At 44.4% G+C, this 134,448-nt stretch overlaps 2 protein-coding genes across 5 annotated transcripts; both read left to right on the top strand.

Annotated features, from left to right (window-relative positions):
- The first annotated feature begins 38,399 nt into the window (after positions 1 to 38,399).
- Positions 38,400 to 76,932, top strand: CSNK2A2 (casein kinase 2 alpha 2). Of its 3 annotated transcripts, XM_022555832.3 has the most exons (12): positions 38,400 to 38,520; positions 39,344 to 39,455; positions 48,041 to 48,142; positions 50,528 to 50,578; positions 60,358 to 60,417; positions 65,404 to 65,487; positions 66,299 to 66,409; positions 67,242 to 67,343; positions 68,219 to 68,319; positions 69,149 to 69,297; positions 70,734 to 70,827; positions 76,489 to 76,932. In XM_022555832.3, exons 1-11 carry the CDS (start codon positions 38,417 to 38,419, stop codon positions 70,808 to 70,810), a joined length of 1,053 nt encoding a protein of 350 aa, XP_022411540.1. In that variant the 5' UTR covers positions 38,400 to 38,416; the 3' UTR covers positions 70,811 to 70,827; positions 76,489 to 76,932. The 3 variants fall into 3 exon arrangements, with proteins under 3 accessions (XP_022411540.1, XP_089759284.1, XP_089759285.1); XM_089903158.1 differs by lacking the exon at positions 76,489 to 76,932 and having other exon boundaries at positions 70,734 to 74,991; XM_089903159.1 differs by lacking the exons at positions 65,404 to 65,487; positions 76,489 to 76,932 and having other exon boundaries at positions 70,734 to 74,991.
- Positions 76,933 to 85,807: 8,875 nt separating this feature from the next.
- On the top strand, positions 85,808 to 125,246 carry CFAP20 (cilia and flagella associated protein 20). 2 transcript variants are annotated; one of them, XR_002642319.3, is made up of 9 exons: positions 85,808 to 86,118; positions 94,703 to 94,782; positions 95,497 to 95,608; positions 96,455 to 96,643; positions 96,999 to 97,109; positions 97,620 to 97,795; positions 98,911 to 99,063; positions 99,177 to 99,330; positions 124,432 to 125,246. XR_002642319.3 is itself a non-coding variant. In XM_022555937.2 (6 exons), the coding sequence occupies exons 1-6, from the start codon at positions 86,035 to 86,037 to the stop codon at positions 97,623 to 97,625; spliced, it is 582 nt and encodes a 193-aa protein (XP_022411645.1). In that variant the 5' UTR covers positions 85,808 to 86,034; the 3' UTR covers positions 97,626 to 98,047. The 2 variants fall into 2 exon arrangements, 1 of the variants encoding a protein (XP_022411645.1); XM_022555937.2 differs by lacking the exons at positions 98,911 to 99,063; positions 99,177 to 99,330; positions 124,432 to 125,246 and having other exon boundaries at positions 97,620 to 98,047.
- Positions 125,247 to 134,448: the final 9,202 nt, after the last annotated feature.

The raw sequence follows: 134,448 nt of genomic DNA, 5'->3' as shown, positions 1-134,448 counted from the left end.
CCTCTACTCTGTTCGCCACCTGGCACTTCATACATATTCACTGTAGTTTCTCTCGGATACTAATAACCTGCATTCCTGGAAGGAAAAAACTTGGCTGATTATTAAATGGGTATAAATTCAAGAGACATTTCTAAGTAGTGATAATGTATTATGTCCTGAGTATCCTGGGGTAGTGTATGGAGCAGACCATTCTGACCCTCAAGGGGCTTCTAGTTAAATGAGGAGATAGCCCCTGAACCAGCTGTTGCAACCTGGAGTAATGATGGTGGCAAGCGTTGTGCCTCACACCGTTTTATAGTCATTAACTGATTTAATTCTCAAAACAGTCTTATGAAATTGGTACCATTGTCTTCGTCTTACAGATCAGGAAACTGAGGTTTCCTGATGAGTGGCCACCCAGGAATGGAGTCACTCTCCAGCTAAACTCAAGTCCATGCTGTTGACTCCTACACCCATGTGCCTCCAGACAAGGATCTGCCAGGCAGCAGGGTTGCAGTCTAACTGCTCCCAACAGGATGGAAGAGGACAGAGGGCAGGATGGGCAGACTTCTTTGAGGGAGGGTGGGCCTGGATGTGATTAGAAAGCAAGCTGTGATAAAATGCTTAGAATGAGGGTCAGCCACTCCCTGACCCCCACCACCCCACAAGAGATATGTGTTAGCATCAACACATAGTCACTGAAGTCCAAAGAAGGACTTTCATTTTGCTGCTTAGGATGCACAATTTTAGGGCCAGAGTGGACTTACTAGGGAGGATAGCAGAGAGACTGAGCCCTGCCACCACCCTCTCTCTGCTGGTAGGCCTCTTGGGATGGGCTTAGGGAGCAATGCTTAATATGCTCATATACCACGTGGTACAAATGGGTGCCAGCCCCAAGAGGGCTCAAAGCAAGAAAGGGCTCTGCAGCAGGTCTGGCTATGGTGCCAACAGCCCTGTCAGTTGGGCTATGTGATACAGCAGGCCTTACGGTGTTGGAGGTATTAGTGGTGGGAAAAGCGTGAAGCTTAAAGCAAGATCCAGTGGGAGAATAACTGTGCAGGACCTGAGATTTTGGAACAAGACCGACCATGCAATCCACGGCAGGAATTTTCACACCTTCTAAGAAACAGCTTCTGGCCTGTTACTATACCCTGGTAGAGACAGAATACTTGACTATGTATCCAGTCCTGCCCACCATGAGCTGGGTTCTGTTGGAACTACCAAGTCATAAAGTTGGATAGGCCCAGGGAGGTAGTGCCAGGTATCTAAAAGAAGTGGGGGAAAGGGTGCCTTAGAGGTGGGAGAGCAAGGAGCAGAGTGTTTTAGTGGCCCAGAGTTCCAGCCCTGACTTGGCTACTGGCCTCTTGACTTGGATAAGTCACTCAATGCTTTTGCCCCCCAATTTCTACCTCTGTGAAATGAGGATGACACATTTTAAGTGACTGCCCCGTGCATCTTGCAAGCTTCGTCTCGGGCTCAAGTGAGGTGGAGTAAGAGAAAGAAGGAGTTTGGAAACTAGGATGCCAAGTTGGGAAACCCAGCACCTCCTCCATCTTTAAGAGCCACTGCCTGGGTTTCTCATCAGTCCATAGTAGATTTTGATGAGAAAAACTGACTCAGCTTGCAAATGGTAAATAATAATGATAATGATCATTGCCATTGTTATTTCTTAATATATTTATTACCCATTAGGTAATATTAGTATTGCTTAATAAAAACACAACAATTACTCTTTCAGTCACTGTTTATTGAGCGTCCGCTAAGAGCTGGACGCTGTGCTAAGCACATTCGACATATTCCCTCATTGCCTCAGCGTGACCCCGTGCCCCCTGCAGTGGAAGCGAGGAGCCCTAAACACTGGACCACCAGGGAATTCCCGAGAGAAGGGAAATTAAATAAAGCAGCTATCACGATTATAAAGCAACAAGAGAATGCTTTAAAAAATGAAAAAAATGAAAACTAGCCACTGGACCGCCAAGGAAGTCCCCCAAGTACCTTTTTAACTCCCATTTTACTCATGCGGAGACTGAGGTTCAGACATGTTTAGCAACTTTCCCAAGGTCACATAGCTCTTCTGGGTGGGGCTGAAATTTAAACCCAGGCTCATCCCACTTTGCTCAGTCCTCTCATCATTTTTGCCCCATTAGAACAGTGGTTCTCAACAAGGGGTAGAGAGGGGACTATTTTGTTCCCTCAACCAGGCGACACTCTGCAATGTCTGGAGACATTTTTGTTTGTTATAACTGAGCAGGGTACTCTTGACTTCTAGAGGATAGAAGCCAGAGACAGTGCTTGTATGCAATATTAGTTTCCCAAGGCTGCCATAACAAAACACCACAAACAAATGGCTTAAGACAACAGAAATTTGTTGTCTCACAATTTTGGAAGCTAGAAGTCAAAAATCAAGGTGTTGGCAAGGGTACACTCCCTCCAAAGGCTCTAGGGAAGAACCCTTCCTAGCTTCTGATGGCTCCCAGCAATCCTTGGCATTCCTTGCCATGTAGCTCTATCACGCCAGTCTCCTTCTCCGTCTTCACATGGCCTTCTTCCCTGGGTCTTGTGTGACCTCTCCTCTTTCTATAAGGACACTAGTCATTAGATTCAGGGTCAACCCTAAATCGAAGATGATTTCATCTCAAGATCCTTAACTATTTACATCTACAAAGATCCTTATTTCAAACAAGGTCACATTCTGAGGTTCCAGATGGACCTGAATTTTCAGGGATGCTTTTCAACCCACTACACTGTTAAACACCCTTCAAGGCACAGGACAATTTCCCACAACAAATATTTATATCAAAATATCAATAGTGGTGAGGTTGGGAAACCCTGCTTCAGAGGGAGGCATTTCTTCTCTGGGAAGCAAGGAGAATGTGTCTCTGCTAATCCAGACAGCTACAAACAAAAAGGGTCTCAGAGCAGCTTAAAGTCCAGAGGCCACCCTCACCCTCCATTTTTCTGGGACCACTTCTTCTGACAGCCTCCAGTATCTCCATGTGGATGCTGCCCCCTGCCTGGCATTTTTGCAGCACTCTGCATTTTGACTTAAGAATCACATGATCAGATCCACCCAAAGTATAAGCTTCAACCATAAATGAAAAGCATCTGGCCTCTTCTTCCCCAAAAAGAAAGCTGCTCAAAAAGCAAACAAAGGAACTCGGGCTCACAGGCAAGTGATATTTGCACGTTATGGGAAAGGGACCAGCCCTTCAAGGTGGACCATCATCCGATGACTGCCAGAGCACTTTCCTCCATTCTTTCAACAAATATTTGTCAAGCGCCCACTGTGAGCTTGGCCCTGGGGATGCAGCAGCAAGCAGCAAGGCTGGTGTGTCTGATCATGTGGAGCTGCCAGTCTGATGTAAACAATTACAGTCCAGTGGGGGAGTGCTATAACAGGGAAGTACAAGGTGCCCAGGTTGCAAGGGGTCATGGAAGGCTTCCTGGAACAAGGGAGGCCTAATCTGAGATCTGAAGACTGAGTAGGATTCATATCCAGGTGAGTCAGACTCATAAGTCCGAACTCAAGCATAACTTCAGCCCCTAAGTGAAGACCAAAAGAAGAGTAGTTTTGGGAGAATCGAAAGCTTGTGCAAAGGCCCAAAGAGGAGAGCGAGCACATTTGGGGAACTGAAAGATGGTCATCTATGCTTCACCCCTTTAGAAGAAAGCAGGGAAGATTATTACTAACATCCATCTTCTGGTTTTCCTCCAGAAAATCAGAATCAGAGGTGTGCAGTTAAGAGCTAGGAGCCATAGTCAACATCACTTGTGTCTCCTGCTTCCTCTGGATCATAGAGGAGCAAAGGGGTTAAGATCCTGGGCTCTGGGGCCAACACAACCTGAGTTCCAATCTTGCCCCAACCAGTTACTAGTTGTGTGGCTTGGAGCCAGTCAGCTCACTGAGCCTTGTTCCTCATAACCATAGTGCTACCCGCTAGAGGTGTGTGTGTGTGCGCGCACGCACGCAACTGAGGGGGCCGTGAGACCACTCCTGTAAGAGCTTAGCACATGGCTTGGCACCCAAAAAGACCCCAGGCCTTGGGGCTTATTTCTTTCTCATCTTTGGCTGTGAACCCAGGCCCAGCATCCTCCTGTATCCAGTTGCCAGGGAAGCTCTCTGGACTGAGATGAGGGATGCAGGAAGTGGGATAAGTAAACAGGCCCTCTCTTAGGGTATTCTTTTTTTTTAAGGTAAACATAATTAAAGAATAACATAGAAAAATGTGTACAAATCATAAATGTATAGCTTAACAAAATTTCAAAGACTGAGCACACTCATGTAACCAGCACGTGGCTGAAGAAACAGAACATTACCCAGAAGCCCCCTCCCAAATACTCCTTTACTGTCACCATCACCACCAAGGGCGACCACGACTCTGACTTCTGAAGCAGACATTAGTATTGCTTGTTCTTCTATTTATACAAATGGAATCATGCAGCACATACTCCTTTGTGTCTGGCTTCCTTCCCTTGCCATCCTGTTGACAAGAGTCATCCACGTTGATGTGGGTAGTTATAGATCACTCATTACTGTGGCTGTACAGTATTCCATTGTGTTTATCCATTTCACTGTTGATGAGCTTTTGGGGAGTTTCCAGTCTGAGGCTATTGTAATAAGCACCACTACAAACATTCTAGTAAATGTCTTCTGGTGAACATATGTACATCTTTATGTTAGGTACACGTTTAGGAGTGCAATTGCTAGGTCATAGTGTGTTCAACATTAGTGAATATTACCAGTTTTCCAGAGTGATTATACCAGGTGTTCACTTTTTAAAACAATCAGTGACATAGGGCCCTGTGCCTCCCTGCCCCAGCGGTCAGTCATTTGTTCACACATGTTTATGAAGCCTGGGTCTGTACCAGCCTCAAATGCCAAGGTGGAAAGGCCACGGGCTACTCTTAGCCCCTGTGCCCTGAGATCTATTCCTTCCCCTTCTTCATCCGTGTGTGGGGGGGGGGCGGGGGGGGTAGGGCGGTGGCAATGAGCCTTTCAGGCTGCACCCCCCAGGCTCCTGGGTCAGCTGGAGGGCACTGGCTGGAGCCCAGGGGGCAGATGAAAGGAAGAAGCTTGTGGCATCGGAGGAGGGCGTGGGGGTGGGAGGATGGGGTTCTCCTCTCTCTCTGCCTTGGGCAACACCTCTGGTTGTGGCCGCATCTTTCCCACGTCTCCCAGAGGACAGGCCAGTCATGGTTACAGCTTCTGCAGGTGACCCTGGCCCCGGGCTCCAGTGACATCATCTGCCCCCTTGCCCCCCGGCTGAGGGGTGGCAGTAACTTTCTCAGTGGCTCTTTGGCTTCCCCGCTCTTCTACCACATGTGTGTCTAATTCTCTGCAGTCAGGCCCTCTTCAGATGCTTGGAGTGGTTTCTCTTTTTCTGATTGGATCCTGACTGATCCTGACAGGGACCTCCAGGGCCAGTGGGGAGATCTCCAGGCAAAAGGACAAGTCTCATTCACCCAGACCTTGTACTGATGGTGACAGATGAGACCTCTTGTGGGTTGAGGGGTTCTGTTAGACATATGCTAACTTGCCTGGGGAGTCACCACGAGGACTACTGCCAAATAAAGGCAGTTGCTTTTCCCAGACCAAGTAGCAATGTTGGGAGGCCTATCTCAGTGTCCTGCTGGCCGAGCTTGCTCCCTCCAAGGCATCCGTCTGTCTGGTTCTCTGGACCAGAGATCCACAGGTTGGTCCTCAACGTGAGTTGCCTGCAGTGGCTGTTTATCTTTGTGGAGAGTAGCCTGGAGTGGAGAATAGCATCTTAGATCTCATGGTGATCTCTGTGCCTTAATGCACGGTAGGTAATAATAACAATTCACACATGAGCATTTAACGTGTGTAGGAATTGTTCTGAGCACTTGACGTGTCTTAACTCGATAAACATGTCACTATGATCCCATTTTACAGATGAGAAAACTGAGGCGTGGGGAGCTAAAGTAGCTGGTACTCAATTGATGTTGATGACAATAGCATCAATAATTTCTGTATCAGAGTGCTTAAAAACACTGGCTTTGGAATTCAAAAGACAGTGCTTTGAATCTGGATCCTACCCCTTGCTAGTGTGTGACCTTCCTCAGTTTCCTTCTCTGTAAACTGAAGGTAATGATGCCCACCTGGCCAGGGTCCTGAGAGGATTAAATAATGGGTGAGCATCAGTGGTAGTAGAACGTGCAAAATTTACATGTATATATAAAATGTAAAATTGTACTTAACTGCATGTGTACTACATCTCAATTTTTTTTGATCATGTACTTCTTTATTTATGATTATTAATGGCCTGAAAATAAATTATAACCTTCAGATTTAACAAACCAACAATTATTTTATTTAATAAAATAATATTTTTGATGAATTTGCCTATGTTATCCCAGACATTAGCCTCAAATCATGTTACCCATTTGGGGATCACATTAAGAATCCCACTCTATGGGGTATATTTTTAACACTGCACTACTTTTAATTTTTAATTTTGAAATAATTTCAGTTGCAATATATAATAAAAAATTGTCATACAACTTTTACCCAGAGTTTCCACATTACCCAAATATTAACTTTTTACTACATTTTCTTTACCGTTCTCCCTCTCTCTCCATATATATATATATATGACAAAGTAGATGTTCATCTGTATTTTCCTTACCCAAACGTTTCTTTTCCTTGAAACATTTGAGAGTGGTTGCAGACCTGATGTGCCCCTTCATCCCTAAATATTTCAGTGTGTGTTTCCTAAAAGCAAGGACATTATCTTATAAGATAATGTTAACCAAGACATTAACATTGATTTCATATTGTTATCTAATATATAGATCTTATTTAAATCTTGTCAATTTTCTCACTAATGTTTTATTTATTTTTGGCTGCGTTGCTGTGTGTGGGCTTTCATTGCTGTGCGTGGGCTTTCATTGCTGTGCGTGGGCTTTCTCTAGTTGCAGCGAGCGGGGGCTACTCTTTGATGCAGTGCGAGGGCTTCTCATTGCAGTGGCTTCTCTTGTTGCAGAGCACGGGCTCTACGTTGCACGGGCTTCAGTAGTTGTAGCACTCAGGCTCAGTAATTGTGGCTCATGGGCCCTAGAGCGCAGCCTCAGTAGTTGTGGCACACGGGCTTAGTTGCTCTGCGGCATGTGGGATCTTCCCGGACCAGGGCTGGAACCCGTGTCCCCTGCATTGGCAGGCAGATTCTTAACCACTGCGCCACCAGGGAAGCCCCACTAATGTCTTTTTTAGTAAAATAAATACATGAATTCTTCTGGTCCAGCACTGCATTTAGTGGTCATGTGCCTTCAGTTTCCTTTGATCTGAAACAGTTCCTTAGTGTTTGTGTTTGGGACCTTGACATTTGTAAAGAGTCAAGGCCAGTTGTTTTGAACTGTGCTCCTCAATTTGGGCTTGTCTGCTGTTTCCCCATGATTAGATTCAGGTTCTATATCTTGGGCAGGAAAACCACAGAAATGATATGTCATTCTCAGTGCAACGTGTCCGGAGGCATTTGATATCATGTGATTTTAACTTTGATCACTTGGTTTAAGGTGGTGCCTGCCAGGTTTCTCTGCTGTAAGGTTACTGGTTTTCTCTTTGCCCTTTATAAGTATCTTGTGGAGAGATACTTTAAGTCTGTAAATATTCTGTTTCTCATCATACTCTTACCCACCATCACTGGTGATTCTTGCTTGAATAAATTATTATGGTGACAGCTGCCAAATGGTGATTTTTCTAATTTCAGGATTCCTTTTACATTTATTAGTCGAGATTCTACTTTGTTTATATCTGTATGGACTCATGAATTCTTAGTTTATTCTATGATTTGTCATCCCTATCTTTTTTTTTTTTTTTTTGCAGTCCGCGGGCCTCTCGCTGTTGTGGCCTCACCCGTTGCGGAGCACAGGCTCCGGACGCGCAGGCCCAGTGGCCATGGCTCACGGGCCCAGCCGCTCCGCAGCATGTGGGATCTTCCCGGACCGGGGCACGAACCCGTGTCAGCTGCATCGGCAGGCGGACTCCCAACCACTGCGCCACCAGGGAAGCCCCTAACTATCATTATTTAATTTAATGCTCAAATTATCCCAAATTTGGCCAGTGGGAGCCCCTTCAACTGGTTCCTTCACCCTTTTGACGTGTCCCCGCCATTTTCTGTGTGTGCTTGCTTAGTTTCTGGCAAACTAGATGTTCATCTACATTTCCCTTACCCACATCTAGAATTAGCCATTTCTCCAGACAGCCCTAGTTTCCTTTAGAAGAGAATTTATCCTTCAGTTTTTAAAAGGAGGAAGGAGAAGAACAAGGAAAAGGAGGAGGAGGGGAAATGCCCAAGAAGTGGGGGATAGGGGCTTGCACATATTGTAGTATGTGTTTGTTTACATTTAACAAATCAATAGTTTTTCAAAAAAAGATATGATACAAATATAATTGTACTCCACATAAGACGGTTACACCAAAAGTCTACATTTGAGGTCCTTCCTGAATATGGGTCCAAATCTGCTCCCCAGCGCACTCCCTCATAGCCCTCTACTGTGGTGCTCAAATGAGAAGGAAAAGGGAATTCCACAGTGCGATGATGAATCTCAGAGAGCTCAGCTCTGGCTTCTCTGAACCCTGACCTTGACCCCCACCCTCAGAGCAGCTCTGCTAATATCTATTTATATCTTGATTTTACTCAGTTTTATTTGAGGAACTTTTAGGAAAGTGGAGGGGGGAAGGTGGTTAAGAAGAGCCAGACTGGACCAGTGGTTAGGACTCTGTGCTCCCAATGCAGGGGGCATGGGTTCGAGATCTGATCAGGGAACTAAGATCCCAGATGCCGCACCAGCACAGCCAAAGAAAAAAGAAAAAAGAGCCAGACTACCTGATTTCAAATCCTGGCTCTGCAAGTGACTTGATAGCTCTATGCCTCAGTTTCCTCATCTGTAAAATGGGCATGTACCACCCCCAGAAGATTTTGGAGAGGCTTGCACCATTTGATGTATGTCAAGCACAGGGAGATGCAGCTGGCAGATGAGAGTATTATTACACATGATGTTGGTGGTTGTCATGACCTCACACAGAGGCTTCTGCCTTTAGAGACACCTTCCCATTTTTATACTCCCTGCCCTCAAGGATTGGTGCTCACAAACTATCCCTCATGGCCCAGGACTGGAAGATCTCCACTCTGACCTGTCTTCATCCCTGGACACCTGCAGGCAGCTGTGCATCAGCCTGGACCCTTTCCGGTGCAAGTGACAGAATCCCAGCTCCTACCAGGTTACACTAAACAAAATCCATTGGCTCTGACGGTGTTTCCTCAACCTTCAGGCATGGCTGGATCCAGGGACACAATTATGCCATCAGGATACCAACCCCCTCCATCTCTTCTGGCCTCACTTTTTCTCTATGTTGGCTTTACTCTGAAGCTCCACTCTTCTTATGTGCAGCAAGATGATCAGTGGCATCAGGTTCACATCCTACCAGCAGAGCCATCCCAGCAGAGAGAGAGAGAGCCTTTACCCAGTAGCTCCATCTAAGGTAGTCAGGCTAATGGCTATTGATCTGTTTGCATCACATGCTGTGCTAGATCTTTTCTATTTGCCCCTCCATAGCTACTCCCCACCCTTTCCATCCCGCTCTGTGCCTCGGGGGGCTGACCCATGTAGCCTGTAGAATCAGGCTCCCCTGCCTTCTGGGTTTGGGTTGGGCTCAGCAAATCGAAAGCACAGGCAGGAGACTGGAGGGCATGGAGAGGGTACAGTCAGGATGTGTATTTTCCAGCTCCTTCCCTTCCAGATCAGCATGGGCTGTCTGTGTGTCTCCACTGAAGGTCCCAGCTCCTGCCGGGGTGCCTTCTTCATAGGACCACCAGGAGCACCATTCCTCCTGGGTCCAGTAATCACTCCCTCTCCTTGCCCCTCAAGCTAGGGGAGATGATGGCTCCCTGCCGATGCAGGTCCGGCACTAGGTCTTGTTGGTTTCCTTACATCCTGACTTCACCTTTATAAAGAACTTTGATTACACTCTCCTCAGTGACCCAGTTGAAAGTGTCACCTGTGTTCTGCTGATGCACACGTGAAGTCTGTCCTAATCAACCATAAAAGAAGGGACAGACAGTGTAACAAAGATGTGAGTGTCATAATGCTTTGTAAACCTCACAGCCTCAGGCCACGTTGGGGGTGTCAATCTGTAAGTGAGGACCCTCTTAGTCTTGGTTTCACCCTCCATCTTCTGAGTTCCACTGAGCAATGGGATGAGGAGGGGAACTGAATTTGGAGTCCAAAGCCAACCACCCCCCTCCCTCTTATATCTCCCACTAGCTGTGTGACCTGAACCATTTACTCAGTTTCTCTGAGCCTCACTTGCAGTGAAGAGACATTGCCTGCCTCCCCCAAGCATTGCTAGTAGAACTGTTGGCTGTGGGAAGGGATGGCTGATGTCTGGAATTCTCCACTCTGTGTGTTGTGACACCTCAGGACTTCTGGGGTACCCACAGCTGCCTCCTTCCTTCTCGCTTGTGGTTCTATTTGTTTCCATTTTGGCCACAGAGGATCTCAGTCCTCTGCCAGCTACTCTCTGCATGACCTCAGAGGCAACCTCCTGTACCATTCGTCCCCTCCCCTACCCTGTGGCCAGGATGCTATGAGGATCAAAGTGATAACATCCTTTTATGGTCTCTCTGTGCCACTCCCACCACAGGAGACCATAAGCTTCTTGAGGGCAGGGATACCATCTTTTCTGTCCACTGTTGTATGCTCGTGTCTATGAGAGACCAGCACAGACCAAGTGCTCAACAAACATGCGTTCCATGAACAGAGGCAAACAGGAATGGAGGATGTGTTAAAAACAAAATGAAGAATTGTAACACAACGTTACCCAAATTGCCCACATGGCCAGCCTGGTGATAATAATGTCTCCTACATTATAGGCTTGTTGTGAGACTGACATGAGATCATATATGTGAAGCACTCAGCACAGTGCCCGGCCAGGAGCAAGTACCCCGTCAACATTGGGTGGATTCATGCGCAACAACCTGCTCAGAGACCAGCATTGTCTGATGGTCCCTCTGCTCCTGCCAGCTTGGCATCATTGGATTCCAAGGAGGTGGACCATTGTCTTGGGGACAGAGATGTCTTTCTGTTTCCTTCTCAAGGAGGAACACAGTGGCAGATAAAAAGGCAAAGAGAAGCTATGGGCCAGGCTGAGAGGACACTGCACTCAGCTATTAACCTGCCCCTCAGATAAGTGGTCTAATCTCTCCAGGCCTCAGTCTCCTCATCTGGAAAATGGGCATATTTCCACCAGTTCCTTCTACCTCACAGGTGGTCCTGAAGGCCAAATAAGAAAATGACCGTACTTAAAAGCTCTTTTAAATTAAAAGTCACTAATGAAGCTCAATGGATGACAAAAACCTTTCACTATCCCAAACTCACCTCTCACAGCCCCAAGGTGTCCCCAGATCCCCATTCTAAGGCTCTTTCCCAGCTCCCCCCCATTCTTTGCTCTAATCAATGAACCTTGGACTCTTCATCCTTTGCTCTAATCAATGAACCTTGGACAACCCCTACCCGCCCTCCCCAGGCTGGCTCCAAAAGAGCTTTGTGCAAAGGCCCAGATTGAAATGGTCCCTTGTTTCTATTGATTTGGAAAGGACTCCTCCTTTAGGATGGCTGAAACAGGGAGCTCTGTAGGCTCTAGCCCCCAGGGGAAGCTCACAGGGAAGGAGAGGAGGGAGTCATCTCTACCCCTCCTGAAAAGTGAGTCACTCTGTCAACATCCCCGTCTGATGTCACAGCTGGTTCTACCAGACACCCCAGGAGCTGGGCCCTGCCCTTGCCAAGCCAAACCCTTACCCTCTTCCTGGGTCCAAAGCCAGAGACACACGCCAGCCAGAACTACCAGGACTCCAGAACCCCGTTCTACTCAAAAGCCTTTCAGACTATCACAGTCAACCTATTAATGCTGAATAACATGGAGGAAAAGGAGAAAGTTTTCTCTCCCTCCCTGCCCTCCACCTTCATCCACGCCCCAAAGGAAACCACTATTAATAGCTTGGTATAGAACATTCAAGATGCTATATAAGGCATATTCAATTTTATTCATTAGGATTTTTAAAAAATTTTACAATGCTGTGTTAGTTGCTGATGTAGAGCAAAGTGATTCAGTTATACATATATATTCTTTTTCATATTCTTTTCCATTATAGTTTATCACAAGATATTGAATATAGTTCCATGTGCTATATAGTAGGACCTTATTGTTTATCTATTTTATATCATTAGGACTTTATTTTTTGGAGCAGTTTTAGGTTCACAGCAAAATTGAGGGGAAGGTATAGAGATTTCCCACACGCCCCCGGCCCTTACATGTGCATATCCTCACCCCCTACCAACATCCCCTACCTGATGGTACATTTGTTACAATGGACGAACCTACACTGACACATCATAATCACTCAAAGTCTGTAGTTTACGTTATGGTTTACTTTTGGTGTTGTACGTTCTATGAGTTTGGACAAAATGTACAATGACATGTACCCATCATGATAGTATCATACAGAGTATTTTCACAGCCCTAAAAGTCCTCTGTGCTCTGCTTACTCACCCATCTCTCCACCTCCAACCCCTGGCAACCACTCCTTTTACTGTCTCCATAGTTTTGCCTCTTCCAGAACGTCTTATAGGTGGAATCCTATCGTATGCAGCCTTTTCAGATTGGTTTCTTTCACTTAGTAACCTACATTTATAGTTCCTACATATATTTCATGGCTTGATCGCTCACTTCTTTTTAACACTGAATAATATTCCATTGTCTAGATGTACCACAGTTTATTTCTCCATTCACCCACTGAAGGACATCTTGGTTGCTTCCAAGTTTTGTTAATTATGGATAAAGCTGCTAGAAACATCTGTGTGCGGGTTTTGGTGTGTGATTGCTGGATCATACAGTAAGAGTATGTTCAGTTTTGTAAGAAACCACCAAACTGTATTCCAAAGTGGCTGGACCAGTTTGCAATCCCATCAGCAATGAATGAGAGTTTCCTATTGCCCCACATTTTCTCCAGCATTTGGTGTTGTCAGTGTTCCCGATTTGGGCCATTCCAATAGGTGTGTAATGGTATCTAAGTGTTGTTTTAATTTGCATTTCCCTGATGACATATGATGTGGAGCATCTTTTCATATGTTTGCTTGTCATCTGTATGTCTCCTTTGGTGAGATGCCTGTTAAGGTCTTTGGCCCATTTTTCAATTGCATTGTTTGTTTTCTTATTGTTGAGTTTTAAGAGTTCTTTGCAGATTTTGGATAACAGTGCTTTATCAGATGTGTCGTTTGTAAATATTTTCTCCCAATCTGTGGCTTGTCTTCTCAGTCTCTCGGTGTATATTCAACTTTTAAGATTTAATTTAATTTTAAAGGTAATACAAAATCTTACCTTCTTTGGGGGAAAAAAAAAGACACAGAACAAAATCTGCCTTGACTTTTACCCCCCATCTGAGTCCACTCTCGCCATGACCCATGTTTTATGCCTGTTACCTCTCCCAAGTGTATTCTTCCCCACTTTTCTCTTTGTGCTTTTATTTGTACATATCTCTATTCCTATGGGAAATATATAGCTCTATTTTGTGTGCATGTGGTTTACATAAGTGCTGGCATATCATACTTATTCTTTGCCCGTCACAGCCATGCTGTGTCTTGAAGATCCAGCCGTGTCAGGACCTACACAGCTATCTTGTTCTAAGCATAGCATTGTACTCCGTTAAATGGCATATCACAATTCATTTAGCCTTTTCTTGTTGATGGATACTTGGGTTGCTCCCAATTTTTTCTTTCGTCCCTTTATAAAAATTATTTTTAAAAATTTTGATCAAATTCATGTACATTCATGATATTAAAAATTAAATAATATTATGATGTTTATAGCAAAAGTCAGTGATGCATTCCCCCACCCCACTCCCTCACATGCATATATACACACACCCATCCCTCCGGAGTCCTGCTCCTTCAAGAAAATGACTTACTACTCTTTCAGCTGTTTCTTCTGATATTTACCTCCATATTTCTGAATAAGATGCTTATGTGCTATTTCTTGATTTATCAACCTGAGGCATGATCTGCTGCCTTCCTCTTGTAGTAGATGCAAATTTCTTGCCACCCACTTACTTGCCTCCTCTCTTTTTTCCTTCTTATATAGTTACATGACAAGTTTCTGGTTAAATCGTATTCTCTGTTTACATTATTGTGACTGTGGAAGTATTTTTTTCCTGCTGAGCTGTGGTTCTCAATGCTAACTGTACTCAGGGAGCTTTAAAATCACCCAGGGAGATTTAAAAAATCCTGAAGCCCAACCTGCACCCCAGATCGATTAAGTCAGGCTACCTTCAGCTTTTTCCTTCTCAACCTTCCATCAAATGTTTTATTTCTGCTCTTATGTTTTCGTTTTTAAAATTTATTTATGGCTGCATTGTGTCTTTGTTGCTGCATGTGGGCTTTCTCTAGTTGCAGCGAGCGGGGGCTACTCGGGGGCTACTCTTCGTTGTGGTGCGTGGGGTTTCTCATTGAGCCTGGAGCACAGGCTCTAGGTACACAGGCTTCAGTAGTTGTGTCACACGGGCTCAGTAGTTGTGGCTCACGGGCTGTAGAGTGCAGGCTCAGTAGTTGTGGTGCATTGGGCTTAGTTGCTCCCCGGCATGTGGGATCCTCCCGGACCAGGGCTCGAACCCCTGTCCCCTGCACTGGCAGGAGGATTCTTAACCACTGCGCCACCAGGGAAGTCCTGCTCTCATGCTTTTAATTTTCAAGAACTCTTTCTTGTTTTCTGATTGCTTCTTGTAGCAGACACTGCTGCCATAAGCCCTTGGCATTCAACCCTATGTGCTGCCCAAAGCTGTTTGCTGCAAATATCTATGATGCCTGCCCAAGGGCTGTTTTCTTCCAAGTAACATCCTCAGCCTGAGTGCAGGACAAGTTAGAAGTAATGAAGGTCACTTCCCTCGGAAGCAGTGTGTTCTTATGCACTTGTTGGGTTATTTCTGAGGGATGTTCTACACCATCTCCAATAGGTCCCCAGCAAGATAGATGCCCACAGTAGTAACTGGCTGGAATAACACACCTTTTATTGTCTTCCTTTCTCCTCCTGTCTCACTTCCCAACTCCTCAACCAGTTTTTCTGGGATTACCTGCCCAAAATCACTTGCATTGGAATCATTGTCTCAGATTCTGCTTCTAGGGAAATCCAACCAAGACACTCCTTCTTCTCAATTTAATAGAATCTTATTCATGTTTCATGGATGCAATACCTTATTGTCTCTCTGAGGATATTAATTATAAGTGAGATATAACATTTGTTTAAAAAATTTCACTCTTGCTGCTACATAGAGACTTAGCTTGGCCCATAATATCTGCAGGTTGATTTTCTTGGGTTTCTCCAGAGATAACACTCCAGTTTCCCACTGTGATGAGGATATGTGCCCTGCTAGCAGCATCATTAGAGCCAAGTGGCAGGAGGGACCAGGGTTCTTCCTAGTCAGCATCTGGACTTTCCTATTACATTCCTGTTTGTAGTATAGTGATTCTGCCTACCTTCCGCTGTGTCTGGTGTCCTTAGGTCCGGAGCCTCCCTGGTTCTATTTTTCTGTAGAACGAACTTCTGTCGAGGATGGGAAGGGGTAGTTGCCTGGCTGTATCAGATCTGAAAGGGGCCCTAGGTGGTTATTATTCCAGTTACAATTGCTAAGTAAAAAGTCACCCAAAACTAATCAAAACAATAGGTATTTTAACCTCTGTCATAGTTTCTGTGACTAAAGAATTTGGGAAAGGCCTTCTGGCTTGAGATCTCTCACGAGGTTACAACCAGAAGGTGATTGAGGCTGGAATAGCAGGGGGCCAGGCATATCTCTCTCTCTGTCTCTCTCTGTCTCTGTCTCTGTCTGTTTTTCCTTCTCTCTCTCCTTAGTCTCAGGTCCACTCCATGGGGTTTGGAGGCTACTTTGAGCTTCCTCACAGCATGGTGGTCTCAGGACAGGCACAGTGCTTACATGGGGGCTTAGGATTCCAGCACCAGAGTTCCAGCTTCGGAAATTACACAGCATCACTTCCACTGCATTCTGCTGTTACAAGCCTGTCCCAATTCAAGGCGAGGGGACAGACCTTGGTCACATTGCGGAATCCATGTGGAATGAGAGATACCGCTGTGACCATCTTTGGAAAATACAATGTGCCACCGTGGTCCCACTGCTTCTCATACACGGTTCCGAGCCATGCTTCTGTTGGTAATCCCTCTCCACCTCTGACACATCGTTCTGACTCAATTCCTGGCATTTTTGGATTTAGTCCATAAATCTTCCTGCTTCTCATGGGGGGGCCCCACGTACAGATCTGCAAGCTGGGCAGCACACAGTGGAACCACACCTTAGGGGTGCCATTCACCTTGTAAACATTGCCACTTTGTCTATTAAGATCATTTTCCAGCAGATGGCAGTAAAGGGGGGTGGGGGTGGGAAAGAGCATATTCTGTTAATTTCCCACCAGATGGAAGTCAAGTATCTAGCGCTACTTCCTCTTCATACAAAGAGGCTGTAAGGCTAGCTAGCAGGTAGCCTGGCTGCTTGTTGGCACCCCCTTCTGCAGGTACTTTCCGCTTTAACTCACCTGCTCCCCACCTCCTCAAAATGTAGCCCCTTTCATCTGCTACTGTCCTCTCACCTGTTCTTTTTTGGGTTGATATCTTTCGGTTAGATACTCTGATTTTGGTAGGGCTTTGGGAGTGGGCAAATACATGTCCTCAATCTATTATTTTAACTGAAATGTTTCCAACTTTTCCCTAATATAAATTGCTGCAATAACACCTCATTGTGCACATAGCAAATGTTAATATCTCCTTGTATAGTTTACTTTTACAAAAATGGATCATGCTATACACATTGCTGGGCAATTTGCTGTTTTCACTTAATATATTCTGGGCATCTTTCAAGGTCAGTTTATGTAGTTCAACATTTTTCATTATGTTAGCCATGTAATGTTCCATGGTAGGGACAGGAACTTTATTTCAGAGGAGAGCAAAGGAAGGAAAAACACCTTTTCATCACTCCTTATCCCCCAGGTGGAGGGACGAGTCCCCAGAGGAGTGCCCCCAGGTCAGGCAGAGGGTCTGGTCGGTGGGGATGGGGTGTACATAGTTTTAACTATATCCTTGACTCTATGTACGTAATCATAACCATAGTGTGTACACTTGAGATCCTGTTTTTTCCTCTCCTGGCTTTTTGTTAAAAACCAGGATTTCTCAACTTTGGCACAATTCACATTGTGACCAGAGAATTATTTGCTGTGGGCTGGTCTGTGCATTGGAGGATGTGTCACAGCATCCTTGTCCTCCACCCACTAGATGCCAGTAGCATTTCTCCACCCACCCCCCACCCAGTTGTGACAAATAAAAATGTCTCCAGGCTTTGCCTAATGTTCTCTGTGGCAAAATCACCCTCAGTTGAAAACTGATCTGAAGTTCTGTTAGCAACAAGTGACCCAGGTAGCTGTTTTTGCTTCCTTTGTTTCTGGTAAAACTAGGTATTTATGATTTTCTAGGAGAGGACGTACATTCCCACCATGCCATTCCCCTGTGTGCCAAATAGGGGGTGAATTTCTCTTAATTTACTCTCAGATTTTTTATCAAGTTCATCTGCTGGTTTTCTTTTAAATAACTTTGAGGAACTTTCAAATGTAATGCATATTTCTGGTTAAAAATTGAAAAATACAAAAAGGCACAGGAAAGAACATTTAAATTTTCCCTTTAGGCTCCCTCCAGATAATCACTGATAATATAATTTTGGTGATTACTCTTATAGCCTTCCAGTCTTTTTTCTCTCTCTACCTCTGTGTAGAATGTGTGTATGTATATACACACATACATGTATATATACATGTATGTATAACATTTTGGGCAAACTCCTCTTTTTCATATAACATTGTAATATCTCTTCTTGCTTTAAGCCCCAGAGTCCTTTGCAATCACTCTCTTGCATCTGGAGAGCTACTCCTTACTATTCAAGTTCTGATTGTTTATACTGATTAAGGTGATCACTTGTCCATACCATTTTTGAAATACAGCAAATGACCTCTGCTCCCTGTTAAAGTACAACTTTAAGAACATTAAAAACATGACTGGGTCGGGAACCAAGATGGCAGAGTAGAAGGACGTGCTCTCACTCCCTCTTGCGAGAACACCAGAATCTCAACTAGCTGCTGGACAATCATCGACAGGAAGACACTGGAACTCACCAAAAAAGATACCCCACATCCAAAGACAAAGGAGAAGCCACAATGAGATGGTAGGAGGGGCACAATCACAGTAAAATCAAATCCCATAACTGCTGGATGGGTGACTCACAGACTGGAGAACACTTATACCACAGAAGTCCACCCACTGGAGTGAAGGTTCTGAGCCCCACGTCAGGCTTCCCAACCTGGGGGTCTGGCAACGGGAGGAGGAATTCCTAGACAATTAGACTTTGAAGCCTAGTGGGATTTGATTACAGGACTTTGACAGGACTGGGGGAAACAGAGACTCCACTCTTGGAGGGCACACGCAAAGTAGTGTGCGTATAAGAACCCAGGGGAAGGAGCAGTGACCCCATGGGAGACTGAACCAGACCTACCTGCTAGTGTTGGAGGGTCTCCTGCAGAGACGGGGGGTGGCTGTGGCTCACCGTGGGGACAAGAACACTGGCAGCAGAAGTTCTGGGAAGTACTCCTTGGTGTGAGCCCTCCCAGAGTCTGCCATTAGCCCTACCAAAGAGCCCAGGTAGGCTCCAGTGTTGGGTTGCCTCAGGCCAAACAACCAACAAGGAGGGAACCCAGCCCCACCCATCAGCAGTCAAGCAGATTAAAGTTTTACTGAGCTCTGCCCACCAGAGCAACAGTCAGCTCTACCCACCACCAGTCCCTCCCATCAGGAAACTTACACAAGCCTCTGAGGTAGCCTCATCCACCAGAGGGCAGACAGCAGAAGCAAGAAGAACTACAATCCTGCAGCCTGTGGAACAAAAACCACATTCACAGAAAGATAGACAAGACGAAAAGGCAGACGGCTATGTACCAGATGAAGGAACAAGATAAAACTCCATAAAAACAACTAAATGAAGTGGAGATAGATAGGCAACCTTCCAGAAAAAGAATTCAGAATATTGATAGAGAAGATGAGCCAGGACCTCGGAAAAACAATGGAGGCAAAGATCGAGAAGTTGCAAGAAATGTTTAACAAAGACTTGGAAGAATTAAAGAACAGACAAACAGAGATGAGTAATACAATAACTGAAATGAAAACTACACTAGAAGGAATAAATAGCAGAATAACTGAGGCAGAAGAATAGATAAATGACCTGGAAGACAGACGGGTGGAATTCACTGCTGCAGAACAGAATAAAGAAAAAAGAATGAAAAGAAATGAAGACAGCCTAAGGTCCCAGAAGGAGAAGAGAGAGAGAAAGGACCCTAGAAAATATTTGAAGAGATTATCATCGAAAACTTCCCTAGCTTGGGAAAGGAAATAGCCACCCAAGGCCAGGAAGCACATAGGGCTTCCCTGGTAGCGCAGTGGTTGAGAGTCTGCCTGCCGATGCAGGGGACACGGGTTCGTGCCCCGGTCCGGGAGGATCCCACATGCCGCGGAGCAGCTAGGCCCGTGAGCCATGGCCATGGAGCCTGCACGTCCAGAGCCTGTGCTCTGCAACGGGAGAGGCCACAGCAGTGAGAGGCCCGCATACCGCAAAAAAAAAAACAACAAAAAAACGAAAGCTGGAGTAGCAATACTCATATCAGATAAAATGGACTGTAAAATAAAGAATGTTACAAGAGACAAGGAAGGACACTACATAATGATCAAGGGATCAATCCAAGAAGAAGATATAACAATTATAAATATATATGAACGCAACATAGGAGAACCTCAATACATAAGGCAACTGCTAACAGCTCTAAAAGGGAAATCGACAGTAACACAATAATAGTGGGGGACTTTAACACCTCACTTACACCAATGGACAGATCACCCAAAATGAAAATAAATAAGGAAACAGAAGCTTTAAATGACACTAGACCAGATAGATTTAATTGATATTTATAGGACATTCCATCTAAAACCAGCAGATTACACTTTCTTCTCAAGTGCGCACAGAACATTCTCCAGAATAGATCACATCTTGGGTCACAAACCAAGCCTCAGTAAATTTAAGAAAATTGAAATCATATCAAGCATCTTTTCTGACCACAATGCTATGAGATTAGAAATCAATTACAGGAGGAAAAAACTTAAAAAACACAAACACATGGAGGCTAAACAATACATTACTAAATAACCAAGATATCACTGAAGAAATCAAAGAGGAAATCAAAAAATACCTAGACACAAATGACAATGAAAACACGACGATCCAAAACCTATGGGATGCAGCAAAAGCAGTTCTAAGAGGGAAGTTTATAGCTATACGAGCCTACCTCAAGAAACAAGAAAAATCTCAAATAAACAATCTAACCTAATCTACACCTAAAGGAACTAGAGAAAGAAGAACAAACAAAACCCAGTTAGCAGAAGGAAAGAAATCATAAAGATCAGGTCAGAAATAAATGAAAAAGGAATGAAGGAAATGATAGCAAAGATCAATAAAACTAAAAGCTGGTTCTTTGAGACGATAAACAAAATTGATAAACCATTAGCCACACTCATCAACAAAAAAAGGGAGAAGACTCAAATCAATAGAATTAGAATTGAAAAAGGAGAAGTAACAACTGACACTGCAGAAATACAAAGGATCATTAGAGATTGGCAAATCTATGCCAATAAAATGGACAACCTGGAAGAAATGGACAAATTCTTAGAAATGCACAACCTGCTGAGACTGAACCAGGAAGAAATAGAAAATATGAACAGACCAATCACAAGCACTGAAATTGAAACGGTGATTAAAAATCTTCCAACAAACAGAAGCCCAGGACCAGATGGCTTCACAGGCGAATTCTATCAAACATTTAGAGAAGAGCTAACACCTATCCTTCTCAAACTCCTCCAAAATATAGCAGAGGGAGGAACACTCCCAAACTCATTCTATGACGCCACCATCACCATGATACCAAAACCAGACAAAGATGTCACAAAGAAAGAAAACTACAGGCCAATATCACTGATGAACATAGATGCAAAAATCCTCAACAAAATACCAGCAAACAGGATCCAACAGCACATTAAAAGGATCATACACCATGATCAAGTGGGGTTTATTCCAGGAATGCAAGGATTCTTCAATATACACAAATCAATCAATGTGATACACCATATTAAAAAATTGAAGGAGAAAAACCATATGATCATCTCAATAGATGAAGAGAAAGCTTTCGACAAAATTCAACACCCATTTATGATAAAAACTCTGCAGAAAGTAGGCATAGAGGGAACTTTCCTCAACATAATAAAGGCCATATATGACAAACTGACAGCCAACATCGTCCTCAATGGTGAAAAACTGAAACCATTCCCACTAAGATCAGGAACAAGACAAGGTTGCCCACTCTCACCACTCTTATTCAACATAGTTTTGGAAGTTTTAGCCACAGCAATCAGAGAAGAAAAAGAAATAAAAGGAATCCAAATCGGAAAAGAAGAAGTAAAGCTGTCACTGTTTGCAGATGACATGATACTATACATAGAGAATCCTAAAGATGCTACCAGAAAACTACTAGAGCTAATCAATGAATTTAATAAAGTAGCAGGATACAAAATTAATGCACTGAAATCTCTGGCATTCTTATACACTAGTGATGAAAAATCTGAAAGTGAAATTAAGAAAACACTCCCATTTACCATTGCAACAAAAAGCATAAAATATCTAGGAATAAACCTACCTAAGGAGACAAAAGACCTGTATGCAGAAAATTATAAGACACTGATGAAATAAATTAAAGATGATACAAATAGATGGAGACATATACCATGTTCTAGGATTGGAAGAATCAACATTGTGAAAATGACTCTACTACCCAAAGCAATCTACAGATTCAATGCAATCCCTATCAAACTACCACTGGCATTTTTCACAGAACTAAAACACAAAATTTCACAATTTGTATGGAAACACAAAAGACCCCAAATACCAAAGGCATCTTGAGAACAAAAAATGGAGCTGGAGGAATCAGGCTCCCTGACTTCAGACTATACTACAAAGCTACAGTAATCAAGACAGTATGGTACTGACACAAAAACAGAAATATAGATCAATGGAACAGGATAGAAAGCCCAGAGATAACCCCACGTACATATGGTCACCTTATCTTTGATAAAGGAGGCAAGACTGTACAGGGGAGAAAAGACAGCCTCTTCAATAAGTGGTGCTGGGAAAACTGGACAGCTACATGTAAAAGTATGAAATTAGAACACTCCCTAACACCATACACAAAAATAAACTCAAAATGGATTAAAGACCTAAATGTAAGGCCACACACTATCAAATTCTTAGACATAGGCAGAACACTCTATGACATAAATCACAGCAAGATCCTTTTTGACCCACCTCATAGAGAAATGGAATTAAAAGCGTAAATAAACAAATGGGACCTAATGAGACTTAAAAGCTTTTGCACAGCAAAGGAAACCATAAACAAGACGAAAAGACAGCCCTCAGAATGGGAGAAAATATTTGCAAATGAAGCAACTGACAAAGGATTAATCTCCAAAATTTACAAGCAGCTCATGCAGCTCAATAACAAAAAAACAAACAACTCAATCCAAAAATGGGCAGAAGACCTAAATAGACATTTCTCCAAAGAAGATATACAGACTGCCGACAAACACATGAAAGAATGCTCAACGTCATTAATCATTAGAGAAATGCAAATCAAAACTACAATGAGATATCATCTCACACTGGTCAGAATGTCCATCATCAAAAAATCTAGAAACAATAAATGCTGGAGAGGGTGTGGAGTGTTGTGCACTGTTGGTGGGAATGTAAATTGATACATCCACTATGGAGAATAGTATGGAGGTTCCTTACAAACTACAAATAGAACTACCATACGACCCAGCAATCCCACTACTGGACATATACCCTGAGAAAACCATAATTCAAAAAGAGTCATGTACCACAATGTTTATTGCAGCACTATTTACAATAGCCAGGATGTGGAAGTAACCTGTGTCCATCAACAGATGAATGGATAAAGAAGATGTGGCACATATATACAATGGAATATTACTCAGACATTAAAAGAAATGAAATTGAGTTATTTGTAGTGAGGTGGATGGACCTAGAGTCTATCATACAGAGTGAAGTAAGTGAAAAAAAAACACACAAATACCGTATGCTAACACATATATATGGAATCTAGGAAAAAAAAAGTCATGAAGAACCTAGGTGTACGATGAGAATAAAGACAGAGACCTAGTAGAGCATGGACTTGAGGATATGGGGAGGGGGAAGAGTAAGCTGGGACAAAGTGAGAGAGTGGCATGGACATATATACACTACCAAACGTAAAACAGATAGCTAGTGGGAAGCAGCCGCATAGCACAGGGAGATCAGCTCGGTGCGTTGTGACCACCTAGAGGGGTGGGATAGGGAGGGTGTGAGGGAGGGAAACGCAAGAGGGAAGAGATTTGGGAACATATGTATATGTATAACTGATTCACTTTGTTATAAAGCAGAAACTAACACACCATTTTAAAGCAATTATACTCCAATAAGGATGTTAAAAAAAAAAAGTCACATGCACCCCAATGTTCATTGCAGCACTATTTACAATAGCCAGGTCATGGAAGCATCCTAAATGCCCATCTACAGACGAATGGATAAAGAAGATGTGGTACATATATACAATGGAATATTACTCAGCCATAAAAAGGTACGAAATTGGGTCATTTGTTGAGACGTGGATGGATCTAGAGACTGTCATACAGAGTGAAGTAAGTCAGAAAGAGAAAAACAAATATCATATATTAACACATGTACGTGGAACCTAGAAAAATGGTACAGATGAACCAGTATGTAGGGCAGAAGTTGAGACACAGATGTAGAGAACAAACGTATGGACACCAAAGGGGGAAAGCCACGGGGTGGTGGGGATGGTGGTGTGATGAATTGGGCGATTGGGACTGACATGTATACACTGATGTGTATAAAATTGATGACTAATAAGAACCTGCTGTATAAAAAAAATAAATTAAAATTAAAAAAAAACATGACTCTCATACAAATGAGAATGCACCCAAGATATATTTATGAGGGAACCAGCAGGACAGTGAAAGATGGTGCAAAGCAGAATTAGAGGAAAAGGGATTTTATAGTCCATCAGAAAAGACATGCTTAAATCAGTTTGCTTCTTTAGAGACAACACTAATTACTATTCTGCAGGGCAATAAAACTGTAATCTTTGGGGTTATCTTTTCTACCAGACAAAAATCATTTGCATCTATACCGAGCAAAGTTCTACAAGCTAACACACAACTTTACAGAATCTGGGACCCAAGCAATAGGAAAGTTTAAGTCGAACTTTAAAGTTTAAGTACATCCCCCAGATAATGAAATAATAATTCAGAGGTGGTCTGTTAGACAATGCTCCAGCATAAGCTGAAAGGAGATGCATTCCTCCTTTTGCTTTATTTCCAAGTTTGGGATAATTTTTCTTAATATCCCTATTCTTTACTCTGGTTCCCCAAGAAAATTCTGCACAGTATTTCCTTAAGGGAAAGTGACCATGGTTTCTGTGGTCCCCTTGGAATCTCTCATCTTCTCATCTTCCTTCCCTCTACCCACATTCTAGGAAGGTGAGATCAGTCCCCAGGGACCTGGGTATTTCCAATGAGCTGTTATACCTGGCAAGGTCTCTTATTCAATATGGCCCTGCTCCTTCCTTTCTTTCTCTCTCTCTCCCCTTCCTCTCTTTTTTTTAAACGTATCATCCTATACTTTGATTTAATATGCTGCTTTTATTTTTTTTGGGCTGCGCTGCATGGCATGTGGGATCTTAGTTCCCCAAACAGGGATCGAACCCAGGCTCCAGCAGTGAAAGCGCGGAGTCCTAACCACTGGTCCACCAAGGAATTCCCTCTTCTTCCTTCCTTACTTACTTTCATTTTAAGAAATATATAACTGCTTTACTGAGATCTAACTCACTTACCATACACTCATTTAAAGTGTACAATTCCATGTTTTTTGGTTTGTTCACAGAGTTGTGAACTAAGTTTTAAAACATTTTCATCACCCCAAAAAGAAACCCTATTCCCATTAGCAGTCACTCTCTATTACCTCCCAGCTCCTGGCAAACAGTAACTTACATTCTATCTCTAGGTATTTGCCTGTCTGGACATTTTCTATAAATGGAATCATACAACATGTGAATCTTTTGTGTCTGGTTTCTTCCATTTAGCATAATATTTTCAAGGTCCATCCATGTTGTACCATGTATCAGAACTTCATTCCTTTTTATTGCCAAATTGCATTTCCTTGGGTAGACATATCACATTTTAACCAGTTGATGAACATATGAGTTGTTTCCACTTTTTGGATCCTATGAAAAATGCTGCTATAAACATTAGTTACAAGTTTTGTGTGGACATATGTTTCAGTTTCTCTTGGGTATATGCCTGGAAGTGGAAATTCTGCAGCATATGGTAACTTTATATCTGACTTTTTAGGAGCTGCCAAGCTGTTTTCTAAAGTGGCTGCACCATTTTACATTCCCATCAGCAGGGTAGGAGGGTTCTGATTTCTCCACATCCTTGTCAACACTTGTTATTATCCATCTTTTTGATTAAAGCCATCCTAGTATTACCTAACCAAGTTCATTTAAAGCCATCCTGATATTACCTAACCAAGTTCATTTGCCCGACGTGCAAAACACTGAGACGCCAAGTTTTGCAGCAAAGAAAGGGTTTATTTAAGAGGCAGCCAAGTGAGGAGATGGGAGAACAAGTCTCAAATCTGCGTCCTCGAAGGCGAGGGGCTTGGGATATTTATAGGATAAGGAAGTAGGTTGGTCTTAGGAATGGGGAAAGGAGGTAGGGAAAAGGTGAGGTAATCGGTATGCTGCTCAGGCATATCTGAGTTACATGCCTCTTCACGGGATGCATGTTCAAAAATGGAGGTGCTTAGAGGGGATGGAAGAGGATTGGATCTGGAGTTTGGGCTTAGCAGATGCAAGCTATTATATATAGGATGGATAAACAACAAGATCCTATTGTATAGCACAGGGAACTATATTCGATATCCTGTAATAAACCATAATGGAAAAGAAAAAAATAAAAGAAAAAGAAAAAATGGAGGCATTTAACGTGACCTGAGGGTGGAGTTTTCAGCCCTCTCATATCAAAAGGTCACCAAGCAGACACTCGCGCATGCCCAGTTGGAGGGTCAGTGGTCCTATCCAGTCTTAACCTGCTCAGCTCTAATTAGACATAGCTGACTCCGAGTTCCTGGGAAACAAGCTCTGGCAAGCTTCCTATTGTTTAGGCTATGTGCAACTTGAAGGACATGCAAGGTATTTTGTAGCAACAGTTAAAACTACCTTGATTAGTGAAGGCAGGTTACAGGTGTAATGGATTTAACTCCTGATTACCCACAGTTTCACCAGTGGGTGTGAAACGGTATCTCATTGTATTTTTGTGGCTTTGCTTCTTAAACCAGTCTTGCACAGAAATGAATTTTGCACACAGTCAAGGTCCTCAGTCCAGTGGCCTCAAGGTTTAAGTCTCTCTTGGTGAGTTAAGCCTGATGGATGAGTGAAGACTGCCCTGCTGAGCCATCCCACAGTTGGGGGCCCCCAGAGGGGCAGGGCAGCTAAACCAAGCCCTGCCCATCTTGGGGAAAGCATCTAGAATGCATGCTCTTCTGGCCAAGTGTGGATCATGTAAATACCCAGGTTGTGTGAGGCAAGGGAGGGGAGGAATGCAGCCTGGCCCTGGGCTGGACCGCTTCTAGGAGGTCCCAGACTTCTGTAAGCTGTCTTTTGACTACTGGCCAGAACAAAATGACCTCCTTCAACACCCTGCCACACCATCAGAGATTCCACCACTTTCCCAGAGCTAAGTAAATAAGTTGCTGCCTTTTCAAAAATGTGAATGCTTCTGGGACGAGCAGGCATCTTGCAAGAAGTCAATACCTTATTGTGAATTAGCTTATCAGATGGTCACCCACATCCTGCAGAGACAGGGCAGAGACAGAGGAAGTGGGAGTTTTGACTCACTGGGAAGGATGGGGGAGGGATGGATTGAAAAGGAGTAGCTCTGCTCAAGGGGTAACATTGCAGGAGGCTAGGACAGGGCCAGAGTTGGGACAAGGAGCCTGCTGGGAAAGGTTTCACCTCCATTCATCAACTGATAAACAGTGATCATTATTAGTGTATTATATGCCCCATGTCGTGCACTACATAAGTATTCTTTTTTATTTATTTATTTTTATTTTTCTATAAGTATTTTATTTTATTTATTTATTCATTTATTAACAAACACTTATGTAGCACTGTGTGCCACCACGGATCTCTCACACTCCACCCGCTACATCTAATTTATTACAGATTCCATTGGCTCTCCCTGAAAAATGATTTTGGAATCTGACCCTTTCTCACCACCTTCCTAGCCGGGGTGCTCACCCACTGGTTTACTGTAGGTCTCTCCCTCTGGTCTCCCGGCTTCCATACTTGCAGTCAGAGCAACCCTTTTAAAACGATGTCTCTCCTGTATTCGAAATGCTCCAGTGGCTTCCTATCTCGATCACTATAAAAACCGAAGTCTTTACAATGCAAGGCGCTACCTGAACTAGCCCCTCTTACCTGGCTGACGCCATCTGCCTACTGGCTCAGCCACAGAACTCCTGCTGTTCCTCAGACACACCTGCATGCCTCTGCTGGGGCCACTTCAAGGACTGCAGCGTTCTGCCTAGAACACTCTTCTCCCAGAATCTGCCTGGCTTATGCCCTCACTTGCTTCAAGTCTCAGCTTAAAAGGTCACCTCCTCAGAGAGGCCTTTCTGACCACTCCCTCCACCACCTAAAAGAGCCTGCGTATGCCGGATTTCCCACTGTCAGAAACGAGGGTTACAAATATAGAGAGGGAGAAAACTAGAATGAATTCTATGGTGTTAGATTGGAATTGGAGATATGCAGTGAGCTCACGGTTTCCAATAAACACAGATAGAGAAATAAATATAGAAGGAAAATAAAGTGTGTGTGTGTGTGTCTGTACGTACATATATACATATTCTCTAGCTCAGTCGACTGGAGAAGGCTTGGGAACAGCAATAAGAAATAAGAAAGAGTGAGCATATCTTGTGTTCAGATCTTGGTTTCTAAATACTCTTCTCCACTAAAAGGAATCAGGACACTTTGGAGAAATGGTTGATTCCAGGACTGGGGAAGCGAAAGTACAAGACGAACTAGGAACATTTTTTTTGTGCCAAAAAATAAGAAAGTGCTCGAAGGATGATGGAACATTGAGAGGATACAGGAGCCAGCTTGAAGGAGTTCCCACTAGCCACATAAGGGACAGTTTGAACATCAAAATAACTAATGACAAGAATTGATTGTAACTCATTGAATAAAATAGTAATCTATGAGTTCATACCAGCATAAAGAAATAAATAGAGAATTTGATGAAGACCGGGATAAGTACACAGTTTTCAGAACACTTCTCCATAAAAGATATATTCCTTAAAAAGGTAAAAAGAGTGACTTTACAGTGGAGAAATCTGGCAGACACTACCTTGATAATCAAGTGATTGAAGTTAATATCAAAACTTTGGGTAACAGGATGATAGAAATTGTATGTCACCTGACAGGACGCTATGAGAACATGGAATTATTTCTGTAATATTTCTGCCAAGGATACATAATCTGAATCAAATCATGAAGAGATATGAGATAACCTCAAACTGAGGATCAGGCTACAAAAGTACTGGCCTATAATTTTCTAAAATAAACTGAGGAACTGTTCTAAACAGAGAGTAAAGAGCCACAACTAACACTGTGTGGCGATGGATGTTACCACGACTCAGTGTGGTGATCACTTCACAACATATACATGTACGGAATCATTATGTTGTACACCTGAAACTAATATATGTCAATCATATCTCAATTTTAAAAAATGAGGGCTTCCCTGGTGGCGCAGTGGTTGAGAATCTGCCTGCCAATGCAGGGGACACGGGTTCGAGCCCTGGTCTGGAAAGATCCCACATGCCGCGGAGCAACTAAGCCCATGCGCCACAGCTACTGAGCCTGCGCGTCTGGAGCCTGTGCTCCGCAACGAGAGGCCGCGACAGTGAGAGGCCTGCGCACCGCGATGAAGAGTGGCCCCCGCTCGCCGCAACTAGAGAAAGCCCTCGCACAGAAAAGAAGACCCAACACAGCCCTAAATAAATAAATTTATTTAAAAAAAAATGAAACATGACAACTAAATGCCACTTGTGGTTCTGGAAGGAATCCTTTTGCTCTAAAGGACATTACTGGGCAAATGGCAAAATTAGAACAGGGTCTAAGGATTATGGGGTCAGCAGAATGACATGATTCTTGCACTAATTAGGGTGAGTCCAGCAATGCCACCGGTGTCTACTGTGCTTGCCACCAGGGCTATCTTCTCCCAACCATCTCTCTCACTGTGGTCTATGTCTCCTCCATTTTCGCAGTGAAGGGATTGGTCCCCACTTAGGGTTGTGGAGTTTTCATTTTCTTCTTGGGCTTAGATTGTGCTTTCTGGGGCTGGCAGATCATCCACAGGAAATTCTGTTGTACTTTGTGCTCTTGTGAGCAGCGGAGCTGGCAGGCCCCTGCAGTCATAGGGCCGGCCCATCGCTGGCACTTGGGCTTTCCATGTCATCTTCCAGTCAAACAGGAAGTCTTCTGCAAGCATCCAGAAATGATGCACTTCCTAAAACAAAAAGAGCTTGCAAGTGCAACATCTTTTAGTTTAGCTGGTTCTTTGTTGTTATTTTGTATGTTTTTTTTGTTATTCCTCAAGGTATATCCCCTAGTATCTGTTGGGGGAAATAAAAAGTATCAAATGACAGCCTCACAGCCTTCTAAACAGATGCCTTAGGGTCCGGAGAAGGGACAGTCCCACTGTATCCTCCGGAGGAGGGACAGTCCCACTGTTTCGTTTTGCCTCCGGCAATCAGAGCAGCTGGTCCTTCCGGACAGCAATGGCTTTTAGTATAGTATGGAACATTTTTCCTTTTGTGCATTGGCATCCTTCGGATGTATTGAGATGATCTCCAAAGTTCTGACGAAAACTGAGACCTCCAGGAAAATCTACAGACAAGGTTTGGAACTATCTTATGAATCAGTTGGATCTTTGCTGGTCAACCATCATCTATCATGAGCCTAACTAACTAGAAAGCTCATCAGAAGTGACCCAAAGAAGCAGATCTAAAACAACATCTCTTTTTTTTTTTTTTTTTTTGCGGTACGCGGGCGTCTCACTGTTGTGGCCTCTCCCGTTGCGGAGCACAGGCTTCGGACGCGCAGGCTCAGCGGCCATGGCTCACGGGCCCAGTCGCTCCGCGGCACGTGGGATCCTCCCGGACCGGGACACGAACCCGCGTCCCCTGGATCGGCAGGCGGACTCCCAACCACTGCGCCACCGGGGAAGCCCTAAAACAACATCTTAATATTTGGGTTTGTGCTGAAATTCTTCTGGATCACTAACAGTAAGAACTAACATTAATTGAATATTTATCATGTGCCCGGAATATATTGAGGTAAAGTGAGATTAAGCAATTTATAATCAGAAACACAGCTAGTAAGTTTGAACAAGGGTTTAACCTGGCTGGGAAATGGACCAAGCAGAAAGATCCAGCTGCCAAGCTTTCACACTTGACCACATGCTCCAGTCTACAGCCTCATGAACTGAATGACCAGCACCAAATGCCACCATGCTTCTATCAACCATTTTCTTCAATTCTGAGAGGATCCATTACAATCTAGTTAAGGATTAAATCTTACTTGTCAAGACTGCAGTGATGATATTTTTCCCTTTTAAATGTTTATGAAGATATGGCAATAAAACATGAGAATCTGAAAACAAAACAAAACAAAACACCAGGGACTTCCCTGGCGGTCCAGTGGTTAAGACTTCACCTGCCAATGCAGGGGGTGCAGGTTCGATCCCTGGTCAGGGAGCTAAGATCCCATATGCCTCGGGGCCATAAAACCAAAACATAAAACAGAAGCACTATTGTAACAAATTCAGTAAAGACTTTTAAAAAAATGGTCTATATCAAAAAAACAAAAACATCTTTAAAAAATAAATAATAACACCAACTGTAAAGTGACAAGCAAATATCTGGGATTTCTACTAGTGACATACTCGCAGGGGCCACTAATACTACTGGGTTTTGTTTGTTTTCATTTTTATTTATTTATTTATTTACTACATCCATAATGGAAGGAAATGCTCAATTTTATTTAGAGGTTAGTGAATAAAGATGTAATTTTTTTTCACCCAAGGTTATGAACCCAATGAGTTCTAGCCACTGACCCAGCCAGGTTAAGGACCCCTGGGTTAGTACGTGGTGAGTCTGACAGCCCAGAAATGGCTGCAGAAAAGGACCTGCAGAAAAGCCAAGGAGGAAATGATTCAGGCTTAAGTCAGGGCCAACTCTGTAGGCATCAAGACAGGAGGGTGGAAGTGAGCTGCCAGCTGGACAGAAAACCAGCTGGACTTGGTGATGGATGGAAGGTGGGAGTTGATGGTGATTGTGGACAATTTGGAAGAGCAATTGGTCTGCCCGGAAGAGGATAAATGTTTGCGAAGTACAGTGGCCTTGCCAGGGGCTGTGGTGCCTGTTACTGTAGAGTTCAGCCCACGCCCCTCCAAATGCCCACCTCAGTCTCTCGTGGGTGCAGCTCTCAGGGAGGTACTGCCTGCCCTTCAAAATAACCCCTCCACCTACCACTCACAACTGCGTGATGAAGGATCCATTCTTTAGGACTTCTGAGTCCAGACCCTCCTTCAAATGCAAATCCCCTTTAGAGAGATGTTATTGACATTTTAGTCTGAATGAGTTTATCTCTTTCCCTGTGAATAATAGGAGAGTTTGAGTTCACTAAGCTTCTCAGAAAAGATGGGTGATGGGGGACAGGGGTGAAAAGTGTGCCCCCTTTTGCAGTCAAACAAGGCTGAACAGGGCTTCCCCGGTGGTGCAGTGGTTAAGAGTCCACCTGCCAAGGCAGGGGACACAGGTTCGAGCCTTGGTCCAGGAAGATCCCACATGCCGCGGAGCAACTAAGCCTGTGCGCCACAACTACTGAGCCTGCGCTCTAGAGCCCACAAGCCACAACTACTGAGTCCGTGTGCCACAACTACTGAGGCCCATGTGCCTAGAGCCCGTGCTCCGCAACAAGAGAAGCCACCGCAGTGAGAGGCCTATGCACTGCAACGAAGAGTAGCCCCCGCTCGCCGCAACTAGAGAAAGCCTGCATGCAGCAACGAAGACCGAACGCAGCCAAAAATAAAAAATAAATAAAATAAAATTAATTAATTTAAAAAAAAAAAGGCTGAATAAAGAAGGACCCCACTGGAGCACCAGCAGAAAATTTCTGTTTCTAGTCTGGGCAGGCTGTGCCACATCTGCTCCTGCCCCTCTGTGGGGACACCTGCTGGGTGGAGGGTGGAGTGGGTCACACTTTAAGGATGATTAAGAAAAAAAGAATCAAAGTGTGTTATCCCTAAGCAAGTTGTGGGAATGGACCTAGGTGGAGTGCCGCCAGTGCGGCCCTAATGAACACACTTTATTCACCTGTCTGGAGCCTCAAAGACACACAGAAATGAGAGTCCAGCATTCCCTGTGGATTCCTCTGATTACAGAGAGGATTTAAGACCTTACTCCCCAACCCGCTACAACCTCCCAACTGGTGAAAAGCCCCCACTAACTCATAGGTTGTTGGGAGAAGGGCCAAGATAGTAAACAGCATGTAAACATTGGTTATTTTTTCTGACTACAAAAGAAAAATCAAGTGATTCCCAGACTCAAAGGCACTTGTATCTCCTTGCAGTTCTTTTTCTATACATTGGTTACAAGCCTGAGAACTTATCTACTAAGTATGTATATACACTTTGGTACAAAGCAAAGCAAAGCAAAAGAACATACATTGTATTGTATGTTATTGTATTATATGTTCTTATTGCAGAGGAAAAGGCCTGGAAGGATACACACCAAACTGTGGGAATGTCGAAGGAAAAGAAGAACACTCTTCACTTTTAACCTCACTGACTGAGTTTCTTGAAGAATGTTTAGTAACTATATTCTACTGTATGAGTGTCTTGTTGCTGTTATAACAAATTACCACAAACTTGGTGGCTTAAAACAACACAGGTTTATTATCTTATAGTTCAAGAGGTCAGAAGTTCGAAATGGGTATCATTGGACTAAAATCAAGGTGTGGGCAGGGCTGCATTCCTTCTGGAGTTGCTAGGTGAGAATGTGTCCTTGCCTTTTCCAGTTTCTGGAGGCTGACTACAATTCTTGGCTCACGGCCCCCTTCCACCTGTAGAGCCAGCAATTGCATCACGCTGACCTCTGCTTCCGTCTTCACCTCTACTTCATTGGCTCTCCTGCCTCTCTTTCCTTTATCAGGACCCTTGTGATTACACTAAGCCCACTTGGCTAATCCTGGATAATCTCCCCAACGCAAAATCCTTAACTTAATTGCATCTGCAAAGCCTCTTTTTCCATGTAAAGTAATATATTCACAGGTCACAGAGATTAGAAAGTAGAGATCTCTGGGGAACAAGGTGGAGACTGTGGCATTATTCTGCTTACCACAATTACTTGTGTAGTTTTTTAAAAACCTATTAAGAAACCTCATATAATAAAATTTTTCTCATCACTAAAAGTTCCTGATAATCATAATTTCTAATGATACCTAATATTTCACTGTAGGGATACACGATTTATTTAACTGGTCCCCCAATTGGGGATAGTTAGGTTGTTTTACATTTTCATGATTTTAAAGATGATGATTTTCATGATGAACATCTTTAGGTCTTTGGGGGGATATACTGAATCAGAAACGGACTTGGTGGTCAGAAAGACCAGAGTTCAAATCCAGGCTCTGCTTCAGTTATCCATGTCATTGGAGTCTTGGTTTCCACAACTGCAAAAAGGAGATCCTTACAATAGCTCCAACCTCACTGGAGTTTTCAACAGCTTTCTTGAGATATAATTCACATACTATACAATCCACCCAGTTAAGGGGTAAATTCAATGGTTTTTAGCCTCAGGGTTTTTGCAGGATTCAATGATATTGAACACACAAATTGTCACTACCATTAATAATTCTTTGATCATAATTGTCATCATTTTCTTGGGCCAGGTTCTAAGAATCAGCAATATAGCATAAAAGCCTGTAAACCTCTCAAATGTTTTGGAAATAGGGCTTGGAAAGATAGAAGGTGTTCTTGTGAAGGTTTTTTAATTTCAGAGGGGGGTTGGGGGTTATTTTTTAGTATTTGGATAGAATTTGGGGGCATAGGAGGAGCTGGTATTAAATTCTTGAGCCAGTTGACTCAAGATGCCCTTTTTCATTCTCCCTTGTGTAACCCTGAATTATGCTCATCCTCAAACCCACCCACACAGAGTAATTAGAGGAGGTTGATTCTGGTTCACTGAATGTCCCTACCCTGTCTGCCATCCCTGCCAAGCCACTGGCCTGTCCTTCTCCATATCCAAGTGAATCTTACTCCTTCAGTGAAAGCTGCATTGGTACCATCTCCAATCGCCCATCTTAATTCACACCAAGCACACTGCATGGCAAACTGGCAGGAAGGAGAGGAGGTGGGTCTCTACCAAGTCCATGGAGTGCCTAACCTACCTACCAAGAAACCACAAAAGCATACTCCATTTGGCCGTGGGAGGACTGACTGCAGGTTTCAGGGCTGAGTTAGCCAAGTGTCAGCCAAATCCAACGGCATTTTTCACCAGAGTGTGTGGGCAAATCCTCAGGCATCCCGGCAGGTGTGGGAGCAGGTTACGTGAGATGGGTGTGGGTTAGGTGGTGAGGGATGAGAGAAAGGTGCAGGGAGGGTAGGTGGGGTCAGAGGTGGGTGAGGGTGGAGGTAAGGAATGGAACCCCAGCTGGGACTGGACCTAGTAGTTAGACCAGTAGTTTGGAACGCTTTTTGGGCCATGGGCTCCTTTGAGAATCTGATGGATGCTAAGGACAGAATGCACACACACCCATATGCATAAACACACACACACACACACACACACACACACACACTGACCCACAAATTTGCACAGTGTCAAGGTTTCCTTGAACCTAGGAAGCTCATCCAGGGCTCAGAATTGAAAACCTCCGGTCTAGACTAGTTCACAGGCACTTGTCAGAAAGAAATCCTAAGGCTGCATTAAGAATTTGAGAACGTTTGTATCTTCTCATGCAACAGAGATTTAGGGAGGTTTGCAGGTTTGGGAATTAAATTCCAAAGCCCACTTATTCCATAAATGCTTTATTTATTTTTTTCCAGTTTTTATTTTGAAAATTTTCAAAGTACCAAAAAATTGCGAGCTTGTGTAGTCCAATCACATCCTCCAAATGTCAACATTTCTCTCTAATCTCTCCCCTCTTCCTTGCATGCTTGTGCTTTCAGGAACCCATGTTTTTCTGGGGAACCATTTGAGAGTAAGTTGCAGATATTATGATACTTCATCCCTAAACACTTGGCATATAACTCCTAAGATCAAGAGAGTCTCCTGCCTAACCACAACGTAATCCTCACACTCATAAAATTTGACATTGATACAATACTTTTATGTAATATACATCCTATATTCAAATTTCCTCAGTAGTCCCAATACGTAGGGTCCTTTTAGCTGTATTCTTTCTCCTTCCCTTCCTCCCTCCATCTCTCTTTCCTTTCCTTCCTACCTTTTTCATTCAGGATCGAATCCAGAATGATACACTTCATTTAGTTATATCTCTCAGGCTCTTTAATCAAGAGCACTACTCCAGAGTTTTGGTTTTTTGTTTTGTTTTCTCTTGTGACACATCTTTTTGAAGAGTCCAGGCTAGTTGTTTTGCAGAATGCTCCCCAGTTTGGATTTGTCTGGTTAAAGTTAAAATCTGGGGGCAAATGTTGTGTCCCTTCTTGATGCATCACATCAGAGGGTCAGTTAGTTCCTTACTGATGATGTTAAGTTTGATTCATGATTAGCGTGATGACCTCCAGGTTGCCCTTTGTAATTAATACATGCTCTGTAGGGTAACACTGTATTCATTGAAAGCCTTGAGCTGTGGCAGGTGCTGGATGAGACAGTGGTGAGCAACCAGACTCAGTTTTTGTTCTCATGCTGTTTCTACAGTGGAGGAAACAGACAAAAACCTAGGAAACAAATAATTAGAAAATATGCAGTTTTCTGAAGAATATGGATGCGTGCTGGGATACAGCAGTATCAACTCTAACATTTAAAGTGAACTTAAAGGTGAGACTTGAAGAGGAAAAAGGAGTCAGGCATAGGAAGATGGGAGTGGAGGGGGTGGAGGTGGCCCTGGCCAAGCTTGGAGGGTAGAGAAGAACTGAAAGATGGGCATGTGGTGATCTCAAGGACAGAAAAGTGATAGGAGGAAGGCCCTGGTCTGATAATAATAATATTGAGCATGTAGTATCTGCTAGACACTGTTCTAAGTGTATTACATGGCTTACCTTGTCTAATTTTCCCCATAGCCCTGTGAAGTAGGTGCCACTACTATTTTTATCCTGTAAAATCTACAACACAGAGAGATTAAGTTATTGACCCAAGGTCACACAGCTTGTAAGTAGCAGGGCTGGGATTCAGACCTGGGATGGATCTGACTCCACAGTCTGTGCCCTTAACTATATCAAAAAGGAGGAAACAGGGTCTCACCTGGAAAACAGAATATGAAAAAGGATTGGAGTCAGAGCAACCTGGGCTGAGTGAGGAAGTTCTGTTGACAAAAAAAAAAAAAAAAAAATGTGGGATGGGAAAGCAAGAGAAAAGAAAGGCCCAGAAGATCAAAGAGAGAAGAGTGGGGCTTCCCTGGTGATGCAGTGGTTGAGAGGCTGCCTGCCGATGCAGGGGATACGGGTTCGTGCCCCAGTCCGGGAAGATCCCACATGCCGCAGAGCGGCTGGGCCCGCGAGCCATGGCTGCTGAGCCTGCGCGTCCGGAGCCTGTTCTCCGCAACGGGAGAGGCCACAACGGTGAGAGGCCCGCGTACTGAAAAAAAAAAAAAGTGTTCAGGGCTAGAAAACAACACAGTAAAATAGGCCAAAGTTTGGTTGGCTACCCCACCCTCAGTCCATGCCCCTAGCCTGTCCCTGCCGGCAGGACTCTCACAATTCTTCTCCTGCTCTCTGTGGTCCCAAACAAAACCAGGGTACTTACATGGTCCTAAAGTATCTCCCCACAAATTGCTTATTAATTACAAAGGGAAAAATAGGAACTTTACAGTGAGAAACCCGGCTGACTCCAACTTAACCAAGTGACAGAAGTGAACATACAGAGGGTTCTTAGGGAAGGTTCTGGAAGGAAATTTGGGGGAAAGCGTAAAAGAAGGGTTTCGTGAGGAAGGCTCTGGATGAGTAGAGAAGGGGAAGTCTTGAGGTTCAAGAGTCTCTAGGTGACACGGCAGGGTCCATTGGGGGAAGATGGGGTGTCTCTGGGAGGGATGGGGAACTCCCTTGAGTTGGAGAGGTTCTGAGAGATAAGATCAAGTCATTAGGGAAGGACTTGATGGGAACTTTGTGTGACAAAAAGGTCACAACAGGGTCCGTTTGGGAGGTTGCGATGGGTAAACTCTGGATGACGAGAGAGTAGAGAGCTTTGGGTAGGGGTCTCTAGGAGAGTCCTAAAAGGGTATACGAGGGGTAAGCCTCTAGGGCAGTAACCTGTGGGTGGACGAGACTCCGTGATGAGGGCGTTAGGCCAGACCGAGGATGGGGAGACTTGGAAGGTAGCCTTGAAGGGCGGGGCCGGGGGTGGGGCCGGGCCGCCGGGCGGGTCCCCCCGCGCAGCAGGGGGCGCTGTGAGCTCGGGAGGCCCCGGGCCGGGCGGCGGCCGCTCCTAGTGAGCGCGGCCCCTTTTCCGGGTGTCCTCCTCCTCCTCCTCCTTCTTCGCCACCGCCGCCGCCGCTATCCTTTCCCCGGCCGGCGGCTGCCGCTGCTGGTGCAGCCATCGCCGCCGCCGCCGCCGCCGCCGCCGCCGCGGGGCTGCGAGCCAAGCGGAGGCCACCGCGGAGCGCGAGAGCCTCCCGCCCCGCCGCCCCGCCGGTCGCTCCAGGGCCGGGCCGGCTCGGCCGGCGCCCCCCGCGCCCCCAGCCCGCCCGCCCCCGCGGGCCCGGCCTGGCGCGGCCGCCCGCAGCCGCGCTCCTCCTCCTCCTCCGTCGGTCCGCGGCCCGCCGCCTCCTCCGCCCGCCACCCCGCGACCCCCGCCGCGCCGCCGCCGCCTTCGGCGCCCCGCGGCGCCCCCCGGTCCCGCCCGCCATGCCCGGCCCGGCCGCGGGCAGCAGGGCCCGGGTCTACGCCGAGGTGAACAGCCTGAGAAGCCGCGAGTACTGGGACTATGAGGCTCACGTCCCGAGCTGGGGGTAAAGCCGCCGCCGTCCCCCGCCGGGCCCTCTCACCCCCACCCCCGCCCGGCCGCCCCCCGACGCAGACCGCACTCGCTCCCCGCGATCTGTCCCCCAGCGATCTGTCTCCCCGCTGGGCCCGTGCTTCCTCGGGTCTGGGGTGGGCGGCAGATCCCCCCCCCACACACACACATACACTATGTTCTCGTCTCCCTCTCCCCCCTTCTCGTTCCTTCCTCTCCGCCGTGCGCACCCCTCTCTCCCGCTCACCCCAGGGAATGCTTTCTTACTGACAAGTGTAGGGGTCCAGGGACCAGAGCCTGGTGGAAGTGAGGGAGCGGCCCTTCTCACGCTTTGGGGTTTCTATTGGGGTGGGAAGTCAGCAGCTGTAGTCTTGAGCTATTAAAATTCTCTGCCTTTTTAGTTTTTTGAAATGAGGCTGGGTGGGAGGAAATTTTTTAAAGACGTCCAGACTCTCAAAGGAGGGGCTGTCTACCTTCGGCATGTGAAGTATAAGGCAGGTGCTGTGGGCAGAGGGGCACTTCTGAGCCTCCAGGATGGTGATGCTTTGCTCACCTCTCTAGATTGGCTCAGACCCTTGCCTTCCTACCTCATCTCCCCCAAGTTAATGAGGGACCAGTTAGGTTAGGAGCTGCGTCCAGTGAAGGGAGCCAAGTTTATGTTGTGGTTTTCATTTAGGTAATGAGTCGTGGCATGATGTATATAGACAGTTCCAAGTGCTTGATTAATGGAAGTGGCTGGATGGGGGTGTGTAGTGGGCATAGGCTCAGTTAATCCCAAGTCCTGGCATTTATGTGTCGCTCTTTCTTGCCTTTCACAGTAATCAAGACGATTACCAGCTGGTTCGAAAACTTGGTCGGGGAAAGTATAGTGAAGTATTTGAGGCCATTAACATCACCAACAATGAGAGAGTGGTTGTCAAAATTCTCAAGGTGAGTGTCTTATGAGTGGCGTTAAAATTTCTTTTTCACAGGTCAGGAGGATATAAACTACTCCAGCCACATATTAGAATGAGTAGCACAAGCTCTCATTTTACATATCTTCTGCCTGATGTCTCTCTGTTACTCCTCCCACCCCGTTTTCCTGTGAACTTTCAAGAAAATACACAGACCTGTTTCAAATCATGATAGTTCAGGAACGTTCTTGTTCTGAAATGTAATTATAGGGTCCCAAAGTGAAAATTCCAAAGGGGCTCCATTTGTTACAAAATAAATAGGTATTCGGGAGCAAGAAGAGCCTTTTCGTGAAGATCTTGTCACTCCAGGAGCTCCCTGAGTACTGAGCTTCTTATTCCAGAGAGGAAGTTGGAAACAATTAAAGTAGCTTCTTCGAAGATGAGCTTGAAGCCTGAGTGGAGGGAAACACCTCAGTGGATAATCATTGTTTTTTCTCCTTTGGTGATAAAAGTTTCAGGTGGGGTGGATATAGTGAGCCAATAGTGTCAGGAAGCTTCATTGTTGCTTATCAGCTAGTAAAAGTGAAGTTGGGAGCAGTGGGGGATACACTTGTAATCACAAATAATAATGGGAACAAGACAGCCTGAATCTGGTTTAGCAGCCTAAGTTTGTTAAACATACACCTTTGTCATCTCTTGAATGAAGGCATGATCTTAATGAGCATGAAGATTGGCTAAATTATCTTCCAGGTGAGTGATTGTGTAGCTTTGATAATGTTTTATAGGGTATACTAAAAAGTAATTCTTAGAATCTGTGAAGGGTATTCATATCATTGCTAGATTATTTAATATGTGTGCATGTCATTTAGTGAAATCTTGAGATGACCAGAGTTAGTTAATATAAACACTTTTACATATACAAGAGTTACATTGTGGCCATTTTGAAGAGGCTTTGTGAATAAGAATGTGGGATTGAAAAGCTGTTTTTGTATCTTAAGTAGAGTTAGGGCAGCTGTGTCCCTATTTAGAAAGAGGGGTCAGGCTTAGACTGTCTGAAAATCACCTTTCCGAAAAGTGATCATCTCTATTACGCAGTACCATCCTGGCCTAGTGATGAAGAGGCAGGATTGCAGTTGAGAGAAATAGGCAAATTATTTGTGCTGTCAGGAACACTGGGGTAAGAAGTGAGGAACTGATACTGAAGACGTGGAGTTTTTAACTCTCCTCTTCCCTAAATATGAATTGTACCTACAGAGTCATGTGATCTTTTTTGTTTGCTTTTCTTCACAAGCATAAATATTGAAAGAAATGTTCTCTTCAGAGAAATCACCTGGCAAAGGCATACAATTTTTTTCTTTATACATTAGCATAAATATTTTTAATATAAGCTGCTTAAAATCTCTTTAGGAAATTTTAAGCAAGGCATAAGTTGAAATTAGGAATGTCCACATTCCATTGCTGTACATTCAGAAGCATGAACTGCTGACTCTAAAGCAATTCCAGAAAAATGTCTAAACATTTGTGCGATGGTAGCATTTTTAGAGTAAGTGTGCAACTTCCTGTAGTGTCTTTTTTGAGAAGGAACAGCATTCAGGTGTACATGTAAATAACAGTACGTTCATTTAGGGAAGCATCACGTTGCCCTTTAGTCATCCTTGTAGAGAGCTTCATAGCCTCAGTTGCTGGATAGCTTTTCCCCTGCTCTAAAGATTCGGAGGATATGTTTAGGGAACCCAATATGGAAGCTGAAGGTTATTTTTAACCGACAAGAAATGTAGGCACAAAGAAACATATCTAACATCACTATGTTGAAATAACCCTTAGCCAGGACTCCTGTTTCCCATTCTTCCTGTCTCTTACTGCTCATTTTAGCACTGGACTATAAGATCTTAACGTTGAGCACAGAGTAAGTTCCAGTGTTCTCGAATAAGACTTGGGAGGCCCCCTTGATGCTCTGGCTAATGAAGTGTTGTTTCTTGTATCTTTTCCACACAAGTTCTTCTCAGAGTGCAGCCTGAACCACCTTGTTTCCACTGGTGAAAACTACACTCACTTTCTGTTTTTCAAAGCCCTGTGACATTTCTCTCCAGATTTTGTTCTGTCTGAAGGATGGGGTAAGATACTACTAATGGTATTGTCAGGTTTTCTTGTTCTGACAGGCTGAATTAAAGTAGATTAAAAGTATTGTTTTTTAAAAAGAATAGGGTCTTTACTCAGTAAAGTACCCCTATTCAGATAAGTCAAAGTTATGACTAATACCTACTGTTGTGGTGCTTGGCCACAGGAAATTAGTTCCTTAACAGAGTGCCAGTTGCTCATAATTTGAAGGAATCCAGAAAAAGCTTCCTTTTCATCTAGGCGTACTGTATTTCAACTTCAGGAAGGAATTATATATTGATGTGCACATTGTGACTGAGACAGAGGGTACATTCCTTGAGGACAGGGGCTGCCTGCTTTTTTGGCGAACATTCCATCCAGTCCTTTTCAATATATGACAATGGTTGGATGATGAATGACCACAGAGGGATTTTATATCATTTAATTTACATCAGTAGATTTCTCAATATTTTTGTGATCAAAAGATATTGGGGCTATTAAGAGGTTTTAGGAATTTAGAAATTGGTGAGCAAAATGTTTCTGTCTATGCTGAAGTGAGATCCTGAGTTGGAAATCTTCAAAGAAAACTTTCCAATCAGTAGGGAGGTTATATCTTTTTTTGACAGAAATTGTTTTGAGGAGAAAAGGCCGAGGTGGGGAGGGGGTGGATGGTAAGGGTTAATATAGCAGGGCAGAAAACCACTTTTGTGCCTGAGGTTTCATCTTGATTTTGAAAAGTCAACTTTTCAGTTCCTTTTTAGTACCTCTTAGGAAGGTATAGACAAAAACATTTGGCCATTTTGGACAACTTTTAGCACTTTGTGAGTATCACCTATGTATGGATTTCATCTCTTCTTAGAGTCCTTGGGATCCTTCGAATTCAACTGCTATTTTCTAAGTAGAAGTTAAGAGCAATACCAGTTTTTAAAAAACAAATGTGCAGGCTTTTGGACCCATGCTGCAAGGACTGGAAATCCTCATATTAGGTTTCCTGTTGGTAGTCTTATTTTATACAGAGCTTGGCTGTCCATTTTTTCCCCCCAGAAATTAATTATCAAGCTTCAGACAAAGAATGATGGCAATACAAGTCTATTTTTTCAGCATGTTTAGCTTACTTGTTTGTAGGTATATTTAAATTTTTGTACTTGCAGGAGGTAGTGTTAAAAGAAGGATGAGATGACTGTTGATTACAGATTTTTTTAGTTACTTCATAGTGGGCTGGTGGCTGTTTAGGTTATATCAAAATGATGTTTGCTCTGTGCTTTCTCATTTATTTCTACTTCATCAGCTGCTGGGTTTTTTACCCTCCATTTACTTTATTAGGCAAGTGTGCCAAGACATTGTTCTGAAACAAGACATTGATACTAATTTATCTAAATATTTTGGTGATTTCTAGTTTCTACACGTCTCATGGTATAAAAAGTGTTAAAAAGAGTATTATTAAAGTATTAAAAATAAAAATTGGGGGACTTCCCTGGTGGTCCAGTGGCTAAGACTCTGCGATCCCAATGCAGGGGGCCTGGGTTCGATCCCTGGTCAGGGAGCTAGATCCTGCATACAGCAACAGAGATCCTGCGTGCTGCAACTAAGACCCGGCACAGCCAAATAAATAAATGAAAAAATATTTAAAAAAAAAAATTAAAAATTGTGAACTAGTCAGTGCTGTTTCTAATATTGTGGTTGTGGGGTCAGACATTGAGAGTGTGGTTAACCTGTGAAACAGAGTCACAGGATAGGGGAGCATGGATATTACTAGAACCCAGCCTCTTTTTTACGGACCCAGGGGAACCTGCAGTTTGCTCGGGGTCCCATGGCTGGTGGGGGCAGAAGCACTAGGTTCACGACCTTTGGTCCCCCCCATGGAGTCTTGGTAGATGTGAGGGAAACAAGTAGGACATTTGCTGGATGTTCTGAACTGTACTGGAAAGATGGCCAAACACTCACTGGAAGTCAAATGGAATTAATTTGTTTCCAATGATTTTGGGAGTTATTCTTCTGAAGGGAAATATTTGACATCAGAGGGTTACTGGTTGAAGTGTGGGATAGGTTAAAGCCCAGAGAGCTATAGGGACCCAAACTTGGGTTCTCTGGTGTATATCCACAGCAGCCTGTTTAATGTGTAAGTGAAATGTTACTTTCTTTTCTTGTTTGATACCACAAGAACCAGTGTTTTTATACTTTTTTAACCCATACAGTTCTTCCAAGTCTCATCCTGATCGCTTGCTCAGAGAGCAGAACCAGTAGTAGAAAGGACTGTACCATCCTCTCCATGAGATTCAAAAGTCCTGCTATGTGCCTCACATTTTTACATAAAAAAAATTTTTTTAATCTAGAATAAACAGTTCAAGACGTTGATAATGTAATTGAGAAGATGAGAGTTGAAAGATTAGGGGCAAATTTGCTGTGAAGAAATAAACACTGCTCAGATAATGTTTATATTTAGGTCAGTCATGATGGATTTTAGAGATGCTACCAGGGTAATAAAATAAAAGCCATCATCCAGACTGAGCTTTCTTTCTCCTCTATCCTACATTCCTGACAACCATTGTTCATTGTAATTGTTTATTGCAGGTGATGAAATTAATCTTAGTGGGGCAGTTGTTGCTTTGCTAGTGGAATAAAAGTAATCCCAGATTTGAAAGTTCTGAGCTATATTCCTGCCTTCCTTGAATCTATTAGTTCAGTTATGCTTGGAAAGAAATTAAAACGGGACTTTGCCTATTAACATTTGCTGGCATTTATTGAGGTCATAATTCTTATGCCTTTGGTAGACATTACTTTGCAAATTCAGTCACAATTAAATGCTAGTAATTGAAATCATTCTCAGATCTGGCTTCTTAAGAATCTGCTGTAAGTAAATAGGACAGATTACTGGCCTTATCAACATTTGTCTTTCTAAGCAGCCAGTACTAAATTGGTCTTTTGTTTTAAAATGTTTAATGTTGGTGAATAGGGAAAGAGAAAAAGGACCTTACTCTTGGATTACATTGAACAAGGTTCTCCTGAATAGCTGGGAGTCTTAGCCTGTGAGCAGAAACCTTCTGAAAAAAATCTGTTTTTCTTTGTTTTCAGAGCTCGTGCACAGAACACTTTTTTTTTTTTTTTTTTTTGCGGTACGCGGGCCTCTCACTGTTGTGGCCTCTCCCGTTGCGGAGAACAGGATCCGGACGCGCAGGCTCAGTGGCCATGGCCCACGTGCCCAGCCGCTCCGCGGCATGTGGGATCTTCCCGGACTGGGGCACAAACCCGTGTTCCCTGCATCGGCAGGCGGACTCTCAACCACTGCACCACCAGGGAAGCCCCACAGAACATTTTAAATGAGTTTTTTCCCTTTAAATATTCTCTCTAGGTGTGTGCCAAAATTAATTTATTATTGAAACTTGATTTAATACTTTAATTTCTTTTTTGCCATTTTATCTACTAGACTTTGAGTTTAAAATTTTTGTTTTGTTAAACAGCTAAACTGATTCAGTTAGAACCAGATATTCTCTGAATTGGAATAAATGAACCTTAGGTGAGACAGAGGCTTTTTCTAGCATGCAGGATGAAATGTGAAATGATGAGATTGTGATGGAAATGTATTCTCCACTTTAGTGATGGTGAATGAATGCAGACAGTGGGCTAGAGGGTCAGAGCATCCTTATTTCTATAAAAATTCATGGTTTATTTTCCTTCGGATGCAATGATCCTCCCTTATAAATCCTAACTTTTTCTCTTCAATTCTTTTTATAGAATTTAAATCTTTGCTTTCACTCCCTAGGAGCTCATTGGTTTTTCAGCTTCTGGAGCATCTCTTAGGTTCAGAGGAGTGAGCTTGAGGGTAAAGGGAGTTACCCGTAGCCTGGGTCCTGTAGAGACCTGGTGCCCCTGCTTTGGAGGGGAGTGTCCTGAGCTGCACATCACTCTCCTTTTTCTTACAGTCTCTTGGTCTTTTGTCAGTATGTGAGAACTCCAGCTGCAGTGTGACTCCATTGTGCCACTTCAGAATTGTCCTGCTGTCCCCAGTCTCTAGTTTGGGAAGTTATTGGACAGGTGTCAATTGGGTAACAAAATATGCTTCACATGCTCTATAGGTTACCTTTAGACATAATGAAAAATACGTTCATCTTAACTGGGTTGTCTAGGAACTGGGTGCCTGCCTGATCTGTTGCTGAATAACGGGAGAACAAAGCAAGGCTTTATATGGGGCATTGTCATAGGAGCAACTTATTTAATGGGTTACCCCTGTACTAATTCCCTGTTAGAGGGAAAAGAGGGATTTTGGTGAACACAGGTTTCTTCTGGCCGTTGTGTTTTTCTCCCTCTGTTGCCACTCCCACAGATGTGTAACTGCTTTCCAATAGTGACTCTAGAATTCTACACTATTGACTCTAGAATTTTCTTACATTGAATATACTGGTATCAGCTAAATTTTTAGATATGATAGCCAGCTTTTATTTTTCTTTTAACTTACTAACAAAATTTCAGACTTACAGAAAAATTGCAAAAATTGCCGTATCTCTCACCCAGATTTCTCAAATACTGACATTTGTTTTATCCTTCTCTCTCACTCTTTCATATATATATACACACGTGTATATATATATACACACACACATAGATGTGTATGTGTGTGCATATAAATAATTATACTTCTTTTACATGTCTTAAGTGCCTGAGAGGAAATTGCAGTCATCCCTAATTTCCTCTATTTCCTAAAAACAAGAACAATTGCTTACATAACCCACAATGCCATGATCAAAAATCAGAAATTAACATTGATGCAGTGCTGTTAATCTACAGCTCTCATTCTCATTTGCCAGTTGTCCTTACAATGTTCTTTATAGCAAAGGAAAATCCCAGACCATGTGTTATATTCAGTTGTCATATCTTTTTAAACTGGAATAGTTGTTCGGTCTGTGTGTTTCATGACATTGACATTTCTGAAGCTTATAGGCTACTTATTTCATAGTATATCCTTCTCTGGCTGTTTTCTGACCAAGTTGTACTTCATATTCAAGTGCTTCATTTTCCCAAAGTATTGAGCTCTGTAATTATGAAAAAGGGAAGTAAGGAGTAAAATTCCTAAGTGGACGTGGGGAAGAATCACAGTAGCCAGATCCATTCTACTGAAAATCCTGACAAAGTGGAGTGGACATGATTGTGGCGGCTGGCTTGGAAGGTTGCAGCCAGATTCCAGTCTCTCAATTGAGCACCCTCTTACAGGTGATACAGGTGTTCTGTATTTCATAATCCCTCTGTTTTGTTGTGTGTTCAAGCTGTAGCTTGGTGACCAACAAGAGGTTTCTCTGGCATGTGTGTATATTACATCTCCCCCCATCCCACCAGCACCACATACACACAGGCTTTTTCAGTCTTGTTTCATAGCTAATCCATTGGACTCTCTTTGCCTGTGCTTTTATAACAGTGTCTCAGTGGTGGAATACTCCTTTTCCTCAGTTATGTTTCTTCCATAGCCACACTTGGGAAATGAAAGCGCAGTGGCTAAGAGTGAGGCCTACAGTCAGATTGTCTAGATTAGAATCCTGCTCCCACTTTTTAGAATTAGCTGTGCGACCTTGGGCAAATAGCTCAACTTGCCTGAGTCTACTGCATAGGAATTTTGTGAGGATGAAATATGATTTATTACTAACTAAAATTTTGAAAATAATAAAGCTAACATTTATTGACTGCTTCCTATATGCCAGTCACTGTTTAAGTACTTTATAAGTACTTTATAAAGCATGATTGATTATGATAATGCTTATTTTTCCATAACTACTTTTATTCTTCTTCAAACTCTTTAGCCCATTTAAGACAAGAAATAACATACATGATGCTAGTATTTCTGATTACGGTTTTTGATTTTTCTATCCAGCAGATTGAAAGGTTTGTAGGTAGTGGGAGTTTTCAGTCTCTGCTGTGTCAGAGGTCAGTTTTCTCCTTTGCTGACCCATCATCTCTTTCTTTAGGAATGGGATCTCTTGGGAAGTTTTACTAGCTCTGAACTGATTTCAGATTCTAGATATTAAGGAAATGGGAGTGGAGACAGGACATGGGAGGCAGCAGCTGGGAAACAAGTTTGTAACTTGATGTCAGTGAACTGGTCTTCGCTCCTAGAAGACAAAATTACATGCAACCCGTTGGAAGAGCAGGTGTCTCACCGTTTTGTTTCAGTTTTTCCATTTGTGAGTGCATGATAGACAGCTGTTCAGAGCTATAACAGTTTCCATTTGGCAGTTAGTTATCTAGTAAGCATTTTATTTTTAAAGTATGACATGGGTATTCAAAATTTTATGTGCCCCAAATGTAACTACTTAAAGATTTGACACATAAGCTATATAAGTCCATGAATTATTTGATTCTTATGAGAAGGCCCATTTTATCTCTTTCTTTCTTTTCTTTTTTCTTCTAATTTAGATATGCCCTTTAGCATAACACAGTGTGCAAGATAGTACAATATCCATTTGATATAAACATTGTTTTAAAGTTTTATTTATTAACTTCAAAAGGAGTCTTACTTCTGATTACTCTTGTGTATTTAAGCCAGTGAAGAAAAAGAAGATAAAACGAGAGGTTAAGATTCTGGAGAACCTTCGTGGTGGAACAAATATCATTAAGCTGATTGACACCGTGAAGGACCCTGTGGTAGGTGCCTGGTGGTTGCGGGAGAGAGTGTGTGTGTGTTTGTGTGTTTGTGTATGTCAAGTCACAAAACCTGAAAATACTGGGAAACATCATTATAATATAGTGGGAATGATTGTCTTTGTCTTTACTACTAACTGATTTTGAAAACCAGAAAAAGTCATGGTGGCCCAATGATAAAATAGCCACCACCACTTTTATGGAACCTAAAAGTTTATGTAGAAAAAAATCCCTGTCCCAGGTTTATTACCTCATTATTTTGATTTGGCCCACAAACGTTTGCTGAATATTTCCTTATGGCCCTGCTTTTCTCCCAACTTTGAAAGCTTGTTACTGCCAATTAACATTATTTTACCTCACTTAAGTAAGCCTGACATTTGAAAATCTGGGTTTATAGAAGGAAATAAGAAGTGTCTCCATGTGGACACTAGCCATAGAGAGCTGAACAGCCCCACAAACCCCTTGAGGTCACTATCTTGCTGTTTCTCATACTGGTCTTTAATTCTGCATCCACCATCGGGGCTCACATTGTATATGCAGATGCAATTTAAATATTTTTGTTAAAATGCTTAATTTTTAGCCATTTTAGATGTGCTGTTTAATTTTGTTTTCTCTCTCCCTCGGGAGTAACGTAACCTTAAGTGTTTATGATTAGCCAAGCTTCCCATTCAATTTCTGTTCTTTACGTGTTCTACCTCGAATATTTCCCTGTTCTCCCATGATAGCTTTTTAAGAAGTAGGTCTTTGCTTCTATCTGCTAAAGACATCCACATAAAAATGTAGCTAACATGCATTGAATGCTTACTGTGTGCCAGGCACTGTTCTGAGTGTTTAATGGTATCATGTCTTTTAATCCCCACAACAGTTCAGTGGGGTGGGTAACATTATTGTCCACATTGTCACATTGTATAGATAAGAAAACTGAAGTCTGCAGAGGTTAAGTAATTTGCCAAGATTACACAGTATCATTGAATTGAAAAAAAGAAAAGTTTTTCCTTTTGGACCCTGAAAAGATTGAGAAGGATGGTTGTATGCTGGATTCTATCTGAGGCATTAAAAATGTATCCCAACCTTATCAGCTCAGATTGATTTTACATTGACTAACTCTGGACTACATAATCCTTGAAAATGGCCTGCAGTGTGGGCCAGTATGTAGTTTTATACTTAGAGCATCTTCATTTTGCTTTTTTTTTTTTTAAGTTAACAGAACTTAATGATTCCTGTCTTACTATTTTTGTAATTTGTTACTCAAAGCATGTATGTGTTTTACATGATATGTAACGCAAGTAAATCAAGGTGAATGAAAACCAATAGGGAACCCTCATCCCCTAACTTGTAGGGGGACAGGCTTGCTCCCAGCCTATAGAGAGATCTGGTGGTCTTGTTTCAACTTGAAAGTTGAAACTTTCAACGTTGGGCCAGTGAAAAATCCTTGCACCAGGTCTGCTGCTTGCTCAAAGACTTGCATGCATGCACTGTGGCCTATTTCCTAGGTAACTTTTACTTGCTTCCTTGAGCAAAACTTCACAGCTGTAAAGATTTCCAAGATGATTTTATTTCTTCCTATAACCCTCTAAGCCCCTGCTTTTCTCTCAATTTTGAAAGCTTGTTACTGCCAGTTAGCATTATTTTACCTTACTTAGGTAGATGTGACTTTTGAACATCTGTATTTACACAAGAAAATATTGAACATTTTGTACTCATTGCATTAAAGATTATAGTACTCAAAAATACTTGATTTTATATGATTTGTGGGGGAAACACATCTTTGTAAAGTGAGACATTCTCTAATTGTCCCTAGCCAAGGCAATAATTTCACATTCTACCTTACTGATAATTATAGACTTTTCTGGATCCTAAAAAGACCAGTAATAAATTCCCAAGACCTATGATAATTCTGTAAAATGCATCTGGCTCATTAACCCAAGATGAAAACGTAACACTCCTTTTGTAGTTGGCAACCTGGAACACTGCAGAGTATAAATCTTCACATAATGTGCCAGGCCCACTGACAGGTTGGTCAGAGAATACAACTCTTCTTAAAAAACAAAAACAAAACCTTTATTATGAACTTTTGCAACCATTTACAAAATAAAATGAATAGTATAATGAACCTCCCTGCACACATCACCCAGCTTCAGCTCACATTAAGCAGCTTGTGGCCAACTTTGTTCCATCTATACTCCACCCACTTCCCAACAACCACCATCCCCAGTTGTTTTGAAGCAAATTCCAAACTTAAAATTTCAAGAGGATTCTTTCTTAATAGGCTCTCCCTGATGAGTGAATCTCTTTCATCTAAGTGGGATTTGGGGGTGGGCCAGTACAACAGAAGCAAATTACATTTATTGTTTGAAACTTACAAAGGATTAATATTCTGTCTTGCAGTCAAAGACACCAGCTTTGGTATTTGAATATATCAATAATACAGATTTTAAGGTGCGTATATACTTTTTCTTTCTGACATGGGGTTAATGGGGAGTGGGGAGGTGGTGATAAGCACTCTTGATACTCTAGAACACAAGGGGGCCAGGAAAGGTCATTGGTGAGAGCGGGAAATAACATTGGATTCCTTAAAGCATTACTACAGAATGCAGAAAGTGGTTAGGTTCTTGCACAGGTGGAATTACTCATCACTCTTTGCCTTGCGTACTCTGGGGAGAGCTGCTGGGCTGGGTCTAAGTTAATGCCTCATTTATAACGCTCCTGTTGTAGACAACATAGTTTTAGGTAGCTGTTAACTTTAATTTTCATACAAATCTTATATTACTGATAGGAAGTGATAAATGGATACGGGACTTGTATGGAAAACAAGTCAGTATAGTACCTTGGATTCAAGCTGTCAGATGGCATGTATATTTATTCACACTGTACAAAGCAGATGACAGAGTCACGGCGCTTTAGAAAAGCCCTATTTTGGGCTATTTACATTTCTTATGTTTATAAGGCGTGTTAATTTAGACTTTAAAGTGTTCCAAAAGTGTGGTTTTAAGCTGTTTTTTTGTGAATTTGTTTTTATTTTTGTTCAAACACTGCAACCTTCTGATAAGGAGCCAGGCATACTGGACATGGTAGAGCATAATATGAAAACCAATATAAAAACAAATAGTGGTGTTGATTTTTAGGGGCATTTAGAGAACTTTTAGGTGAATAATTCTCTGTCAGTGTTTGAAAGGCTTGTGGTTTTGTTTTTTTTGTTTTTTTTTTTGTTTTTTGTTTTTTGTGGTTTTGTTTTGATGGAAGTTAGGACAAAACCAAATCAGCAGTTGAAAGTTGATGCTATGGGGAGTGATGCTTTGGGGTGAAAATAAAAGAATCTTATCCTCACATTTATTTTTTCTTTGGTAATCACTCTAAAATAATTAGTAAAAATAAGCAAAAGTGGATATTATGACTTATAAAACAATAAGCAAGTTTTATATTCAGTGCAGTCATCCCTTGGTATCCATAGGGGATTGGTGATTGGTTCTAGGAGCCCCAGGAATACCAAAACCCGAGGATGCTCAAGTCCCTTATATATTAATAAAAATGGCATAGTATTTGCATGTAACGTATGCATATCATCCTGTATACTTTAAATCATCTCTAGATTACTTGTAATACCTAATATGTAAGTGGTATGTAAATAGTTGGTGGAGCACAGCAAATTCAACTTTCTGGAATTTTTTTTTTTTTCAATCCGCAGTTTGTTGAATCCTCAAATATGGAGGGACAATTGGATGGCTTTTCCCACTTGTAACAAGTTTCCTTGTTGATGTGACTCCTTAAAGGTGAACTTTAAAAAGTGGGATGTAAATTTTTTCATTAACTAGCAGAGCAGTGCTTAGCTGGTAGAGTACTGTGCTGATGCACGTAACTGATCACACTTTTGCTATGAACAACTGAGGTTTATCAAGATGTACATGATTGCGAATGTGTTTCTTAAGAAATAGGCTTTAATGAAACCAAACATTTTCCTAATGCAAAAGTTTAAAAGCTGGTCTCAATGGAACTTCATAGTGAAATCCCTCAGGTTTCAGTGCTTCTGCTTCCTTAATGAATTTTTACCAGTTATCTAGCCACAGATGTAAAAATTTCACTTCAGTATTTTTTTTTTAATTTTTATTTATTTATTTATTTTTGGCTGCATTTGGTCTTCGTTGCTGTGCACGGGCTTTTCTCTCCAGTTATGGCAAGCGGGGGCTACTCTTCATTGCGGCGCACGGGCTTCTCATTGCAGTGGCTTCTCTTGTTGCGGAGCACGGGCTCTAGGTGCACAGGCTTCAGTAGTTGTGGCACGTGGGCTCAGTATTTGTGGCTCGCAGGCTCTAGAGTGCAGGCTCAGTAGTTGTGGCGCATGGGCTTAGTTGCTTCGCAGCATGTGAGATCTTCCTGGACCAGGGCTGGAACCCGTGTCCCCTGTATTAGCAGGCGGATTCTTAACCACTGCGCCACCAGGGAAGTCCCTCACTTCAGTATTTTTGTGTTTTTTAAATTGACAGCTGTTCTGTTGATTTAATAACATACAGAGGATCAGTTTTTAATTCCTAGAGAAATCTTACTTCTTACAAAGAGGATGTTTTGGTGGCATATATTCTCTAGGAGCTTCCTTTAAAAGGGTCATGGGAAATTGATGTTTTTTGAGGCTTGCATATCTGAAAACATCTTTATTTTATCCTCCCAATTAATACATTTGCCGTGATATAGAATTCTAGATTGTAGTTAATAATTTCCTCAGAATTTTGAAGAGATTGTTACCACTATTACCACTGAAGCCATTCTGGTTTCATCTTATATGTAATCTGGGTTTTTTGTTTTCTTTCTTCTGAAAGCTTTTAGTATTTTCTCTTTATTCTCAGTCTCTGAAATTTCACAGTGATGTGCTTTCATACAGGTTGCTTTCATCCTTTGTTCTGGGGACTTACTGGGCTTTTTCAGTATAGAAACCCATGTCCTTCCATTTTGAAAAAATATTTTTAATGTTCTTTTATTTTTTTCCCTTTCTTGTTCTCACTTTCTAGAACTCATTCGAATGTTAGACTTCATATATTGGCGTTCTATTTTCTTCTCTGAATTTTAAAAATAGTATCCTGTTCTTTTATGTTTTATGTAATATCTTCTATGTTCTCACTGAGAATATGTGGGGTTTTTTTCCCATTATGTTTTCTTCTTCATGTCTTTTTCTGTTTTCCTTCCAAATTCCTTTTTGGGGGGTGTTTTTGGGTTTTGTCTCTGTTACAGTTGTCTGAAATGTCACAGTTTTTGAATGTCTGCTCCCTCTGTAGAGTAATGAAATTACTGATTACTGATTGTCAGCTCCTGTCTCAAGAGTGCAAGCCTGGCTGCCGGCATCCCTTGTAGCCTCAAGTTGAGGAGAGCTGTAGGGAGTGCCATGTAGACTTTCACTTAATTCCCCCTTTTCAGTGTCGTGTTTTTAAACTCATTTTCCTGTCTTCAGCTCAATCTCTTTGCCCTTTTTCAGTGATACCTGGGGTCACCAATTCCTGAGCCTTTCTGTAGTTTTTCATTGTGAAGTGTTTGCTACTGGGCCCCCTCCGCTGGCAGAATGTTGGGAGAATTCTCAGCTTTTTTGGTCTGCTAAGTCAACTGGACATCTGTTTTATAGCTTCAAAGTTTGTTGTCTCTTCCATTCTCTTAGCATTTTGAGTAAATCCCCCCGTTCCTCTTACGGTTTTTGTTTTTGTTTTTTTAATATTTATTTATTTGGCTGCGTCGGGTCTTAGTTGTGGCGTGCGGGATCTTTCGTTGCAGCGCCTGGGCTTCTCTCTAGTTGTGGCTCACGGGCTCAGTAGTTGCGGCACGTGGGCTTAGTTGCCCTTGGCATGTGGGATCTTAGTTCCCCAACCAGAGATCAAACCTGCCTCCCCTGCATTGGAAGGCAGATTCTTAACCACTGGACCAACAGGGAAGTCCATCTTACAGTTATTTTAGAGGAGCTTTGGGAAGAAACAGGTAGGATGGGTTGGTTCTGCCATGTTATTAAACTGTAGGTCCCCTTTGAATGTTCAAACGATGCCATTTTAGTTAACTTAAAATATCTTAAATATCAGGTAGTAGATGTGTGTTTTGGAAGAGCAAATCATAACAGGAAAATTACTATTTTTTCCAGATAGTATGACAGGCCATAAGTGGGGAAATCAGTTGATTTAGTGTCCAGTGTCCTTCAGGCTATTTTGTCCTGTGTCCATCTTACTAGGAAAAGATGTTTTTATGTATTTTTTAAATTTTACTGTTAAGTGTATTAATAACTGGTTTTAAGGTATCATCCAGAGAAGGTTTGTCCTTGGTTTAAATATCAGGGGTGAATCAACAGTGACACAGCCTGTTCTTTTCAGTATTTTTTATTGATACAATTGATAATAAATTTTGATCTATAATTTCTTTTTATTGTAGAGTCTTTCTGATTTTGGTATCAAGGTTATACTAACTTCATAACATAAGTTAGATAGCTTTTCCTTTCTATTCTCTGAAAGTTTATATAAAATAGGGATGACCTAGGTAGTAGGTATCTTCTGAGGTGGGGAAGGGAGACTTTGAACTACACTTTCCTTTTTAAAACATACTGTTGGTTAAAGTTTTATCCTGGTTTTCTATCTCTTCCTGAGTCTATTTGGATAATTATTTCTAAAGTTGTCTACTTTAAATTATATTCACATAAAGCTGTTAATAGAATTCTCTTAGGACTTAAAAACTTAATATGTCTGTAATTATGCTTTCCTTTACATTTGTAATATTATTTGTACGTTTACTCTCTTTTCTCTCTTTTTTTTTTCTTAAATCAGTGTTGCTAGAGATCTCTTAATTAATGCTTTCAAAGAATTGCCTTTTGGTTTTGTGCTCAGAGAGTTTATGTTAGGTTTTCTATTTCATTCTGTTTCTGCTCCTGTCTTAATTATTTTGTTCCAACTTTTTTTCTTTATTCCTTAATTATTTTCTTTCTTGGGTTTTCACTGTTTTTTCCTGTTAACTTCTTGAGTTGAAGCCAGCTCATTTGATTTGTTTCTGTCTTTCTTAATTGGTAGTAAGTGTGCTTTAAGTCTGTACAACCCCAAGCACCATTGTAGCCACATTCCATGGTTATGTAACTCACTTCTGTATAGTTTTCAAATTACAAGTACAGATTCCAAACTTGTGGATTTGGGTTTTTCTCCCCAAATCTTTTACTTTGAAAAATTTTAAATCTACTGAAAATTGGAAAGAGTAGCACAGTTAATACCCTTACATTACCTAGATTTACTAGCTGTTATTATTTTGCCACATTTGTAGTTATTTCTCACCTCTTCCTCACCCTCCCCTCTTTGTCTTTCTTTTTGTTGAAGTCATCTTAAAGTAAGTTGTAGTCATCATGATACTTCACTTTTAAATATGCCATCACTGGAACTAGGTGACATTTTCCTGTATAACCACAATACTGTTAGTACACTTAAGAAATTTAATATTTATATTATGATGCCATCTAATATATAGTATAGAGTTTATATTCAAAAGTTTCCCAGTAATTATTGTCCTGGGAATGTCCATTCAGGATCCACTTGGTATTTTTTTGTTTATTTTTTTTTAATGATTCTTTTAGTTGGTTCCTAATTTGATTGCACTGTGTCCAGAAAACATGATCTGTATAATGTTGATTATTTGGAATTTGTTGATGGTTGCTTTGTGGCTTTGGTACACAGTCATTTTTTTATATCAAGCTTGTTAATTTAAATCTTGTTCAGATCTTCTGTGGCCTTGATAATTTTTTCCCTTGATATTTTATTTTGTGGTAGTGGTACTGGTTTGGTCAGTTTCTCCTTAAAATCATCAGTTATGCTTCATATATGTCAAAGTGATAATAAAAGATACATGGTGATACTTAGAACAAAAGACAAAATTTGAAAGCAAATGAATAGGAAAAGCCAGTTTCTAAAAGTTGGAATGAATAGTTACAGAAAACTCCCAAACTCAGAATTGTCTCAAGGAAGCTAAGGTACTGTTTTAAGGTAGAAAGAGTTTTTGTTGAGACATGCTTCTCAGTTTTCTATGCCTTTGGAAAAGTATCAATAAAAATAAGTATATATTTTAAGTAAAATGTATATAATTTGGGCATTTAAAAAATGTTTAAGACATCCCAAATGGGCTCCATCTTGAGAAGATGGTAGACCCATATTATTCTGTAGAAAATTTTATATCTTTCACATAGAATTAGGCCTTGACTACCTGATTATCTTGAGGCCTTGTTAATGCTGTTAGGGTCTGATGTGGAGATGGTGCATTCACAGACTAAATAAAGTTTCCTTAATTGGGGGAACAAAATTTACTTTTATTATAGATCACTGACATTATTTTGTCATTTCTTTGTAAGACATTTTCGGGTGATTTGTAGTAACTTTGATGTTCTTGATTAATGATTTTTTCTGCTTCCATAAGTTTCTAAAAATGTTGCCCTTTGTTTCATTCTGGATCTTGGGGTTATGTGTGAACAGTGCTAAAATGGGTGCCTCCTGCATTCAGCACCTTTCACTTTTACTTTATTTTGCACTCCCCCCACTTTTTCTTCTCCTTTTACGTGGGGACCACTGGTTTCTGGACGTAGACCGAGCTGTGTATGGCAGGGAATATGCAAGCTGTGTGTGCAGCGTGAGAGTTTGCTGTACTGGTGATTCCCACATCTGGCTGAGAACCTTCTTGAAGTGAGAAGTCCTCCTGAATGACAGTCGTTAGGGATGGGGCCTTGGAATCTAGCTGCACCACGACTGGAGCCTGAAGAACTGTGTGTAGATAGCGTGAGTGAGGCCCACTTGTGGCCATTCCTTTCTGGATGTTGATTTTAGACCAAGAAGGCACTGATTCTCTTGGTCAAATTGCATTTTTCCCATTCTTCTTCTCAGACCTTCTGAGGTTAATTAAAAGTCCCAGGAGATTTCTACCTTGGGCCCTTGGAATAGTCCTGGAGTATAACTGATTTCTAGGGAAATGCCAGTGTGTTTGAGGCTTTGGAACCAAACTAGGATTGGTGAATAGTTTCTTTCTCAGCACCTTTGTGATCTTCCGGGAAGTATAGGCTTGTTTTGTTTTTGGTAAGTCAATTACTTTATGAAAATGTAAATAAAACTAACTTCCTGACAACATTTTGCAGTTGGTTGGTTAAGGATGTTCTCCACGTAGCTAAGAAAAATGGAGGAGAAGTGTGCTTCTTGTGAAATTTCCCTTCCTAATTTGTCATGGAATCTTAGTACTTCTGTTTCTTGAAGACAGTTTTAATTTTGTCCCATTGACTAGTGAGCACCGTCAAAGACATTTATTGACTGCCTTCTGTGTACAAGCACAGAATTGTCACACGTGGTGTGGGCTATATAAAACATGTTATTCTGCTGTGCAAGGACAGAGTTGCTGTCCACAGACAGAGTTGTACGGTGGACCCTTGACATGCCTGAGGGAGGGAAAGTTCAGAGATCTTTAATCACCAAATGAGTGACTGCCAGCAGCTGTGGCATCCGTTCCTCCCCAGCATGCATATGCCTCGATACGCAGGGGCGGTGGCGTGGGGCTCTTGGCGTGTGGGCAAGGTGAAGAAGCCTCTTGTTGTTCACAGCAGAGTGAGAAAGTATCCTGAGAACTTCGGGTCGCCGCCAGTACCCGAGTGCAGAACATTAACTCTAGGCACGCTGCTACTGTAGGTGTCCTGTGAGCGCCCCAGAGAACAGTGAATAGCCTGGGGGTTCGGAGAAGGAAGAGACCACTGTGGGCTCTGTGGCACCCGGATGGGATGGTTATGACTTTACCAGCTTAAGGGGGAGGGGCAGGCATTCTAGATATGGGGGAGGGAAGAACAGAGGTGGCAAAGACAGGTTTCTTTGGTCAGAGTGGGGAACTCCTGGGGGCTGCAGTGGAGAAACAGATACAAAAGTTGGAGGAGGGTACTCCCTGGACTCTGGTGAGTCCTAAATTTCAGGCCCGGGTGGTAAAATGTTACAGGTGTAGTTTGGTCTCCTCCTTCCCAGAGCTCCTGAAAACCGAAAGTGAATATCAGCCTGTCACTCAAGACTTTGTAATGTATTAGGCCTAAACCCTATAGTCAGCTAGTGTTTTTTGTGTTACATAAAATTGATATTGGTTAGAGTAGCTAGAAATACTGTGTTGGCAGCCCAAGGACATTTGTTTTTATCCCTTAATAGTCGCATGGATGCTTGGGATAGATACCGCATGGTATGAGAGGAAAGCCTTCCATGGATAAAGGTCCAAATAATAAAATAGCCCATGTTTGTTTTCTGGAAATAGAATATTCTAGCCCTCTGAGGGTTATTAGAAAATGCCCTTTTCACTTTCATTGTCTGTTTATTGACTTGAGGTTCAACTTGGCACAGTCTCTGGGAGTGATCTCCTTAACTCTCAGAGGAAGAGCTGATTTGGCACCCGAAGAGATGTTATCTTCGGCCTGTGTCTGTACATACAGACTGTCAGTGTGCTGCTGAGAAGCCTTTCTTGCTATGCAGAGCTGGGGGAGAACAAAACACTTCGGTGTTTAGCTGTTATGCAGTTGAGTCTCTCGGGAGCAGAAGTGGTGACACGTTCATGCCATTGGGTCTAAATGCAATTCAGTCCCAAGCAGGGTCAGCCTTCAGTAGTGGAGCAGCTCCAAGCCACCACCAGCATACTGGAAAGTATGTGTTCATTTTCTACAGTGCCATGAGTGAAATCAGACACTCCTACTAAGCTGGAGGGAGAATTACTCTTACTTAAAAGGGGAAATTTGAGAAAGAGGCTAAGTCCTGGTGTTCGAAAATGTTGGATTCGATTCTTGGTAAATCTGTTGTTTTTCATAAAAAAATTTTTTTGAACAGGTAGTATGTTTACATGGATCTAAAATATAAAGTGGTACACAGTGAAAAGTCGTTCTTGCAGATACAAATATGCATGTGTAGTGTTAGTTTCCCCTCCTTTTTTACACAAACGCATTGTATACGCTGCTCTGTGCTCCTTGGAGAGATTCCCTACATGGCTTGAGTCTTCCAGTAAAGAGAGAAGCAAAATAGGTTTAATAAAGGTGTACTGATTAATTTTACGGAAGGTGCTGCTTGGACTGATGGGGAAAGAGATTTACTTGGAATTGATTGTCTAAAATAATAATATAGTTTCTGATGGGGGTTTGTGATGATTTGAATGAACCTGGATGCGTAAATTCTACTCCGTCTCTTAGAAATTGAAATTAAACAAACAGACAAAACTCCCAGTGAGTGGGTCTTTGGATTACCAATTACGAAAACTTACACTGGTATGTCATTTAGGCCTGGAATCATTTTCAGAACTGGTATCCATCCATCCATCCCTCCCTCCCTTTTTCCTTCCTTCCTTCCTTTTTTTTAAACATCTCACTCCACCACTCCTTTTTTTCCCCCCTAAACATTTTACGTCTTTAGCTCCCATCAGTTTTTGCCTATGAAGTGTTCTTTTTTCCAGCCTGGAAGTGGTTTTGAGGGAGTGGAGGTTATAGATTTTTTTTTTAAGTCTCTTGCCATCTCCAAATGCTATAGCAGTTCGTTTTCCTTGCGTTTCATGAACAGACTATCTTGCCGTCATTTTACCATGTGGGCTGATGAAGTTTTTCAGATTCTGCTATCTGCTCGGAACTTGGTTCTCTAAAGTAAACGGTGGTGCTGCAGTGGGGACAGTTTGTTTGAAGTTCAGTAAGAATATGAGGACAATTGGACAACTTGGACTTCATAATAATGTAATTGTGGGTGTTGATATCATGGAGCATTACACAGGTTTTTTTTTTTTTTTTTGCGGTACGCGGGCCTCTCACTGTTGTGGCCTCTCCCGTTGCGGAGCAAAGGCTCCGGACGCGCAGGCTCAGCGGCCATGGCTCACGGGCCCAGCCGCTCCGCGGCATGTGGGATCTTCCCGGACCGGGGCACGAACCCGTGTCCCCTGCATCGGCAGGCGGACTCTCAACCACTGCGCCACCAGGGAAGCCCACACAGGTTTTTTAAAGATCCAAGTTGGTGTAAATGGTTTTTTTTTCTTCTCCCCTTGGAATTCCTTTCGTTTTTTCTTCTGAAAACCAAAGTGCTAGACCCTTGTCTTTAGTCTTTGTCCTCATTTGTTCCAGATCAGGTAGTAAAAAGTGGTGGGATTCTTCAGTGACTTAAGCACTAAGTTTACAGAGAATAATGACCAACTTTGGATAACAAGATGCAATAAGACTAAATTAACTTAATGTTTTCTGAAATCTGTTTCAGCAACTCTACCAGATCCTGACAGACTTTGATATCCGGTTTTATATGTATGAACTACTTAAAGTAAGTGACATAAACTGTGAAATTTTTCAGGATTATTCATTAAAGAAGTTTTCAAGAGGACACAGAGACCTCAAGAATATTTCTTGATACCCAGAGAATTTAGTGGTGTTTTTTGGTTTGGGATGGGGGGTTAACTTACAATGAGGCTTCCATTGTGGACTCTTTACATAGAAACCTCAGTGGAACTGAGAAAAATGATTAAGTTAGTGGTACTGGGGACATTATACCAGAGGTTAGAACATAACTCTTGTTGGTCCTTGGTTTTTTGTTTACTCTTTTCCATTTTGTTTTGTTTTTGCTGCTTAATTAATACTTACTACTAGTTTTCATTACATAACAAATTACCCCAAACTTAGTGACTTTTTAAAAATGATTTATTATTTCCCATAATTCAGTGAGTTGGCTGAGTGAGTCTTTTGGTCTGGGTCAACTTGACTAGGGCAAGATGGTCCAGGATGGCCTCATTCACGTATCTGGGATGGCAGCTGGAATAGCTGAGGTCTCATTCTCCAGAAGCATGGTCTGGGCTGCTTCCCATGGTGGTCTCATCAGGTCCTAAGAGCAAGAGAGGGCAAACCGCGATATATGTAAGCACTTTTCAAGCCTCTGCTTCTGTCACGTTTGCTAATGCCCTGTTGGCCAAAGCAAGTCATGTGGCCAAACCTAAAATCAAAGGGTGGAGAAGTAAACTCCACTTTTCATGGGCAGAGCATTGAAGTCACATCGTGGAAGGACATGCATACAGGGATGGTGGGCATTTTACGGCATTTTACATCCTTTTCTTGCCATTTCTCATAGTCCCCTTCTTGTATGAGATAACCCACCCGTTTAGCCCCGGCTTGTTAACCTTAACATGCAAGAAGAGGTGATGGGTGGACCTTCTAGGAGACTGAAATTTTCAAGTGTTATTGATTGACAGAGGAATGATCTTTTTTAATTCGGTTAGGTAAACGCTTAAGTAAAGAATTCTAAAAAGGTTTGTAAAATGGAATACAGTGTTTTTTTAGGGTCATGGATCACTAAGAATCTAATGAAAGCTATGAAGCCCACCCCGCCCCCCGCGCCACCAATGCATGTAAAAATATACATCATTACATAAAGTTATAGGGTGGAATGGATGGGTCTCAATTTAAGAACCTCTAAAAGAATATAGAGGTGTCTAAGGTATTGGTATTATTGAAGAAAATTGTCAAGATGGAGTTTTGATGGGATTATGAACAGCTGCTCGAAGAAAATACAAGTTAAATCAAGGCTTAGGCTTTAAGGAATGGGAATTTGAAGGACTAGCTTTATGTGAAGTGAATGTGTTTTCTTACAAGCACTTACACAACCTAATCATTCGAGCCAAGGTGGTGGATTCACTCCTATGGCGAATGAGTCTTTGTCATTAAGATCAGAAAGATGAAGAAAGTTGAGCTTGGTTTATCACACCTTTCTACCTTTCTTCATATCCCCTCCGGGCTAGAATGGAAGGCCTTGGTGGGCAGAGGTTTGCAGTGCTGTGAACTGTCAGGCTAGTCTGTTTCCTAGGGCTTCTCAGAAAATCCCAGGCATTCACTCCGTGAGAGCAGCAATCCAAATCTCACAGTTGGTTATTTTTTTTAAGTAAGGTATTAAGATTTTGTGGTTAACTAGCACACCAAAGGTAAGATATATAACCTAGTGCAGTTGTCCTTAGATCAGGTAACAGCATAGCAGTGATACAGGCTGGTCGTTCCGATGGCAGTGTCTGATGTCCTCTCTGCCTTCTGGGGGTAGCAGCTATGCGGTGGGTCATACTTTGTGCTAATGAGGCAGAGCCCCAGATGAAACTTGAAAAACCTCTTTCATGCTTAATGGTCAGAAACGATCAGATTTTTAAATTGAAATAATTCCCCCAAGGAATTTAAAAGCAGTTAATAACTCCACAGGGAATCTGACTAGTGGCAAAAGAATTTATTCCCTTACTGTATTTGTTCAGCCTCTGCTTTCATCAGGTATTTTTCACACCTCAGGTACTGTGGTCCTAATTAGTTTATTCCTTTGGACAAAGACCAGGCAAAATAACAGAATCAACACTTGCTAAATTTTCTCATAGAAAAGAAAAGAAAAAAAAAAACGGGGATGGGAGAGAGGAAATGTAGGTGAAATGTAGAAAATGCAGAAGGAACTAGGCTGAGGGCTGCAGAGTGATTGCTCAGTGACTCGCTGAGGCTTCCCACCAGGTCTGAGCTCCTGATTCAGATTTAGGGAGGTGTGTCCTCAGGAGCCGTGGTTCTCTACAGCACTGCCACAGAGCCACTGGAATCTTGTTACAACTGTTGGTATAAAATAAGACAAAGAGAAAAATTAAATTGAAGTAGAACCTACATAGATGAAATGAATAAATCCTAAGGGTATAGTTTTTTGATTTTACTTAAGTGTGAAACCTTCACCCACATTGACACAGAACTATGCTATCCAGTACAGTAGCTACTGCCCGGAGGTAGCTATTTAAATTAAGTAAAATAAAAAAATTCAGTTCCTTAGTCACACTAGTCACATTTCAAGCATTCAATGGCCTCATGTGGCTGGTGGCTACCATATAGTGCAAAAATAGACTGTTTCTCTCCTTGCATAGATTATATTCTCACCTCTACCACCATAGTTTAGTTTTCCCTCCTTTTTTTTTTTTTTTAACATCTTTATTGGGGTATAATTGCTTTACAATGGTGTGTTAGTTTCTGCTTTATAACAAAGTGAATCAGTTATACATATACATATGTTCCCATATCTCTTAGTTTTCCCTGTTCTTGACCTTCATATGAAAAGCATTGTACACTGTATACTCTTTTGTGTCTGGGGAAAGCAAAATTTGCTTATTCTTGGATTGTTGGTTCTATGGATCATTCTCTGGATTATATATTCCCTCCCACTTAAAGATGCCTGGTACAGTGCCCTTGCTAGTCTAGTCCAGTGATTTTCCACCAGGTTAACTTTGTCCCTCAGGGGACATTTGGCAATGTCTGGAACCATTTTTGGTTGTCACAGTTGGAGGGACACTACTGGCATCTCATGGGTGGAGGCTGGGGATTCTGCTAAACATCCTACAATACACAGAACCGCTCCCCACAACAAAGAATTATCTGGTCCCAGATGTCAACAGTGCTGACGTCGAGAAACCCTAATCTTGTCCCATGGAAAACTCCACCTTGCAAGAGCTCTCAGTGTCAAGCACATAGTAGGTACCATATGATTATGGGTTGCTATCATTATTCAAAGAGTATATTATGGGCCTCATGTAGGCTTCAAGTGCTTTTTAAGACAAGCCAAAGGGCCCAACATTGAAATTTATGAAAATAGTTACTGTGTTAGAAAAGGGAGATTTAGGAGCAAAGTTTTATATTGTTTAAAACAAAAAACAAACTTAACCCAAATAAGAAATGGGTGAAAGATCTGAATCAACATTTGTCCAAAGAAGATATGAGATAGCCCAAAAGTATATGAAGAGATATGCAACTTGATCACTCATTAGGGAAATACAAATCAAAACCACAATGATATTCCTCATCACACCCACTAGAACAGCTGTAATCAGAAAGATAATAACAAGTGTTAGCAAGAATGTAGAGAAACTGGAACCCTCTCATATGGTGCTGATGGGAATGTAAAATGGTGCAGCCACTTTGGAAAACAATTAGGCAGATTCTTTAAAAGTTTAATGTAAACGTACATACAACCTAGCACTTCACCCATAGGAATCTACCCAAGAGAAATGAAAATGTGTGTCCTCTTAAAGACTTGTACATGAATGTTAATAAGTAGCATTAGTCACAATAGCCAAAAAGTTAAAACAAACCAAATGTCTATCAACTAGTATACTTATACAATGGAATACTACTCAGCAATGAAAAAAAGCAACATGGATGAATCTTAGAAACAGTATGCTGCGCAAAAGAAGATAAAGTACTGTGTATTGTATTATTTGATGACTGTCCAGAAGAGGCAAATCTGTAGCAACAGGTGGTAGTAGAGCAGTGGTTGGGAGGAGAGGGGAAGGAAGGAAGGAGGTAGGAGGTAGATGGGATTGGGGGTTGACTGCAGACAGGCTTAAGGGAAATTCTTGGGATGATGAAAAACTTCTAAAAATGAATTGTGGTAATGGTGGCACAGCTTGAGGAATTTACTAAAAAATCATTGACTTGTAGGGTCATAACATAATTCTTAAAGACCAACTGGCTCAGGGATTATTTTTAAGGAAAATACTAATATTAGAATATATGTTAATCTAGAAAACCCACATGGGACACTTATCTAAAAGACAAGTCATATTGCAGATATATTTGGATGTCATTCTTCATGTCCACATGTACTGTTTTCATGTCGTTGAACTCAGAAGTGACTCCAGTGTGGTTCCTAGATCTGGTTTTAAACTCATCAAATTAGACCAACAGATTAATGTATGATTTCTAAATCGAGGTGGCTGATTTATTGCTACCAGCTACAAGTAGGAGAGGAGCACCTAAAGAAGTATATCATTTCCCCTTTTTAAGAAACCCTCATCATAGCCCTTGGTGTCCTCTCCACAGCCCCCTTTCTACCAGCTGCCAGCATAGTGTGCTCAGAGAGCAAGGGGTGCCTTCTGAAGCATGTTTTTTCTCTTTTGTTACAGACAGTAAGGCTGCCCCTTGAGAGGCTGTATTCAGATCAGGCTGTCACAAACAAATAAGAATATGCTTGCAGATGCAGAAAATCAGATCTCTTGCAGTAATACAATATGCCAGTTCTTAAAATGTTAACAATTCTCAATTTAACATTTTCAAAGATGATATTAAAGGCAAGAATTTCACATCTATGGTAGCACTTACAGAAGGGCATTTATAAATATGATGTCCATACCTATGAAGCTTACAAATTTGACAATGCTCAATAAAAGCTTTCAGAATCAAAGAAAATAAAAAGAATATGCTTGCATTGGGGGGTGGTAGAGGGTTTGCTTACTTTTCTCTGTGCTTTCTTATCTAATAGGCTCTGGATTACTGCCACAGCAAGGGAATCATGCACAGGGATGTGAAACCTCACAATGTCATGATAGATCACCAACAGAAAAAGGTACCATTACAGCCAGGCAGTGAAAAGCCTTTCATTGGAAGGCTTAGAGCCAATCAAAACTCTGGCCAGTACCTAGGTAGTTTCTGAAGACCCATGCTGTTTTCTTTGGCAGACTTGTGATATTGTTATTTCTCTAGCCTCCAGTGTTGGTTTCTACTTCACATAAGCATAGTACACAAGAAGAGTAGACAGCTGACCCTGACTGTAGTCACTTGTTTACTTTGGTCATGATTTTCTGGAGGGCCTCAAGACAGAGACTACAGCTGGTGATTTTTACTTCCTTTCTTAATGACCCTCAGACCAACCTGCCTGGCCTTAAAAAGTATACTTGGGTCCCTCCTATTTTCTATTCTCAGTTCTGATTGTCCCTGACTGGTGAGTAAATGAATCAGCTAGTGTTAGATTAATGAAAAGCTAGAGCAATACTTCAATCCTGGAGTGGGGCACATGTCCCCAACCTTTTCTGTTAATGACTAGAGCTTATAATGAAAGCTATCAGTAATGAGGGGGTATGTTAACACATGCAGCTGGTATGGAGGCAGAAGACAAGCTTAAGCTTTATTGATCTAGAGAGAATGATAAGCCAGGATAATTTAAATTTTAAAAAAGAAAAAGCAAATAAGATTCCAAGTGCTCTGCTCTAGAAATGATCTCTTAGCAGTTGCTGAAAAGTGTATCTTTTTAGCCAGTGCACTTGCTAACATTTTTTATGTGGCCAAATAATTGTTATCTAATTAGATGTGGCCTTGTTGTAAGACACAGGCATCTGGAGACACTCCTTTCACATGTTTTATTTCTGTCGTATTTATAGCTGCGACTGATAGACTGGGGTCTGGCGGAATTTTATCATCCCGCCCAGGAGTACAATGTCCGCGTAGCCTCCAGGTACTTCAAGGGACCAGAGCTCCTTGTGGACTATCAGGTAAAATGTTAGTGAAGCACCTCTGGGTTCTTTTTACCTTTGCTAGGGCTTTTCTTGGCTTTTTCTTTTTCCTAGTTTTTATTTAGTCAATTTGGATACATCTAAAAGCCAGTCTTGGATACAAAAGGTATGTATCCAGGATCATTGTAGATGATCTTGGTTCCCGGGGAGACAATTTAGGAAAAAACAGCTACAGAACTGGGCCTACATTCCATCCACGACCTCACTACTTTTGGGGAAAAGGTTTGCCACCTTTTGGGTACCATTCCCAGGAATCTGTCACCTGGCTCAAGAAGTTAGACTTGGGACTTCCCTGGTGGCACAGTGGTTAAGAATTCCCCTACCAATGCAGGAGACAAGGGTTCCATCCCTGGTCCACGAAGATCCCACATGCCGCGAAGCAACTAAGCCCGTGTGCCACAACCACTGAGCCTGCGCTCTAGAGCTCATGAGCCACAACTACTGAGCCCACGTGCCACAACTACTGAAGCCCGCGCACCTAGAGCCTATGCTCCGCAACAAGAGAAGCCACCACAGTGAGAGGCCCACGTATGAAAACGAAGAGTAGCCCCCACTCGCTGCAGCTAGAGAAAGTCCGCACACAGCAACAAAGACCCAATGCAGCCAATAAATAAAATAAAATAAAATAAAATCCAGTCTTTATTCTACCCCAAAATGATAATTATGGACTTCTCTCAGCTCCTTTTTTTTTTTTGGCTTTGAATTTTAAAATATCTGCAGAGGTCAACTGAAGACTAGAAACCTAGAAACTCAGGTCAGAAAAATGACATTTGTAACACCCTTGACTGACTGGTTGTCTTTATTTCCTCAGATGTATGATTATAGCCTGGATATGTGGAGTTTGGGCTGTATGTTAGCGAGCATGATCTTTCGAAAGGAGCCCTTCTTTCATGGACAGGATAACTATGACCAGGTAAGCAAACATCATCTGGCTCCTATCCATTTGGGGGCAGATGCCAAGAAAATAGCATCTCGATAGGGATGCTGTTGTTGAGCCACTAAATATCATCCAGTATCTGCATGTAAGCTTTTCTTCAGGGTAGAGAGTTTCACAAAATCTTGTCTGTGGTCCCCAAAGATAGAGACAGGTAGTGTGCTGTGTTCTGCCCAACTTCCAAATTGTGTCTATGAGGAAGTCAGGTACCTCCTTGTCTAATAAAACAAGATTCTAGTCATTAGGGACTTCACTGGTGGTGCAGTGGTTAAGAATTCGCCTGCCAATACAGGGGACACGGGTTTTAGCCCTGGTCCGGGAAGATCCCACATGCTGTGGAGCAACTAAGCCCATGCGCCACAACTACTGAGCCTGTGCTCTAGAGCCCGAGAGCCACAACTACTGAAGCCCACGTGCCTAGAGCCCGTGCTCCGCAACAAGAGAAGCCACCACAATGAGAAGCTCACGCACTGCAATGAAGAGTAGCCCCCGCTCGCCGCAACTAGAGAAAGCCCGAGCACAGCGACAAAGACCCAACGCAGCCAAAAATAAATAATAAATAAATAAATAAATAAATTTTTTTAAAAAGAAAGATTCTAATCATTAGGTTTTATGTTCCCATAATCATTAGCCTCTAGAATATTATTGTCATAAGTTGTGTTATCATTTTAAAGGCATTTTGGAAATTTGCATTCATGTGAACTTCATATCTGTGAGTCTGCTGCCTGTCCGCCCCGGGCTCAGATCTGTATCTGTTCCCTGGAAATTTAGTGATGTGGAAGTCTCCTAATTCTTTGGTCCAGCATCCCCGCGGGCTGTGCTCAGTAATTTGGTCAGTTTGTTTTGTGTTTCAGCTTGTTCGCATTGCCAAGGTTCTGGGTACAGATGAGCTGTATGGGTATCTGAAGAAGTATCACATAGACCTAGATCCACACTTCAACGATATCCTGGGACAGTAAGTAAGAGAGAGAAAGAAAGAGGGTCTTAATTTACCCAATTCAGAAGTGAAAAGGTTAGCTGAAATCACTTTCTAAAGCTCTTTCTCCTTTCTAATTATATCAAAATTGAAATATTCTTTTTTTTCCCCATATATATTTTTTAACTTGAGAAATTTGGGCATTGTTTACATGTGTCTTCTAATCATTTTACTTCTCTAAGAGATAGCCTGTTTATCAATAGAAAATGGAAGACAAAATCATGCTACAGAAAACGTTCTGGAATAGCATATGGCTTATTTTAATGGAAAATCTTAGAAAGCTGTGATTCTCCTTTCAATAAGAGATTTGTAGTTTCTTCTTGTTCTGTGTAATGGATTTTCTGTAAGGGAGCAAATTTTAAAGCATATTTTCAGATGCAGTACAATAGTGTTGAAACGTAGATGTTGTGTTGACAATTTTCAGACAGTAATTTTATGGAACCTCTGTTTCTGAAGCTAGCTCTTTAAATATATCTGCTGAACAATAAAGATTACTCAGCTACCTCCGTGCCTCACCCAGAATTGACTAAAAGTCTGGGGCGTAAAAAACTATCTAGAAAGGTTCTACAAAGTTTAAATCAGATGCAGACATTATAATTAATTCTATGTATCAGTCACAGAGCACTGTTTTGTTTGAGGATGCTGTGATCATAACTATGGGGGGGGTGGGACAGGTAACATTAAGAATGAGATTTAATGAGCTTGTAATCAACACAGTGTTCTAAGACTTTGTTGGCTTTAACCCTAATATGTAAGAATTCTTGTTGAATTTAATCTCAGAATACCAATGCTTTCCTTTTCTTCTCAGACATTCACGGAAACGCTGGGAGAATTTTATCCATAGTGAGAACAGACACCTCGTCAGCCCTGAGGCGCTAGATCTTCTGGACAAACTTCTGCGATATGACCATCAACAGAGACTGACTGCCAAAGAGGCCATGGAGCACCCATACTTCTGTGAGTTTCCAGGGACCTGATCTGTCAAAGGAAAATTCTTCTACTCTTTATCTTTGAGGCCAGACAAGAGAATTCTGGGTATTTGGATGAATCATGCTTGGGATTTGGCCTCATTAGTTCGACTCTTGAAACAGCTCTGCAGATCTGTTTCTAGTTGCCCAAAGGTGTTTGCTTGTTTGCTGTAGTTCCCTTGAATCTGATCTGTATGACCATTGCCCATGACCCTGAGTTGATAGATGACAAGTATCTAAAGTTTTGTTTTCAAATATGTACATTTGTGTGGAAACCTAATCAAAGATTTTTTTTCCCCCTCAAAAAAAAAGTGATTTGTTGAAAGTAGGAAGGTGACCATAGCATATTTTTAAAGAAGGAAATAAGATAAATAAATACAAGGAATTTGAGGAAAGGAAAGCAGGTATGGCAGGACCTCGCTAAAATCCTGTCTGAATTACAGACTTCCTAGGTCTCACTTTAAAGTATGTGTGTATATTCAGTTTATGCGCTTGCTTATCGGTCTGCATGTGTATGGTTCTCCCCACTGATAAAGTATGTCCCAGACTTTCCTCTCATTAAAGGCAGTGTGATGTCATTTAGTGCAGCCACAGAGGAGACTGAGAGTGAGGGAGGTTAAGTGATCTGTCTCAATTTTCTGTCTGAAGTGAGATGAGAACTTTCAGCCTATCTCTTGTTTGACCAATATGCTCTTTCCTTCTCCTTTTTTTCCTCTCTGGAGGTTAACTAAATCTTGCCTGAAGAATACATTGCTCTGTGGTCTTGAGCCTGGTAACCCATAAGCATTAGTAGACAGCAGATTTAGAAGGTGTTACCCTTCATTCTTCCAGACCTCAGACAAGTGTAAATGGTTGTCTTTCTGTCACAGAAAGCTATTTTTACACTCTGAGTTTGACTGAATTAAGAACACTGATGTTTATATTATTATATTTTGCAAATCATGATCTGTCTACTTTTCTGAATACATATTATACTTCTATAAAAAAATTTTTACACTGTTGCTTAAAATCGATAGTTCTTCTAGTAGCTCTTTTTATTCACCCTTTCCTCCGAAGTGTTTACTATCTATTGCACATACTTTGAAGAAATGGGAGTTGGAGATGATGTTAGTATTCAAGGAAAAACAACACATAAGAAAATCAGTAGAAATTTTGAACAGTGGGAAATGGGTGTTTCTGTGCCTCTCTTTTCCCTGAGTCTTAGCAGTTGAACTTGTACTCTGAAGAGATATACAAGTTGATTGTGAGAGCATTTCCCCCTGATCATTTATTTCTCAGTGTCTGTAATTTTGGTTGCCCTCCTGACCCTGACTTCCTGGTAGCCTGTGTCTATGTCACTGTGGAAGAAGGTTGGGTCTGTTATGGTGTTCTCCCCTGGCACTGGCCAGCCCTGCCTCTGCTGACTGCCCTCCTGTTTTCTTGCAGACCCCGTGGTGAAGGAGCAGTCCCAGCCTTGTGCAGATAATGCTGTACTTTCCAGTGGTCTCACGGCAGCCCGATGAAGACTGGAAAGCGACGGGTAATGCGGCATTGATGCTTGCCAATAAAACCAACCAACCAAACACAAACCTTGAAGGAAAACTACAGTGTGATAAAAAGAAATTCTAGCCATTCCTTCTAAACGCAAAGAAGAGTAAAGACCTAAAAGTCTGTCAAAAAGAAAGAAACTCCCCAGCACTAGTCTACAGGGAACTGCTGTTTGGCAGCCTGACGATGCACATAGTTGGGTATCTGAGGGGACTTTCCCTTTGGAATGCATGGGAGATGAGAGACTCGGAGTTGTTGTACATTTACCTTTATTTAACAGGAGACCACTGTTGAATTAACCTGTTCAAGTCAACAAGCTCTGAATATCTGACTTCCTATCTATTCCACTGTGGTCTGGGTTTCCTTTGGTGAGATTCAGGCTCAAGTTTTAGCAAAATGTCAGCAGTCTATAGTGACACACCAGCCTCATTCACGAAAAGGAGATACTAAAACAGTGACAGTATTTTTTTTCTAAGCTCTTTTACAAATTCATGTTTTATGTATTTTTTTTTTTTTAATGACATGAGCTCTCTGGGAAATGTACCTCATCCCTGCAGTTTTCTTCTAAGTGATTCATTTGGGAGCAAACTGCAGTCACTCTCACAGGAGTCCCCTTTGATGTCAGGAGGCATCACTTTAAACCTTCTGATGCCATGGACAGGTCCATCTGTCTCATCAAAAGTTGGATGCTAAGTGCATAACTTGGAGCTCAGTGTAACCTTCGTTGATTTGCCTAACCATAAAATCTTGTTGCTGTTTTTTTCATGTAGCTTTTTTTTCCAGCCTCTTAAGGAAAACTTCATTTCCCAGCACATCCCTGTGTGTGCACCTATTTTAACGCACGTCTCTGAAACAAAGACTTTTTGTTCACAACCATAACTAAAGCTGGAAAGTCAGTCTTCACTGAGGTCAGGGAGGGAGAAAGAAAAGCATCCTTATTAGAATTTATTCAGGAAAGACGGATTGGGTGGGAAAAAAACAAGTACTCCCCTCCCATGCTTTACCCCTTTTTATCCCCATGAGAAACAGTTTCCCTCTGTAATCAGGGTAATCTGCGTTTTTAAGCTCTGATAGGTAATACATGAATGTGTTGGCAGAGAGAAGTCTTTCTCACGTGCAGGGACTGGAGTTGTGTGGGCAGGGCCACCCACCGATAACCCGAGCGACCGGAGAGAGTAGCATACAAGGGACTTGGGGAAAGGAGTGGAGCTGCTGGGGCAAGTATCAAAGCTTGGGATCCATTGTGCTAGCCTTCACGTTAGCAAAGGAAGCTATATTTTGTTTAAGAAAATTTAAAAAAATAGAGCTGATATCACTGGGGACTTGTCATCAACGTGGTTTGCAAGCAGTCCCCTGACCCCAGCTGCAGGGCCGTGCTACAGCTGTGGGGACCTCTCACACTAGGCTGGAGCTCAAGGTGTCTACCACCACGTCACACTTCAGGACTCCTTTATTACTATTTAATAATGCCGTACATTTTTATAAGGTTAGGGTGTTTGAAAACATCTGTTTACATTCCATATCCCAATAAAATCGTATTGGTATTGGTAGCGGGTCCTATCTCTAAATGTAGATTCTATTTTTGTCGTTTGGTCAGTGGGAACTTCAAATAAAACAAGATCCCAAAGCCAGGAAATGCATTCAGTTAAGGTTCTCATACCAATGCTACCTGCCTTCATTGCACATTCTGTATATTAATGTATACATTTGTTCTACCTGAAAATCAAAAACAAGACAGGAGCTCTTGAGTGAACCTATATTGATATGTCAGGCAGCAAAACTCAGTGTTTGGGATTATCAAAAGCCTTCTAATGTGCCCTTCTAGGCAACACCGAACTGTTGGTTATTATTTATCAGGGAGATGTGCCACTGTGTGTCTTTCCTGCCCCACCCATTTCCTCCTTTGTCACCCATTCCCTCCCCCCACCCTTCTTTTTTTTTTTTTTTTTTTTAAATTGCCGGTCTGGACCAGGCAGAGGAAGCCTACTGGAGGGTCTTGGTGAAGTAGTAACCCCGTTTCTTTCTCTTGGGTCTCCCCAGAGGCAGTAAAAGCAGCTGGAGAAGAGTCAGGTGACTGACTTGTGTCTCTCCTCTGGTCATGATGTAGTAGGTGCAAACACAGCTCACCTGCCTGTCCTTGGGTTCTGTGACTGCAGCTTGGCAAAGGAGTAATTCTTCCATTTTATGCATACAGTTTACTTTTCCACCACCTATACTTTTTACTTCTCGTCATGCCTTAGACATATAGAATAACTGAGTTTAAAATGCTCCTTTCTGAGTCTGTTCTTGACACCCAACTTCTGGCTGGCTGACTGTGGGTGGTTCTTTCCCAAACTGAACTGAGTCTCGTCCAGACCTTTCCTCTTTTACCTATCTCCAAAACCATTTTGTGTCCAGATGGGCCTAGCTCCCCTGAGATTTTAGAGTATTTACCTGGGTCAGGAGGCAGTCTTGGAGAGTTCCAAAAGAGGGATGAGAGCGTGCGTGTGTGTGAGTGAGTCTAATCTTATATTTAGACAAAGCTGTGGTAGATTTACCCACCCAGTATCCTTTTCGGTTAGCATATTATTTCTTAAATTCATCTCAGTAATTTTCATTAGACATTTTGTTTGCTTCATTACCTTGTAACAGGTTAAAAGTGCCTATGATAAGGACCTATTATTTCCTAAAGAAAAGCAAAAAAATGTGGGGAACAGGGTAGTGTTACACTGTCATCTCAGGTACTGCCTGTGTTCAAGAACATAGACCCAGTGTGGTGAGAACGGAAGGTTCCCGTGCCAAATACAGATTGGTGTATCAGAGGTTATTGGCCACAGGTGAGCATAACTGCAAGGTTTTGCTTCAGCTGAGAAATCCCATGGCGAGAGCAGAACTGATGAAGTGCAAATATTTTCATCAGGTTTGCTTGCAGTTCACTCTCCCCGTAATCCTATCATCTGGCCTGCCCCTGTCCTATCCTAGCCCCGTGGTAAGTGACCAGGTGGGAGAAGCCAATGAGTGTATAACGCAGACCAAGCATTCCCGGGTCATCTTACCACTTAGAGGAGTGCCAGAGCCAGCTCTGTGAGGCACGTGAACATAAGTCACTCTGCTGGGTCTCCTCACAGGCATTCTCCAGCACATTGGTACTCACGAGGCTCAAAGCATATGTATTCCCTTGCAAAGAAGGAAGGTGCTTTCCAACTGATTGATTAGAGGAGACGGAAGAGCTTATAATCCTTGGGGGCAGGGAGAGAGGACAGGAGAGGGGGCTGTTAAAAGAAGAAAGGGAATCAGTAAAAACAGTTGAAAGGTAGATCTTGAGGTGGGGGAACGTGACTTCTTGAGGGAAGAAAGCAAGGGAGCACAAAGTTCAAGTTCTGGAACGTGCCCTGAGTTCTGGAGCGCCCCCAGGATGGGTTGCAGTGGGACTGCAAGGTGGTGCTCTTGAGGCAGATGCTGAGTCCCAGAGAGAGCCAGCCCGTGGCCGTGGATCTCAGTCTGCGCCTACTCAGGGAAATGACTTAGCTTCTCCCAGGTGCTGCTTTGGTGAGGATGGAAGCAAAATTATTTTGGGACACAAACAATTGGAAGAATTTTTACATATGCATTGAAATGGATCTGAGAGAGCCCCGTTGACAGTCTCCTTTAATGCCAGTTCAGATTAATGATTCGTTTAGGAACCTGTGTTACTGCATGAGCACTCACAGGAAAAAGCAATCTTCCCTCCTACAAATTAACAGGAGTGGATAGTAACTGATCAGAGTCAAGGCCATTGAGGTATAAACCCGAAAGCAAAAGCGGGGTCCATATGAGCACACAAGAAGCCAAAGTTTGTCAGTGAGCTTAATAAATCTAAGACTGAGTGACATCTTGCCATTAAAACTAACCCCAGGGTGGGGATGAGGGGAGGGGAGGTGGCGAGGAAACATCTGGCTTAAGAAAACCAGTAATAACATATGCTTTGGAGCTATGTGGATGTGTCAGTGAAAATGACCCCAACCAGGTATTGTAGAGGCAGGGGGAAGTGATGTTATGGGATTATACAGGTGATGCATACTTTTGTGTAGAGAATCAACAATGTGCTACAAATGTGATACTTAATCCTGAACTGCATGTATTGGGGATTGTTTTTTTAAAAAAAAATTCATTGAATCAATAAATTAACAGTTTTTCACTTGCTGGCTTTTCTTGCTGTAAATGGTGACTAAGAGGTTGGGACAGAAATCTTGACACCCAGTGGAAAGCTTGGATAAGTCTTCAAGAACCATGGAGCCGACTATTTTCTTCTGTTTGCAGAAAAGCAACACTGCCTGGGTTGTGATCCTTTACTAATGACTACTTCAGACACAATTGACCACCTCTTTGTATCACTGGATGACTGATGTATGATTTTTGTGCTGCTGCCCTTTAGAGGAAAGAAAAATGCCATGTTAAATCCTGTTTTCATAAATAAAAATGTTGATAATCACCAGCATGTTGAGAATCACCAGCCTTCCCAAGTGGGAGACAAGCCACTGCTATGAGGACCTTAAACTTGTATTTCCTGTCTCTTGGGGGAGAGGAGGAATAAACCTTGAACTTTGAAGTTGTGTGGGTGGGTGGTTGCAGTTAATCACCTTGGTGTGAAGACTTTACTTTAGCAGAAGTGGTGGGACTAGGGTGGTGTGGGGATTGTTTCTTGGTACTTGCTTCTGAATTGTATCACTCAGAACCTGCCAATCCTGCTTGGGATTGACCATTTCATTGCACAACTTTACCTTGTGGGAGTGTGTTCTGCACTTACGAAAACCTCTCCCCAGCCCCATTTCTTGCAACACAAGTGGGCACACGCCATTGTTTGGCAGATGGTGGAGTCTTTCATCAGTGCGCTTGCTTCTCACTGATCCCTCTGTGGAGTGGGATGCTTGAAAATCATCTGCTGAAGGGTCATTTCTTAACCTTACGTACCATGCAGCCTTTCTCAAATGCTACGCGGTAGAACCCTTCCCGTACCCAAAGAAAGTTTGGGTCATGAAATGTTTCTGTGTGACAGCTTCCCAGATACATTGTCCTTTCTCTCGGTACCCTGCTGTGGCACCATTCTGAGCTGCTGCTTCTAGAGTTCTGCTGGAATCTCACAACCCACTCCGCTGTGCTGGACGTGGAAGGAGGAACGAGGTTTTCAGGCCATGCCAGACAGCTCCTTCCAGGGGGGAGTTAAAAATATTTGAGCTCCATTTTTGTTCTTTATTAGTGAACTGGGCCCTTTCCCTCTGTAAATACAGTCATCTGATTCTTGGTCCCAAGACATAAGTAAGTTGGTTCAGGTCTGATGGGTGTCTGGAGCTGGGCTGCTGAACCTGTAGCTTGGCTTACACAGAATAGACAAGAGGCTTTGGTGTTTCTAGATTAGCGTCCTAGACCCGAGAAAAGGGGAGGGACTCGGTCACAGTAAGGCTGGGACCAAGACTGCCTCTGTGAGTGATCAGAAGAGGAAGAAAAAGGGTGCTATTTGAAACCTGAAACCGGTCAGTTCTTACCTGGTTTTCCACGAAGTGCCATGGGAAAGTCAGGCTTGTATACCACTCCCAGTGCTCCCCAAGAGAAGGGAGCCACACGCCAGTGGAGGCCTGTCCTCACTCGGGTCAGAATGATTAATGCCATCTTTCCCTCCTCCCATCTCTCTCCCCAGGTCTGTTGCGGTTCCTCCCACTTTTCCATAAGCAGAACAAGAACCAAATCAAACGTCTTAACGTGTGTAGAGAGATCACGTTCCGTGAGCAGACACAAAACGGTGGCAGGTTTGGCGAGCACGAACTAGACCAACCGAAGGGCAGCCCACCACCGTATATCAAACCTCACTTCTGAATGTAAAAGGTTCACACGCCTTTGGCTTCCTGTTGACTTCCTCCTGACCCAGAAAGCATGGGAAATGTGAAGGGTATGCGAAATGGTGGTTACTGTTGCTCCCCCGCGCCCCTGGCTCGTCCCCGTGGCCGCCTGTTTTTTCCAGCAGACCGTGTTAACTACCTGACCACAGACTCCAGTGGGGGCACGGGGCGTATATGGCATGATGGGCAGTTACATATTATAATTTTAAAAGTATATATTATTGAATAAAAGGTTTTAAAAGAAATGTATGGAGACTTTTCAGTGCGGAAGCGGCCATTAAACGAGACCTGTGGCCACAGAGGACAGAGAGAGAGAAGGGCATTTGAGCCAGGTTCTAGCCAGAGGGAAGAGGGCCAGTCCCAGAGGTGAGGAGGGCCATTTCCAGCACGCTCTTGACAGAGGTGAGAAGTTGAAGAGGTATGTGAACCAGTCCTGGCAATGGGGGACCGCAGGTGATTCCAGCCGACTTGGCGAGCCAGGAAAGCCAGGCCTCGGCCTCGCCTTGAACGCGTCCGTCTCCCTGGACCCCTCCTTCCAAAGCAGGTGAGTCAACCAGACATTTAGGTGGTAGGTAAATGTCACCTCTAGTGAACTCAGGAAGCTGCCTTAGCCCATTCTTTGCTCTCCCTTTGCGCATCACCGTGTTCCATTCCACCTCCCAATACTGCTCACCACCCCGCCACGCCCCCTTCCGAAAAAGCATCTTACCTTGGAGGCTGGTTGAGTCTGCTGCCCCGAGGCAGGGGAAGGGGTTGGGGTCTGGGGTTCAGATTATCCCGAAGCTCCCGTGAATGGGAGGAGAAGCAGCCCACTCACAGGTGAAAGAAGGTGGAATAGAAGCACCAGGTGTGCCTGTTAAGTGAGAAAACGAAACCTGTGTTACAAATGAGATTCCCTGGCGCCCTCAGTCCTCTCCCAGGACAGCTGTGCCACGGGGAGGTGAAAGCAACAAACTGGTGGCTGCCCAGCCTTGTGTCTGGCTGAGGCCTGCGTCCTCCCACCGCCTGTAAAGCAGAAGCGGCAGGCAGACCCGACACCTGGGCAGCTAGACGGGGCACCTGCTAGTTCTCCACAAAAGCCACTGGTCTGCCCAACATCCCTTCTCCTGTCTTCTCTGCTGCTTGTCCTGAACAGGTGACTATGGGAACCCAGGTGTGGACGCTCACAGTTTTTGAAGCAATTATAGGGGGAAAGCAAAGAGGTCCCTCGGGGCCACTGTCCCTTGGACCAGCTCCTGTTGTATCCAAGCCATTCCTCAGGTGTGGGAGCTCAAGACTGTGCCTGCCCCAAGACACCAGCGAGTGAGGGCCCACAGGCTCCCAACCAGGTGACAGGACACCGAACGTATGGACTTGGTCCTTTCCAGCTCCAACACCGGCCTCGTATTCTCAAGCGGTCTCTCTCATGAGGCCCTTTTTGACCCAAGGCTCTGTAAACTTCTTTTGGTCTCCCACGTGTCTGAGACAGCATCTCAATACCTTGTTTTAATGAGCATGTCCCTGAAACTCTTAGGAACGTGGTACTTCATATGTGTGTGTTAATCTACATAGCATGTTATCACCATGTTGACCCACTGGCGTTCGAGGGCCTTCCCCGACAGGGAGGGTCTCTTCAGAGCACATACACGGTCGATTGGCTTGGGAGTTCTTTAGATGCCATGCAGAACTGAAACGCTAGCTTTATCCAATTTCCCTTCTCAACCAGTGGGAAAGTCTTATTTTCCAGAAACCTCTCAACCGAGATAAACTTGGGTTTTGTGGATGATAATTGTTGGGTAGGAGAGTGCTCAGTTGTAGGTAGAAGGTGAAGGAAGAGTTTTTGCTTAGGTGGTTTTGGCCTTGAGAGAAGGAGACAAGGAACCTACTAAACCAAGAACAGTCTGAAGCTCATCCACAATGTGCTTGGAAATTCAGAACATCAATTCACATCTTTCAGTAGTCCTGCTTGTATTGGGATTGTTTAAAGTAATATTTATTGACTTTTCTTGATTACCAAAGTAATATATATGTTCATGGCAAAAAATTCAAATGTTACATAAAAGTAAATAATGACAGCCTCACCCTAACCACATACCCACACATCCAAAAACTCTTTCCTCCCTTGGAGGAAACCACAGTTAAATTTGGCATGTATTTTTCAACTATTTTCTATGCATTTACTAACATTTTAAAATTATAATGATTTTTATTTGACAGGTAGTCAGATTTTACATTCTTTTTCTGCAACTTGTGCTTTCACTTAGTTGGGAAAATTTTACTGTTATCATGTATAGATCTGCCTCACACCACTTTTCATGGCTGTATAGCATTCCATTGTGTAATGTACCACAGTTGAAGCAATCCCTTATGGATAGATGCTTACCAGTATTGTTGCAATGAACAAATTTGCACATACATTCTTACACAGTCTGTATGTTTGTGAGATAAAATCTTTTCAAGAAAAGAATTACTGTGCCATATGCTTTTTTTCTTTTTTCCTTTTTTTAGCAAGGGCATTGTTGAAATTCAGAGAAAGTAGTCTTCCATTGCTTTCTCTCACTGGTGTAGGTTGGCACCATGATGCCTTTAGCTATGGAATTCTTGTGGGGCTCTGACAGGCACTTGGGGCATGGTATCCAAGGTCTATGAGCTTTCCAGGGACCTACAGAATATTTGAGACTTGAAAAAAGGGTGTTGGCTCTAACATAAGAAAGTTGCAAAATAAAAATTTAATAAATGTAAGTAAATGTCTCTCCGATCCTGTGAACTGAGAATTCCAAAAAAATTACAGGGAAAAAAAGTTATCTTAAATATGAAAAATGGCTGCCTTTTAATGTTTGAAATGCTATGGGGATGCCTTCAAAAGTAACCATGCAGAGGGCTGGTAAATGTTTTAAAATATCCCTGGCCTGAATGGTCTGGGTGTTGGAATGGATGAGCAACTCTTTGCAGAATATTCTACAGACTTTTAAAATAACGTGCATCTCAAGTGCATTGTGCTAAGTGAAGAAGCCAGTCTCAAAAGTTTGGATGATTCTATTTATATGACATTCAGGAAAAGGCAAAGCTGTGGGGATAGAGAACAGACCTGTAGTTGTCAAGGGTTAAGGTTGGGGGGTGGGGGGTTTGACTACAAAGGGACAGCATAAGGGAATTTGGGGGTGATGGAGCTGTTCTGTATCCTAAATGTGGCAATGGTTATATGACTTGGTACCTTTCTCAAAACTATACCAAAGGGACTTCCCTAGTGGCGCAGTGGTTAAGAATCCGCCTGCCAATGTAGGGAACACGGGTTCGAGCCCTGGTCTGGGAAGATCCCACATGCTGCAGAGCAACTAAGCCCGTGTGCCACAACTACTGATGCTGCACTCTAGAGCCCGCGAGCCACAACTACTGAGCCTGAGTGCCACAACTACTGAGCCCGTGTGCCACAACTACTGAAGCCCAAGCGGCTAGAGCCCGTGCTCTGCAACAAGAGAAGCCACCGCAATGAGAAGCCCTCACACCGCGGCAAAGAGTAGCCCCTACTCGCTGCAACTATAGAAAGCCGGAGTGCATCAACGAAGACCCAACACAGCCAAAAATAAATAAATTTATAAAAGAAAAAAAACTATACCAAAAAGAGTACATTTTCCTGTATTTAAGTTTAAAAATAAATTTTAAAAAATAACAATAACATGCAGGGTCCCAACACAGTCCCCTTTGAACTTCACTCTCAGATTAGCAGGAGCTTCATCTGCCCGCCAGTGGCTCTTTTAACGATGTCTTTGGATACAACCACTGAGCTGGGATTCAGCAGTCCTCCATCTGCTAGCTGAGCACCCCAGTCGTTTGGGCAGTCTTCCATCTTTGCTCCCAGCTAAGGGGTGATTCTCTAGGCACAACCCCTCACCTCATTCCTATATATCCCCATTTCCATCAGCAGGGAGGGGTGAAGAACAATCTCTGCCTTACAGTGTGTGGCAAGGCCCTTGTGTCCTTTAGTGGCCAGGTGCTTGGAGTTTATGGTCTCAGACTGACATAAACAGATGCTGTCCACTGGATTTTAGCAAGTAACCAGGGCTTTTGTGCTCTAAAAGGGATTCTTGGAGTTCTGGGTGTTTTATATAATATCTTAGTTATTAAAGCTGTACGTTTTGGGATTTCCCTGGTGGCACAGTGGTTAAGAATCTGCCTGCCAATGCAGGGGACACGGCTTCGAGCACTGGTCCAGGAAGATCCCACATGCCGTGGAGCAACTAAGCCCTTGAGCCACAACTACTTGGCCCGTGTGCCTAGAGCCCGTGCTCTGCAACGAGAAGCTACCGCATTGAGAAACCCATGCACCGCAACAAAGAGTAGCCCCCGCTCACTGCAACTAGAGAAAGCCTGCACGCAGCAACGAAGACCCAAAGCAGCCATAAATGAATAAATAAATAAATTTATTTATATAAAAAAAAGGAAAAAGCTGTATGTTTAAAAATCTATTTTGTCTTGTGGCTACAAATCTTGTTATAGCTACAAACTGGTTGGTTTTGTATGTAAATTTGAACATTTATTTTGGTTAATCTTCGATGCTCAATTAATTCAAAACTTAATGGGTTTAACCATAAACACTGCTCACATACTTAATCTAGTTTCCTTAGACAATTTCAGAGTAAACCACGTATTTAATCGGTCTGATTTGCACAAACACTTCCAATAGCTAATGTGAAAGGCCTAAAATCTGCTGAAATCTTCCTAAACATTCAAATACTAACATTCGAAGTCTAAACTCATAGATTTAATCAATCAAACGTTGTTTACAAACTTAGTTAAATTTTTTTAGCATTTTAAAACTAAAATTGCAGACCTAATTTCAAATTCCTTTAAGCATTTCAAATTAAATTCAAAGTACCATATCCTCTAATCCTCTAAATGAGTTAACTATTTCAAATATCTTAAATAACAAAATATCACAATAATCAAACTTATTCCTCTGTTTGACATGGATTACTGATATCATTAATTTGATTCACTTCCCATAGTCTCTGTGTGTATTCTGACACTTATCCCACCAAGGTGAGATATTCTATCTAAACTCAGGACTGTGATTCGTTCATGGTCAGAGATTCTGGGCCGGGCACAGAATTTCTTGCTGCTTCTGCAATGGTTCTACCCAAACTGCAGGTTAACAAACTAAACCCCTTCTCTTTTTTTTGGCTGCGTTGAGTCTTTGCGCGCGGGCTTTCTCTAGTTGTGTCATGCAGGGGCTATTCTTCGTTGCGGTGCGGTGGCTTCTCTTGTTGCGGAGCATGGGCTCTAGGCGCTCAGGCTTCTGTAGTTGCAGCACGCAGGCTCAGTAGTTGCAGCACGCGGGCCCTAGAGTGCGCAGGCTTCAGTAGTTGTGGCTCGCGGGCTGTAGAGCGCAGGCTCAGTAGTTGTGGCGCACGGGCTTAGTTGCTCTGCAGCATGTGGGATCTTCCCAGACCAGGGGTCAAACCCGTGTCCCCTGCATTGGCAGGTGGATTCTTAACCGCTGCACCACCCGGAAAGTCCCCATCTACTGTTGATGATTGAGTTGTTTCTAGTTTAGGGCTATTATAAATGACATTGCTAAGAACATTTCTGTACATGTCTTTTATGGACATAAGCAAGCATTTCTGTTTGGTACCCAGCATTAGAATTTCTCAGTCACAGAGTATATATATGTCTAGATTCAGTAGACATTATCAAATAGTTTTCCAAAGTGGCTGAACCAGTTTATACTTCCATCAAGAAGGTATGAATGTTGGCTTCCCTGGTGGTGCAGTGGTTGAGGATCCACCTGCCAATGCAGGGGACACGGGTTCGATCCCTGGTCCGGGAAGATACCACATGCCACTGAGCGACTAAGCCCATGCACCACAACTACTGAGCCTACACACCACAACTACTGAGACTTTATGCCACAACAATTGAAGTCCGCGTACCTAGAGCCCCTGCTAACCAGAGGAAGCCCACGTGCAGCAACAAAGACCCAACACAGCCAGAAATAAATTAATTAATTAATTAAATTTATTTTTTTTAAAAAAGGTATGAATGTTCCAGTTGCTCCACATCCTCCCTATCAGCGGGTATTGTCAGTCCTTTTAATTTTAGCCATTCTGGTTGATCTACAGCAGTGTCTCATGATTTAAATTTGCATTTTCCTGATGACAAGATATGGTGAGCATCTTTCCATATGCTTATTGGTCATTTGAATATTTTCTTTTGTTTTTCAAAATTGGGTTTTCTGTCTTTTTCTTATTAATTTGTGGGAGTTCTTTATATATTCTGGATAAAAGATTTTTTTTTGTCTGGTGTATGTATTGCACATACATCCTCCCAGATTGTGGTATGCCTTTTCACTTTCTTAATCTTGTCTTTTAATTAACAGACTTTTAAAATTTTAATGATATTCAATTTATCAATATTTTCTTTTATGTTAGTACATTTTGTGTCCTATTTAAGAAATCTTTGTCTACCTCAAGGTCTTGAAGATATTTCTAAGGTTGTTGTTTTTAAATTAAGACCTTATTTTTGGAGCAGTTTTAGGTTCACAGTAAAATTGAGGGGAAGGTACACATTTTCTATATATTTCCTGCCCTCACACATGCATGGCCCCCATTATCAACATCCCCCACTAGAGTGGTACATTTGTTACAATTAATGAGCCTACACTGACACATAATAATCACCCAAAGTCCATAGTTTATATTAGAGTTCACTCTTTGTGTTTTACATTCCATGGATTTGGACAAATGTATAGTGACATGTATCCATCATTATGGTATCATACAGAATGTTTTCACTGCCCTAAAAATCCTCTGTGCTCTATTCATCGTTCCCCACCGCCCTACCCCTGGAAAGCACTGATCTTTTTATTGACTCCATGCCTTTTCTAGAATGTCATATAGTAGAAATCATACAGTATGTAGCCTTTTTATATTGGCTTCTCTCACTTAGTAACATGCATTTAAGTTTCCTCCATGTCTTTTCATGGCTCGATGGCTCATTTTCTTTTTTAGTGCTGAATAATATTCCACTGTCTGGGTGTACCAGTTTATTTAGCTGTTCACCTACTGAAGGATGTCTTGGTCACTTACAAGTTTTGGCAACTTTGACTAAATCTGCTATAAACATCTGTGTACTGGTGTTGATATGGACTAAGTTTTCAACTCCTTTGGGTAAATACCAAGGAGTGGCATTGCTGAATCCTACAAGAGTATATTTAGTTTTGTAATAAATCTCCAAGCTGTCTTCCAAAGTGACTGTACAATTTGCATTCCCACCAGCAATGAATTCCTGTTCCTGTTGTTCCACATTCTAACCAGCATTTGGTGTTGTCTGCGTTCAAGAGAGCAGAATTAAAAAATCCTGCAATGGACTCAGGTGCACATGAAAATCTAATGTACAGTAATTGTGTTTCCCCCTAGGATATTTTGAAAAATTTAATAACCTTAAGGGATAAATTGTTCACTCACCTGAATTATACAGAGTCCTCAGAAATCATCCAAAAATAACAGCTTTGTATAAACATTTTTGACTTTCTGCTGTAATAAGATCCATATTTTTCCTTCTGTCTGGAAATTCTGGTTGGCCTGTTCACGGCATTGCCATGAGGATTAAATGATTTAATAAAGGCTAAGGCACTCTATTATATGCCTGACACAAAATAAATGCTCAATTGATGTTAGGAATTATTAGTTATTACAATGATGACATTAGTTGTTACAGTGAAGTTAGCTGCAAACTCCTTTTCTGTCAGCCACAATACCCAACACAGGCCTGAACACAGAGTAATATCCAGGTAAGTGCTCAGTGAGTGACTGGTTTCCAACATTTGGGATTTCTTCCACACTTGAAATACCATAGCTTATTTTATGTCTTTTAAAAAATGTTCTAGGGCTTCCCTGGTGGCGCAGTGGTTAAGAATCTGCCTGCCAGTGCAGGAGACATGGGTTCGAGCCCTGGTCTGGGAAGATCCCACATTGCCACGGAGCAACTAAGACTGTGTGCCACAACTACTGGGCCTGCGCTCTAGAGCCTATGAGCCACAACTACTGAGCCCATGTGCCACAGCTAGTGAGCCTGTGAGCCTACAGCCTGTGCTCCACAACAGGAGAAGCCACCACAAGCAGAAGTCCGTGCACCGGGACGAAGAAGATTAGCCCCTGCTTGCCGCAACTAGAGAAAGCCCGTGAGAAGCAATGAAGACCCAACTCAGCCAAAAATAAAAATAAATTTATTAAAAAATTCTAAGAATTGATTTTTTAAAAAAACCAGCTGTTGATCCAACTCAACCAACTCAACTTTTTTTTTTTTGCAGTACGCTGGCCTCTCACTGTTGTGGCCTCTCCCGTTGCGGAGCACAGGCTCCGGACGCGCAGGCTCGGCGTCCATGGCTCACAGGCCCAGCCGCTCCGCGGCATGTGGGATCTTCCCGGACCGGGGCACGAACCTGTGTCCCCTGCATCAGCAGGCGGACTCTCAACCACTGCGCCACCAGAGAAGCCCTCAACTTTATTTTAATTGCATTAATTTCTGCTTTTATCCTAATGTTCAGGCCTTGTTTTCTAATCATGCATTTAAGGCGATAAATTTTCCTCCAAGTATTGCTTTGACTTCATCCCACAAGTTATGTGGAGTATTCATAACGATCCTGTCAATAATTAAAGCAGATGCCTATAAGGCATTTAGCACAGTTAGTGCGCAATACTGGTTAGCTGCTTTAAACTTATCCAGTACTCGGCCAACAAGTATTTATTTGTCATTCTCAGGACACCAGGTAAGCTTATCCGAGCCACCTTCCGTGCCTTTCCTCACTTTTCTTTTGCCTTTGTAACTCCTCCTAGCCCCTTAGGGGGCGGGGCCTGGCCTTCACGCGCTTTGACCCCACCCCCGCCAGGTTTCCATGACACTACGTAGCTTCTAACGACATATTCTATAATCCAGCTATGGGACAACGATGGAAAAATAGTCCCTTGGCAAAGGAGTTCTTTTCACGAGGAGGCGGAACTAGGGCGGGGCTTAAGCGGAAGGAACAGGAAGTCTGTGAGCCCTGTGGCAGGATTGGGCTCAGCGCCCTCAGGGGGCGGAGGGATCCATCGCAGGCGGCGGGCGGCCACCGCCTCTATTTAAGGAGGGGAGAACGGTGCGGGCGGCAGTTGCTGTGGTTTCCGTGTTGAGGTGGCTTAGTTCTTATGGGAGCGGAAGTTCACGGACGCTGCGTCGCGTGTCCAAGTCCAGCTGTCTGTGGCTACCGATCGAGAGGTCAGGAGCGCAGCGTCCTTTCTTCGGACTAGGGCCAGCCCCCTGTTTTCCCTTCGCCACTTGGTGCCAATATTTAGGTCGTCTTCGGCGCGGCTGAGGGGAAGGCCGCGGGCGAGATGTTCAAGAACACGTTCCAGAGCGGCTTCCTTTCTATCCTCTACAGCATTGGCAGCAAGCCCCTGCAAATCTGGGACAAAAAGGTCAGGAGCTGGGGGCGGCGGCGGGGCGGGGGCCCGGGGCTGGGCCCGGGGTAGCGGGTAGTTGTGTCGAACTGGCGCCTGGGGGAGGCCGGGCGGTCTCTGCTGTCTCCCGTCCCCAGCCTGGCGTGACTGAGGCGCGAGGTGGGGGCGTCGTGTAAGCCGCGGGGGCTGCCTTGTGGGGTGGGCGTGCCTGGGGTTTAAGTGTCCTGCGGCAGTAGTGTGGTTAGGACAGTTGCCCCTCGCGGCAGACTTGACTGGGCCAGTCGGTTCCTCAGCCTCGGTTTCCGCATCTATATGGTGGGGTCGATAGTGCACGTCTCACGGCATGAAAAGCGTAAACTCACGTGAGGTTGCTTCGGGAACGCGCAGATGAAAGGAACCGCTGTGGAATGGAACGCGCAGATGAAAGGAACCGCTGTTCACTGATTTCACAAATATTTACTGATATCCTGTGTTGTATCAGGCACTGTGCTGGGCACTAGACACAGAGCCTTTGTTCCAGGCCCCCTTATAGAGGCACAGCCAGAACTCAGTTATGTTTGGGTTTCATTCATTTGCTCCCTTCCTCCCACTGATCCCAGCCAAGCCGGAATTCGGTGGCCTTTGGCACCTGCTCCACACTCACTGTGACTTGGGGTCTGTACTCTGCCTTCAGTGGCTGATCTCCATCAGAGAGTTTGCAAAATGGTGATAAAGTGTTGTGTGGGTTAACAAGCTGAACGCCAAGTACAAGCCTCATCATCTTTATTCAGGCATCCACTAGCTGATAACTTTCACTGACTCTGGGAGATGGTGACCCTGTCCACTTTTTGGAGATGTTGATTGGGGGCATGTGTGCCTAGCAATCTGTGAGTTGGTCTGCATTTAATTACTTTGATATTTCCTTTCTCATGCAAATTCCCAGTCATCCGTACCTTTTTTGAATATAAGTTAATATAAAGCACTGTACATTGGAAGACAGGTGATTTAGGGTATAACCTTAGTACTGCACTCCTTCGGGGACAATGGAGAGAGGTGGTATGTTGAATGCTGTTTTTATAGAGAAGAATGTAGGATAATCTAAATAAGCAGTTCATTGGTAATGAGGCCAAGAATTTTGGATATCATCTCAGAACAATTCCCTGTCTTCCCTTATCCACAGATGAAGGTTTGGGGCCACATAGAGATTAGGAGAGAACATGGACAGCCTTCTGCCTGTTGCCACTAGGGAATTCTGCTTTCTGAGAGCAGCTTTGGGGATGGTGTGTTCACAATGTCATTTTTATAAGATAATTGAAAGATCTGAATGTAATGAGTTTGGCCTTATGCATGTGTGAGAAATCTGACCAGCTCTCCTCTTTCACAGTGATTCTGTCCACAAACTAGAGCTAATGCCAAGAGTTACTTATTACCCAAGAGAGCAGTTCCTTAACTGTTTTCCTACATTTTACTGAGTTTTTCAGTTCCATGGTTTTGTTTACATTGGAATAAAAAACACTTTAAACTCCGAAATGGTACCTCTACAAAGAGAACCCGGAATGAGTGTACCTGGGAACTTTGTAAAGATGATGGCTTCTCAGCTGTGGCTTGACTTAATTTTGGACTGTCCAAAGGCAAGGAGAGAGTGGATTGTATGCCAGTTGAACTTGGGATTGTAACCGAAGTGTCAATATGAGGCAATTGATATAGAGAATGGGGCTTGATCTAGGAGGAGAGGTTTTCAGAGCAGGTCAGAGAACTTACCAACACAAAGAATTCCAGTGGTAGAGAGGCCTCAGCATTTCTATCAGGTGAAACTTTTATCAGAGTTGCCCCATTTTAACCCTTCTGGGCTTGATCTTTTGTAGTGTGTTTTATTTTTCAAATGCAGCTTTTTGAGTAGTCAACATGTTTGCACATGGAATATAAAAGCAAAGTAACCATGGTGCACTGTGTCCCTTAACAACGCCACTAGAGGTCGGATGGTACCCTAATAACATAAACCTGTGTGAAAACATTGTTAGAAGATCGACTGGCAAGGTTACATGGAGTAAATTAAGCAGACATTTTGGCAAAGAAAACCTTTAGAGGAACATTCATTTTAAGCAAAATTCTCATAATAGTAAAAATAAATTATATGTTTCTACTCTTCTTATTTAGACTAGATTGAAAAGTGTTTATCTGTGAACTTTTCCCCCTTGAGGCAAGAGAAGGAAAGGGAGGAAAAAAGGAAAGTTTGGGGCCAGATCCATAGGCTTTGGTGTATGTGTTCCTTTACTCAGCTGTATTATAAAGTCCTCAGAAAGTGTTGGGAATCCAGTCCAGAAGGGGAAACACTGGGAACTGATATTCTTATCAAAGATTTATTGAGCAACAGCAAAGTGACAGGCATTGTATAGATTTGGGGAGATACAAAGTTAGGGAAGAGAAGACATTTTCCCCACTCCCATGATTCTGAATAAGGCAAAGTTGTAATAAGGGCAAAGTTTGATGGAGGGAGGGAAGGACTGTCCATATTTATCTAGAAATGACCCTGCCCTCTGCTAGTAGGTACATATTGGCTATAAGTGCCTGTTTTTAGTTGTTACATATTTTGATTTCACAAAACTTTACTATTCTCCTTCCTGAGTTTATGGAGAGAGAATTTCTGTTATTTGTTTACAGTGAAGAGCAGTCTTTGAAAACTTAGGTTTGGCTTCATTTATGCTCTGTGTCTCCTTATGAATATGAGGAGTGAATGCCATATTCATAATAACAGTTAATTTGCAAATTCATTTTGGGGGTGTGGCTGCATTTGCAATACCTGCATTTATCTGACACTCTGAAGTTCTCAGCCCCTCCCCCATCTCATCCTTCAAATCTCAGCTTAACTTAAGTTCCCAATGAAATAATGTTTATGTCTCCTGTGTGCTCCTGTGGCGCTCTATATCACGCTGAATGGCAGTTGCCTATTTATTGTATATCTCCCACTAGACTACAGGTTCCTTAGGGGGAAGAATAGTATCTTACCTTGAAACTCCAGTGCCAGAGTGTGGTCAGACACCTTGGATTTGCGTCCTGGCTCTGTCATATGTCCTGTGCTGTGTAACCTTGGGCAAGTACTCAACTACGCAGTTCTCTCATCTTGTAATCCACCTCCTTCTCATGGTTATGGAGATTAAATGAAGATGTATATAAATGCTTAGCAACAGTTATGGCACACATTATTAAATAGGGCAGGGAACTGAGGCATTTGCTCAAAAGTAAGTGAAAAATTTATAACTGAGCCCAATATTCAGATGCCTAGGAATAGGAAGTACAGTAACTCCAGACTTCTGAAATGAGAATAATTTAGTCAGTGTACCATGGCTTTCCCAATCCAAAACTTTAACATGGCTCTAAGGCCACACAGACTGTGGTCTGGTACCTGCTTAACTAGTTCTCCAGGCTGACGTCCCACAGGATCCCCCTTCTAGTATTGACCTCCTACTGAACTGAAAGAAGTCTGTTCTCTCCTGCTTTAGGCTTTTGTACTTGCCGGCCCCTCTCCTGGGACCCACTCCTACCCCTCTTCATTAGCCTCTAGGTCTCAGCTCAAAGGTACCTCCTCAGGTTAAGTTAATTTATATCCACTTATAGAACCTCTACTTCCTTCTCATCATACTTGAAATTAGCTTCTCAAGATCTGTATTCCTGGCTGGACGGTAAGCTTCCTGATAGAGACCTTTGTAATTTTTCAAACCAAGAGTTTAGCAGAAATTAGGGATTTCTTAATGCTCCCTTAACTTCTGGAATCAGCAAATACTACATTATTAAAGGACTTTTTTATGTTTAATGTAAACATTACTTCCGGTTTGTAAAGAAAATACCAGGAGGTTCTTTTCCCACTTATGCCTGTGTAAAACATGTAACTTTCAGACTTTACTGGTAATACCCTAAAAATCTACTACATGAGATTGTTAACTCATACAAGCTTCTCTTTCTTTCTGCTCACCTTGTCTTTCTCTGCTGCTGATCCTCCCCATTCCCAAATGAAATATTAGAACCAGAGTTTTTGTGGCTGTTGCTGGAAAATATTAGATTCCCATTCCCAGTTCCTAATTTTAAAAATGAACAGTCTCTCTCCAGAAAAAAAGTTCCCACACCCTAACTTTTAATTAGCAAACCTTGTTGGTACATGTTAAATTTCTAGTAGTAGAATTGAGAGCATTTGGACATGAAAGTACTAAAACTATTTTTTTCAGATTATCCCTGGGTCAATCTGAGGATGTTATTCATTTTTCCAAAAAATAGCTTTTACTATAATTGGGCAAAGGCCTGGGTTTTAGTTACACTTGCCCTTTCAAGGCATTCTTAGGAAGAGACTGGTTAGCAATACATATAATTGTCCTTACTTTAACTAAAGGGTTGTTTGTAAATGTCCAAAGTTGTCTGTCTGCTGTTTGGATAGTCCCTGTTACGTGCCGCAAAGGAAGAGAAGCCTTTAACCCACTGGAGCCTACAAGGCCCAGGGCTTGAGACAGAGCTATGCCCAGCTCTCCCCACAGAGGTCTCCCTCTGCCTGTTTTCTGACTTAGAGCCCAGCCCCTAGCTCAGGGCAGAAACTTTCCTGCTGAAATGGACAGCTCTAAAGGCTTAATGTAAATTGGAACGTGTCATTAAGACTAGGATGCCAGATGGCTGAGGGCTCAGCTGTCTGCCAGGATAAGTGGGTGGAGCCACAAAAAAGAAAGGTGGGAGTAGGGAACGGATACAACTCGTTATTTTTAAAGCACTTGACGAAATATAGAGCATTGGCCAGCTTCCTCCCTATCCCAGTAGTATTTTCCCCCCTCAGCTTTGACTCTCCTCCCTGGGGCTTACATTGGGGGAAAAAAAAATTCAGTGTTCTTTATTAGTTGTCCCAGCAACCATGGAAAGCCTGGGAGAGTGATTGCAAAAAAGGGCTTGAAGATTCCCTTCTTGGTGCCTGCAGAGGCTGAGAACCATTCTGATTGTTAATTGCCAGTAGCCTGGGTTCTGAAGCTTCTAAAGTACCTCCACCTCATAGTTGGGGCCGGGGGGTGGGGGAGGGGAGGAGATCATGAAATTAAAAAATGTAAGATTGGCTTTATTTATTATCATTATTTTGGAGGAATAAAACACTCATAGGCCACACTACAGGAATGTGTCATGAAATAAAAAAATTAGCAAGTCAAAAACAATAGGCACTTTCTAATTTAGAGAGGGAAGTAAAATAAAACCTACTTCCACCATGTGCAATAAATGCTGACCAGTTCTTTTTATCTTCATTTCAAAGCCAGGCCTGCCTAGTGGCCTCTGAACTGGAAGAAGCTAAGGAAAGGAAGTTGATACTTTCTGAGTCCATGTGTCTTGTTATACATGTTTGTCAGAAGCTGGACTGGGGAGGGGCTTGCTTCCTGGAAGACCTTTACAACTTAAGGCAGTGACAGCCAGATTGCCAGAGTGGTTGGGAGGCCTTGCCCCAAATTGTCCACCTCTCTTTCTCCTTTGATTGTAGTTTTAGAGCCCAGAGAGAAGTTTGGGGACGTTTCCCACCCATATCTCTGGTTAATTGCACCCCTGGCCCCACTCCACTCTTCTTCCAGTGAATTTGTATTTACAGCCCTTTGAACTTAATAAAGAAGAAAAATCATAATTCACTAAGAAATCACCTTAATTTGATTTTAAAGCTCTGGCAGCTTGTGGTATGAGAATACTTTTCTTCTTTGAGGACTGAACTTTCTCCTTGGGCAAAGCTCTATTTAGACTGTTCTCGCCACTAAGCAGGTTAAAACTCTAGAGAGACTGTTGGGCATTCCTTCGAAAAAGCTGCCTTTTCCCCCTCTGGGTTCTCGTGTTTTACGGGCTATGTTAATTAATTTTGTAAGAATTAAGTTTGTGCGTGTGGTAGTTTATGTGTTGTGAAAGGAATTTCTCTTAAGTTACTGACAGTCCAACTGAAAGTTAGTTTGCCCCTGGGACAGAAGTGTAAGAATACACAAAGTCTGTTTTGGCTTTTAGTCTGTTGGCTTCTGTGTGCAGTGTAAGGCATTGTTTTCTTCTGTAAAGACCTGAGTAGTCACATTTACTGGAGTGCTATAAACTTTGAGATGGGCAGAAGGCAAACGTCCTAACATTTCCTCCCTGTGAAATCTGGCTGGGTTTTCTGGAGCTGAGGGAGGCTTCCCGTGACTGTAGTCAGAGAGACCTTCCAGGATGTAAGATCTGAGGTCCCACTTACAATGTTGGCTAAATTGCAACGTGTTGCCTTTTAGCAATAGTAGTCTTTGGACCCTAATTACTTAATCCTTTCAATTTAACCATCTGTTTGGTTTGTTGCATTCGGTACCTTTTTAAGAAAGAATGAAGTTATAGAGAATAATTAGTGGTATGTTATAAAATTAGTATTTGCATCTTGTTGGGATACTGTCAGCTCTTATCAGTGTGCCTGCAACGTATTATATGGAAAAATTTCTTGATGAATTCCTCCTTTACCGAGAAGTCTGCCTGATTTTCCACAGCAGCTGTGGGCTAGCAAATAGAGGAGGAATATTGCCACTTTGGGAGCATTTATATGGGGAATGAGGTGGGCAGTGTTGGCATGTGCTACAAGTCTTTGTGATCCAAGTCTTCGTGCTTTTAATCTCCCTTGGAAAGAGGCCCAGAATTCAAAGCAGGAGGGCATTGGATGTCGCCAGCTTTGTTTGAGAAGCACTTCAATGTGATGTTTGTGACTTGAGAATCCAGAAATGCTACACTGGCAGAGATCTGGGGCCCATCCACTCAGCATTCTGTCTCTGACAATGGGTACCAAAGGATGATTTGTGGGAAGGCATTCTTTATGCTGGTAACCTCACTAGCGTTGTGATATACCTTAGGATCTCTGGCTTCCCATAATAGCCCATGGTGGATATGTTATCCAGGAATTTTTGAAAAATCCTCCTTGAATCTCTTCATATGTGCCAACTCTTAGGATGACAAATTCCAGAAGTCAGCAAATATTTCAATGCTTAGTTTATGCCTAGCAGAGTACTAAGCACTATAGAACATATAAATGATGTTTAATACTTGGTCCTTACCCTTCAGCTTATACTTTTTTGAGGAGACAAGACTCAGTTGCATCTGGCAGAAAAAGATGGGCAGTGATATCAGATGTTACCTGGGGAATACCATGAACACCACAAGTGGATCAAATTAACAGGAACAGAGCACGCAGAGACTGATGTCTAAAGACAGAATGCCATGTTATTAATAATTGTGTTGAACAATACAGCTATCAGACTCAACGCTGTATTCTCTCCCCATATGCAAGTCTCATGGAAAGCCACATGATGAGTTGTTGAATATGACAGCACAGGCAGCCGTTTTCACTATACCTAGTAAAAGACGACATGCTTGTCATTCTGATGCATCAGGTTCTAAACCTGGTTGATCTTTTTCATGTGTTAATACATTCAGCCCTAACAGTCCAGCCCTGTCTCAGAAGTGCCTTTGCATGTCTCTGCTCTGTCCATATAAGGTGCTTGGATGTAATGCTTGAAGATAGTTGTGCTTTCCTAAATATGTTTCGAGAGGAGGAATCCGTATCGAATATTGATTCCTCTCCATCATATTCCCCCTACATATGCAGCAAACAATGCAAAACAATGTAGGATGAAGTGCTAAATTATGTAGTCTAGGCTACATAAGCAAGAAAAATGAATCAGAGAGAAGAGAGGTCAGTGTAGGCTGAAAATGCTAAAGAAGGCTTCTGTGTGCGGCACAGATGGAACTCGAATTCATACTTGAAAAAGTAGAAACTTAGGGAAAAGAAGATAAGGAAGCATGAAGTAGGAGTAAACCTGGGGTAGTAATACGTTCGGTTTTTGGTTGCTACCCTCCCTCTCAGTGACACTCAGCCCTTGACCTTTCTGGCCAGAGAACTATGTGAGGCATTGTAGGGCAGTGGAAAGCCTGGCGTTAATCCTGCCCCTCTTACTTAGGGTCTGTCGTCTGCACTCCCTGAGTGTCAGTGTCCACGTCTGTAAAGTGGAAGCAACACCAACGACCTTGTGATTTTTGTTGTTGTTGTTAGGACTGAGCTCGTTGTTGTTAGGAATGTTCCTAGTGTATAGTAGATGCTTGGTAAACGTTAGCTGGATCTAAATTGAGTTGATTTCTTTGGGAAGAAATTTGTCCTGATTTATAGATTGCCAAATTGCCTGCAACTCCTGTGGTGGTTGATTGGGCCCTGTATAGAGGTAATAGCATGGCTTACTTTCACATATCGTGTCACAAACTTCTGTGTTATGCCCTTTGGGCTACTGTGGTTTTCTTTAAATCAGGGGTGTCCAACCCCTGGGCCGTGGACCGGTACTGGTCCGCTGCCTGTTTGGAACCGGGCCGCACAGCAGGAGGTAAGCGGCGGGCGAGCCGGGGGTAGCTTCATCTGCTGCTCTGCATCGCTGGCATTATCGCCTGAACCACCATATCCCACCCCACCCCCAACCCCGGTCCGTGGAAAAATTGTCTTCCACACAACCGGTCCCTGGTGCCAAAGAGGTTGGAGACCGCTGCTTTAAATAGTCCCATTCAGCCTTCAAAATCTTAACAGAGTTATTTGTCGATATTTCAGTACTAACCAGTTTAATTTCATCCCTTGTAGGTACGGAATGGCCACATCAAAAGAATCACCGATAATGACATCCAGTCCCTGGTGCTAGAGATTGAAGGAACAAATGTCAGGTAGGTTGCCACTCTGTTCTCCCAGAGACATGGAATGCCAGGAGGTAGTACATTCATAGAGGTTAATAGCATGGACTGCAGAGTCAGACTGCCTCGTGTGAATCCAGCTCTGCTACTTAGAGCTCACCTTGGGCAAGTTATTTAATCCCCCAGGCTTTAGTTTCCTCACCTGTGAAATAGGGATAATAACAGTACATCTTCCTTGTAGAATTATTGTGAAGATTAAGTAAGTGAATGTGTATAAAACACTTAAAACCTGCTTAGCACTTAGTCAGTGCTGTGTAAGTCTTAGTTATTAATATTTAACCCAGATGTGTTTATGTGGAGGTATGGGTTTACAGTAATCATCCAGTGGATGGCCAGGGTAGTTTTGAGTGTTACAATGGTCTTAGTTTTGGTTTTCTATCATTTGATAGTTCCTTAGACCAGAATTAAATCTTTTTACACTGGAAGAACTTGCAGATCCACTGGTCTGGCTTTGTTTCTCAGATATTTTATTGTTGATGTCTAGTGCTATGTTAAACTTTTGTTTCAGAGTCCAGCACTTTTTTTTAACACATTAGCTTAACTTAAGGGTTGAGGGATCATTGGATGACATATCTGGATCTTTTAGATCTGCCTTCCAATTTATCCTCTTGGACTGAGTGTTATTGCTGTGCATACCACAAAGGAAAAGGCAAGTAGTGTGTTTATTGGTGTTTCCTCTTTCTACAGCACCACATATATCACATGTCCTGCAGACCCAAAGAAAACATTGGGAATTAAACTTCCCTTCCTTGTCATGATTATCAAAAACCTGAAGAAATATTTTACCTTTGAAGTACAGGTAAGTATGTGCACATGAATCTCTACACTCTTGGCTATACCAAAGAGATGTCCTGTCAATTTATAGGAGAAAAGTGGCCACAGGAAAGTATCTTTATCCTTTTGTATGTATTCTTTTCTGCCTCTGCTGTACACTTGATGCAACCTTTTTTTCTTTTTTTTTTGCGGTACGCGGGCCTCACTGTTGTGGCCTCTCTCGTTGCGGAGCACAGGCTCCGGACGCGCAGGCTAAGCGGCCATGGCTCACAGGCCCAGCCGCTCCGCGGCATGTGGGATCTTCCCGGACCGGGGCACAAACCCGTGTCCCCTGCATCGGCAGGCGGACTCTCTACCACTGCGCCACCAGGGAAGCCCGCAACCATTATTATTATGGCATTATTATTATGGCATTATTATTTTGGTATTATCAATCAAAGTTTAATGCCAAGTTTTAAAAGAAGCAATAAGCATCTAGAAAATCTAATCAATAGCTACAAGAGTTCAAAGCTTGAGGGTTAGAGTAGCGTCCATTTGGGAAGTTACTATTTAATACTGGGATATTGTTGGTCTCAAGTCTAGCTTTTTTAATTTTTCAAAGGGAAGAATGTTTATGGAATCATGCTATGGTCTGGGGGCCTGATGCATGTGTCATATGTCATAAGCAGCTGGTGTTGTCTAAGCAACAGACAAGATAAACTAGCTACTTCCGGGCCGTCTGCATCCAGTGTGACCTATATCTGGTTTGTTTATTCTCCCTTGGGTCTCAGCCTTGGGAAACCAGGCTGTGGGAGTTTCAAGTCCTCGTCTTATCAAGGTTGTTTGCTTCTTCCAAGATAGAGTTAATGTGATTCTTCTCTATATTTCATAGGTACTAGATGACAAGAATGTGCGTCGGCGGTTTCGGGCAAGTAACTACCAGAGCACCACCAGGGTCAAACCCTTCATCTGTACCATGCCCATGCGGCTGGATGACGGCTGGAACCAGATTCAGTTCAACCTGTCAGACTTCACTCGGCGGGCATATGGCACAAATTACATTGAGACCCTCAGGGTGCAGGTACTGGCTCCTTTTCCAGATGGAGCCCCAAATGGGAGAGGGGTCTAGGCTCTGTTTGTCACTGGCTTGTGACCCAGGTGACAGAACAGTGTGGGTTTCTGGCTAAAGTTCCCAAGTCACTGTCCAGGGGGCTTTCACCTCAGAGAGGCCCAGGACCTACTCAGGAATCTGCTCAGATACAGTGGGAGAATACAGCAAGTAAAATCTCCCTCTTGTCAAAATCTACCCCTAAGCCACGCTGAGGAGATGCCACAGAGGTGAAGCTTTGACGGCACCATGCGGGGGGTCAAGGAACATCAGGAAAAGAGGAAAGACAATCATATTTTGAGACTTATTTTAAGTCTTGCATCCACAGATCCATGCAAACTGTCGCATCCGACGGGTTTACTTCTCAGACAGACTCTACTCAGAAGACGAACTGCCAGCAGAGTTCAAACTGTATCTCCCAGTTCAGAATAAGGCAAAGGTAAGCCAGCTTTCCTCAGAGGAAGGCCAGACAGTGAGTTGTAGAAGCTGTGTCCCTGGAAAGTGCTCTGTTCTACAAGTTCAGCTGCAGAGCCTCTCTGTGTTGACATGGAGCATGGAGGATTTTTACATCATAAGATCTTAGGTCTTCCACCACCAGCACTGAATCAGGAATGATCCCATGAAATGTTCTGTTACTGCTGTCTCACCTCCATGAAGTGATACCGTCTCTCCTGGGGGGCATCCTGCTGCTTCCTGCTCCCAGGCCTTCCTTGCAGAATATCTCCATCTGAACCTCTTCATCAGCCCCAAATTACTATCAGCTGATCTGTCCCCTCTGACACGACGATGGGTGCTTACATGCCTGCCCACTGGTGACACATATGCATCTCCCCACAGTCCAGCATGCCCTTGAGTGTCACTAGAGGTAGGGAGTCAGTGGCACTGACCGTCTGTTTTCTAATAACTTAAACTGATGCCTTTGTTCTATTTTTTTTTCTTTCCCCTTCAGCAATAACTGGAATGCCACTCAAGGGATAGACCCTGGATGTGACTCTTAGTTTAAAAAGGAAACTATCTGGAGGACAATGCAAAAAACAAATATTTATATTAGTTCACTGTGCTGCGGTTCTTTTACCTACTCCTTGGCGTCCCTGGTTGTGGCTACCAGTGACCGTGCCGTGCATTGTAAGTACAGTGGGGGATAAGCTGTCCTTTGATACATGAATGCCAGAGTTTATCTTGCTGCCTGCCTCGGTGTGTGGGGAGACACATTTACCATGAACTTACAGAATTAAAGATGTCCCGTAAAGGCAATTTCAGACCAATATTTCTTCCTATGGTTTGTTCTTTGTTTTATATATTATCTAAATATATGTATATGCTGTGTAATACTCATAATCCAGAAATGAATAAAATGTTATATTCTTGGTTTGTAAATTTGTTCTTAGTTTGTGTCTTTTTTAATGGTGACATTTCTCTTTCTTTATGGTATGAAAATAGAACTCTTTCCAAAGAACATCCCATACATTCATGCTGTGAAATAGCTTACAATAAGCACTTGAAGAACAAGACATCTATAGATATTGATTTGGAACAACTTCCAAGAGAAACTAAATGGAAAGAAACTGAATAGTGTATCACCAGTAGAATCATCTTACTGAGGGGTGGGTCCCAAGTGGAGCTTTAGACAAAACGGCATATATTCCAGATTGCTCTTAAACACCTTAGGAAGGTGTCTTGTTGGAGCCTCACTTGCCCTTTTGTAACAATCAGCACATCTAGTGTTCCTCAGCATTGGAACAGATCACCATCTCCCAATTCGAGCTCCAGATGAAGTACTTGCCTTGAATTTAGGGACTTGAAGGAAAAATGTTTCTTTAAACACTGGACTCACTTGAGAGAACTGAAATCTTGCACCACTCTCCCTGCTCACACTTATTCTGGGGCATGTGCTTGGTTAGTGAAATGACCCTGGCACAAATAGTTAAATTTACAAAAGTTAAACACTTATATGATACAACTCTACTGTATGTAATATTTCTGGAGGGAAAACCATTTGGGGGTGGATAAGAGCATATGTGGATACACCTAGATGATCTCATAGGACACATAAGAACTGTACAGTGATTACTTCTGGAGAGAATGGTTGTATCATTTACGTACTTTTTTTGTACTATAGACGATTTCTTTGAAAGGTAATATTTATGTGATAAGAATTTCAAAGTCAAAAAAGAACAAAAGGCCATCCTGGATACTGTGCTCTCCCCGACACTCCCTCTGGATTTGGTTTCATCCCACAGGATGAGGCTGGAATTGTGGGCACTGGCTGTTTTGACTTTGACTAGAGGTAAAAACACAGTGCTGAATTCGTCATTACTGTTGCTGCCTCCTGAGAAGTTAAGTGACAAGGAGCACTGTTCTCCCGCATCCTTATCCTCCAGAGTGTGCTCTGGGTAAGCATGACCGAATCTCTGAGGAGGGCAGGGCTGCAGTGGTGGGAGGGCTGGAGGGAAAGGTGCTCCACTGCTGCCTTAGGCACTTACTGAGTTCTCATTTCCCCTCGCAGTCATCAGGACCTGGCACTTAGGTGGGTTCAGTCAAGACGACTTTGCCTTCCTCTTCCTGCTAACAGCTGCACTGGAGCCGCCTTCGCCGTGGATGCTGCCCCTCTCCTTGGAGAGTCACCATCGTTCAGCATCGCAGAGCACCCATCAGCCCAGGTGACAGCCTGTTCTCTCAGGGCCAACTCCAGTCACATCTGAATATTGGCCCGCTTCTCCATCCTGAAACACGTTAGCATTCCTGTTGTTAGACTCCGTGTGTCTGTCTCCCAAGCTTTCTGGGTTACAGAGGGGTCCTCAGAAATGGGTGGGGCTGGGTGGTCAGGGACTTCAACAGAGCTTCTTGTCTCTGGCCACTGTGTGGTGAAATCTTCCCTCCAATCTGGAGTCTGTTGTGGGATGAAAGATGCTTTTGTGGAGGAGAGAAAGCCCGGTTAACTTTTCATCTCTCTCCGGTGCCAGGACATCAGTGGAGTGCTCCTGGAAGTCCAGAGAAATACAGTAATGCACTCTCCTCCACACAGAGCCCCTTTCACCCCGCGGCACTTGTCAGACTATGTATGGGGATTACCTCACCACCCTCTTTGGGGTATAAGGCGGCAGCTGTTGACTTCCCAGATGCTTCACATATCCATCCGAGAGGAAGTGAGGGGGCGTTGAGGGTGATGGGATGTATTATCTAAGCTGGACCCAGGCCAATGTGAATTGTGGCACCAACGACTGCATGGCCCCTGCCCTCAGCTTTCCAGCTCACCAGGAAGATGACGACGACTAATTATGAGGCCAAGGGAAGGAGGAAGGAAAGGTCAGGCTGCAGGGGCTGGAGCCCTCCTCCTTCATGGGGCTGGAGCCAGAGTGACCTTAGACTGAGGAAATTGCAGCAGGCAGAGTTGCGTTACCCGGCTCCTCTGAAGTCACGGTGTGTTGCAGGAGGCGTTGTCTTCCAAATGAGAGTGTTCGTTAATTGGCATGAACTTGAGGGGACAGGCATGCAGTCATTCTCAGTAGGGCCCATCTTGGGGGAGAGCAGATCCACTGTGGCCCTTATTTGCTACCAGCACGTTGATTGCTTTGCCTGCAACCAAGCCAATAATACTGATCGTGCCAGTCCAGCCCCCTCCCGGGGCATTTCTTAAGGAGGCAAGTATGCCAGAGAACAACCCCCAAGCTGATTTCCCTAGATCCTTGGCAGCTTTAGCCAAAAGCCTCAAGTGTCAGGAGCCCTTCTTGTCTGAGCCCTCCCTTCTTCCATTTTACTGATGAGGACACTATAGCCCAGAGAGGCTCGGGCCGGCTCCTGTCAGAGTGGCAGGAGTAGAACACAGGTGAGGATCACCTGATGGGAGTCATATGCCATCCCTGTCCTCCCTTGTGCTGACGTCTCCCTGCTTCCTATGTGGTGGCTGTATCCTTTTTGTAGAGGCATTGACGGGTCAGATAATGTCTGCCTGGAGGCTGGGCCAGGCCAGACTTGGCTGCTCAGGAGGACTAGACTCAGCTCTGCCTCTGCAGCGAGGGCTTGCCTGGTTTGTCCCGTCGTGGTTGCACATTAGCTGAACTTCAGGGCCTGAGGCTGAAGATAGAAAGCTGTGGGGCGAAGATTTGTGTTTAACTAATGTATCATAAAAGTAACATAGGCTCATGGGAAATTCAAACTGTTCCCATTCCTGAACTGAAAGTATTTGAATGGGCCAGGCCAAGTTTGTTTTGTTTTTTAATTTATTTTTATATAGCAGGTTCTTGTTAGTCATCCATTTTATACACATCAGTGTATACATGTCAATCCCAATCTCCCAATTCATCACACCACCCCCCACCACCCCCGCTTTCCCCCCTTGGTGTCCATACGTTTGTTCTCTACATCTGTGTCTCTATTTCTGCCTTGCAAACCGGTTCATCTGTACCATTTTTCTAGGCTCCGCATATATGCGTTAATATACGATATTTGTTTTTCTCTTTCTGACTTGCTTCACTCTGTATGACAGTCTCTCGGTCCATCCACGTCTCTACAAATAACCCAATTTCATTCTTTTTTATGGCTGAGTAATATTCCATTGTATATATATACCACATCTTTATCCGTTCGTCTGTCGATGGGCATTTAGGTTGCTTCCATGACCTGGCTGTTACAAATAGTGCTGCAATGAACGTGGGGGTGCATGTGTCTTTTTGAATTATGTTTTTCTCTGGATGTATGCCCAGTAGTGGGATTGCTGGGTCATATGGTAATTCTATTTTTAGTTTCCCCAGGCCAGGTTTTAACTACTTTACATGTATTTGTTTTACGGAATTATCACAACACTGAAACAAGAACTATTATTGTCATTTTACTGATGAGAAAACCAAGGTACAGGGATTAATGTGCCCAGGCTCACACAGTGGTGGTAGAAGCAGGTTTCAAACTCAGGCTGTTTAACTCCTGTGCTAGGCTCTTAAATCACGTGACTTCTTTGACCCGCTGTTTCCTCCTCAACAAAATTAGCCTCATGATAAAACACAAGAAACTTACCTCAGAGCTGGGCTGAAGAAATGTCTGTCTGTGAATGATACATTAGATCATTTGTATTATCTTCACCCAGTGGAATACTATACGGTGATGAAAAAGGGGCAAATTACAGCTAGGTGCAAGAAAAGAGGAACCACACAACCATAATGCAGTGAAAACAGCAAGGCACAATATAGTAAAGATGATTCCACTTCCGTACAATTTTTTTTTTTTTTTTTGCAGTACGCGGGCCTCTCACTGTTGTGGCCTCTCCCGTTGCGGAGCACAGGCTCCGCACGCACGGGCTCAGTGGCCATGGCTCACGGGTCCAGCCGCTCTGTGGCATGTGGGATCTTCCCGGACCGGGGCACGAACCCGTGTCCCCTGCATCGGCAGGCGGACTCTCAACCACTGCGCCACCAGGGAAGCCTACTTCTGTACAATTTTTTTTTTTTTTTTTTTTGCCATATGCGAGCCTCTCACCGTTGTGGCCTCTCCCGTTGCGGAGCACAGGCTCCGGACGCGCAGGCTCAGCAGCCATGGCTCACAGGCCCAGCCGCTCCGCGGCATGTGGGATCCTCCCGGACCAGGGCACGAACCCGTGTCCCCTGCATCGGCAGGCGGACTCCCAACCACTGCGCCACCAGGGAAACCGTTTCTCTGTACAATTTTTAAATAGACAAAACAATATACTGTTTAGGATGCATTTATAAACAACAGTCTATACAGTAGTCCCTCTTTATCTGCAGTTTTGCTTTTCCTGGTTTCAGTTCCCTGTAGTCAGCTGCAGTCCAAGAATTTTTAATGGAAAATTCCAGAAATAATTCATAAATTTAAACTTGTGCTGCATTCTGAGTAGCATGATGAAATCTCGTGCTGCCCTACCTGGGATTCCCAAACCATCAACATGGTTTGCTCTTAACACCCCACCATTGACATTGTCATGGCTCGATGATGCAAGATCACCTGATGCAGATGATCTCCACCTGACATTGTCAGAAGTTCAGTAGTTTAATAATGACGTAATGCTATGTCACCCACCTCACTTCATCTCATCATGTAGGCATTTTATCATCTCACATTGCAAAAAGAAGGGTGAGTATAGTACAATAAGATATTTTGAGAGAGACCATATTCACATAACTTTTATTACAGTGTATCATTATAATTGTTCTATTTTATTATTAGTTACTGTTAATTTCTTACTGTGCCTAATTTATAAATTATACTTTATCATAGGCATGTATATATTGGAAAAAAGTAGCATATATAGGGTTTGGTACTATGTGCAGTTTCAGGCATCCACCGGGGGTCTTGGAACGTATTCTTTTGGGGACTACTCTAGTGACAGGCAGAGGGCGGAGTATCTGAAAACTCAGGAGTGCGCTTTTGCCTAGAGGTGTGGGGTTGGGGATGGGGATACAAATGTTGGGAGAGGCACTTAGGGGGCGTCCAAAGACCATCAGTGCTTTATTTCTTAACCTGGGCAGTGTTTACACATGGACGCTTGCTTCATTACTATTTGAATTGCACACACAGTTGAATATATTCTTCCGATTATGTTTCTCAATTTAAAAAAAGAGTCAAATTTAGATTACTTAGCCCTGATCTATTAAAATGCAGGCTCCTGGGGCCCAGCTCATTAAAATGCAGATTCTCTTTCAGGAGATCTAAATCTGGCCCAGAAATCTGCATGTTAACGTCGTCCCCTGGTGATTTTTGGTGTTTGTCACTTGAAGCTGCTCCAAGTTGGAGCGAGCAAGAGTTGATGTGATACCTCTTGAGTGCTGAGAAGCCAGATGCCGGGAAGGAAGGAAAGTGTAAAGCAGCCCACCCTGGCACGTTTGCAGATAGCAACTCCACTACCTCTGAAATCCTTAAGTTCCCTTTATACAAAATTCTAGTGTGTAACTTACATCTCGGTACCTTTTCCATAACGTGAAAATATGGAGTCCTGTAATACAAATCATGAGCACCCCTGGGCTGCAATAGAGGCCCTCCAAATTGTAAATCCATAAGGCACTGAGCATCTGGACGGAGCATGAGCCTTGGAAAAATTGTGCTTGGTATCCATGGTGTCTGAAGCAAAGCAAAACAGTGTGTAAGGGTGGGATATGGAAACACATTGGACAGAACCCCTTAGTAAAGGGTGTAAAATGTCACTGAGAGCCTCTGCTGTTTTATTGCATGAGGGTAATAAATATTAATAAGGGCTTTCATAAGTTTTCTCATCACATGGGTTTCCCCCAACCCTTTTTTCCATAAAGTCTTAAGTTGTGAATCCTCCTGGTATTTGGGAGGAAATACAGTAAAATCAGGAAATACAGTAGAATCAGTACACACACACACACACACACACACACACACACACACACACGCCTTTGGGTTCCAAGTCACCCTCAAAGCCGCCTCCCCTCCTCCAGGGCTGTCCTCATGTTCACTTGAAGCCTAAAGCGTCCTTGCAAGCCTGGGGCCTCTCTTCTTGGTGTTGGAAACTGACCTAAGCCAACACGTCGGTCCTGGTCTCTCTCGGGAGCTTGTATCAGAGGTAGTGGGAAGCTGAGTTCTCTCCCCTCCAAGCTGGCTACCCCGTGGTGTGCTATGAAAGCACGTCTCAGGACACAAGTACAAAACTGACAAGTGAGCATGCAAAAAAGATTCATGCCACCCGTTGCCAAAGCTCAGTGAAGTGTCTGCTCGCTCTCTCTTGGTGCACTTCTGTGGGGAATGTGGGGATATGTGGACAGTAGGATCACATGGGGATTCTCTGCTAAGTGTGTGGGCAGGAGGAGGGATGAGCTGCTGGTCCTGAGTTCCAGACTATACTGTTCTGAAGGTCTTAGATGGCTGCGCTTGCCAAGTTCTTATGCCCCATTTTAATGGGGACAGAGATACCTGTAAAATGTTCAGTCACGTATTTTGGAATTGACTCATTTCTCCAGTGGAAAGATATTTCCTTTTTTTTTTTTGACCATGTGTGGATCTTATTTATTTCTTATGGAATGGTATTTCTGATATCCCTGCACTACTTGTAGGGAGTAAATATTCATTCCCAAGGGTTGTGCTCACTTTGGTCCGTGTGCTGGCAGATGAGTGGGGGACGGGAGATGCTCTACACCCAAAGCTCTACACCAGTCCTCATGCCCAGGAAATCCCAGCAACCTCAAGTAAGAGAAATGGAGAAGCTGGAGCTTCCTTAGGCAGCTGAGCCTCAGAGGGGCCGCTGGCCTTCCCTGTGGGATTTGGACATTAGCTTTGTCCCATTCTACTCCCCTTGCCCGAGGAAGCTGTTGAGGCCTGAAGGGTGTTTCAGGGCATCACCCATTCCCCAGGAGGCTGAGCTCACCTGGTGTGGGGACCCATGGTGGCTGCCACCCTCCCCTCCCATTGGTGGCTCCATGGGCCTCAGAGGCACCAGTTTCCTGCCTTATTTGTGAAACCATATAAAAGAAAAAATTTGTTTCTTTCTCTACTCACACAATACTTCTGACACCAACCAATTTTCCAACACCAGTTGGGTGTCCTACCATTCAATTCTGATACTATCTACCTGGCGTTAGCATCAGATTCCACAGGTTAAGGGCTCAGTTCCACAAGACTTCCTACCCTGCAACTCAGAGGCCAATTGCAAGTAGTGGGTCCCCAGGTTAGCCACACTTCTGTCTGACTGAGCTACAAATTGGTAATTCTCCTGACCCACTCCTCAGGTTTGATAATTTGCTGTGATGGCTCACCCCTGTGGAATTGGGGTGCACCAACTTCCAGTACACTGGATGTGTTCACCAGTCTAAAAGCTCCCCAAACCCTGTATTTTAGGGATTTTTATGGAGGCTTCATCAAGTAGGCGTGATTCATGATTAACTCAGTCTCTACCCCCTCTCTCCTCCCCAGAGGATGGAGAGGGGGGCTGAAAGTTCCAAGCTTCTGATTATGGCTTGGTCTTTCAGGTAACAGCTCCCATCCAGGAACCCACCAAGAGTCACTTCATTAGAACAAAAGACGTTCCTATCACCCAGAAAATTCCAAGGAATTTAGACCTCTGTGTCAGGAACTGAGGTCAAAGACCAAATATCAGAACAAAAGATGTTCCTGGCACCCTTATTTCTTAGGAAATTACAAAGGTTTTAGGAGCTCTGGCCAGGAGCCGGGGATAAAAACCAAGATAGGTATTTCTTCCTATATCGCGATATCACACTGTAACAAGGAAGAAGTTCAGGGCTGTGCGAATCCTCGTGGAGACGGAGAAGGGAGCCAGGCTACAGTTTCCTAGGTTGGCAGACCTATAGAAAGTGAAGTGGATTGAAAATTCATGCTAATGTGGTAACCAGTAGCCACCTGTGTCTATTTAAATTAAATTTTAATTAATTTTAAGTAAATTTAGAATTCCGTTCTTCTGTCATACTAGCCACATTTCAAGTGCTCTGTAGCTACATGTGTCTAATGGCCACCGTGTTGGTCAGTGCAGATACAGGAAGTTTTGATTGGACAATGCTGTTTCAAATGCTTGCATTAAACAAAATAAGATTTTATCACCACTACCAAAAAACGTTTAATGTAATATAATCACTTCCTTAAAAATGGATCTGAGCAGGCTTTTCAGACATTAATGTGCATAGGAATCATCTAGGGATTTTGTTAAAACGCAAGTTCTGATTCAGCAGATCTGGTAGGAGGCCCTAAGTTCAGCATTTCTAATAAGGCCACAGGTTGTGCTAATGCTTCCGAGCCATGGACCACCCTTTGACCTGCAAGGGATTGTAGGATTAGTTACAAACACTTAGGGTGCATTTTAGGTGATGAGCCTCGGGAGTGGGACGCAAGTTCAAAACTTGTATGAATGCTGAGCATCATCTTTCACTCCTGACCTTGGTCACTGACCGCAGCCACTGTGTAACCTCATTCAGACATGAAAGGCTGAGGGTGGGAGGGCGAAGTGCCACCGGCCAGACGAAGGTGTATTGACACGCCAGCTCGCGCTCTCTCTCTCTCTCTCTGTCTCTCTGTCTCTCTGTCTCTCTCTGTCTCTCTGTCTCTCTCTGTCTCTCTCTGTCTCTCTCTCTCTCTCTCTCTCTCTCCCTCTCCCTCTCCCTCCCCCTCTCCCTCCCCCTCCCCCTCTCCCTCTCCCTCTCCCTCCCCCTCTCCCTCTCCCTCTCCCTCTCCCTCTCCCTCTTTCGAGTTTGCTTAGGGAGGGGCTAGCCTGAAAGTGTGGCTTTGAGAGCCCTTGTAACCAACACCTGCAGGGAGAAAGCAACGATCCATCAGGCTGCCTCAGGAAAGGGACGCAGGGACAATGGGGTGTCTGCAGAGGGAGGAGGAGTGGGGGGGCGAGGTGAACTTCGAGTGGCCCCAGGGCAGAGTGGCACAGGTATAGAGGGGCCATCCAGAGAGAGAAGCAGCAGCCCCAAAGGTAGTGGGGAGATGTGCACCGAGGCTGGCGCTCATGTGACACAGCCCTGCCTTGGGGACAAAGAGCTCTCTCGGGGCCCTCCCCAGCCCAGTCACACCTCCCCTTGTCCTTTGGCTGAGCTGGCCTTGGATGAGGTGTCACTGCTCAGAGTGAGGCCTATGCAGCTCAGTTCAACTCCGGGGTCCAAGGGAGCCCCCCATCTCCTCCAGCTGAGGGTGGCTCTGCCCTCTCACCGAGTCGTCCTCACCAGGGGGTCTGTTCCTGGCAGAAGTACCATTAGAGGTGGTTGTGTGAGCAGGTAAAAGGTGTAACTTCCAGTCTCTGCGTTTTGTTGGAGGCGCGGGGGGGATCGAGGAAGGCTCTGTGGAGGAGGACTTTGTGTGGCCAGGAGGCCAAAGGAGGAAAGGTGGTCCAGGCGGAGGGAACAGTGGGAGCAAAGGCCCGGAAGTGGGAACTCCAGCTTCCTGCTGCAATGAGAGCATGCAGTTCCTTTATGCCTGACTTTCAAGCAGCAACCTCAGGCTGGGGGCCCAGTCCTGGCCACAGGTGGGCTGGGCTGAGGGAGGCAGCCGTCCTTCAGCTCCCTTCTTTGACTTCCTGCTCCTGGCGAAGAGGACTTTACTCCGGGGGCGAGGCGACCCTGGGTGCTGGATGCCGGGGTGGGGCAGGCCCCTCACACCACGCCCCTGGCCCCGGCCTCCAGCTCGGTGGGTGGGGTTCCATTCCCCACACCTAATCCCTTGCAGCTGTTGTCCTCCCCAGGAAAGACAGTTGTGCTGGAGGGAAGGGAAATAGTTATTTTGAGTTGGTCACTGGCTTCTGACCAGGAGAGGTAGATGGCCCTGTCCGGGCCTGGCAATGGGACCAGAGCCACGGTTAATTATTGGGGGTGTTGGGCAGGAGGACATGGTCCCCACCAAGATGGGGGCTGTAGAGGAGAGTGATGGACCAGGGAGGAAGCAGGCCTCAGATGGGGGATGCAAAAACGGAGCCCATGTCTTGAGTGTACTCTGGATTTGGCTGGAGAGGATGGGGAAGTTGGACACAGCCTCCCCAAAATAGGCCCCTGTGCCACAGGAGTCCCTGTGACCGAGACTGGGGCTGTGGTGGGAGGGGTCTCCCACTGAATGAGCTTCCTGTAAGGGACTGGGCTGGCTGGTCACCGTCCCCTCTCTTCCAGGCAGGCCCTCTCCAGCACTGCCCTCCCAGCAGAAAGCAAGCCTGATGGAGACCAGATGCTCTGGGGCATCTGCCCTTCCCGCCTGCGGGGTCACTGTAGGGCAGTGAGATGAATGGATGTGCCCACTCTGGGACTGGAAAAGCCAAGTGGCCAGTGATTAAGCCCTTCCCTGTAGCGTGTGCCAGCGTGGGCTTGAATCCTGGCTCTATTGCTTACCGGCCCTGTAAACTCAGCTACAGTTCATCTCACTGGACCTTCCCATTTTACAGCAACAGGAATTACAGTAGCGATGTGCACCTCATAGTGCTGTGGCTGGGGTTTGCTGAGAGAATGAGGGGACCGTGCTTAGGGCAAGACCCAGCACTCCTGGGCGGGAGTTGTCAGGGTGACGGTCTTTGTCTCGGTTCATCAGCCTCATGGGTGTCATTGTGGTTGGCCTCCTTCTGGCCCAGGTGTGTCTGCCTGCTTAGAGAGGTTCCATGGAGAGGAGAAACGAAGACATCTTCATCAGGGAGAAGGCGGAGGCTTCCAGGAATGTGGGGAGGAGAGAGGAGCCCATTCGACTGTGCCCGAGAGGCCAGGGCCTACTTCCGTCTTCTTTCCTGCCGTATCCTCAGCACCTAGGATAGTGCCCAGCACAGATTTAGTGCTCAGAGCAAATTTTTTGAATAAATGAATGAACAGATTTTTTAGTGAATTATTGGCTGCCTGGGATATGGAGCCTGGGCCCCTGGCTGATGAATTCTTGGGCTGGTCAGTGACCCAGGACATGGCCATCAGGTCCCTCTGTCTCGAATCTGAACAGGAAATAGAGGAGGGGACAGTTAGTAGCAGGGGCCCGGGAAACGGAAGTGAGAAGTGGGCCCAACAGAGCAGGGTGGAGTTGGCCCTTCCAAGAGGGAGGCGACCCTTGGGGAGAGAGTGGTGCCTCCTCCCTCTCCCAGGGATTCCTCCATCTCCCCAGCCACCTTAAGTGGCCAGAGCAGGGAAGTTCGAAAGAGAAGAAGGCAGTGCTCCTTGGGGACCGCCCCCCATCCTAGAGACCCTCCATCATGAGGAGCTTATTCCCCTCATTCACAGTCCCCTTCACTGAGCAAACACTGAGCTCCTGCTGTGTACTGGCCATAGTGCTGGGATCTGGGGCTGAACCACAGCCCTACAGAGTGGCTTCTACGATGGGTAGAAACCCAGAGAGGGCCTCATAGCCCCGGCTTCACGGAAGCAGAAGGAGAGGGAGCACTTCTTGGAGGAAGCTGTGTCTACTGTTTGTAGGAGAGCTGAGGGATGGGCACAGGTTGGCCAGGAAAGAGAAAGGGGAGATGACCTTCCAGGCAGAAGGGACAGCATGGGCGGAGACTGGATAGAGCCTGGCCAGTTTGAGGAACTGCAAGAAGTTCCATGTGGCTGGGGTGGGGTGAGAGATGGGGCAAGAGGGCGCACTGGATGGGGTCTCCACTCCGGGCTCCGAGCCTGCCTGTGCCAGAGCATCCGACCGGGCACTGTGACGGACAGCTGCACTTGAGCGGCTTGTCCTCGAAGCAGAGCCAAGTGCGAGGCCTGGGGCGGAAAGAGCTGGGCCCTGTCTCTTTCTGCCCCAGGCCTTCACTGCTGCTCCCTGGGACGATTTCCCCATCTGCACAGTGAAGGACCCAGCTTGCTGTCCCCTAAGGCCCTGTCTCTGGCTCGGAGGGGCCTTGGGGGACACTGTGGGTTCATGGGGATGGAGTGGTAAGATGAAGGGGGGCATGAAGGCAGTCTGGAGGGGTCAGGCAGCCCCATGTTTGGCCTTTATAAGGAAGTCCCTTTTTCAGCGACCACTGTTAGCATCACTCAGGTCCTTGGATCAGGATTGAAAGAGATGGATTCCAATGGCTCCTGGCCTGAATGGCTTTGCCCTTCCCTGGGGAGACTGTCCCCATCCACAGAGCAGGCCCCAGGGCCCCTGGCCCTCCACTCCCTGCTGGGCCCTGGGCTGCCTGGCTTTTCAGGGACGGCTGACTCATGGCTTTGGCAGCCCCAAGCTCAGCCTTTTCCTCCAGCCGGGGGCTGAGGGAACCAAGCCTTTTCTCTGGAGTCCTTCCCACCCCTAGCTTCCTGCCAGCTTCAGGCCTTTGCAGAGGGGTCTGTGGCTTTACAGTCGGGTCCCAGGAGCCCTTTCTGTACATTTTCACCTGTGCTCCTCACAGACGCACCTGCTGAGCAGGTGTTACTGCCCCACTTTACACAGGGTGGGAGAGGTGGGGGGGGCACTAAATTTCCAGAAGCAGTAGGAACCCTGCCTAATGATGCACAGCTGGGCAGGGTCAGACTTGCAGGGGTGAGGTGCAGGGGAGTGGTGGAGCTGCTCCCCTCTTCTCACAGGGACAGAGCTCTGCTTGAGGACCTGGCATTGGGCCCCCATTGGACCTGTAAGGGAGGGATTGGGCCATCCGAACATTCTCTGAGGGCTGAGCCCTTCTCTCTGCCCTTCTTTCCTTGGGGTCCCTCCAGGCAGGGTCCCAGCACATGAGGGTGGCTGTCACAGGGAGATAGGGAACTATGGGTTAACGGCATGGCTTTTGGGGTCAAATAGCCTTGAATCTGAATCCCAGTTCCACTTTTTAAAAATATATTTATTATTTATTTATTTGTATTGGCTGCACCGTGCCTTAGTTGCAGCATGTGGACTCAGCCGCAGCGTGTGCACTTCTGAGTTGCCGTATGTGGGCTCTTAGTTGCGGCATGCGGGATCGAGTTCCCCGACCAGGGATCGAACCTGGGCCCCCTGCATTGGGAGCGTGGAGTGACCCACTGCACCACCAGGGAAGTCCCTCAGTTCCACTTCTTTCTCACTACGTAACTTGAGAAGTATCCCTCAGTTCCAGGTGGAGAACCATTGTGCCTCCCTCTCAGGGTAGGAGAAAGGGGAAGTGAAATGACCTATACCTTCATTCGAAGAAATATTCATTGAGCACCTACGGTGTGTCAGGCACTGGGACAAGAGATAAATGAAAAATGAATGTAAGTTTCCTCACCAAACTCACATTCCAGCTGGGGAGACTGACAAAAAAAAAAAACAGACATAACAAATGACATGGTAGGCTGGAAGGTGAGGAGGTGGGAAAAGGGGAAGTAGAGCTAGTCCAGAGGGGCAGAGGAGAGGTCAAAGTGGGCGCCTCTGAGGTGATGAGCAGTGCAGACGGAGGGAAAAGTGTTCTAGGTGGAAGGAACAGCATTGCAAAGTACCTGCCTGGGCTGTGCAAAGTGACTCAAGAAGCAATGAAAGCAGAGTCGGTGAGAGGTAGAGTAGGTGAGAATGTGGTCAGTGAGACTGGGTGGCAGGGGAGCTGCCCCTCCTCTGTGACCAATTCCACAGGAATTCACTCCTCCGCAGCTGCGAAAGGTCAGGGCCTATGTGGACACAGGACACGACAACTCTAACCTCGCTTCCGCATGCTGCAATTTGAGTGTCTCCTCTCTCCTTTCCTGCCATCACATGGCTTCTTCCTCAGGTCCTTAGGCCCAGAGGCCTCCCCCAGTATGGCCTGTGACCCTCCTCCCCGCAGGACAGAGAGCCCCCCAGCTGCCTGTTACTGTCTCCTGTTTGGGGAGGGCACTGTGTCTGCTCTGGCCAGTCTCAGGGAGCATCACAAAGGCTCCTTTCACCAGAGGGCATTGTAGGGGGACTGGGAAGGGATGCGGTGCCCTCCTGCCCGTGGGCATAAAGACCCCCTTTCTCTTCTGCTGCGTCAGCCCTCTCTTGGCCGGCAGGCAGGGGGGCCGCGTGCAGGGAGATTCTTGTCTTCCTTTTAAAGTACAGGCGAGACTGGGGCCAGGCCAGACAATGGTGGTGATTTACAGTCTGCTGGGCTGCTGGGCTGCAGGGCTGCCTGCTGGGGTGGCACTGACCAGCCAGGAGTGCCTGGCATAGGGAGCCCTGCCCTGCTGAGTCTGGGGCTGCCCGCTTAGGACCCCACAGTGGGAGCCCCGACTTACAAGCTGTAAAGTGCAGGGGCTGTGCTGGTAATTTCAGAGCCCCCGAGCTCTGCTGTTCTGGGGTGCTGCCTCAACTGGCCTCGTCTTGGGTCTGTTAGCTCCTGGCTAGTCTTTACCTCGATTTCTCAGCCCTAACCCATGTCAGGTCCCTCGCACTGCAGCTCCAGCTCCGACATTCTGTGCTGGACAGAGGTCTGCCTTTGGAGGGAGACAGGCAGGAAGTGGGGAGCATGCAGGGGCTGCACAGTTATGGTGAGAGCCTGGGGGAGCACTGGGGGAGGAGGGGCAGGCTGAGGAGCTGGTGGAACAGCTTGGGGAGATGCCTGCAGGACAGCTGCATCTGTGGCAGGGGAGTGCTGGAAAGTCAAGGGGAGAGAGGGACAGGGAGGGGGGAGCAAAGGAGGGAGAGAGGAGGAGAGAGGGGAGCAGAAGCGGCAAAGGAGAAAGCCAAGGAAAGTGAAAGTGAGAGAGCGCCCAGGACAGAGAGAGACACGCACACACAAGAGAGAAAAGAGAGGACAAGAAGTGATTCAGAGGAAGAGAGAGGGAGGACACACAGGAGGGGGGAAAGCGGGGGTGGGGGGAGGGGGAGAATAGGGAGGAAAGAAAGGATGAGAGAGAGCTAGGCCAGAGCCACGCAGAGCAGAGAGCAGAGCAGGTGAAAAGCCAGAGAACTTCTCCCCAGTGCTCACCGGCCTCGCCTTCTCACTGCTCGGCCCACGCCCTGCACCCTCACCCCAGGCGTTGCTGGCCAGGGAGGGAGGCAGGGGCATGGCAGGTGCTAGTCTGTCCTCCACTGGGGATGATCGGCTGGACATAAGCAGGAACTTTTTGATGAAGAGCAAAACAGGCCCCCAAGGGAAGTGTCCCCCTCGTTGGAGCCCTGGCCTTTCTGAGGCAGGGGACTGACCGTCATGACCCCTCAAAGGGTGTGGGCTGCACCGTTTTATTCTGGCTTGACAGGACCCAATGTGGAGGAAGGTGGTTTTCTGACCTTCTGCCTCGGTTTCCCTCTATGAGGCAGAGAGGTGGTCAGGGATCTGGGCTGCCGGATGGGGTTGGGGCCAGGCTCTGGGGCCAAGCTGGGCTGGTGAAGTCACAGTGCATCTGTCCAGGTGGGTCTTGGGACCGTCTCCTTTCCACCCCCAGCCTTTGTTCCAGGAAAAGTCAGCTGGGGGAGGGGGTGGAAGGCAGGAGTGTTTCGAGGGAAAAATGGATCCTTCCGTGGAACAGGCAGCCACTTCACCCCTCCACCCCCATCCTATCCCCCTCCTGCCACCAGCGCCATTCCTTCCTTCCTCCCCTCTTGGCAGGAGGAGCCCAGCAGCGGGAAACACCATGCTCTGCTCCCATCTCCCACCTCAGCAGTGCTGAGCCCAGGGTGGCCTTGCAGAGGGGGCGGGGGTGCATGTGAGTGTGTGTGCATGTGAATGTGGACGTGTGCACACACACATGGCCTGGCCAACATCGCCTGCAGCCATGGAGGTGGGAGAGGCAGGGTGCATCAAAGGGAAGGAGGCAGCTTGAACTGAGCACCTGGAGCCTCAGTTTTGTCATCTGAAATATAGGCACTAGCCTTGTCCTGCTTCCCTAATAGGGCTGATGTAAGGATCACAGAGCCACAGTGGGGGAGCGGGAACATGTCTCTGAGGGCCCTGGGTACCCGTTGCCCTCACACCGACCCTTGAGGCAGGTGCTGTTATTACTGTCCCCCTTTCCCAGTGAGGAGCCTGAGGCTTAGAGATGTAAATGGCCCACAGGGGGCAAGTGGCTGCCCTGAGACTGGAGCCCAGGTCTGACTGATGCAGTTATTGACAAGGTCCCTGGGTGCCTCTTCCTCCATCCTGGGCTTTGAGGCTCCTTGTCCCGCCCCTTGAAGAGCTGCCTCTTCCCAGGGACCGGGGGCCCTTCCTGACTTAGGGACTTTCGGCAGGTTGTTCCAGCCCAAAGAGTCCCCGCAGGCCACCTGGTCCAACTCCTTGTCATTAATTTGAAGAGCCTGAGGCCCAGGGGCCCAGAGCTTCAGCTTGCAAAGCACAGGGAGCAGAGCTGGGATTCCAGCTTCCTGCCTGGTGGTCCCAGCTGTGGGCTGTTTTTCTCTCTTCCTTCCTGTAAGCATGAACCTGTTCCTGGAGGGGTTATCAACACAGGCACACTCCCCTTCCTCACTCTCTTCTGCCTGGCCCAAACCCCACCACATTTCACCACCCTCCGCAAACACAGGGCCCGCCAGGGTAGGGGTGCTGAGTGAAGCTTCTGGACACCCTTCCTGGCCCCGCCCCTTTCCAGCAGGTGAACTCCTCCTCCCGCAGGCTGCTCAAAGGGAGCCAGCTCTTCTCCAGACCCCAGCTCTGTACCCTGACCCCCTCATCATGGCCTAAACACCATGGCCTTTGGCTGGATGACTGAGGCCCCTGAGACCAGCTCCTTGGTTGGTCAGCCTGGAGACCACCCTCACCACCGCCACTACCACCACCAGGGGACAGGAAGCAGCCAGAACCATGCCCCTTCCCCAGTATCACCTTTTTCCTGAGTCCAGGTCTGGGGGGGCTTCCAAAAGGAGGAGGGATTTAGGGAGCTGCTTACCCATCTAGACGTGACTTGTGTAGGGATGGTGCCCAAGGCAGAGAGAGGAGTGGAAGGTGGACAGGGCTGGGGAGAGGTCCAGAACATCCTTGGCACAGAGGCCTGCGGCCCTCCTAGAGCCTGCTGGACACACAGCCGGGCCGACCAACACGACCCAGGGGAGGGAGGTGGGACACAGCCAGAGGAGATGAGGCCCAGGGGCACAAACACCAGGCCTGCTGGGAAGGCACTGGGGAAGGGGGTGGCCCCCACATACCCGGGCTCAGGCCACAGAGTCAGTACCAGCCCTGAAGCTGCTGCCCTCCCTGGGTTCAGCAGTATGTCACGTGTCACATCTGTCTTTGGGTGCCCAGTTCTGGGCTCTTGGGTGCCTCAGATGCCACACCTGCTGTGGGCAGCTCCCACTTGGTGGGGTACTCCCTGCTGCAGGCGCTGATCATGTCCGCCCAGATCCCCAGGCTGGTGCTCCCATCCCTGAGCTGCTGTGCTATTGGCTGCTCTCAGCTCACCCCCTCCAGAGGCTGCCCTTGGCTGACGGGAGCCGCATCACCTGGAGATGTTCAGGAGGTTATGAGCAGTGACTGACCAACATGGGCGGTTAGCAGCCAGGTCCCTTGGCCTCTGGAGTCCACAATGTCTTTGGTACCGTTCACAATCTGGAGTCCTCGGGGATCAGGCTGAGGCAAGATTTCTCCTGAAACCACACCCTGTTTGGCTTCTTTCTCTGCCCTATTCTCTGCTTCCCTCACTTTCACATGGATTGAGGATCTCAGTAAACCACTTGCATAAAAATTGCATCTCAGGCTCTGCTTCTAGAGAACTTGATCTCAGATACCCAGAAAATTGACCTGGTGGCCTCTCCTATAGCATGGAGAGGGGCTGGGGAAGGGGAATATGGGGGGCCAGTCTTAGGGGCACAGGAAAGCCTCCCTGAAGAGGTGACATTAGAATCAGGGCCTTGAAGGTTGAGTAAGAATTGTTGAGCTGAACAGTGTCTGCTTCATTTGATAAATCTTGCCTGATTAAATTGCTCAGGACATGAGAGGCCAGAGGCACAACAAAAGCAAAGGCCCTGGGGCAGGAAAAGGCAGGTCGCGTTCAAAGGGGAGAGCGGACCTGTGGCTGGAGGGGTGGGGCATGGCAGTGAGGTAGGAGATGAGACAAGAAAGGGAGTTAGGGCCTGGGCAGAGGGCTGCCGTCACCATGCTGTAAGCTCACGTCACCCAGCCCCACACAGCACTCACGGCTGATGGACTGTCAGACTTGCTGAGCCCAGATAGAGCCTCAGAAGCCTCATGCTGTGCCTGGCAGGCTCTATCAATCTACTGAATTAGCACGTGAGGTGACACCCATTTATTGTCCCTACCCCAGAGAAAGGCCAGGCGGGGCCGTCATGGGAGGTCTGGGCCAGGCCCAGAGGCCTGTGGAGAATGGCCCGAGTACAGTAGGGGCCTCCCCAGGGAAGGGGCCATTGTGGCCCATAAATAGGTTAGGTGGCCAGGAAACAGGAAATCCTGAAAATACAATGAAGCCTGGGGCACAGGGGTTTCCTCCAGGCTGAGGGCTGGACCGAGGATGCTTCTTCGGCCAAAGGCCTTGCTGAAGCAAGACACCCTGACCGCTGGCCTCAAATGCCTGACTTTTCCCACAGTCCTCAGGGGGACTCTGGGCCCACCCTCACCCGACCCGGCCCAGCCAAGGGCAACTCAGGACAGGCCAGCACATGCCAGGACTGGCAGCAGAACCCCGAGGGAGGAGGGGTGACCGGCTCGCTCCCAGCTGAGCTTGGAACCAGGTGGTGATGGGAGCAGCTGGGGCAGCCAGACCAGGGGCCAGAGGCCAGGCCAGGGGGGCTCCCTCAGGATCAGAAGGTACTTCTGCCAGGCGCTCTGACCCAAGGAGCCTGCACATCTCTAAGCCGGTGTCAGTGGGCCTGTCTCTGCCCTGGGCTCTGAAAGAGCATAGCAAGCACCAGGCTGACCCTACCTGGACCCCAACAATGGAGAAAAATGAGTCCCTCATTAGAGAACCAGGCAGGCTATAAAACCACATCCCAGAAGAATTTTATTAAGAAAAGCAAATAACAAAACATCATGTCCTATAGGATCCCTATTTTGTTAAAATGCACACAAATGTAAAAATCTGTGTGTGTGCATGTGTATGTTTGCGCACCTGTGCATGTGCACAGAGGAGACAGGAAAGAGGACCAACAGAATGTCAACGGGTGTCAGGGGATTTTTATTTCTTCCTTGTTCTTTTCTGAACATTCTAATTTTTCTACGATGAACTTTGTAATCATAAAAAAAAAATCAAAACAAAGCACTCAAATCCTGCAATACCTGTTTTCTTTTAAGTAAAATGTTTACTAAGAGTTTTTAGAGAAGTGGAGAAATGTTGATAATCCAAGCTGAGGGGAAAACAGGATACAACATTGTATACAACGTATGTAAAGGACAAGAAGCTCAGGGCAGGAAGGGGACAGGAAGGAAGCACGTGGGGTGTCAGGGCCAATGGCTTTGCAGGGGTGCCACCGTGGTTCCACCCACCTGCAGTGTGAGAAACCCCACACTTTTGTGCCCACTGTATCCCTAGTCTTTAACATTTTTGGCAATCCAGAGTGTAGAAGATAGTCTTGTAATTTGATCCCAGGGGTGGAAGATAGTCTCATAATTTACACATCCCTGATTATTGAGCCTCTTTCCCCAGAAAAACATTTTATCATGAAAATTTTCAACATACAGAAAAGTAGAAAGAATTGTACAGTGAACACCCATTTACCCATCATGTAGGTTCTGCAATTTACATTTTACTAGACTTGCTTTAGCACATATCAATTTATCCATCCATCCATCCATCAGTCTTTATTTTTTGATACAATTCAGAGCAGGTTACAGGCGTCACTACACTTCATCTTAAACACTCGAGCATGTATATCATTAACTAGAGCTCAATCTTTGTCTATCGCTCTCCCTCCTCACCCCTATGTAAAATTTACACATGGTGATGCAAAAATCTTAAGTGTATTGTTTGATTGGTTATGACAAATGCATACACTTGTGTAACCCAGACCTTTATTATGATATATTGTAGAACGTGACCCCCAGAAAACTCTCTCTTGTCCCTACCTAGTCAATCTCTGCTCTGACTCCTCAGAGGCAATCACCATTCTTATGTTTTCATCAGAGATTAACTTTGGCTGTTCTGGAACTTCCTATAAATGGGATCATAGAGCCCATACTAGTTTGTGTTTGGCTTTTTTTGTGTGTGTGGTACGCGGGCCTCTCACTGTCGTGGCCTCTCCTGTTGCAGAGCACAGGCTCTGGACGCGCAGGCTCAGTGGCCACGGCTCATGGGCCCAGCTGCTCCGTGGCATGTGGGATCTTCCCGGACCGGGGCACGAACCCGTGTCCCCTGCATTAGCAGGCGGACTCTCAACCACTGCGTCACCAGGGAAGCCCCTGTGGCTTCTTTCATTCAACATTATGTCTTGTGAGATTCATCTATGTCATTGCAATAGTTAGTTACTTTTTATTGTTGAATAGTGTTGCACTGTATGGACATGCAAATACCCATACAATATTGATGGGATGTATATTGTATGGATATACAAATGGATAGCCAGTTGTATGGATACATTTCATACATGGATAAGGATACACTGTATGGATAGTTCTCTTGTTGATGGATACCTGGGCTGCTTAAACTTTTCCTTATTATAAATAAAGCTGCTATGAACATTCATATGCAAATATTTTGTGAACACATGCTTTCATTGCTCTTGGATAAATTCCTAGGAATGCAATTGATCCGGTTGCTTTTCATGTTTGTTAAACACTTGAATTTTTCTTTTGCCTATTTTTTGGTCTTTTTCTCATTGATTTGTAGGAACTCTTTCATTATTAGTGATGATCCCTAGGGATGCAAAAAAATTTACTATAGTCCCTTGCCCTCAAATTGCTCAGAGTTTAGCAGTCATGGACACAGTTAGGATGTGATATGGTGGCTGCTATGCATTCATTTACGTCTTTGTAAGTCCGATCATGCCACTTCTCTGCTCAAAACCCGACCAGGGCTCCACTTCACTCAGGGTCAAAGCCAGCAAGACCCTACATGGTCTTACATGATCTGGTTCCCTAGGCTCTAACCTCACTCCTACCACTTTCCTTGTGCAGTCTGCTTCAGCAGCTCCAGCTCCTTGGCGGTCCATAAACCACCAAATCCCCACCCCAGGGCTTTTGTCCTGGAGAGTCTCTCTCCCTGGAACATTCTTCCCCACCCCTGATTTCAACAAGATTTGCTTCTTGTATTAGTTTCCTAGGGCTTCCATAACAAATTACCACAAATTTGGTTACTTAACATAAATTCATTCTCTAATGGCTCTGCAAAAACCTTTTTCCCCATTAAGCTTCCATTCAGAGGTTCTGGAGACTAGGACATAGACATATCTTTTTGGGGCCACCATTCAACCTACCACACTTCCTAATCTTCTTCAGGTCCTTGCTCAAATTTTACTTTCTCCGAAAGACTTTCCCTGGACGTTTAATTAATTAATTAATTTATTTATTTATTGCCACACCGTGCAGCTTGCAGGATCTTAGCTCCCCAACCAGGGATCGAACCCGGGCTCCGGCAGTGAAAACACCGAGTCCTAACCGCCAGGAAATTCCCATCCCTGGACACATTATTTAAAGTCACACACGCACCATTCCGGCTCTCCTAATCCTCCTTCTCTGCTTGATTTTTCTCCCTAGTCCTTACTTGCAGGTATACCATGTGTAGTTTACTTTACATGTAGATCTTTATTGTCTGTTCCCCTATTAGAATGTAAGCTCCATGAAGACAGAATTTTCTCTGCTCTATTCCTAATGCACAAAACAGTGCTGGCAACACAGAAGATGCTCAGTAAATAACTGTTAAATGAATGAGTGAATGATCATATTGAGCACCAAGCTCTGCTTTAAATAGAAAGTTATAAACAGTAGGAGCACAGGAGGAGGGAATAAATCATTCTGTTTGGAGTCTTATCTAAGCAGGATTCACAAAAAGGGTATATATGAGCTGGACCAGGTGGGAATGGGGAGGTGTGGGATTCCCCAGAGGCAGACAGGACAGGACCTGAGAAAAATCTTTTTGGCTGCCTGTGTGGAGGGTAGTATGGAGGAAATGAGACTGAGGAGGGGGGTCTCATCTGGGACATGAAACAGGGCTCTATGTGTGGGTGACTGCTGTGGCCCAGAAGGAAGGGTGGAGGGACCTCATTCCACAGTTGAACCAGAGGCACTAGGAGACGCAGTAATGAATGGAAGTATTGATCATGTGCTGCGATGGCTTGGGTGTGGGGAAACAGGTGCTCTGACACACTGTTGGTGGCAGTGTGAATTGGGGCAACCTCAGTGGGGGCAATTTGATGACTTTAAAATGCACATGGACTTACCTGATGGCACAGTGGTTAAGAATCCGCCTGCTAATGCAGGGGAAAACGGGTTCGAGCCCTGGTCTGGGAAGATCCCACATGCTGCGGAGCAACTAAGCCTGTGTGCCACAACTACTGAGCCTGCGTGCCACAACTACTGAAGCCTTTGCGCCTAGAACCCGTGCTCCACAACAAGAGAAGCCACCGCAATGAGAGGGCTGCACACTGCAATGAAGACCCAACGCAGCCAAAAATAAAAAATGTAAATACAAAAAATAAATTTATTTTAAAAAAATAAATAAAGTGCACACATCCTTTGAGCCAGGAATTTCACTTCTAGGGATTTATTCCACACATATGCATACTTGCGCATGTATGTTAGAAAGTAGCATATTGCTCAAATATATGACAATTTTCTATTTCCCAAAGAGATCAAAACCAAAAACAGCATCACACCTATTAGGAACACTACTGTCAATAACCAGAAAACAATGAGTTTTGACAAGGATGTGGAGAAATTGGAACACTTGTGCACTGTTGGTGGGAATAGAAAATGGTGCCACCACTGTGGAAAACAGTATGGTGGTTCCTCAAAATATTAAAAATAGAATTACCATATAATCCAGCAATTTCACTTCTAGCTATATACACAAAAGAATTGAAAGCAGGGTCTCAAAGAGGTATTTGTATACCCATGATCATAGCAGCATTATTCACAATAAGCAAAATGTTGAAGAAACCCAAGTGTCCACTGATGGATGGATGGATATATGAACGAAATGTGGTCTATACATACAACGGAATATTATTCAGCCTGAAAAAAGGAAGGAAAATTTGACATATGCTGTAATGTAGATGAACCTTGAGGACATTACACTATGTGAAATAAGCCAGTCACAAAAAGACAAATACTGTATGATCCACTTTTACGTGAAATAGTCAAAATCATAGAGACAGAGAGTAAAATGGTGATTGGGAGAAACTAGAGAATGAGGAGTTATTGTTTTGGGGGGACAGAGTTTTAGTTTTGCAAGATCAAAAGTTATGGAGATGGATGGGGGTGATGTTTGCACAATAGTGTGAATGTATTTGATACCACTGAACTAACTGTAAACTTGAAAATGGTTAAGACAGTAAATTTTATGTTATGTGTATTTTACCACAACTAAAAATAATAATAATTTTTAAAAAACCAACAACACATTCATGGACCAGCTTGTATTTATAACTTTTAGGTATGTAGGTTAAATAGTCAAATACTTAAAATATTTAGTGTATTAATTTTTATACATATATTTTAAAAATCACATATTAGATAAAACATCACTTTAGAAATACAGCTTTGTCCCCTCTATCACATTAAACAATTATGTTCTACTTTTTGCATTACACTTCTGCTGATGCACCTCTGTTACCTTTTTGTCATTGTCACATGAAAAGGTGCTCAACATCACTAATTGTCAGGGAAATGCAAATCAAAACCACAATGAGATATCACCTCACACCTGTCAGAATGACTATTATCAAAAAGACAACAAGTAGAGCTTCCCTGGTGGCGCAGTGGTTGAGAGTCTGCCTGCCGATGCAGGGGACACGGGTTCATGCCCTGGTCCGGGAAGATCCCACATGCCGCGGAGCGGCTGGGCCCATGAGCCGTGGCCGTTGAGCTTGCGCGTCCGGAGCCTGTGCTCCGCAACGGGAGAGGCCACAACAGTGAGAAGCCACATACCGCAAAAAAAAAAAAACGAAAAAAAAACAAGTAATAAGTGTTGACAGGGATGTGGAGAAAAGCGAACACTTATGCACTGTTAGTAGGAATGTAAATTGGTGCAGCCACTATGGAAAACATTATGAAGGTTCTTCAAAAAGTTAAAAATAGAACTACTGAAGGATCCAGCAATTCCACTCCTGGGTATTTATCCAAAGAAAACGAAAACACTAATTAGAAAAGATATATGCACCTCTATGTTCACTGCAACATTATTTACAATAGCCAAGATATGGAAGCAACTTCAGTGCCCATCAATAGATGAATGGATAAAGAAGGCGTGGTGTATATATACAATGGAATATTACTCAGCCATAAAAAAGAATGAAACCTTGCCCTTTGCAACAACATGGCTGGACCCAGAGGGTATTATGCTAAGTGAAATAAGTCAGACAAAGACAAATATGGTATGATTTCACTTATATGTGGAATCTAGAAAACAAAACAAATGAACAAACATAACAAAACAGAAACAGAGTCATAGATTCAGATAACAAATAAGTGGTTGCCAGAAGGGGGCAATGAGAAAAATAGGTGAGGGAGATTAAAAGGTACGAACTTCCTGTTGCAAAATAAATTAGTCATGGGTATGAAATGTACGGTGTGGGGAATATAGTCAGTAATTATGTAATATCTTTGCATGGTAACAGATGGTTTCTAGACTTATCATGGTGATCATTTTTAAATATATAGAAATATGGAATCACTATGCTGTATAATAGGAACTAATGTGCTGTAGGTCAATTATACTTCAAAAACAAACAATAGAAAGAGATCAGATTTGTGGTTAACAGAAGCAGGGAGTGGGGAGAAGGGGAATTGGATGAAGGTGGTCAAAAGGTACAAACTTCCAATTATAAGATAAATAAGTTATAGGGATGTGATGTACAACATGATAAATATAATTAACACGGCTGTACGTTATAGATGAAAATTATTAAGAGAGTAAATCCTGAGTTCTCATCGCAAGAAAAAAACATTTTTCTATTTCTTTAATTTTGTATCTACATGATATGATGGATGTTCACTAAACTTACTGTGGTACTTGCTTCATGATGTATGTAAGTCAAATCATTATGTTGTACACCTTAAACTTATACAGTGCTGCAGGTCAACTATATCTCAGTATAACTGGGAGGGAAGAAAGCTTCCATTTAAACCATTTTTAGGTGTGAATTCAGTGGCATTAATTACCCCCACATTGTTGTGCGACCATCACTGCTATCTGTTTCCAAAGCTTTTTCATCACCCCAGACTCTAAGCACAAAGCAATAACTCCTTATTTCTCCATTACCCCAGCCCCTGGTAACCTCTAATCTACTTCCTATTTCTATGAATTTGCCTCTTCTAGATATTTCTTACAAATGGAATCATTCAGTCTTTGCACTTTTGTGTCTGGCTTATTACACTTAGTGTAGTGTTTTCAAGGTTCATCCATGTTGTTGCCGAATCATATTGCATTGTATGGATATACCAATTTTGTTTATCTGTTCATCTGTCGATGGACACTTAGGTTTTTTCTACCTCGTGGCTAGCTTGCCTATTTTTGAATTTTATATAAATGGAATCATACAGCCTATACTCCTTTATGTATACCTTCCTTCGCTCATGTTTCTGAGATTCTTCCAAGCCGTTGCATGCTGTTATAATTTGTTCATTTTCAATGCTCTATAGTATTTGTATGTATATACCACAATCGATCCATTCTACTGTTGTTGACAGTCTTTGGCTATTACAAATTCTGACACCAATTCTGATGTGCGTTTTTCAACATTACCAAGCAGTCAACTCAATTCTGACACTACCTGGAGATATCATTAGATCCCACAGGTTAAGGACCCAGTCCTACAAGACACCTCCCCTAACCCACCCCACTCCCCTGGCCAACTTCCAGATGCCAATCAAAAGTCCAGGTTGTCTCCTGTGCTTTTGACTGACAAACTATAGATGAGGGGTTCTAACGAATCCCCCACTTGGCTTCAATTAATTTGCTAGAGTGGCTCACAGAACTCAGAGAAACAGTTTACTTTCCAGATTACCAGCTTATTATAAAAGGATATAACTCAGGAACAGCCAGATGGAAGTGATGCGTAGGGCAAGGTATGTGGGAAGGGACTCGGAGTGTCTGTGCCCTCTCTGAGTACACCACTCTCTCCGCATCTCTATGTGTTCACCAGCCTGGAAGTTCTGCAAACCCCACCCTTTGGGGTTTTTATGGAGGCTTCGTTACATAGGCTTGATAGATCAAATCATTGGCTGTTGGTGATTGACCTTAATCACTAGCTCCTCTTTCCTCCCCAGAAGTTGGGGTGGGACTGAAACTCCAAGCCTCCAATCATGTGGTTGGTTCCCTTAGCAACCTGTCCCCAATCTTACCTTACCTAGGGGCTTTCCAAAAGTCACTTCAATAGCATAACAACATACCTTTATCCCTCTCATCACTTAGGAAATTACAAGGAATTTAGGAGCTATGTGCCAGGAACTCAGAGGAAGACCAAAGGTATGTTTTTTTTGTTTTGTTTTGTTTTTTAAAATTTTATTTATTTATTTATTTTTGGCTGCGTTGGGTCTTCGTTGCTGCACGCAGGCTTTCTCTAGTTGCGGCGAGTGGGAGCTACTGTTTGTTGTGGAGCACAGGCTCTAGGCACGTGGGCTTCAGTAGTTGTGGCACGTGGGCTCAGTAGTTGTGGCTCATGGGCTCTAGGGCGCAGACTCAGTAGTTGTGGCGCACGGGCTTAGTTGCTCCATGGCATGTGGGACCTTCCCGGACCAGGGCTCGAGCCCGTGTCCCCTGCATTGGCAGGCAGATTCTTAACCACTGCGCCACCAGGGAAGCCCCAAAGGTATGTTTTTTATTATCGATCACAATATTGTACTACTGCTTTGAATTTTCTTATACATGCCTTTTCATGAATATGTGCGAGCATTTTTGTTAAGTATATTTCTAGGAGCGAAGCTGCTGGATCAGAGAATATACATATGTCCAGCTTTCACAGATGATGCCAAACAGTCTTCCAAAGTTGTACAATTTGTATTCCTACCAGCAGGGTATGAGAGTTCTGATTGCTCCACATCCTTGTCAACACTTGGTATTGTCTTCTGTTTTCATTCTGGCCATTCTGGTGGGTAGATAGTATTATTGCATTGTTGTTTTAATTTGCATTTCCCTGATGGCTAATGAAGTTAAGCGTGTTTTCATATGTTTATTGGTCATTGGGATATCCTTTTTTAATAAAGTGCTGACCGAGTCTTTTATCCATTTTTCTTTTGTATCATCTGCTTTTTTTTCCTTATTGTTTTGTAGAAGTTCTTTATATAGTTTGCATACAAGTCTTCTGCTGGCCATACAGATTGCAAGTATCTTTTCCTGATCTGTGGCTTCCTCTTCATTTTCTTAATGGTGTCTGATGAAGGGACATTCTTAATTTTAAAGCATTGCTTTCTAAAGTGATCTTTAAAAGATTTGTTTACAGTGTTATTTTAACATTTGCAGTTGTGAAGTCATATCCCCAGGAAAAATTATGGCATTTGTGTTAAATGCCTTTGCCTCCTTTTCCCCCTCTAACCAATTTTGTTGGGTGTCCGCCATAAACATCCCAAATTAGAATTCACTGAGGTCATTTCAGGCTATTGTATCTTCCGCAAGTAGTACTTCCTTGTTTAAAATGAAGGAATCAGAAAGCGTCAGGTAATGGGAATTTGTATATACAGTAAAGGGAACTCCCTCTTTTCTGAGAGATTTTTTTGGAGGAAAAAGAGTTACCTAATATCCAGGCATACCATAGCCAGTCTATGTAGAAGTAGTCTCTGTTCCAATGCTGTAATAGAAAAATATTGGAAATACCTGCACATCCTAATTGTGGCATATTCATTCAGTGGAATACTAAATAGCTATTCAACAAAGATGGTGAATTTATGCATAAGAATGTAGACTTAAGATGGAAAAAAAAGCTGAGAGTGGAACAGCATGTGCATTAAACTGTGCACACATCTCTTCTTGAATATGCAGTCTGCATGGAAGGAATCACACTAGTGGTAGGAAGGGGATGGGGGTGCAGGAGTGGAAGGGAGCGTTATATTCTTTTGCAAATCATTTGGGGCATTCAAAATATTTTTCAACCTGTGTGCATTTATTATTTATCCCCCAAAAGTAATTTAAAAATTGAAAAATACAAAATATAAGAATTTGAAAGGGAATAAAATTTTTCATCCTAAGAAATGTATGCAATCACTTTGAGTCCTGAATGGTTCCCTTCAAAGCTGTCAAAACTTCTCCCTACAACCTCTACTGTTGGGGTAAGGACCAAGGTGAGGGCTAAACATTGGGGTGTCTCCTTTTGGGGCTGTGCTCTCAGCAGTGTGGGACCCACCTATGGCCAACTCTCAGGGCTAACGTCTCTGTGAGGCATAACCGGTGCAGTGCCTGAGGTCCACAAGAGTTCTAGCGGCGCATAGAAATGTTGGAATTGATTTAAAACAGTAGAAAAAGGATACAATCATGCCTGGATTATGTTTGTCTTTATACCAATGCAGTCATAAAATATAATTATATATCTATAGCTATATCTATAATTTTATGAGTATGTAACTGAGCAAGGACTCGTGTACCCACGGTGCAGAAAGCCAAACTCTGACAACCGGTGTCTGCAGCAAAGTAAGGGTTTATTTGCAGGGCACCAAGCAAGGGAGTGGGAGACAAGTCTCAGATCCACCCCATCTTGGTCTTCGAGTTAAGGATGTTTTAAAGGTTAAGGACAAAGGAACTGGGGTTAGTCATCATCTTGTGACGTTTCTGTGACATTTCTTAATCGTGTTTTTGGGAGTCAGGATGTCTCTGGCTTACGATTCTCTAGCCAGGTGGTCCATGGCGGGTGGCGGGAGCTGGTCTATGAGCTCATCTTGCCCTGGAGAAAGAACCCGAGTTTGTACATTAATGATGAATCTCTAACAGCAGTTTTAGGACATTAACGATGTTATGGACAACAGCAATCTTAGACATCTGAGGCTGGTTGATTAGGGTTCAGTTAGCATAGGACTGAGATCAGGCGGGACAGCAGGGGAATCAAGTTTTGGATAGAGAGATTAACCATAAATTCAGTAAGGGGATTTGGTTTTAGGGGAACTCGGATTCATACATATATATAAGCATATATATAGTTTTTTATAAGGAAGAGTTCATGAAGGTGCAGAAGTACCTAGAAAGTCATAATGTGGCCCTGGGCACATTTTTTCTGTAAAGGGCCCCATAGTAAATATATTAAGCTTGGCGGCCAGATGGTCTCTGTTTTGACTGAACTCTGCCTGTAGCAGAAAGGAGCCATAGACGTACACAGATGGATGGGAGTGGCTGTGTTCCAACAAAATTTTATTTACAAAAACAGGAGGTGGGCGGGGTTTGGTCCAGGGCCAACCCTCTGCAGTTGGTGCCCGGGAAGTTTCAGTATTTGTTGAATGAATGGACGGACTGGAGAGGGGGGATTGCTACCAGGCCTGATCCTTGTCTGGTGGTTGAGTTTGGGTTTGGGTGGTGGGGAGTGGATACTGGGCTGGGGGTCAGTTTTCACGTTCTCAGCCCCTAACTTGCTGTGTGACCTTGGGCAAGCTGCCTTCCCTTGCTGGGCCTCAGCTCCTTGTCTGTAAGGTGGAGGCTATACCTCCCATTTGCTGGACTGTGATGAGAGAACGAAATGTAACAGAGGATATGGAAGTGCCTGGAATAGGAAAAGGAGATTCCCACTGGGCAGCTCAGGGCAGGGACTGCCAGCTTCCTGGAGGCCTGGCAGCCCAGGGAGTGTCACTTTGGCAGAGGAAAGAAGGGGGTGGGGCAACCAACAGCGTGACCCGAAACACAGTCCCCAAAGAGGGGCCGAAACTCTCACGCTGGTGAAAACACGCCTGTCAGGTTTCTGTCCTGCCTCTGAACAGGAGAGGGAAAGGCGCTCCAGGCTGGTCTCAGTTGGCAGTGGCCGCTAGTGGCTGGCAGGGCCTGGGCCCCTCATGTGCTCTTGGGCATGTGTCCAGCCAGAGGTGGCTGCGGGTGCCCCAGTGTACAACTGTTCATCAGCCAGGACGCTCGCTTCAGAACCCGAGGCTGCACCTCAGGGGCAGGTGCCCGGACCCATGGGGGGAGCCCCACATCCGCATCTCTCCACAAGGTTACCCAGTGGCCCAGTCAGGCAAACTGTCGTGCGACCTGGAAGGGCAACGTGGAAGCAAGTATTAAAATAGACAACACACATGTCCAGGGATCTGGGAATTTCAGCTTCTCTCCTGCTGTATTAGTTCGAGCCCAGGCAGGACACAGAATTCACTTCACACAGGACCAACAAAATATAGTTTTAGTGACTTACAGAGGTGTGGTCAGGACCACTGGACTCTACAGTGCAAGTTGAGGCACAAGACTGGCCCAGTGGGGTGCTATTGCCACCCTAGAGGCAGACCCAAACTCTGCTTGATTTGTTTATGAAAACAAGCAAGATCACTTGTTTATAAAGCCTTTTGTTAACTTGTGACTTCTCAAGGAAGTGAGGGAGAGTGACGGGGCTGTACATCCTGACCAGGCCAGCAGGGGAATGTGGCTGAGGAGGAGTGCATCTGGGCTTCTAACACGCTACAGCTAAGTGGTATGTGACCTGAGACAAATCTATTCTCATTGAGCCCCAGACTTGGGTGACGAAGGACTGAATTAAGTGACAATTGTGTTCGGTTGTATTTTTTTTTGAGTTACAAATCACAGAAATTCCAACTCAAACTGAATTGACCAAAGAGAGTAATTATTGGCTCTCACAAGAGTAAGGGGAATGGCTGTCGGGTCTGGCTGTATACAGGGGTTCAAACAATGCCATCTTTCTGTCTTGCGTCTCTGTTTCCTTGTGCGCTGCTCATTTTCACACAGGTAGTTCTATGTGTGAACAAAGGCCAGAGATGACTTGGACATAGCCCATCCCTGGTAGGGATGGAGGAGGGGATAGGGGACTGCCTCCACCTGGGTCTCACCTGTCCCTGAAGTTGGGGGGGGGGCAGCCTTTCTGCAATTCATGAACTCAGAGTGGGAGAGGGATGGCTCCCTAAAGGAGCCAAGAGATGGGAGGATGGGTGCTGGGCAGGCAAAAGCACTGATGCCACCACAGTAAGCACAGCTTCATGTTTGCACATTTTTGAGTGCATCATTTCACCGATTCTTAGCACTAGCTGTGGAAACAACCCCCATCTCATGGCAAAGGCTGAGAGCTCAAAGAGTAGCTCAGACAGAGCTGGTCTCCGACCCAGGATTTCTGAGCTCTGATCTAGGACTTTTTCTGGTTCACCCCACTGCCCTTCTCTGATGCCCCTTTCGTGTTTCATGCCCCTGCAGTCCTGCATTGCCCAGGGAAGATTGCTGGGGCAGGGTGTGTATGCAGTCCGTCTCCCAATCAAATTCTGTGGCCCCTCCTGGTAACTGGGGACAAGGGGAGGGGGCAGGGGCACCATTCCCTCACCCTCACCTGCACCCCGCCCAGGAAACTAAGCTCTGTTCTCTGGGACCCACTCCCCCATCGGTGACATCGTCTGCACACACAGCCATTGTCTGCAGAATGTTTTGCTCTCCACCAGGAACCCTTAAGAGGCTCTGGTGGGGAGTCGGGGGTGGAGCAGGGAAAGACACCAGGAGGTGCCAGTGGGAGGGGAGGGGATCTCCCTAGGCAATGAACACAGCTGGTAGAGGCATCTTCCCAGAACGAGCATGGCCCCAGAGAGCTGAGAGCATGGACTAGAGCCAGTACCCATTCTTGTCCTGCCCTCAGTTTACCCACTTGTGTTACTTCCTGGCTCTAAAACTCATTGATTGACAAAGGGTCAATTTTGTCACACTATAAAAGGTTCCCACAAATCAATGAGAAGAAACGCTCCCAAAGAAAACTGGGCAATGGGCATAAGCAGGCCTTCCTCCCCTCCCCTAAAAGAAATCCTCTAAACAGTTAACAACTAACATGAGAAAAATGTTCAAACTCAGCAGCAATCAAAGAACTGCAGGTAAAACCAACAAAACAATATTGCTTCCCCCAATCATGTTGATAAAAGTGATCTCATTCCAGGTGTGTGAGGGGTGGGGGGATGGGCACTCAGCCACTTGCGGGAGGGGTAGAAACAGGTACTACTCTCCTTCTGGAAGGTAATTTGTCAGTATGTAATAAAAGCTTAGAACACTGTGGGCTGGTGATTCCACTTTGTTTTCATATCTAGAACTTTCTCTAAAGGCAAGAATCATGGATGTTTGCAAAGGTAGTTTAGCAAAGCATACAGTAGGCAGAGAAATATTCTAAAATCATAGATCCCACCTCCTCCCCCCCATTCCTTAAAATACTCCAAAGTTTTCTTGTCAAGCTTAGAATAAATCCAACTCCTGACCCTGTGGCCTGGCCTTGCTCTCTTTCTCTCTCCTTTTCACCTTCCTTATCTCCTTTCTGTTCCTCACATTCGTCAGGCTTTGTCCAGCCTCAGGATCTTTGCACTGGCTACTTCCTCTGCCTAGGATGCTCATCTCCCTCGAATGTGAGCCCCATGAGGGAGGGTTTCTGTGTTAGTTCCCTGCTGGATCCTTGGCCTGCTCCCTGACAGCAGTAGATGTTCATTGAATAAATGAACAATTGAGAGCAGGTGCGGCTTCAGTTCAGGCCCTACCACTGATTAGCTGTGTGACCTTGAGCAAGTTCCTTCACCTCTCTGAGCCTTGGGCTCCTCTGGTGTGAAGTACAAATAGAAGAACTGCCCTGTGGGGTTCTTATTAGGATTCATGTCAGTAAAGCATATAAAGTCTGGTGCAGTTATGAGCCCTCAAAAACTATTTGCGATAATTATGGATGTTTCCAAAATATTATCTGTAACTGTCCAGACGTGGGTTGAAGAATCTCCTTTGGGGCATCTGCAGAATGTATCCACCAAAAGCATGTTGTAGAAATCAACCTGTGGACATGAAAGGGGTTAAAGATATACTGTTTACTCACTTATTTCATCATGATGGGCATACAATGCATCCTCAGAAAAATTCAAGCAACAAATAAAGTGAAAGTCTCCTGCAGGTGAAGTTTCTCATCCAAATTTCATGCTGTATTAATGAAAAAGGCAGATTAAAAAAAAAACATGCCTGGTATGAGCTTACTTTTAGAAAATAAAATATATTAATATGTACTCATAAGGGAAAGCCTGGAGGATTTACATTTAAATTGTTAAGGTTGGGGACTTCCCTGGTGGTCGGTGGTTAAGACCCAGCACGGGTTTGATCCCTGGTCGGGGAACTAAGATCCCGCAAGCCGCATGGCTCAGCCAAAAAACCAAAAAATTTTTGTTTAAGTTGTTTGGGGATAGAGTAGATATTGATGGCATTTTTCATAGACAGCTTTGGCTTTCCTGTGGCTTTCTCATTGTCTGTTACCTTATGCAATCTGAAAAAGCCCATGTAACAGTTAAGTGAGCCTCCCCACTCCGCTCACCTGCTACCATTTGGCTACGTGATTCCCAGGGCCTCTTGTGAAGACTCAGGTGTCCTATGTTGTCTTAGGCAGCATTACTGAGGCTCGGAGTTGTGCCAGGGACCCCAGTAAACATTCTCAGTAAACATTCAAGTGTTGAAGAGATGGGTGGCTTGTGGTCCTGGGGTTTGGCACTTTCCTGAGAAGAGTCCTAGATTTGCAAGAAGAATGTGTTAAGCTAAGCACAAATTTGGAACTCAGGGCACCCTGGGCATCAGTGAGGACAAACAAAATAATCACACAATGGCTTAAGAAATAAAAGGAGTTTATTGGTACATGTAACTGAAAGAGCTTCAGGCACAGCTGGATCCAGGTGCTCAACTGGTGCCTTCCAGAATCTTCAAGGCTCTATATTCCTCTGCTGGCTCTGCTCTGAGGCAGGCTCTCTTTGTGTGGTGGCGAGATGACCCATCAGCAGCTCCAGAGTCACACTCCAGGAGCTCAGCAATCCCAGCAGACAGAGGGCTTGTCTCTCTTTGGGGCTCCAGAAAAAGTCGCAGGGAGTCCCTGATTGGCCAGGCTTGGGTTTTCTACCCACCCTTGGATCATGCGCTGGGGTTGTGATTGGCTGGATTCTGGGTCACGAGATCATCTGGCCACCAAGGCAATAGGGCCAGCTCTACCAGAATCCACGGACTGGGAGGAAGCGGGGTCTTGTTCTCATGGGACAATGGGGGGCTATTTGCAGAGGGCAGATCTCCTCTCCACTAGCTGTGTTGAAGGCTGTGCTTCATGTGTACATGAAGCACAGAAATGCCCTTTATCAGGAAAGCTGGCTTAACCACAACACCCTGCCCTCAGTTCTTCCAAAGTGCAGAAGAGGGAGGCCCCATGAGGGGTGGGGAGGTGGCGTGGTGTGCATGGTGAGAGAGGGTGGGGGTCGAGGAGTCCTGCCTGGGCATCAGTTTAAAGACTGAGTGAGTGACTGTGGTCAAATCAGCCCCCTGTCCAGGCCTCGGTGTCCCCATCTATAAAGGAACCTTAATCTAGCTGAAGTCGACAGGTTTTAGGATGGTGCTGTGTAATTTTCTGATGAAATTATTGGGGTATAGCTGCCCCTCCCTTTCCACTGACTCAATAATTTCTTAATGGAATCCAGTTTATCGCTGTGATCCATGCTGGCAGGGGACTGATATAGTTTTTCCAGGAGGGGCCTGTTAGATCGGCTGCAAGAGAAGGGGAGTTTGGAGGCTATTTCTGGCAGAGTGAGGTGGGTGAAAAATGTAGGGGTGGGAGGTGACAGGAGCACTTGGGGAGAAAACCTGAGCCGGGGCCTCGTGCTCAAGATCTGGAAAGAAGGGCTGGCGCTGCGGGTGAGGAGGGGCTGGGCCGCCAGGGTCGGCAGGGTGAGGCCACGGCAGCTGAGGCGGGGAGCTGGTGGGAGAGGAATGTCCCTCTTCCTGGCACCTGTCCTTGGGCTTGTCGACCTCTGACCCCATCCCACAAATACTCCTGGAGAGGAAGGCAAGGAGGTATGCCTCCTTAGTGCCCATCAGGTACCTGCACCTAAAACAGAGATCTGAGTAACAAACTATTGAGAGCCTGCTGTGGGCTGTTCTAAGTGTTTACATGGATCAGCTCAATCAAGCCTGACAGCTGAATGAAATAGACATGGCTATTAGCCGCATTCTACAGATGGGCTCAGAAAGGTGAAGTGACTTGCCCAAGGACACACAGCCTGTGAGTGATGGAGTCACACTCAGCATCTGGGTGCGTTAGGATGGGCAGACTGGAGTCAGAGGCAAGGAATGGTTAGGATGCAAGTGCTGGGTGAGCCAAGGGTGGAAGGAAACAATCATCTTGAGAAGGGAGGGTGAAAATCTGGAAAAGGCAAGCCTTAACCTGTGCCTTAAAGGATCTGTGCAATTTGAATAGGATAAAATGTGCAGGGAAGGGTTTTCCAGCAGGAGGGAACACAACAAAGGCATAGAGGCAAGCAAGTGCCAGGACATTTGGGACAGAGCAAGCAGCCTGGCAGGGGCTCTGCCAGCGCTTTGTGGGTCATGAGGCCACTTGAGCAGTAGGCTGAGGGCAATACTGCTGTGTCCTGAGAGTGCCTTGAGGCCTGGAATCCCCAGCATTCGCCAGGAAAGCTGAGAGGAGGCTGTGTCCAACCCCCTTGTGTGGTTTCACGGATCGAGGGGCAAAGTCCAGCAGCTTCGGGCCCCTGAGGCAGAAATGGAGGACCTGGAGGGGCAGGAAGCCCTGCTCCTCTTGGATGTACACGGAGGAGTCCACTGCCGCCTGGGCGGCTGTGGATGGGCAGGAAGCTGGCCGTTTCTTCCCGTGAGCCGGAGGAGAATGGCCTCTATGTGGGCCACAACAAAAAGGCTTTTCTGCCAAGTCGGAGGGGGAGGAAGCAGCCAGCTCAGCCCTGCCCCAGCCTGAAAGGAGGCTCTGTTGGTGGCCCTGGGGTCTTCGATGTCTAGAACGTGTGAGGAGGGAAGGCCAGGGTGGTCAGGGGCCTCCTCATCCCTTCTGGATTCTCCAGCAGCATGGGGGTGGGGGTGGGGGCGCTGGGCTGCTGTGCAAGTCATTCTGTCTGGGTTCTAATCGTCCACTTCCTGGCTGTGTGACCTTGGCCAAGTGTCACTTCACCTCTCTGAGCCCCGCTCGTCTTGGGAGTGAAATGTAAGCAAGGGAGCATGCAAGACGACTGGAGTCGTGATCACACACTGAGCACTCGCCAGCACTTGACAGCCAGTGTCCTCCGATCATCCTCCCAGCAGCCAGTGGGGTAGGTCATGTGATCCCCTCCACTGAGGTTTAAGTACCGGTAGCACCAGGGCTGAAGCCCAGGATGTTCTGGACTCTAAAAACCCCAAGCTGTGCAAAAGCAGAGGAAAAGAGGCTGGAAGGAAACACACCAGCTGTCCGCACTGGCTGGGGAGTGATGGCAACTTACCTTTTTCTTCTTGTTTATCTGTAATGTCTTGCCTGTTTTACTTGGGAAT

Source organism: Delphinapterus leucas, chromosome 20 (assembly GCF_059928025.1).
Source record: "Delphinapterus leucas isolate spDelLeu-1000000601 "Yukka" chromosome 20, BTC_Dleu_Yukka2, whole genome shotgun sequence".
Lineage (NCBI taxonomy): Eukaryota > Metazoa > Chordata > Mammalia > Artiodactyla > Monodontidae > Delphinapterus > Delphinapterus leucas.
This window is presented reverse-complemented; position numbering and strand designations above follow the sequence as displayed.

Excerpts from the sequence above, each read along its gene's own strand:
- CSNK2A2 (XM_022555832.3), top strand. The coding sequence starts at position 38,417 with ATGCCCGGCCCGGCCGCGGGCAGCAGGGCCCGGGTCTACGCCGAGGTG. Across the intron at positions 48,143-50,527 it reads ACACCGTGAAGGACCCTGTG|TCAAAGACACCAGCTTTGGT; the intron begins GTAGGTGCCTGG and ends TCTGTCTTGCAG. Across the intron at positions 50,579-60,357 it reads TCAATAATACAGATTTTAAG|CAACTCTACCAGATCCTGAC; the intron begins GTGCGTATATAC and ends AATCTGTTTCAG.
- CFAP20 (XM_022555937.2), top strand. The coding sequence starts at position 86,035 with ATGTTCAAGAACACGTTCCAGAGCGGCTTCCTTTCTATCCTCTACAGC. Across the intron at positions 95,609-96,454 it reads ATTTTACCTTTGAAGTACAG|GTACTAGATGACAAGAATGT; the intron begins GTAAGTATGTGC and ends TATATTTCATAG. Across the intron at positions 96,644-96,998 it reads TTGAGACCCTCAGGGTGCAG|ATCCATGCAAACTGTCGCAT; the intron begins GTACTGGCTCCT and ends TTGCATCCACAG.